The sequence below is a fragment of the Bufo bufo genome, chromosome 6 (assembly GCF_905171765.1).
Source record: "Bufo bufo chromosome 6, aBufBuf1.1, whole genome shotgun sequence".
Lineage (NCBI taxonomy): Eukaryota > Metazoa > Chordata > Amphibia > Anura > Bufonidae > Bufo > Bufo bufo.
The window spans coordinates 432,619,291-432,763,469 of record NC_053394.1 but is presented as its reverse complement, the minus strand read 5'-3'; the positions used below and the strand labels follow the sequence as shown (position 1 = coordinate 432,763,469).

At 48.0% G+C, this 144,179-nt stretch overlaps 4 protein-coding genes across 8 annotated transcripts; 2 read left to right on the top strand and 2 right to left on the bottom strand.

The window, feature by feature from the left end:
• Nucleotides 1-27,391: 27,391 nt before the first annotated feature.
• Nucleotides 27,392-53,302, bottom strand: WFIKKN2 (WAP, follistatin/kazal, immunoglobulin, kunitz and netrin domain containing 2). The gene is made up of 3 exons (XM_040434837.1): nt 53,187-53,302; nt 29,279-29,394; nt 27,392-28,979 (listed from the first exon to the last, which is right to left on the bottom strand). The coding sequence occupies exons 2-3, from the start codon at nt 29,375-29,377 to the stop codon at nt 27,480-27,482; spliced, it is 1,599 nt and encodes a 532-aa protein (XP_040290771.1). The 5' UTR covers nt 29,378-29,394; nt 53,187-53,302; the 3' UTR covers nt 27,392-27,479.
• On the bottom strand, nt 53,117-86,960 carry LUC7L3 (LUC7 like 3 pre-mRNA splicing factor). 3 transcript variants are annotated; one of them, XM_040434839.1, is made up of 11 exons: nt 86,772-86,960; nt 80,546-80,612; nt 78,554-78,593; nt 78,320-78,464; nt 78,053-78,127; nt 77,507-77,611; nt 74,842-75,003; nt 71,842-72,134; nt 71,108-71,262; nt 54,562-54,749; nt 53,117-53,282 (listed from the first exon to the last, which is right to left on the bottom strand). In XM_040434839.1, the coding sequence occupies exons 1-10, from the start codon at nt 86,868-86,870 to the stop codon at nt 54,595-54,597; spliced, it is 1,296 nt and encodes a 431-aa protein (XP_040290773.1). In that variant the 5' UTR covers nt 86,871-86,960; the 3' UTR covers nt 53,117-53,282; nt 54,562-54,594. The 3 variants fall into 3 exon arrangements, with proteins under 3 accessions (XP_040290773.1, XP_040290772.1, XP_040290774.1); XM_040434838.1 differs by having other exon boundaries at nt 53,117-54,749; XM_040434840.1 differs by having other exon boundaries at nt 53,117-54,749; nt 71,108-71,259; nt 86,772-86,958.
• Nucleotides 86,961-87,303: 343 nt separating this feature from the next.
• ANKRD40 (ankyrin repeat domain 40) lies at nt 87,304-96,789 on the top strand. Of its 3 annotated transcripts, none has more exons than XR_005779632.1 (6): nt 87,304-87,594; nt 89,440-89,588; nt 92,639-93,091; nt 93,558-93,739; nt 95,257-96,006; nt 96,056-96,789. XR_005779632.1 is itself a non-coding variant. In XM_040435957.1 (5 exons), the coding sequence occupies exons 1-5, from the start codon at nt 87,488-87,490 to the stop codon at nt 95,392-95,394; spliced, it is 1,029 nt and encodes a 342-aa protein (XP_040291891.1). In that variant the 5' UTR covers nt 87,304-87,487; the 3' UTR covers nt 95,395-96,789. The 3 variants fall into 3 exon arrangements, 1 of the variants encoding a protein (XP_040291891.1); XR_005779631.1 differs by having other exon boundaries at nt 95,257-96,478; nt 96,576-96,789; XM_040435957.1 differs by having other exon boundaries at nt 95,257-96,789.
• A 25,833-nt stretch (nt 96,790-122,622) lies between these two features.
• Nucleotides 122,623-124,353, top strand: LOC121004170 (UDP-glucuronosyltransferase 1A7-like). The gene has a single exon (XM_040436308.1). It carries the CDS (start codon nt 122,701-122,703, stop codon nt 124,303-124,305), a length of 1,605 nt encoding a protein of 534 aa, XP_040292242.1. The 5' UTR covers nt 122,623-122,700; the 3' UTR covers nt 124,306-124,353.
• Nucleotides 124,354-144,179: the final 19,826 nt, after the last annotated feature.

Genomic DNA, 144,179 nt, shown 5'->3' with positions numbered 1-144,179 from the left:
CCCATCGTTGCATCCACTGATTCTGTATTATCACCTCTGTCAATCTTTTTGGAAAAAGTTCTCACACCACATGTCAGAAATACAAGGTCTTTCCTCTTGGACACACAATCTTTTCTAGATATCATTTTAAATCTTGAACGATTACCTGCTGAATCTTTTTTGGCCACCTGGGATGTGACGAGTTTGTACACCTCCGTTCAACACAACAAAGGGATCCATGCAGTGGAAAGTTTACTTACTACTACCGCCAACACACACACAACAGTACTTAACTTCTACCTGGACCTTCTCAAATTAGTACTGACATATAATTATTTCCTATTCCAGGACACATTTTTTCTATAGAAACGGGGAACCGCGATGGGGTCCAACGTGGCCCCGCCTTACGCTAACTGCTACATTGATCATTTTGAGAATTCCTTTGTCTATACCAATCAACTCTTTACCAAACATGCAACAGTCTGGAAACGATACATTGATGATATCTTTTGCATTTGGCGGGGCCCGTTGGACTCCCTCCTGCAGTTCCACGCTTTCTTAAACTCCATCTACCCAGAGCTCCAATTTACAATTCATTACGATCACTTTACTATTTACTTTTTGGACACTACAATAACACGTGATACAGCAGGCAAACTGACAACCGACCTCTATCGTAAACCGACAGACCGGAACAATTTACTGCATTTTACCAGTTTTCATTCCCCAAATACTAAAAAAGCACTACCTGGATCACAATATCAACGAATTAATAGAATTGTACAGAACAGCCCCACAAGAGAGGTACGTCTAAGAGAGATGGCAGACAGATTCCATGAGAGAGGTTATCCAAAATCCATCACCCAACACAATGTTACTCCAAAAATAAAAATCTTACCTTGAACTCCTCTGTATCCCCTCCCCTAAACCTGGCAAAAATGGCGCCACAAGCCTTAGATACATGCCTACAAAAGCCAGTAGACCTTTCACCTCCTCAGACGCCACTTCTGACAAGCATGCAGAGTGCATGCATACCCTATTTAGCGTACTTTGTTCCTTTCTTCTCCCTGCGGCATAGGTAAGTTACATCATAACCTCAGTAGTATGTGTAAATTGCCACCTGTGTTTCATTAGCATTCCATATTCCACAAATTCCTTAATGCATGGTTGACAGATAAGATTTAGCACGCTCCATCGGTTTGCCCTCACAGTGTATGGCCATCTTGCTTGTCTGGACTTCTTGGTTTTGATACCCCGATTACCTAAACCAACATTATTTATATCAATTTGTTTCTTAAGATATTTTCGCAATGTATGATGCATATGCCATAATTATCTTGATTTTGTATAAGTTTGTACAATCACTGGTCATTATTTTTCAACTTTTATGTTGTTTATGTCTAATATGATTCCAAATTTCCTTTTTCTGTAGTATCTGACGAAGGAAATTGTATGCCGAAACGTTATAAATACTGTCGCATGTGAATTTAACATCAATAAATGTACCTAAGCATCGATACCCAAGGCTGCTGTTATCTTAATTACACCCCTTATATACCCACAGAGGAATATGTGTGCAGACAGCCTATCACATCTTATATACCCACAGAGGAATATGTGTGCAGACAGCCTATCACATCTTATATACCCACAGAGGGATATGTGTGCAGACAGCTTATCACACCTTATATACCCACCGAGGGATATGTGTGCAGACAGCCTATCACAGACCTTATATACCCACCGAGGGATATGTGTGCAGACAGCCTATCACAGACCTTATATACCCACCGAGGGATATGTGTGCAGACAGCCTATCACATACCTTATATACCCACCGAGGGATATGTGTGCAGACAGCCTATCACACCTTATATACCCACCGAGGGATATGTGTACAGACAGCCTATCACACCTTATATACCCACGAGGGATATGTGTGCAGACAGCCTATTACACCTCATACACCCACCGAGGGATATGTGTGCAGACAGCCTATCACACCTTATATACCCACAGAGGGATATGTGTGCAGACAACCTATCACATACCTTATATACCCACAGAGGAATATGTGTGCAGACATCCTATCACACCTCATACACCCACCGAGGGATATGTGTGCAGACAGCCTATCACACCTTATATACCCACAAAGGGATATGTGTGCAGACAGCCTATCACACACCTTATATACCCACCGAGGAATATGTGTGCAGACAGCCTATCACACACCTTATATACCCACCGAGGAATATGTGTGCAGACAGCCTATCACATCTTATATACCCACAGAGGGATATGTGTGCAGACAGCCTATCACACATCTTATATACCCACAGAGGGATATGTGTGCAGACAGCCTATCACACCTTATATACCCACCAAGGGATCTGTGTGCAGACAGCCTATCACACCTTATATACCCACAGAGGGATATGTGTGCAGACAGCCTATCACACCTTATATACCCACCAAGGGATCTGTGTGCAGACAGCCTATCACACACCTTATATACCAACCGAGGGATATGTGTGCAGACAGCCTATCACACCTTATATACCCACCGAGGGATATGTGTGCAGACAGCCTATCACACACCTTATATACCCACCGAGGGATATGTGTGCAGACAGCCTATCACACCTTATATACCCACCGAGGGATATGTGTGCAGACAGCCTATCACACCTTATATACCCACCGAGGGATATGTGTGCAGACAGCCTATCACACACCTTATATACCCACCGAGGGATATGTGTGCAGACAGCCTATCACACCTTATATACCCACCGAGGGATATGTGTGCAGACAGCCTATCACATCTTATATACCCCCCGAGGGATATGTGTGCAGACAGCCTATTACACCTCATACACCCACTGAGGCATATGTGTGCAGCCTATCACACACCTTATATACCCACCGAGGGATATTTGTGCAGCCCAACAAAAATTATATATATTTTATGCACTTATATAGCGCAGATATTAGCATGACACTGTCCCCAGAGGGGCTTTTATATATATATATGATTCTCTTCAACCAGCTGATGGGCAGGGGTGTTGGGTGTCGAACCCCTGCCGATCTGATATTGATGATCTATCCTGAGTATAGGTCTTCAATATTAAAATCCCAGAAATCTCCTTTAAGGAGTCTCGGTCTTCCTCTGCTCCCTCAGTCAATCGTCAGGCTAGTTGAGTTCCACGATGGTGGTTTAAAGGGATTGTGAGGCAAAGTCTAATGTTACCGGCACAGCGCTGTAGTTAGCACTATTGCCTTGCAGCGATGGGGTTGAAACTGAGCAAGGACAACTTCTGGCGGGAGTTAATAAGTTCTCCCCTTATTTGAGATATCTTCAACACTCCAAACACATCCAAAGAAATTTCCCCCATTGTGTCTGTCAAAAGTAAATGAGAGGGACTGACGTATACAAAGACAATCTCTGTACAGCACTGCAGAATACGTTGGTGCTACACAGTGTGCATTTATAAAACCTGTATGTGACTGCCTTTGCCTCTGCCTACCAGCCGTGTGCATCCCGACCCATTGTCAAAATTCCTATTCTTGTCCACAAAACTGAAAAAATAGGACATGTATAATTCGTGGCACAGATGCGGACAGCACATGGATGTCATCTGCAGTTTTTGTGGAATGGGTCCACTCGTGATCTGCAAAAAATGTGAACTGAGGGCGGACCAAAAATACGGTTGTGTGAATGAGGCCTAACCTGGATCCACTGAGCTCTGTACTGATGAAGGGCAAGCACCCCGAAACAGCTCTCTGCGGACGGATATCTGGCCTGGCTATTCTCCCATGTCAAGTCTTGTTATAAAGTCAGACTTTGACTCTTAGGCCTCTTTCACACGGGCGTCGCGTGTGAGGGCCGGATAGGATGCGGGTGCGTTGCAGGAAAATCGTGCGATTTTGCATGCGAGTGGGGTGAGTTTTGTATGTGATTGCGTTCTTCAGTTTTTTCCGCGTGAGTGCAATGCGGTTTGCACGCGCGTGAGAAAAAACTGAATGTGGTACCCAGACCCAAACCCGGACTTCTTCACTGAAGTTCGGGTTTGGGATCGGTGTTCTGTAGATTTTATTATTTTCCCTTATAACATGGTTATAAGGGAAAATATAAGCATTCTAAATACAGAATGCATAGTAAATTAGGGATGGAGGGGTTAAAAAAATATATAATTAAACTCACCTCATCCACTTGTTTGCGCAGCCCAACTTGTCTTCTTTCGTCTTCTTTGAGGACCTGGGAGAAAAGGAGCTTTAGTGACGTCACTGCACTCATCACATGGTCCATCAGAGCGCAGTGACGTCACCAAAGGTCCTTTTCTCCCAGGTCCTCAAAGAAGAAGACAGAAGACGAGCCGGGCAGCGCGAACAAGTGGATGAGGTGAGTTTAATTTTTATTTTTTAACCCCTCCATCCCTATTTTACTAAGCATTCTGTATTAAGAATGCTATTATTTTCCCTTATAACCATGTTATAAGGGAAAATAATAAAGATCGGGTCCCCATCCCGATCGTCACCTAGCAACCGTGCGTGAAAATCGCACCGCATCCGCACTTGCTTGCGGATTTCACTCAGCCCCGTTCACTTCTATGGGGCCTGCGTTGCGTGAAAAATGCACAATATAGAGCATGCTGCGATTTTCACGCAACACGTAATTGTGATGCGAGTAAATCACCGCTCATGTGCACAGCCCCATAGAAATGAATGGGTCCGGATTCATTGCGGGTGCAATGCATTTACCTCACACATTGCACCCGCGCGGAATTCTCGCCCATGTGAAGAAGGTGGCCCCAGAGTTCTCGCCCCAGAAGGTGGCGCTAGGGAGATAGTTCTCTTTCTGAGGTAGACATCTTTTTGCATATGAAACATCAGCAGCAAACCGTCAATGATGTCGCCGTCTGTCACAAACACTAAGAACAATTTGGGCTAATTCCAGATATTATCAGGTCGATGATTCAAGTTATAAAATCTACATCAGTCTCAATCAAACATTTAAAGGGAATCCATCACCAATATTTCACCTGTATAATGCTCAGGTGCTGATGTGCGCTCGTTTAAAACCTACCTTTGGTATCTTTATGTGCATTTCTAAATGCAAGGAAATAAATTTTATACTATATGCAAATAAGGCAAAAAGTATCTACATCCTGCGCAGGTGCATTCTGGTAGACTGCCTGAGTCTGTGCACCACAGTACATACTGAGGGCATTGGTCTCACTGTGTTTACTGCGCATGCACAGCGCCGCTGGTTTTGTTGCGGGGGGACCACCAAGATGGCTGTGATTTTGCTTCTGTCAAAGCCAGCAGTGCTGCGAAGTACATACAGTGAGGCCGATGCCCGCAGTGTGTACTGTGGTAGGCAGTATGCGCCTGCGCAGGATGTGGACACAGCAGAGAGGTGACATCACAGGCAGAAGGGGAGGGCATCACTGACATAGCGTTGCCTTAGGAGCGTATGGGGAAAGTACGGGGCTCTTTGTAAGATTGGCCTGCTGGGCACTTGTGCCTTCATTTTCTTGCAATCAGAAATGCACATAAAGATACCAAAGGAAAGTCTCCAATGATGTTTGAGTGCACACCAGCCCCTGAGCGTTAGTTATACAGGTGAAATACTGGAGACAATATATATATATTCCCATGTTATAACTTAATACCTCACATCTACTGTCAGGATTGTCATGTTTTAATATTTACTCACGTGTCTTATATCCCGGAGGGGTCTGCACCCTGTAGAGAAGTCGGTCTAAGCCCTGTCTTCATCTCAAACACAATAACAGAACCAGCCAGGGTCAAAACATAACTAAAGACTATAACTACTATAATACTGCTCCTATGTACAAGAATATAACTACTATAATACTGCCTCCTATGTACAAGAATATAACTACTATAATACTGTCTCCTATGTACAAGAATATAACTACTATAATACTGCTCCTATGTACAAGAATATAACTACTATAATACTGCTCCTATGTACAAGAATATAACTACTATAATACTGCCTCCTATGTACAAGAATATAACTACTATAATACTGCTCCTATGTACAAGAATATAACTGCTATAATACTGCTCCTATGTACAAGAATATAACTACTATAATACTGCTCCTATGTACAGGAATATAACTACTATAATACTGCTCCTATGTACAATGATATAACTACTATAATACTGCTCCTATGTACAATGATATAACTACTATAATACTGCCTCCTATGTACAAGAATATAACTACTATAATACTGCTCCTATGTACAAGAATATAACTACTATAATACTGATCCTATGTACAAGAATATAACTACTATAATACTGCTCCTATGTACAAGAATATAACTACTATAATACTGCTCCTATGTACAAGAATATAACTACTATAATACTGCTCCTATGTACAAGAATATAACTACTATAATACTGCCTCCTATGTACAAGAATATAACTACTATAATACTGCTCCTATGTACAAGACTATAACTACTATAATACTGCTCCTATGTACAAGAATATAACTACTATAATACTGCTCCTATGTACAAGAATATAACTACTATAATACTGCTCCTATGTACAAGAATATAACTACTATAATACTGCTCCTATGTACAAGAATATAACTACTATAATACTGCTCCTATGTACAAGAATATAACTACTATAATACTGCTCCTATGTACAAGAATATAACTACTATAATACTGCTCCTATGTACAAGAATATAACTACTATAATACTGCTCCTATGTACAAGAATATAACTACTAATACTGCTCCTATGTACAAGAATATAACTACTATAATACTGCTCCTATGTACAAGAATATAACTACTATAATACTGCTCCTATGTACAAGAATATAACTACTATAATACTGCTCCTATGTACAAGAATATAACTACTATAATACTGCTCCTATGTACAAGAATATAACTACTATAATACTGCTCCTATGTACAAGAATATAACTACTATAATACTGACTCCTATGTACAAGAATATAACTACTATAATACTGCTCCTATGTACAAGAATATAACTACTATAATACTGCTCCTATGTACAAGAATATAACTACTATAATACTGCTCCTATGTACAAGAATATAACTACTATAATACTGCTCCTATGTACAAGAATATAACTACTATAATACTGCTCCTATGTACAAGAATATAACTACTATAATACTGCTCCTATGTACAAGAATATAACTACTATAATACTGCTCCTATGTACAAGAATATAACTACTATAATACTGCTCCTATGTACAAGAATATAACTACTATAATACTGCTCCTATGTACAAGAATATAACTACTATAATACTGCTCCTATGTACAAGAATATAACTACTATAATACTGCTCCTATGTACAAGAATATAACTACTATAATACTGCCTCCTATGTACAAGGATATAACTACTATAATACTGCTCCTATGTACAAGAATATAACTACTATAATACTGCTCCTATGTACAAGAATATAACTACTATAATACTGCTCCTATGTACAAGAATATAACTACTATAATACTGCTCCTATGTACAAGAATATAACAACTATAATACTGCTCCTCTGTACAAGAATATAACTACTATAATACTGCTCCTATGTACAAGAATATAACTACTATAATACTGCTCCTATGTACAAGAATATAACTACTATAATACTGCCTCCTATGTACAAGAATATAACTACTATAATACTGCTCCTATGTACAAGAATATAACTACTATAATACTGCTCCTATGTACAAGAATATAACTACTATAATACTGCTCCTATGTACAAGAATATAACTACTATAATACTGCTCCTATGTACAAGAATATAACTACTATAATACTGCTCCTATGTACAAGAATATAACTACTATAATACTGCTCCTATGTACAAGAATATAACTACTATAATACTGCTCCTATGTACAAGAATATAACTACTATAATACTGCCTCCTATGTACAAGGATATAACTACTATAATACTGCTCCTATGTACAAGAATATAACTACTATAATACTGCTCCTATGTACAAGAATATAACTACTATAATACTGCTCCTATGTACAAGAATATAACTACTATAATACTGCTCCTATGTACAAGAATATAACTACTATAATACTGCTCCTATGTACAAGAATATAACTACTATAATACTGCTCCTATGTACAAGAATATAACTACTATAATACTGCTCCTATGTACAAGAATATAACTACTATAATACTGCCTCCTATGTACAAGAATATAACTACTATAATACTGCTCCTATGTACAAGAATATAACTACTATAATACTGCTCCTATGTACAAGAATATAACTACTATAATACTGCTCCTATGTACAAGAATATAACTACTATAATACCTGCTCCTATGTACAAGAATATAACTACTATAATACTGCTCCTATGTACAAGAATATAACTACTATAATACTGCTCCTATGTACAAGAATATAACTACTATAATACTGCTCCTATGTACAAGAATATAACTACTATAATACTGCTCCTATGTACAAGAATATAACTACTATAATACTGCTCCTATGTACAAGAATATAACTACTATAATACTGCTCCTATGTACAAGAATATAACTACTATAATACTGCTCCTCTGTACAAGAATATAACTACTATAATACTGCTCCTATGTACAAGAATATAACTACTATAATACTGCTCCTATGTACAAGAATATAACTACTATAATACTGCCTCCTATGTACAAGAATATAACTACTATAATACTGCCTCCTATGTACAAGAATATAACTACTATAATACTGCTCCTATGTACAAGAATATAACTACTATAATACTGCTCCTATGTACAAGAATATAACTACTATAATACTGCTCCTATGTACAAGAATATAACTACTATAATACTGCTCCTATGTACAAGAATATAACTACTATAATACTGCTCCTATGTACAAGAATATAACTACTATAATACTGCTCCTATGTACAAGAATATAACTACTATAATACCTGCTCCTATGTACAAGAATATAACTACTATAATACTGCTCCTATGTACAAGAATATAACTACTATAATACTGCTCCTATGTACAAGAATATAACTACTATAATACTGCTCCTATGTACAAGAATATAACTACTATAATACTGCTCCTATGTACAAGAATATAACTACTATAATACTGCCTCCTATGTACAAGAATATAACTACTATAATACTGCTCCTATGTACAAGAATATAACTACTATAATACTGCCTCCTATGTACAAGAATATAACTACTATAATACTGCTCCTATGTACAAGAATATAACTACTATAATACTGCTCCTATGTACAAGAATATAACTACTATAATACTGCCTCCTATGTACAAGAATATAACTACTATAATACTGCTCCTATGTACAAGAATATAACTACTATAATACTGCTCCTATGTACAAGAATATAACTACTATAATACTGCTCCTATGTACAAGAATATAACTACTATAATACTGCTCCTATGTACAAGAATATAACTACTATAATACTGCTCCTATGTACAAGAATATAACTACTATAATACTGCTCCTATGTACAAGAATATAACTACTATAATACCGCTCCTATGTACAAGAATATAACTACTATAATACTGCATCCTATGTAGAAGAATATAACTACTATAATACTGCCTCCTATGTACAAGAATATAACTACTATAATACTGCTCCTATGTACAGGAATATAACTACTATAATACTGCCTCCTATGTACAAGAATATAACTACTATAATACTGCTCCTATGTACAAGAATATAACTACTATAATACTGCTCCTATGTACAAGAATATAACTACTATAATACTGCTCCTATGTATAAGAATATAACTACTATAATACTGCTCCTATGTACAAGAATATAACTACTATAATACTGCTCCTATGTACAAGAATATAACTACTATAATACTGCCTCCTATGTACAAGAATATAACTACTATAATACTGCCTCCTATGTACAAGAATATAACTACTATAATACTGCCTCCTATGTACAAGAATATAACTACTATAATACTGCTCCTATGTACAAGAATATAACTACTATAATACTGCTCCTATGTACAAGAATATAACTACTATAATACTGCTCTTATGTACAAGAATATAACTACTATAATACTGCCTCCTAGCTGAGAGGACGTGTGTAGGTGGTTCTCCTCATGTCAGGAGCTAGCCCAGGGAGGGGTCACCCTGGGCGGGGATACTCCCCAGGCAAGGCCCCTGCTCCAAGGCCTACTCTGGGAAACAATTCCCAGACATCTCAACCTGTGGATGAAAATCCCAAAGTTCTTGTGAAGAAAATGAATGTCAGCGGTAATGTCGTCAGCGGTCCAAGTCAAGGTGTCAGCAGTCTTTATGGAGGAAGAAGCCAAGAAGTAAAGAAAGTAACAGCAGAAAAGAAAGCAGCCGCAGTAAGTAAGGCCTCTTTCACACTTGCGTTGTCCGGATCCGGCGTGTACTCCACTTGCCGGAATTACACTCCGGATCCGGAAAAACGCAAGTGTACTGAAAGCATTTGAAGACGGAACCGTCTTCCAAATGCTTTCAGTGTTACTATGACAGCCAGGACGCTATTAAAGTCCTGGTTGCCATAGTAGGAGCGGGGAGCTGGGGAGCGGTATACTTACAGTCCGTGCGGCTCCCGGGGCGCTCCAGAATGACGTCAGAGCGCCCCATGCGCATGGATGACGTGATCCATGCGATCACGTGATCCATGCGCTTGGGGCGCCCTGACGTCACTCTGGAGCGCCCGGGGAGCCGCACGGACGGTAAGTATACTGCTCCCCCGCTCCCCGCTACACTTACCATGGCTGTCAGGACTTTAGCGTCCCGGGAGCCATGGTAACCACTCTGAAAAAGCTAAATGTCGGCTCCGGCAATGCGCCGAAACGACGTTTAGCTTAAGGCCGGATCCGGATCAATGCCTTCCAATGGGCATTAATTCCGGATCCGGCCTTGCGGCAAGTGTTCCGGATTTTTGGCCGGAGCAAAAAGCGCAGCATGCTGCGGTATTTTCTCCGGCCAACAAACGTTCCGTACCGGAACTGAAGACATCCTGATGCATCCTGAACGGATTTCTCTCCATTCAGAATGCATTAGGATAATCCTGATCAGGATTCTTCCGGCATAGAGCCCCGACGACGGAACTCTATGCCGGAAGACAATAACGCAGGTGTGAAAGAGCCCTAAGAGTGTGATGAAGCCATCGACCAGTGTGAATGTGCAGCGTCCAGAATACCCTGAGGGAAGAGGCCAGCAGATTGTGCAGGAGGTGAAGACTCCATTGCGGCCGGAAGGTGTGCAGCCCTCACCCTCCCCATGCAGACAGAGAAGAACTTCTCTGGAGAGACAGACCATACAGCAAAATCTGCAGCAAAATGTCCTGATAACTTCTGACCGTACGAGATCTGGGAGCAGCAGCAAGAAAGATGCAAAAAGTGTGGATCAAACCAAAGAAGGTAAAGCAGGAAGGTTACCAGGTGCAGCCACTGGAGAAAACCTGGGAGCCGGTCTCCAAACTGGGGATTGTGCCCCCACCGCAGTGACCGCAACAAGTCCAAAGCCACAAGTGTCTTCACCAGCAGTGCAGAGACCTGGGCTGGACACAAGCGGGGCCACTACACCTGTGAGTCCACAGCCTGCAATACCCAGCAATGGACAGTCTGCTGGAGGGGGAGAGCGCGCACCTGAGCTGAGCCTCGCTGACAAAATCCCAGCACTGGTGCAGAGAATGGAGACTCTGAGAAGAGAGAAACTGCAGCTTCAGAAGCAGATAGACTGCATGTACAAGCTGAAGGCAGCAAACCCTGACCACCAGGAGCTGCACGACCGCAAGCTGAGCTCCCTGGCCATACAGCTCGCTGACACCGTAAGGGAGATGGACTCTGTCCTGGAACAACTAGGACCAGTTGGAGAGACTTATAAGAACCAGCAGCGCTTGTATCAGATTTTTTCCAAGATGGCGCCCGGCAGTCCCATGGAAAACCCTGCAGTCCCAGCCAGCAAGTTTTTCCTTTAAAGAAGGAAGTCTGTACAAAGGGGAAGCAAGCGTCCAGCAGCAGCAAGCACCTGAAGCAGTTCCTAGCATGGCACTACAAGTCCCAGCATCCACTACTCTGCAGGAGGAATGTGGCCTGTTACCTGAAGGTAACCCTGTAGCAGCAGTGCAGTCACCACAAGAGTCTGGGGGCAGCACTGAGCACATGGACTGTGGACTCCTAACAGAAGGTAACAGTGCAGCAGCACATGAAACTGCTATTACTGAACCAGGTCCTCAGGACTGTGCTGTGCAGGGCGGTACTGCTGAGGACATCCATGTACAGGACAGTACTGCTGAGCATATTCAGGTGTCTGAGGATACTGCTAAGAACATTCAAGTGTCTGATGATGTTGATGATACTGTGTGTGATAATACGCTATGTTGATACTGCTCTGTCAGGGGAGGGTGCACCACAGTCTGTTTGGGATCTGGGATCCTCTGGGGAATCAGGCCAGTCTGTGGATCCCTCTGTTAATGTTGGTGACACTGATGGTGTGGAGGGGTCAGTACAATCTAATGTACAGGAGTTTCCCCCGTTAGTTACACAGACAGCACCAGAACCCCCTAGTACAGGAGGCCAGCAGCCTACACAAGGCTCACAAGGACAGCAAAATAGTGGACCTGGTCACACCTCCTCTGGGAATGCCTGGAGCCGTGGCTCACCATCATTTAGGTCAAACACCAGTTATACCGGCCAGGCTTTTAAGAGGAGGAACGTGGTCAGGTTCAAGCATAGAGGTTCCAAGGAAGAGCTGCCCGATAGGAGGTATGTCATCAGAGAGCTGCTATGTAAGCAAATGGGCTTCCAGCCATCCAACATCCTGGCTGTCATAAACCTCCCGGACAGGCAGGGTTTTGACATCAGCTTTAAGCTTATGTCTGATCTCGATCTCTTCTGGGCTAGCTTCACCAGGTTCAGGGAAGAAGAAGGCTGGAATAAGTTCAGTTTTATCCCCATCTCTAAGCCAGATACTGTTAACGTCACCATCATCTTCTGGAATGAGTCGGTTCCCCACCAGGACATTGTAGTTTGGCTGAGGAGACATTGTGACCTTATGTCCGAACTCACTAAAACCAGAGATGAAGACGGTATCTGGACTGGGGGGTGGAAGGTCTTGGTGAAGCTCCATCAGCACCACAATATAACCCAACATCTGCCCAATTCTTTCTTCATTGGCAGGGAGAAGGGTGTGTGCTTCTACGCGGGTCAGCCTAGAAAGTGCTTTAAGTGTGGGAAGACCGGTCACTTAGCGAGTGCGTGCACCATGGTGAAGTGCAACCTGTGCGGTGAGATTGGTCATGTCAGTGCCAACTGCCAGGTCATTAGGTGTAATTTGTGTGGCACGATTGGTCATTCCCACAGGGACTGTCCCATCGCCTGGCACAACATAAGCAAGGACTTTCCTGATGATGACTTACCGGAAGGGATAGATGACCTAGAGGAGGACACGTTGTTATCGGGGTCAGTACCAACAGGGCCAGAGCCTCAACAGGACTTACCAGACAGTGATCCAGTACAAACCCAACCCCAGTCGGATATCTTTGAGGGGAACATGGAGGTGGTCACACAGGCTGTAGACACAGAGGCTGTCTCTTCTTCTGCTCCAGTGTTCACCACTGGGGAGAATAAGCAGCCTAAAAGAAAGAAAAAAGATAAGTCCAGCCGTAAGCCTGAGGGTGAGTGGACCACTGTCCGAAAGCCAAGTAAGGTGAAAGTGGACAGTAGACCAGATGGGACAGTGACCGCCAATAGATTCAGTGTCTTGTCGGAGTCAGACGCAGAGGCAGAAATGGAAAGTGAGTTAAAACGTATGATGGCCGAGTATGATGAGGACCCAAGTGATGATCCTCCTTCTAAAAAGAGACCTTTTCAAGTTGAGGAACAGTATGATTCAGACATGGAAACTGGTGGGGGTCAGCGGGAGTGCTCAGACTCTGATATATGATGATGGGGTCCATCTCTCTGTTTCTTCCACTTTGTTTTATTTTAATGGCTGATTTTTATATTAAAGTCATTTCCAGCAACGTAAATAGCATGAAAGTGAGGAGAACAAGGCATGCTGTGTATGAACATCTGAAGTATCTGGATGCCGATGTCTTCTTCTTGCAGGAGTCCCATCTAAATACTTTGGGTCTAGTACGAGAGGCAGAGAGAGAATGGCAGTCTGGTCCTTCCTTCTGGTCGCTGGCTGTGGAACCATATGCTGGGGTCTCCATACTGTTTAACACCAGGGATGTGACCATACATAGATTAACGGAGGTTTCCATGGGAAGGTGTCTGGTCCTGGAGGTCACAATCCGAGGTAGAAGGCTCCGATTCATCAATATCTATGGTCCACAGACAGTGACTGAGAGGACTGACCTTTTTAATGAGGTAAAGCCATACCTGTTCACATCTTTTCCTGTGGTCATGGCGGGGGACTTTAATGCTGTTATGATGCCCAGTGACAGACCTACTGACAGGCCGCTTACTAGAGATTCTAAGGTCCTGAACAGGATGATTCTTCAGGCTGGTCTGTCCGATGTGTTTGCATGTGGTGGTAGAAAGCCAAAGTTCACTTATTCTTGTGCTGGCAGAAGTAGTCGGATAGACTTAGCTCTGGTGAGTCCTTCTGAAAACATCAGTGAGAGGAGAGAGAAAGTTGTCCCTTATTCTGACCACCTAGCTTTGTACTTCTGTTTGGGAGCCACCAAGCGCCCTGATCTCGGGAGAGGGTCATGGAAACTCAACTCCAGCCTCTTGGATGATCCTTACATCCAGAGTTGCATCCACTCCCTTCTTGAAGATCAGCTAGAGAGAATGGATTTTTACGAAAACGTGGCTGACTGGTGGGAGGACGTCAAGGATGAGATCAGATCCCTCTTAAAGAGACTGTCTTTAAAAAAGGGAAGAGTAAATATAGCCAGTATCTCAAGCTGCGGAAAGAATTGGAGTCACTGTATTCGGCAGATGGGGGGGACCAACGAAGGATAAACCGACTGAAATCTGAGATGAGGCAGTATCAGTACAACAGGTACACCTCCCTGGTTCTTGAACGGGATTATGGGACCTTAGGGTCTCCTGATCCCTTTGAGAACTGCCGGGAGCGTGTGGCTAATAAATCTGTTGCAGGTCTCACTGATTCCCAGGGTGTTTTGCAGGAATCTCGGGAGGGTATCCTGGGGGTGGTGAGATCCTACTATGCTGACTTATTTCAGAAGAAGGTTTTGGATAAAGAAAAGATGGCTCAATTCTTGGAGGCAACTCCAGGCCCTGATACAAAAAATTTGGACTTTTCTCCTTTAACAGCAGAATTAACGGTGGAGGAGGTTAAAGAGGCCATTGATCAGTTACATCTGAAGAAGGCACCAGGTCCAGATGGTATTACCGCAGAATTTTATAAGAAGTTCAGAGACCACTTAGCTCCAATCCTCGTGGACGTGTTCAAAAATTGTCTAGAAAGTCACCTGATGCCTCCGTCCATGAGGGTGTCCTCCTTAATTCTGCTGTCTAAAGGGAAAGAGCCTAGTGATATCAAGAACTGGAGGCCGATTGCCCTCTTGAATGTCGACAGGAAGATTCTGGCGAAAATTTTGTTCTCTAGGTTAGTTTGTTTGTCCCAGGCACTGTTGTCAGGCTGTCAGTTCGGCACAGTAAAAGGGCGGAACATCTCTGGAGCAGTCATCTCGATAAGGGAGATGTTTGAGAGATGTAAAGCCCTGAGGTGTGGGAGATATGTTGTAGGTCTGGACCAGGCTAAAGCTTTTGACAGAGTAGACCATGAGTATCTATGGGCCACTTTGTCAAAGTACGGTATTCCGGGACAATTTATCGATTGGCTGAAGACTTTGTACAGAGAGGCAGAGAGCTTTCCTCTGATCAATGGTTGGCAGGGGGGCACGTTCAGGGTTGAGGCAGGGGTGAGACAGGGTTGCCCGCTGAGTCCACTGCTGTATGTGTTTGCCTTAGACCCGTTCCTGAGGTCACTGCAGGAGTGTGATTTTCAGGGGGTGCTGGTCCCCCACTGCCTGCCCCTGAGTGTTGTCGCCTACGCGGATGATGTTACTGTGGTGATATCTGAGCCTCATGAGGTGAAGATGTTGTCTGCAGCCATCAGAAGCTACTCGGAGGCCTCAGGGTCTCTGGTCAACCTTGAGAAGAGTCAAGCTTTCTGGACACTAAGTTCTGATCCAGACTTTGATCTGCCACAATTTACGAAAGCCTCCATCTATATTAAGATCTTAGGGGTTAAATTTGGGAGGGACGATAATGCCAGGATAAACTGGGAAGATAAATTGGAAGCCGGAAATGCAAAGGTTCAGCGATGGAAGAACTGGAGGCTGACCTATAGAGAAAGGGTCAAAATGTTAAAGACTTATCTGGTCCCTGTCTTCTTATATATATCTATCATTTTTCCTTTGCCAGAATCTTTCTCGGCTAGGCTCTTTAGCCTGTTCTTCCAGCTTCTTTGGGGGAACAGGTTGAACCTAATAAAGAGGGGTATAACATACCTGCAGAGGAGAGAGGGTGGGCTGGATATGATAAATCCAAGGGTGTTCTTTGACTCCATGTTTCTAAAAGTCAATTTTGGTGGCCTGGACTCGGAGAACAGCTCCCTGTGGGTGAATAGTGTCAGGGACTGGATATTGCCTTTTGCAGAATCTTGGGTGCGAGGCGACAGTCTCAAGAGGAGGAGAAGGACGAGTGACTACCTCCCCCAGTACCTGGACTATGCCCTGAAGTGTGTCAGGAAGTGGAGGCTAGAGAAGTCTTTCATCATGAGTAAGACCAGGAAAGAACTATACAATAAGATATGTAGGGACTTCTTTTGTTCTCCCCTTGCTCTGAGGGATTGTCCGACCACCACACGGCAGGAAAGTCTGAGGTTCCTCAATGGGAAGAGACTTCCTGCTAAACTGTATGACATTGCCTGGTTGTCACTACACGGGACAAGAACTCGAGTGTCCCTATACAGTGAGGCCTTCCAACACACAACAACAGTCAGCCAAATACTGTCTGAACTCAGGTGGATCAGGTCATTGGAGATAAGTAAGAACCAGAACAACAAAATATTGTGGAGAAATGTACATCTGGATTAGAAATGGTTCTCTTATTGTTCGGTTGTACTATAGGATGTTTTTTAAGTTAAAAATGTTTTTGTGTTTTCTATAGTGGAGTAATCATTTACGAACACTGAATGTAATTTATGTTTTTGAACTGAAGTGAAACTTTGTTCATGTAACTGTATTTGTCTTGTTTTTTACAATAAAAATTGCCTCCTATGTACAAGAATATATCTACTATAATACTGCTCCTATGTACAAGAATATAACTACTATAATACTGCTCCTATGTACAAGAACATAACTACTATAATACTGCTCCTATGTACAAGAATATAACTACTATAATACTGCCTCCTATGAAACAAGAATATAACTACTATAATACTGCCTCCTATGTACAAGAATATAACTACTATAATACTGCTCCTATGTACAAGAAAATAACTACTATAATACTGCTCCTATGTACAAGAATATAACTACTATAATACTGCTCCTATGTACAAGAATATAACTACTATAATACCGCTCCTATGTACAAGAATATAACTACTATAATACTGCATCCTATGTAGAAGAATATAACTACTATAATACTGCCTCCTATGTACAAGAATATAACTACTATAATACTGCTCCTATGTACAGGAATATAACTACTATAATACTGCCTCCTATGTACAAGAATATAACTACTATAATACTGCTCCTATGTACAAGAATATAACTACTATAATACTGCTCCTATGTACAAGAATATAACTACTATAATACTGCTCCTATGTATAAGAATATAACTACTATAATACTGCTCCTATGTACAAGAATATAACTACTATAATACTGCTCCTATAAACAAGAATATAACTATTATAATACTGCCTCCTATGTACAAGAATATAACTACTATAATACTGCCTCCTATGTACAAGAATATAACTACTATAATACTGCCTCCTATGTACAAGAATATAACTACTATAATACTGCTCCTATGTACAAGAATATAACTACTATAATACTGCTCCTATGTACAAGAATATAACTACTATAATACTGCTCTTATGTACAAGAATATAACTACTATAATACTGCCTCCTAGCTGAGAGGACGTGTGTAGGTGGTTCTCCTCATGTCAGGAGCTAGCCCAGGGAGGGGTCACCCTGGGCGGGGATACTCCCCAGGCAAGGCCCCTGCTCCAAGGCCTACTCTGGGAAACAATTCCCAGACATCTCAACCTGTGGATGAAAATCCCAAAGTTCTTGTGAAGAAAATGAATGTCAGCGGTAATGTCGTCAGCGGTCCAAGTCAAGGTGTCAGCAGTCTTTATGGAGGAAGAAGCCAAGAAGTAAAGAAAGTAACAGCAGAAAAGAAAGCAGCCGCAGTAAGTAAGGCCTCTTTCACACTTGCGTTGTCCGGATCCGGCGTGTACTCCACTTGCCGGAATTACACTCCGGATCCGGAAAAACGCAAGTGTACTGAAAGCATTTGAAGACGGTTCCGTCTTCCAAATGCTTTCAGTGTTACTATGACAGCCAGGACGCTATTAAAGTCCTGGTTGCCATAGTAGGAGCGGGGAGCTGGGGAGCGGTATACTTACAGTCCGTGCGGCTCCCGGGGCGCTCCAGAATGACGTCAGAGCGCCCCATGCGCATGGATGACGTGATCCATGCGATCACGTGATCCATGCGCTTGGGGCGCCCTGACGTCACTCTGGAGCGCCCGGGGAGCCGCACGGACGGTAAGTATACTGCTCCCCCGCTCCCCGCTACACTTACCATGGCTGTCAGGACTTTAGCGTCCCGGGAGCCATGGTAACCACTCTGAAAAAGCTAAATGTCGGCTCCGGCAATGCGCCGAAACGACGTTTAGCTTAAGGCCGGATCCGGATCAATGCCTTCCAATGGGCATTAATTCCGGATCCGGCCTTGCGGCAAGTGTTCCGGATTTTTGGCCGGAGCAAAAAGCGCAGCATGCTGCGGTATTTTCTCCGGCCAACAAACGTTCCGTACCGGAACTGAAGACATCCTGATGCATCCTGAACGGATTTCTCTCCATTCAGAATGCATTAGGATAATCCTGATCAGGATTCTTCCGGCATAGAGCCCCGACGACGGAACTCTATGCCGGAAGACAATAACGCAGGTGTGAAAGAGCCCTAAGAGTGTGATGAAGCCATCGACCAGTGTGAATGTGCAGCGTCCAGAATACCCTGAGGGAAGAGGCCAGCAGATTGTGCAGGAGGTGAAGACTCCATTGCGGCCGGAAGGTGTGCAGCCCTCACCCTCCCCATGCAGACAGAGAAGAACTTCTCTGGAGAGACAGACCATACAGCAAAATCTGCAGCAAAATGTCCTGATAACTTCTGACCGTACGAGATCTGGGAGCAGCAGCAAGAAAGATGCAAAAAGTGTGGATCAAACCAAAGAAGGTAAAGCAGGAAGGTTACCAGGTGCAGCCACTGGAGAAAACCTGGGAGCCGGTCTCCAAACTGGGGATTGTGCCCCCACCGCAGTGACCGCAACAAGTCCAAAGCCACAAGTGTCTTCACCAGCAGTGCAGAGACCTGGGCTGGACACAAGCGGGGCCACTACACCTGTGAGTCCACAGCCTGCAATACCCAGCAATGGACAGTCTGCTGGAGGGGGAGAGCGCGCACCTGAGCTGAGCCTCGCTGACAAAATCCCAGCACTGGTGCAGAGAATGGAGACTCTGAGAAGAGAGAAACTGCAGCTTCAGAAGCAGATAGACTGCATGTACAAGCTGAAGGCAGCAAACCCTGACCACCAGGAGCTGCACGACCGCAAGCTGAGCTCCCTGGCCATACAGCTCGCTGACACCGTAAGGGAGATGGACTCTGTCCTGGAACAACTAGGACCAGTTGGAGAGACTTATAAGAACCAGCAGCGCTTGTATCAGATTTTTTCCAAGATGGCGCCCGGCAGTCCCATGGAAAACCCTGCAGTCCCAGCCAGCAAGTTTTTCCTTTAAAGAAGGAAGTCTGTACAAAGGGGAAGCAAGCGTCCAGCAGCAGCAAGCACCTGAAGCAGTTCCTAGCATGGCACTACAAGTCCCAGCATCCACTACTCTGCAGGAGGAATGTGGCCTGTTACCTGAAGGTAACCCTGTAGCAGCAGTGCAGTCACCACAAGAGTCTGGGGGCAGCACTGAGCACATGGACTGTGGACTCCTAACAGAAGGTAACAGTGCAGCAGCACATGAAACTGCTATTACTGAACCAGGTCCTCAGGACTGTGCTGTGCAGGGCGGTACTGCTGAGGACATCCATGTACAGGACAGTACTGCTGAGCATATTCAGGTGTCTGAGGATACTGCTAAGAACATTCAAGTGTCTGATGATGTTGATGATACTGTGTGTGATAATACGCTATGTTGATACTGCTCTGTCAGGGGAGGGTGCACCACAGTCTGTTTGGGATCTGGGATCCTCTGGGGAATCAGGCCAGTCTGTGGATCCCTCTGTTAATGTTGGTGACACTGATGGTGTGGAGGGGTCAGTACAATCTAATGTACAGGAGTTTCCCCCGTTAGTTACACAGACAGCACCAGAACCCCCTAGTACAGGAGGCCAGCAGCCTACACAAGGCTCACAAGGACAGCAAAATAGTGGACCTGGTCACACCTCCTCTGGGAATGCCTGGAGCCGTGGCTCACCATCATTTAGGTCAAACACCAGTTATACCGGCCAGGCTTTTAAGAGGAGGAACGTGGTCAGGTTCAAGCATAGAGGTTCCAAGGAAGAGCTGCCCGATAGGAGGTATGTCATCAGAGAGCTGCTATGTAAGCAAATGGGCTTCCAGCCATCCAACATCCTGGCTGTCATAAACCTCCCGGACAGGCAGGGTTTTGACATCAGCTTTAAGCTTATGTCTGATCTCGATCTCTTCTGGGCTAGCTTCACCAGGTTCAGGGAAGAAGAAGGCTGGAATAAGTTCAGTTTTATCCCCATCTCTAAGCCAGATACTGTTAACGTCACCATCATCTTCTGGAATGAGTCGGTTCCCCACCAGGACATTGTAGTTTGGCTGAGGAGACATTGTGACCTTATGTCCGAACTCACTAAAACCAGAGATGAAGACGGTATCTGGACTGGGGGGTGGAAGGTCTTGGTGAAGCTCCATCAGCACCACAATATAACCCAACATCTGCCCAATTCTTTCTTCATTGGCAGGGAGAAGGGTGTGTGCTTCTACGCGGGTCAGCCTAGAAAGTGCTTTAAGTGTGGGAAGACCGGTCACTTAGCGAGTGCGTGCACCATGGTGAAGTGCAACCTGTGCGGTGAGATTGGTCATGTCAGTGCCAACTGCCAGGTCATTAGGTGTAATTTGTGTGGCACGATTGGTCATTCCCACAGGGACTGTCCCATCGCCTGGCACAACATAAGCAAGGACTTTCCTGATGATGACTTACCGGAAGGGATAGATGACCTAGAGGAGGACACGTTGTTATCGGGGTCAGTACCAACAGGGCCAGAGCCTCAACAGGACTTACCAGACAGTGATCCAGTACAAACCCAACCCCAGTCGGATATCTTTGAGGGGAACATGGAGGTGGTCACACAGGCTGTAGACACAGAGGCTGTCTCTTCTTCTGCTCCAGTGTTCACCACTGGGGAGAATAAGCAGCCTAAAAGAAAGAAAAAAGATAAGTCCAGCCGTAAGCCTGAGGGTGAGTGGACCACTGTCCGAAAGCCAAGTAAGGTGAAAGTGGACAGTAGACCAGATGGGACAGTGACCGCCAATAGATTCAGTGTCTTGTCGGAGTCAGACGCAGAGGCAGAAATGGAAAGTGAGTTAAAACGTATGATGGCCGAGTATGATGAGGACCCAAGTGATGATCCTCCTTCTAAAAAGAGACCTTTTCAAGTTGAGGAACAGTATGATTCAGACATGGAAACTGGTGGGGGTCAGCGGGAGTGCTCAGACTCTGATATATGATGATGGGGTCCATCTCTCTGTTTCTTCCACTTTGTTTTATTTTAATGGCTGATTTTTATATTAAAGTCATTTCCAGCAACGTAAATAGCATGAAAGTGAGGAGAACAAGGCATGCTGTGTATGAACATCTGAAGTATCTGGATGCCGATGTCTTCTTCTTGCAGGAGTCCCATCTAAATACTTTGGGTCTAGTACGAGAGGCAGAGAGAGAATGGCAGTCTGGTCCTTCCTTCTGGTCGCTGGCTGTGGAACCATATGCTGGGGTCTCCATACTGTTTAACACCAGGGATGTGACCATACATAGATTAACGGAGGTTTCCATGGGAAGGTGTCTGGTCCTGGAGGTCACAATCCGAGGTAGAAGGCTCCGATTCATCAATATCTATGGTCCACAGACAGTGACTGAGAGGACTGACCTTTTTAATGAGGTAAAGCCATACCTGTTCACATCTTTTCCTGTGGTCATGGCGGGGGACTTTAATGCTGTTATGATGCCCAGTGACAGACCTACTGACAGGCCGCTTACTAGAGATTCTAAGGTCCTGAACAGGATGATTCTTCAGGCTGGTCTGTCCGATGTGTTTGCATGTGGTGGTAGAAAGCCAAAGTTCACTTATTCTTGTGCTGGCAGAAGTAGTCGGATAGACTTAGCTCTGGTGAGTCCTTCTGAAAACATCAGTGAGAGGAGAGAGAAAGTTGTCCCTTATTCTGACCACCTAGCTTTGTACTTCTGTTTGGGAGCCACCAAGCGCCCTGATCTCGGGAGAGGGTCATGGAAACTCAACTCCAGCCTCTTGGATGATCCTTACATCCAGAGTTGCATCCACTCCCTTCTTGAAGATCAGCTAGAGAGAATGGATTTTTACGAAAACGTGGCTGACTGGTGGGAGGACGTCAAGGATGAGATCAGATCCCTCTTAAAGAGACTGTCTTTAAAAAAAGGGAAGAGTAAATATAGCCAGTATCTCAAGCTGCGGAAAGAATTGGAGTCACTGTATTCGGCAGATGGGGGGGACCAACGAAGGATAAACCGACTGAAATCTGAGATGAGGCAGTATCAGTACAACAGGTACACCTCCCTGGTTCTTGAACGGGATTATGGGACCTTAGGGTCTCCTGATCCCTTTGAGAACTGCCGGGAGCGTGTGGCTAATAAATCTGTTGCAGGTCTCACTGATTCCCAGGGTGTTTTGCAGGAATCTCGGGAGGGTATCCTGGGGGTGGTGAGATCCTACTATGCTGACTTATTTCAGAAGAAGGTTTTGGATAAAGAAAAGATGGCTCAATTCTTGGAGGCAACTCCAGGCCCTGATACAAAAAATTTGGACTTTTCTCCTTTAACAGCAGAATTAACGGTGGAGGAGGTTAAAGAGGCCATTGATCAGTTACATCTGAAGAAGGCACCAGGTCCAGATGGTATTACCGCAGAATTTTATAAGAAGTTCAGAGACCACTTAGCTCCAATCCTCGTGGACGTGTTCAAAAATTGTCTAGAAAGTCACCTGATGCCTCCGTCCATGAGGGTGTCCTCCTTAATTCTGCTGTCTAAAGGGAAAGAGCCTAGTGATATCAAGAACTGGAGGCCGATTGCCCTCTTGAATGTCGACAGGAAGATTCTGGCGAAAATTTTGTTCTCTAGGTTAGTTTGTTTGTCCCAGGCACTGTTGTCAGGCTGTCAGTTCGGCACAGTAAAAGGGCGGAACATCTCTGGAGCAGTCATCTCGATAAGGGAGATGTTTGAGAGATGTAAAGCCCTGAGGTGTGGGAGATATGTTGTAGGTCTGGACCAGGCTAAAGCTTTTGACAGAGTAGACCATGAGTATCTATGGGCCACTTTGTCAAAGTACGGTATTCCGGGACAATTTATCGATTGGCTGAAGACTTTGTACAGAGAGGCAGAGAGCTTTCCTCTGATCAATGGTTGGCAGGGGGGCACGTTCAGGGTTGAGGCAGGGGTGAGACAGGGTTGCCCGCTGAGTCCACTGCTGTATGTGTTTGCCTTAGACCCGTTCCTGAGGTCACTGCAGGAGTGTGATTTTCAGGGGGTGCTGGTCCCCCACTGCCTGCCCCTGAGTGTTGTCGCCTACGCGGATGATGTTACTGTGGTGATATCTGAGCCTCATGAGGTGAAGATGTTGTCTGCAGCCATCAGAAGCTACTCGGAGGCCTCAGGGTCTCTGGTCAACCTTGAGAAGAGTCAAGCTTTCTGGACACTAAGTTCTGATCCAGACTTTGATCTGCCACAATTTACGAAAGCCTCCATCTATATTAAGATCTTAGGGGTTAAATTTGGGAGGGACGATAATGCCAGGATAAACTGGGAAGATAAATTGGAAGCCGGAAATGCAAAGGTTCAGCGATGGAAGAACTGGAGGCTGACCTATAGAGAAAGGGTCAAAATGTTAAAGACTTATCTGGTCCCTGTCTTCTTATATATATCTATCATTTTTCCTTTGCCAGAATCTTTCTCGGCTAGGCTCTTTAGCCTGTTCTTCCAGCTTCTTTGGGGGAACAGGTTGAACCTAATAAAGAGGGGTATAACATACCTGCAGAGGAGAGAGGGTGGGCTGGATATGATAAATCCAAGGGTGTTCTTTGACTCCATGTTTCTAAAAGTCAATTTTGGTGGCCTGGACTCGGAGAACAGCTCCCTGTGGGTGAATAGTGTCAGGGACTGGATATTGCCTTTTGCAGAATCTTGGGTGCGAGGCGACAGTCTCAAGAGGAGGAGAAGGACGAGTGACTACCTCCCCCAGTACCTGGACTATGCCCTGAAGTGTGTCAGGAAGTGGAGGCTAGAGAAGTCTTTCATCATGAGTAAGACCAGGAAAGAACTATACAATAAGATATGTAGGGACTTCTTTTGTTCTCCCCTTGCTCTGAGGGATTGTCCGACCACCACACGGCAGGAAAGTCTGAGGTTCCTCAATGGGAAGAGACTTCCTGCTAAACTGTATGACATTGCCTGGTTGTCACTACACGGGACAAGAACTCGAGTGTCCCTATACAGTGAGGCCTTCCAACACACAACAACAGTCAGCCAAATACTGTCTGAACTCAGGTGGATCAGGTCATTGGAGATAAGTAAGAACCAGAACAACAAAATATTGTGGAGAAATGTACATCTGGATTAGAAATGGTTCTCTTATTGTTCGGTTGTACTATAGGATGTTTTTTAAGTTAAAAATGTTTTTGTGTTTTCTATAGTGGAGTAATCATTTACGAACACTGAATGTAATTTATGTTTTTGAACTGAAGTGAAACTTTGTTCATGTAACTGTATTTGTCTTGTTTTTTACAATAAAAATTGCCTCCTATGTACAAGAATATAACTAATATAATACTGCTCCTATGTACAGGAATATAACTACTATAATACTGCCTCCTATGTACAAGAATATAACTACTATAATACTGCTCCTATGTACAGGAATATAACTACTATAATACTGCCTCCTATGTACAAGAATATAACTACTATAATACTGCTCCTATGTACAAGAATATAACTACTATAATACTGCTCCTATGTACAAGAATATAACTACAATACTGCTCCTATGTACAAGAATATAACTACTATAATACTGCTCCTATGTACAAGAATATAACTACTATAATACTGCTCCTATGTACAAGAATATAACTGCTATAATACCGCCTCCTATGTACAAGAATATAACTACTATAATACTGCTCCTATGTACAAAAATATAACTACTATAATACCGCCTCCTATGTACAAGAATATAACTACTATAATACTGCTCCTATGTGCAAGAATATAACTACTATAATACTGCTCCTATGTACAATAATATAACTACTATAATACTGCCTCCTATGTACAAGAATATAACTACTATAATACTGCTCCTATGTACAAGAATATAACTACTATAATACTGCTCCTATCTACAAGAATATAACTACTGTAATACTGCTCCTATGTACAAGAATATAACTACTATAATACTGCTCCTATGTACAAGAATATAACTACTATAATACTGCTCCTATGTACAAGAATATAATTACTATAATACTGCCCCCTATGTACAAGAATATAACTACTATCTATAATACTGCTCCTATGTACAAGAATATAACTGCTATAATACTGCTCCTATGTACAAGGATATAACTGCTATAATACTGCCTCCTATATACAAGTATATAACTACTATAATACTGCTCCTATGTACAAGAATATAACTAATATAATACTGCTCCTATGTACAAGAATATAACTACTATAATACTGCCTCCTATGTACAGGAATATAACTACTATAATACTGCTCCTATGTACAAGAATATAACTATTATAATACTGCCTCCTATGTACAAGAATATAACTACTATAATACTGCTCCTATGTACAAGAATATAACTAATATAATACTGCTCCTATGTACAGGAATATAACTACTATAATACTGCTCCTATGTACAAGAATATAACTACTATAATACTGCTCCTATGTACAAGAATATAACTACTATAATACTGCCTCTAATGTACATGAATATAACTGCTATAATACTGCTCCTATGTACAAGAATATAACTACTATAATACTGCCTCCTATGTACAAGAATATAACTGCTATAATACTGCTCCTATGTACAGGAATATAACTACTATAATACTGCCTCCTATGTACAAGAATATAACTACTATAATACTGCCTCCTATGTACAAGAATATAACTACTATAATACTGCCTCCTATGTACAAGAATATAACTACTATAATACTGCTCCTATGTACAAGAATATAACTACTATAATACTGCCCCTATGTACAAGAATATAACTACTATAATACTGCCCCTATGTACAAGAATATAACTACTATAATACTGCCTCCTATGTACAAGAATATAACTACTATAATACTGCCTCCTATGTACAAGAATATAACTACTGGAATACTGCTCCTATGTACAAGAATATAACTACTATAATACTGCCTCCTATGTACAAGAATATAACTACTATAATACTGCCTCTAATGTACAAGAATATAACTACTATAATACTGCCTCCTATGTACAAGAATATAACTACTATAATACTGCTCCTATGTACAAGAATATAACTACTATAATACTGCCTCCTATGTACAAGAATATAACTACTATAATACTGCTCCTATGTACAAGAATATAACTACTATAATACTGCCTCCTATGTACAAGAATATAACTACTATAATACTGCCCCTTATGAACATTAATAGAACTACAAGTAGGATATTTTCACATCTGACCAAAGTTTCTCTTTAATTCAAAGTTGACATATTAGTAATTTCTGAAAAATACATTCCTTTAATTATTATACGTGCTCTATGATCATCAATATATCATGGCTGCCCTAAAATTTCTTTCAGGAGGTCACAAGTTTTATTGTGGATGACTTCTCGAAGTTTTCGCACACGACGGGCACTTGACATGCCGACAAAGCTGTGTGGCTGTAGGACTGCCATACCATTATGTGCATCACCCATGATTATGAGCTGACTACTAACAGTGGTGACATTGGGGCATGGACAACTCCAGTCCATGTTGAGAAGAGTGATTTCAAGTGGTTGCTTTCCCAAAAATTTCAGTCCCATTTTCTCATCCTTTAGGATTTCTTCCACCGAAACAAGAGCAAGTCCAGATTCTTGCTCTTCTGTCAACTCTACTATACGTCCAAGGATGGCAAAGTCACTTTTACAGAAGCTAGTGACCAGCTTCTGCCGAGGCTTGCAGATTTTGCACTTCTGGTTTTTGGGGAACGGGCAGGATTCCTCACACATTTCTTTGCTTTCAAAGTTGTTTTCATTGCCAGCACACCCACCGTAAATGAAAGATTGGCACTGGCTCAATAGCTTGTTGAATGCCCATCTTGGCTCGTATGCCTTGCATGGACCTTGGAGGGCGGGATAATTACAAACGTTGACAGGTCCGTTCATACACGTCAACATGCATGACTCATAGGTCTCGAAATGATTCATGTTACTGTTGCAATTGCCATAAACAAAGATAAAACAATTATTTTTCTTGGCATCGAAATACCATCGTGTCTGCTCTTCGCCGCAGTCTTCACTGTCCGGGGGCTTTAGGCACTCATCAGTTGGAAAAAAAGTTTGATTTCCTGACTTTTCCTTGGCAGGTTCCTCTTTGACGGCTAAGGGAAAGTTGATCTTGATGATGCCACCACTGTTTTTGGCTGTACATATGTAGACTCCGGTGTCTTGTAGTTGCGTATTATAGATAACTAGCTGTGCAATGTTGGTGACCACTATGTTCGCAACCACATGGTTGGGCCGCATGACTAGGTTTTCCTTTCCTTCCTTTTCCCATGTTATTTCCGGTTTAGGTTTTCCAGTAACATCGCAATGAAAGCTGACAGTGTCCCCAACGTTGACAGTCTTGTGAGTAGGGTTGTTCACCAGAACTGGAGGAACCAAGTTTACAATGGCTGTTTCAGCTGATGGGATGGTTGGGTTGGCTGTTGTCTCTGATGGAAGAGGACTGGTGTGTGGCCAGGTAAGGTGATATTTGCAAGTGACTACGGTTAAAGAGATTCCCTTGGCGCAAGCTTCCGCATCCATAAAGCACTTGTTATAGTAGGTGAGCCCGTCGGAGGCGCAGGTAAAACTTGGTTCCCTCTCACATCTATCTTTGCATTTGCAGATGGGTTGCCCATCCCAAATGTCACACTGAGAACCCTGCTGAATGCACATGAAGAGGTCACAGGTAGCCTGTTTGGGCATCCCCACAGGTCCTTTCCTTCCCTTCGCATCCATGTATCGAGCTGCCACACAGCTCTTGGTTCCACAGACATTAGGACAACATTTTTCATGAGGGTCACATTCCTATAAAAAAAATATGTTATCAATACAAGAATGAAAAACATGAATGTAATTTTAAAAAATCTAAAATATATCTTTGCACTAATATTAAGCCCCTATAAAAAAAAATATTCACACCCTTAGACTTTAGTACTAAGAGCAACACTGATTTAGTTTAACCTTTCAATGTTAACGTGAAACAACTCTCTAAAAAAGTAACCAACTCTGCTTATATGAATGCATTGAATACATTTTCACTCCCCTAAATTAACTCTGCGTCTCCACCCCAGAGCATAAAACTATATGACGCATAGTGTACTTACTTGATCGGCTTCGCACTCTCTTTGACAGGTGCTCTGAGCATCCACCCATAAGTTTGGATTCATTTCGTTGGGACATAAGCCGGCATGGGAGTACCTCATGTGGGGTACAGCTTCTCCTTTCAGAAGTAAAAACAGAAGGATCACAATGCGGGTACCTGCAGCCCTCGTCCCCATCCAGGTACTAACAAATCGGGAATGCATTTCTGGTCTCGTGGCCGAATCCCGAATTCTAGTCTTGTAACCGTAAAAAAAAAAAAAATGAAAATAAAAAATATTTCTGAGCGCGTCTGCTGCTCTGTCCACTATAAAGTGCTGTCAGTTATACAGCCTAGCCCGATCTGCCTTGGATTAATGTGCTTATAAAATTAACCCTTTAATTCACGGGGGCGGCATGTGTATATTTACGGTACGATTTATTCCTTTGCGCCATTAATTAATTCAGGAAATCTTGATTTCGTCAGACAATACTTTTTTTGTCCAAGGCTTAGTCTGTGAATTTCAGAGGGGGAAAAAAAAATATTCTGGAAAGACTTTAAAGGCTTCAAGTTGCGGTGGAGCCCCCTCCCTCACTTTATTAATTGTTCAGTTCACGGGTGGCTGGTCTTTAATTTATGTAATATGACGAAACAAAATACAGCGACTTTTGGGTCATTATATAAAACATTTGAGTTTAATTGGGGGAGACACGTTTACATAGGACTGCTCATTATTCAGCGCGACACAGAAGCTTTATATATCAAATTAAAAGCTTAATAAATTCCTTCGCAGGATTATACAACATAAGACCGTTGTTCTTTGTTAGATCTCAGCGAAACCTTAACTGGAAGAAAAGCCCTAATGAATGGTCCGCCTTTGAAATCACTATTTTTACAGCTGTAATTTCTCTGTCTGAGCCGATTAGCAAAATCCAAAACACAGACTGCTTATTGTCAGCGCGCCGTACTCGGTACAGCCAATCAAGAGTTCTATAACCAGAACTCGCAAATGTCCCTTTCCGAGATGATACAAATCACAAAGTCAGCGACACAGGTGGACGTAAGGGTATGCCCACAGCAATTGATCACAGCATGACCACAACTTCAGCTTCTCGATTGCAAACAACCTGACCATGTTTTTGGTGGTGGCTTGCAACTACACTGCTCAAAAAAATAAAGGGAATACTTAAACAACACAATGTAACTCCAAGTCAATCACACTTCTGTGAAATCAAACTGTCCACTTAGGAAGCAACACTGAGTGACAATCAATTTCACATGCTGTTGTGCAAATGGGATAGACAACAGGTGGAAATTATAGGCAATTAGCAAGACACCCCCAATAAATGAGTGGTTCTGCAGGTGGTGACCACAGACCATTTCTCAGTTCCTATGCTTCCTGGCTGATGTTTTGGTCACTTTTGAATGCTGGCGGTGCTTTCACTCTAGTGGTAGCATGAGACGGAGTCTACAACCCACACAAGTGGCTCAGGTAGTGCAGCTTACACAGGATGGCACATCAATGCGAGCTGTGGCAAGAAGGTTTGCTGTGTCTGTCAGCGTAGTGTCCAGAGCATGGAGGCGCTACCAGGAGACAGGCCAGTACATCAGGAGACGTGGAGGAGGCCGTAGGAGGGCAACAACCCAGCAGCAGGACCTCTACCTCCGCCTTTGTGCAAGGAGGAACAGGAGGAGCACTGCCAGAGCCCTGCAAAATGACCTCCAGCAGGCCACAAATGTGCATGTGTCTGCTCAAACGGTCAGAAACAGACTCCATGAGGGTGATATGAGGGCCCGACGTCCACAGGTGGGGGTTGTGCTTACAGCCCAACACCATGCAGGACGTTTGGAATTTGCTAGAGAACACCAAGATTGGCAAATTCGCCACTGGTGCCCTGTGCTCTTCACAGATGAAAGCAGGTTCACACTGAGCACATGTGACAGACGTGACAGAGTCTGGAGACGCCGTGGAGAACGTTCTGCTGGCTGCAACATCCTCCAGCATGACCGGTTTGGCATTGGGTCAGTAATGGTGTGGGGTGGCATTTCTTTGGAGGGCCGCACAGCCCTCCATGTGCTCGCCAGAGGTAGCCTGATTTCCATTAGATACCGAGATGAGATCCTCAGACCCATGTGAGACCATATGCTGGTGTGGTTGGCCCTGGGTTCCTCCTAATGCAAGACAATGCTAGACCTCATGTGGCTGGAGTGTGTCAGCCGTTCCTGCAAGACGAACGCATTGATGCTATGGACTGGCCCGCCCGTTCCCCAGACCTGAATCCAATTGAGCACATCTGGGACATCATGTCTCGCCCTATCCACTAACGTCACGTTGCACCACAGACTGTCCAGGAGTTGGCAGATGCTTTAGTCCAGGTCTGGGAGGAGATCCCTCAGGAGACCGTCCGCCACCTCATCAGGAGCATGCACAGGCGTTGTAGGGAGGTCATACAGGCACGTGGAGGCCACACACACTACTGAGCCTCATTTTGACTTGTTTTAAGGACATTACATTAAAGTTGGATCAGCCTGTAGTGTGTTTTTCCACTTTAATTTTGAGTGTGACTCCAAATCCAGACCTCCATGGGTTGAAAAATTTGATTTCCATTTTTTTATTTTTGTGTGATTTTGTTGTCAGCACATTCAACTATGTAAAGAACAAAGTATTTCAGAAGAATATTTAATTAATTCAGATCTAGGATGTGTTATTTTTGTGTTCCCTTTATTTTTTTGAGCAGTGTATCTTTTCAAAGGTGCAACATTTCCAGAACCACTGCTAAGCCAAATCAAGCGTGTTCTGTATTTGTATATCTAGTGTAGACTAAAGGAGAAAGTGCATTTCAATCTATATGTATAGTTAGGACACTTGACAGGAAATGAGAAGAATGACAACATTTATAGGTGCTGCTCCTTCACCTTAAGGAAGAAGAAATATCTCCATAAAAAATAAAAGCTTTCTGTATGTAAGTTTTATGTATTTCAATCCCGGAATGGGAACTTCATCAGGTACGTTTCAGACAAATTGTAGTTGCAGATCAGACGTGCACAACGGTCAGGAGTAATTCTTGACCATTCCTCTTTACAGAACTGTTGCAGTTCAGCAATATTCTTGGGATGTCGGGTGTGAATCGCTTTCTTGAGGTCATGCCACAGCATCTCAATCGGGTTGAGGTCAGGACTCTGACTGGGCCACTCCAGAAGGCGGATTTTCTTCTGTTTAAGCCATTCTATTGTTGATTTACTTCTATGCTTTGGGTCGTTGTCCTGTTGCAACACCCATCTTCTGTTCAGCTTCAGCTGGTGGACAGATGGCCTTAAGTTCTCCTGCAAAATGTCTTAATAGGCCTCCTGAGTTATATTACCCCTGTATAATAATGTACCCTGATACCCCTTAGTTATATGACCCCGCCGAGATCATATAACTAAGGGGTATCCGGGTACATAATTATACAAGGGTAATATAACTCAGGAGGCCTATTAGGCCTTATACGGTGGTAATATAAGTTATATTACCCCCTGTATAATGTACCCTGATACCCCTTGGTTATATTACCCCCTGTATAATGTACCCTGATACCCCTTGGTTATATTACCCCCTGTATAATGTACCCTGATTACCCTCAGTTATATAACATTATGGGTAATATTATAACTAAGGGGTATCAGGGTACATTATACAAGGGTAATATAACTGAGGAGGACTCAGTGCTATCAGGGGACATTATACAGGGGTCCTTAGTTATATTACCCCTGTATAATGTACCAATTATACCCTAAGTTATAGGGGTAACCGTGTCATCAGGGACAGGTTGAGGAGGGGCTGGGCGCAAACCAAGCAGGAGGGAGGGCAGGCCATGAGGCGAGGTACTAGGTAGTGGGGGTATAGGGGTACATACTTTTTTTTAAAACTTTTTAGCAATAGCAGGAGCAGAGAGAACTCAGAACATGAAGGCAAGGCACTCACTGGCAGGCGGCAGCAATTTGCAAAGTCCGTTTGCGCGGTCGGGCAGGCACGCAGCAGCGCAGCTTTACGTGTTGACGACCGTGACGTCAAGTCGTCAACTCGTCTCTGCGGCTGCCACACTCCCAGCCTGCGCCCGCCCTGCGCGAGTCCGCTGGGTCCAAACGCCGCCCCTACCACGGCACCACCCCATCTGTCATGTGACTCTCAGACGACGGACTGACTGTATGTATCTATCTGTGTGTTCTCTGTCAGTCAGTCGGGGCAGCAGCGATTAGCGAATCAGGAAGGGGGGGGGGGCAAGGAATGACCTGGGGGTAGCGACGCCACTGCCGTCCAGGCCCTGACGCAGCAAAGCAGCCCCAAACCATGATTCCCCCACCACCATACTTCACAGTTGGGATGAGGTTTTGATGTTGGTGTGCTGTGCCTCTTTTTCTCCACACATAGTGTTGTGTGTTTCTTCCAAACAACTCAACTTTCGTTTCATCTGTCCACAGAATATTTTGCCAGTACTGCTGTGGAACATCCAGGTGCTCTTGTGTAAACTGTAAACGTGCAGCAATGGTTTTTTTGGACAGCAGTGGCTTCCTCTGTGGTATCCTCCCATGAAATCCATTCTTGTTTAGTGTTTTACGTATCGTAGATTCGCTAACAGGGATGTTAGCATATGCCAGAGACTTTTGTAAGTCTTTAGCTGACACTCTAGGATTCTTCTTCACCTCATTGAGCAGTCTGCGCTGTGCTCTTGCAGTCATCTTTACAGGACGGCCACTCCTAGGGAGAGTAGCAGCAGTGCTGAACTTTATCCATTTATAGACAATTTGTCTTACCGTGGACTGATGAAGAGCAAGGCTTTTGGAGATACTTTTATAACCCTTTCCAGCTTTATGCAAGTCAACAATTCTTAATCGTAGGTCTTCTGAGAGCTCTTTTGTGCGAGGCATCATTCACATCAGGCAATGCTTCTTGTGAAAAGCAAACCCAGAACTGGTGTGTGTTTTCTATAGGGCAGGGCAGCTGTAACCAACACCTCCAATCTCATCTCATTGATTGGACTCCAGTTGGCTGACACCTCACTCCAATTAGCTCTTGGAGATGTCATTAGTCTAGGGGTTCACATACTTTTTCCACCTGCACTGTGAATGTTTACATGGTGTGTTCAATAAAAACATGGTAACATTTAATTCTTTGTGTGTTATCAGTTTAAGCAGACTGTGATTGTCTATTGTTGTGACTTAGATGAAGATCAGATCACATTTTATGACCAATTTGTGCAGAAATCCATATACTGTAATTCCAAAGGGTTCACATACTTTTTCTTGCAACTGTATGAAAATAAAAATGTCTTGTGTGGTACTAATGGAGTGATAAAACAGGTGGCTTCTCGACTCATAGCTCTGGCAACTTCCTGATCACGGCATCCATACTCTGGTCACTGATCTACCCCATGCAAAAAAAAAAGTTAATGAGCACATCCTGCACAATAAAGTAAATATGCAGGTGCACACAACTGAAAAAAAGGAGAAAATAATAAACGAAAGTGTATGATCTATATATGAACTAATACCACCTTTTACCTTAAATTAAACATGAGGCGCTTAGCAAATACATTTGTGCCCATCCACAAAGGAAGGTGTCCTCAGTCTGCATGGGAACCACCTCTATTTAAATCTCTCTATCCCATATGGGCATCTAAATCCAAGGAGAGCCGACTGAATTGGCTAACTGTAGCTATGGTTCAAGCTACGTTAAATAAGGTAAACGTGAAGATGGCTCAACGTCCTGTTCAGTTATTGTTGTGTCCCCTATTCACAATTTTTAAAGATTCTCTAGTGACTGGTACAGTGCCAAGCAAGTAGCACAAGACAAATGTGGTGCCCATATTCAAAAAGGGATCAAGGTCTTCCACAGTTAATTATAGACCAGTAAGTTAAGCCTCATGCACATGTTATTTTGCGTCCGTAAATTGTGTGTCCGCCCAAAAAAACGGATGCGGCATCCGTTTTTTTTGGAGGATCCTTTTTTTCCCACAGATCCCATGTAATAAATGCTTATCCTTGTCCGCAAATGTGAAAAAAGTAGGACATGCACAATTTTTTTTGCTGAAGGGAAACACAGACAACGGACGCGGAACACAAACGGATGAACTATCAGCATTTTTTGGCTGACCCCATCCTATCCGCAAAATAAAACTGAACGGAGGCCGAGAAAAACAACTGTCGTGTGCACGAGGCCTTACTGTTTTGGGAAAAATGTTTGAAGGCCTTTTACGGGACTATATACAGGAGTATGTGACTGCTAATAATATTATGTGATAGCCAGCATGGGTTTACCAAGGACAGAAGTTGTCAGGCTAACCTGATTTGTTTTTATGAGGAGGTGAGTAGAAGCCTGGATAGAGGGGCGGCTGTGGATGTAGTGAGGTGAGTAGAAGCCTGGACAGAGGGGCGGCTGTGGATGTAGTGAGGTGAGTAGTAGCCTGGACAGAGGGGCGGCTGTGGATGTAGTGAGGTGAGTAGTAGCCTGGACAGAGGGGCGGCTGTGGATGTAGTGAGGTGAGTAATGGCCTGGACAGAGGGGCGGCTGTGGATGTAGTGAGGTGAGTAGTATCCTGGACAGAGGGAAGACTGTGGATATAGTGAGGTGAGTAGTAGCCTGGACAGAGGGGCGGCTGTGGATGTAGTGAGGTGAGTAGTAGCCTGGACAGAGGGGCGGCTGTGGATGTAGTGAGGTGAGTAGAAGCCTGGACAGAGGGGCGGCTGTGGATGTAATGAGGTGAGTAGAAGCCTGGACAGAGGGGCGGCTGTGGATGAAGTGAGGTGAGTAGAAGCCTGGACAGAGGGGCGGCTGTGGATGTAATGAGGTGAGTAGAAGCCTGGACAGAGGGGCGGCTGTGGATGTAGTGAGGTGAGTAGTAGCCTGGACAGAGGGGCGGCTGTGGATGTAGTGAGGTGAGTAGAAGCCTGGACAGAGGGGCGGCTGTGGATGTAGTGAGGTGAGTAGTAGCCTGGACAGAGGGGAAGCTGTGGATGTAGTGAGGTGAGTAGAAGCCTGGACAGAGGGGCGGCTGTGGATGTAGTGAGGTGAGTAGAAGCCTGGACAGAGGGGCGGCTGTGGATGTAGTGAGGTAAGTAGTAGCCTGGACAGAGGGGCGGCTGTGGATGTAATGAGGTGAGTAGAAGCCTGTACAGAGGGGCGGCTGTGGATGTAGTGAGGTGAGTAGTAGCCTGGACAGGGGGGCGGCTGTGGATGTAGTGAGGTGCGTAGAAGCCTGGACAGAGGGGCGGCTGTGGATGCAGTGAGGTGAGTAGAAGCCTGGACAGACGGGCGGCTGTGGATGTAGTGAGGTGAGTAGAAGCCTGGACAGAGGGGCGGCTGTGGATGTAGTGAGGTGAGTAGAAGCCTGGACAGAGGGGCGGCTGTGGATATAGTGAGGTGAGTAGAAGCCTGGACAGAGGGATGGCTCTGGATGTAGTGAGGTGAAAAGAAGCCTGGACGGAGGGGCGGCTGTGGATATAGTGAAGTGAGTAAACACATGGACAGAGGGGTGGCTGTGGATGTGAGGTGAGAAGAAGCCTGAACAGAGGGACAACTGTGGATGTAGTGAGGTAAATAGAAGCCTGGACAGAGGGGCGGCTGTGGATGTAGTGAGGTAAGTAGAAGCCTGGACAGAGGGGCGGCTGTGGATATAGTGAGGTGAGTAGAAGCCTGGACAGAGGGAAGACTGTGGATATAGTGAAGTGAGTAGAAACCTGGACAGAGGGGTGGCTGTGGATATAGTGAGGTGAGAAGAAGCCTGGACAGCGGGGCGGCTGTGGATGTAGTGAGGTGAGAAGCCTGGACAGAGGGGCAGCTGTGGATGTAGTGAAGTGAGTAGGAGTCTGGACAGAGGGGCGGCTGTGGATGTAGTGATGTGAGTAGCAGACTGGACAGAGGGGCGGCTGTGGATATAGTGAGGTGAGTAGTAGCCTGGACAGAGGGGCGGCTGTGGATGTAGTGAGGTGAGAAGAAGCCTGGACAGAGGGGCGGCTGTGGATGTAGTGAGGTGAGAAGCCTGGACAGAGGGGCAGCTGTGGATATAGTGAGGCGAGTAGAAGCCTGGACAGAGGGGCGGCTGTGGATGTAGTGAGGTAAGTAGAAGCCTGGACAGAGGGACGGCTGTGGATATAGTGAGGTGAGTAGAAGCCTGGACAGAGGGAAGACTGTGGATATAGTGAAGTGAGTAGAAACCTGGACAGAGGGGTGGCTGTGGATATAGTGAGGTGAGAAGAAGCCTGGACAGAGGGGCAGCTGTGGATATAGTAAAGTGAGTAGAAGCCTGGACAGAGGGGCGGCTGTGGATGTAGTGAGGTGAGAAGAAGCCTGGACAGAGGGGCAGCTGTGGATATAGTAAAGTGAGTAGAAGCCTGGACAGAGGGAAGACTGTGGATATAGTAAAGTGAGTAGAAACCTGGACAAAGGGGTGGCTGTGGATATAGTGAAGTGAGTAGACACCTGGACAGAGGGGTGGCTGTGGATGTGAGGTGAGAAGAAGCCTGAACAGAGGGGAAGCTGTGGATGTAATGAGGTAAGTAGAAGCCTGGACAGAGGGGCGGCTGTGGATGTAGTGAGGTAAGTAGAAGCCTGGACAGAGGGACGGCTGTGGAAATAGTGAGGTGAGTAGAAGCCTGGACAGAGGGAAGACTGTGGATATAGTGAAGTGAGTAGAAACCTGGACAGAGGGGTGGCTGTGGATATAGTGAGGTGAGAAGAAGCCTGGACAGAGGGGCAGCTGTGGATATAGTAAAGTGAGTAGAAGCCTGGACAGAGGGGCGGCTGTGGATGTAGTGAGGTGAGAAGAAGCCTGGACAGAGGGAAGACTGTGGATATAGTAAAGTGAGTAGAAACCTGGACAAAGGGGTGGCTGTGGATATAGTGAAGTGAGTAGACACCTGGACAGAGGGGTGGCTGTGGATGTGAGGTGAGAAGAAGCCTGAACAGAGGGGAAGCTGTGGATGTAATGAGGTAAGTAGAAGCCTGGACAGAGGGGCGCCTGTGGATAGTGTTCTTGGAATTTGTAAAGCCATTTGATCCTGTCCATCATAGAAGGTTATTATGTAAAATGAGGTCTATAAGCTTAGAAAGTAGAGCTTGTAATTGGATTGAAAACTGGCTGAAGGACCGTGTCCAGAGAGTTGTGGTCAATGATTCCTATTTTAAATGGTCCTAGGTTATAAGGTGTACCCCAAGGTTTAGTGCTGGGTCAACTATTATTAATGTTATGGAGGTAGTAGTACTTTTTCTATTTTTGCAGATGACACTAAGCTATGTAGTACTGTGCAGTCTATAAGGGATGTCCATAAACTACAAGCTGACTTGGACACTGAGTGCATTGAACTGCAAACGAGGTTCAATGTGGATAAAGTTAAAGTTCTGCATCTGGGTAGTAATAATCTACAGGTATAATATGTCCCAGGGGAGGTAACACTGGGAGAGTCACTTCTAGAGAAGGATTTGGGTGTCCTTGTAGTTCCTAGATCAAATGACAGCACACAATGTCAATCATCAGCTTCTAAGGCTAGAAGGATATTGTCATGTATTAAATAAGGCATGGACTCAGGGGACAGGGATGTTACTTTACAAAGCTTTGGTGCGGCCTCATCTGGAATATGCAGGTCAGTTCTGGGCACCAGTCCATAGAATGGATGACCTGGAGCTGTAAAAAGTACAGAGGAGAGCGACTAAACTGATAAGGGCATTGCGGATCTTACTTATGAGCAAAGATTAAAAGAATAAAATGTATTTAGTATTGAGAAGAGACGTCTAAGGGGGGACATGATTAACCTATACAAATATAGAAATGGGCCAAAAAAAAAACGGTGAAAAGCTGTTCCATGTAAAATCTCCTCAAAAGACAAGGGGGCACTGCCTCTGACTGGAGAAGAAGTGCCAAGGCTTCTCTACTGTAAGAGCTGTGACTGTGGAATAGTCCCCACAGGACATGGCCACAGAAGGAACAGGGGACGGGTTTATGAAAGGCTTATGTAAATTCTTAAAATTAAATAACATTAATGCTTATGAAAATGTGTTGAATTCTGGTCTCAACCCCCTTTTAAAGTAGGAAAACAATACATTTGGTATCGCCATGATCAGATAGAATAAGGCCTCATGCACACGGCCGTTGTTTTGGTCCGCATCCGAGCCGCCATTCACTTCAATGTGTGCTGTCTGCATCGGTTGCTCCGTTCTGTGGTCCCCAAAAAAAAAATATAACCTGTTCTATTCTTGTCCGCATTTTGCGGATATATTAATGGCTGTCCGTGCCATTCCGCAAATTTCGGAACGCACACGGATGCCATCCGTGTTTTGCGGATCCGTGGTTTGCGTACCGCAAAACACACAATTGTCGTGAGCATGAGGCCTAAAGGTCATGCCTCATGGCAAACAGTACATAATTTATAATGTCAAAAAAAAATAAGAAAAATGGTGGAATTGCCATTTTTTTCATTCCCACTAGAAAGAGATAATAAAAGTTCATCAATAGGTAATGTACCTGAAATGGTGCCATTGAAAAATACAACTCATCCTGCAAAAAAAACAAGCGCTAATGCAGCTAGTGATGATAAAATAAAATGTTATAGCTTGTGGAATGTGACAACAGAAAAAAATTCTATTAAATTATTTGATCCTTAACCCCTTCAGGACATAGCCTTTTTCACAAGAGTTATTGGCAAATGGGGATGAAATTTCAGAATTTCATTTTTTTGCCTAATTTTCCATTTTAACAAATTTTTTCCACTAACAAAGCAAGGGTTAACAGCCAAACAAGACTGTATCTTTATTGCCCTGACTCTGCCGTTTACAGAAACACCCCATATGTGGCCGTAAACTACTGTACCGCCACACAGCGGGGCGTAGAGTGCAAGGTGCGCCGTATGGTTTTTGGAAGGCAGATTTTTATGGACTGGTTTATTTACACCATGTCCCATTTGAAGCCCCCCTGATGCACCCCTAGAGTAGAAACTCCGTAAAAGTGACCCCATCTAAGAAACTACACCCCTCAAGGTATTCAAAACTGATTTTACAAACTTTGTTAACCCTTTAGGTGTTGCACAAGATTTAATGGAAAATAGAGATACAATTTCAAAATTTCACTTTTTTGGCAGATTTTCCATTTTAATATTTTTTTTCCAGTTACAAAGCAAGGGTTAACAGCCAAACAAAACTCATTATTTATGGCCCTGATTCTGTAGTTTACAGAAACACCCCATATGTGGTTGTAAACTACTGTACGGGCACACGGCAGGGCGCAGAAGGAAAGGAATGCCATACGGTTTTTGGAAGGCAGATTTTGCTGGACTGGTTTTTTGACACCATGTCCCATTTGAAGCCCCCCTGATGCACCCCTAGAGTAGAAACTCCAAAAAAGTGACCCCATTTTAGAAACTACGGGATAGGGTGGCAGTTTTGTTGGTACTAGTTTAGGGTACATATGATTTTTGGTTGCTCTATATTATACTTTTTGTGAGGCAAGGTAACAAGAAATAGCTTTTTTGGCACCGTTTTTTTTTTTTTTACGGTGGTCACCTGAGCGGTTAGGTCATGTGATATTTTTATCATGATTTTTTTTTTTTTTCGATACGGACGCGGCGATACCTAATATGTATACTTTTTTTATTTATGTAAGTTTTACACAAGGATTTCATTTTTGAAACAAAAAAAATCATGTTTTAGTGTTTCCATTGTCTAAGAGCCATAGTTTTTTCAGTTTTTGGGCGATTATCTTGGGTAGGGTATGATTTTTGCAGGATGAGATGACGGTTTGATTGTTACAATTTTGGCGTACATGCGACTTTTTGGATCACTTTTATTACCTTTTTTGGGAAGTAAGGTGGGCAAAATGTCAATTTCATCATAGTTTTTAATTTTTTATTTTTATGACGTTCATCGTTCGGGTAAAGTAACATGACCGTTTTATAGATCAGGTCGTTACGGACGCGGCGATACCAAACATGTGTAGGGAATTTTATTTTTTTCATTTTTAATCAGTGATAAATGTGTTTTTTGATTTTCACTTTTTTTTTTGACCCAGACCCACTTGGTTCTTGAAGATCCAGTGGGTCTGAAGTCTGTATATTACAGTACAGTACACTATATAGTGTTTTGTACTGTATTTTACTTACACTTTGTCTGAACAGATCTATGCCTTTAGCACAGATCTGTTTAGCACCATGGACAGCAGGATGCCTGAGACGGCGTCCTGTTGCCATGGGAACCTTCCCCGTCTGCTCAGTTGTGGCCACAACTACGCAGACAGGGAAGGGTAAGGAGGGGGGCTCTCTCCCTCTCCATCGGAGGGCTGCAAAGGCACAGCAGCCCCCCGATGGGAGAGGGAGGTAGCTCCCTGAGCTGTTAACCTTTTCCATACAGCGGTCCGTATGGACCGCGGTATGGAAAGGGTTAGACGGCTGACATCGCATCACGCAATGTGCTGACACCCTGGTATACCCACTGGCCACCAACGATTATTCAAGGGCAGGTGGGCGGGGGATCGCGATCCCGCCTGCCGCACTGCCTTCAACCCCCCCCATAAAATCATTCAGGGGTGCAGGGGGGGAGGGGGGGGGGGGTGAAACATATATATTTTAGGCATATTAAAGTTTCTGATCCCCGCGGTCAGGGACTGTGGGTATCAGAAACTGCAGAAAGCGCATCAAACCGCAGGTCTGAATTGACCTGCGGTTGTTGCGATCGCCGACATGGGGGGGGTCACGGGACCCCCCCGCGCATTTAGCCAAGGTGCCTGCTCAATGATTTGAGCAGGCACCTTGTTCCGATCACCACCGGCCGGGCGGCAGTGATCGGAACAACACATGACGTATGATAAAATAGGCCGGTTCTGAAGGGGTTAAAAATATGGGTGGGAAAAACCTTGTGCTCTTTTGGGGGTTATGAAAATCAAATTACTGGTGAGCCTTATTAACATCTTGTCCACAATGGCACTGACAGGAGGAATAACAGAAAGCATTTTAGGGTGGGACTGCTGCAGACGAGGCTTTACCATTTTCCCCCTTAGACCAGGAGGTGACCACAGCCCTGGAGAAATGGGCCTTCAAACCCTTAGGCCTCCTGCACACGACCATAGGTGTCCCGTGGCCGTATTGCGGACCCGCAATACACAGGCACTGTTCCGTGTGCATTCCGTATCACGGATGTTGGCTCATGCACTTTAATGAGTTCGCAAATCCAGAGATGCTGAACGGAACCCTACGGAAGTACTACCGTAGTGCTTCCGTCCTGTACTTCTGTTCCGCAATAAGATAGAACATGTCCTATTTTTTTGGGGAACGGCCGAATCTGGGACCCATTAAAGTGAATGGGTCCGCGATCCGCTGCGGCAGCCCCACGGTCGGTGTTCGTGCATTGCGGCCTCCATTTTGCAGGCACGGCCACGGGGCGCACACATTCGTGTGCAGGAGGCCTTAGGAGGAGACTTGTTGCAAACTTAATAACAGTAAGTAAGGCCTCTTGCACGGGCACCAACTGTGGGCCAGCCACATGCGGATCGCGACCCTATTCACTTGAATGGGGTCCACGATCCATCCGTTCCGCAAAAAGATAGAACAAGTTCTATCTTCTTGCGGAACGGACCACCACAGAAGCGCTCCGTAGTGCTTCCGTATCTACCGATTTGTGGACCCATTCAAGTCAATGGGTCAGCATACATGATGCAGAATGCACACAGAACGGTGCCCATGTATTGCGGATCCGCAATACGGCAGCAGGCCTAATAGTGACCTTTATCCAACAAGCAACAGTGGTCTAGTTTGCTCCACAACCTTTTCTTTCCCTGGAATTAGAGGAGACGAAGGTCAGATTTTCAGGAGGATTTAGCTCTCTGAAGGTCAGTAAGGTTACATCTGCACACATCAAGGTTGTGACATTCATCTGTAGATTGTTGACCGTGCAGACAACCTGAGGAAGAAAGACAGGGTCGTGTTTGAGCACACTTCTACCTTTCAGGATGGGATGGTAGGGAGCTTTCTAGGATAAGGCTTATAACTCTCCTCCTCCTGTAGTGGTGGTCAATAACAAAGCAATGAACTTGAGGGGGATCTCAGGGGAGATTCAGTTTCCGGGGTGGTACAAAAGTGGGTAATGAAGAACGAAGCCAGCTGGAGCCTTTAACAAAACACTTGACCATGATATGGCCAGCTGACTTAGTTGGCAGACAGGTCCCTGTATGACAAGGTCTGGAAAGGGAGATAGACTCCATAGGAACCATGATGAATATGTCCTCCAGGACCTTCAGGGGATTTCTTGGTATGAGAGAGAAGATCATTTGGTCAGGATCGGGAAAAGGCACCTTACACCTGGGAGACTGGTCTAGGATTGACAACTCTGTCAGCTAGAGGAAAAACATCATCCTTTGCCTTCTTGAAGAGTCTCTGCTTAAAAGGTAGGCCAGAAGATGGTCATTGCCAACAAGATGTTGATAGCAAATATAGGTTTTTCACTCCAGGAGAAAAAGTAAGTAGTCACTAACAAAAGTGTCTTGCTTTTTGTGTCCCCCGATCCCAGGTAGTCCAGACACACAAAACACTGTCAGAAATTGTGTATCTTGCCTTGCTTAAAGAGGACTCCCCTGCATAACGGAAACGTGATGGATCCATTTGCAGCCCATAAACTTTTATTATAATGAAATGCCTCTAAAGGCATCCGTCATAGAATTGCGTTATAGTCCATGGTAACGGAATCCATAACGCAATTCATCTTTTACCACCAAACGAATTTCTAATCGGCAACCTTCAGCACTCCATCTGCCATGAAACTACAACTCCCGGCGTGCTCACTTGCTCTGATGTTCTTGTAACTTGCATGGATGTGGAAGGAGGATTCTGGGAGTTGTAGTTTTAGAACAGCTGGAGTGCTGCAGGTTGCGGATCCCTTATCTAGTCCACCAGGCTTTGTTCTATGGACGGGATGGATGACCAGACAGCATGTCTCTAATGAAGGGCGGGGAGCTGCCATCTGAACATCAGGAAGAAGAAGAAGCCTGTCCATCCATCCACGGGTTTCTGGGCGCTATTAAAAGGGCCAAAGCACATTTCTTACAGATGCCTCAGCAAAGAACAGATTAGTCTCCCGGGTGTTATCTTGGAATTGCATATTTTCAATAATGCTCTCTTCATCAGACCCATTTGTGGAAGGAGGGAATTCTCAGGAGGAGAGGACAGACATTATAGAAGGTCAACATAGTGGACTGATGAAGGGCCACAGTCCATGTAAGATGATCGGCTGTACTGGTCTCATGATTTTGTCACAAACCGTTCAGTCTCAAGGTATGAACAAAGATAGTGACGTCCTGATGATAGGCCGGACGCCATCAGGGGACACAGTTATCTCCGAATATCTTTCTTCATACCATAGTCCTCTGAGGAACAAACAACAATAGAAATTGGGGAAACGTGTCAGGACAGTTCTACAAAGCGTATAGAGTGTCTTATTAGGGCTTTTGTACGTGACATTGGAGCATTTAGCCACCAAGAAGTGGGGTCACCCCTTTCGGGGCAGGCACTCCGCTTATAGGCAGGGGTAGCTATAGGGATAACTTAGGGAAAAGCACTTCTCCCGACCATGACAAACTCTCTGGTCTCTAGGTGGTACAACAATAAATTTGAGGCCCTTCTATTTCTGCCATGTTCATCATGGCCGATAGGACGATGTTACACTAGTGCATGTTTACTACATATGGCAAGCTGTGCCATTATTGAATTATGCACATAGGTGCCAAGCCATATGACTGTTGATGGGGCGATTGCACATGTTAAGCCTTGATTTATGTAACACGGCTATAGCATATGCTGATTTTTAATTTATCTCATAATTGGCTACAATATATGCTAATCTGATAATTCTATGGGGGCTTCAATAAAAGTTATATTTTAGAGAGGTATTGAAGCTGTGATTTAGTTCTGGATCTCTCTATGGCACATTACTTGTTGGTCTGTGATAGTAATTGCAGGGGCAGAATTACTTGCATCTCTTTATAACAGTGGGGAGAGAAGCGGCCTGGAGCCGCTTACCTCCCTTGCCAAATGCTTCTCTCTTTGAAATGTGCTTTGGGTAAACATAAGACGGGAGCAGCTCACAGTAGAATCAGATTACACAGGTCAATACAAATCTATAGGAGGGTGAGGTCAGCAGGAATTTAATGACCCTGCTGCGCCTATAAAATAGGAAGTTTGTAGCTCAGCCCAGGTGCTTTATCCACAACCTTACAGGTCAGTACTTTTCTATAATGTCCTCCATGATCCTGGGGCTGCTTCTGAGAAGGTTAAGAAGCTGATTCTCCTCTACTTTCTGTGTGCAGTGGATGGGACGTAGTCTACACCCACTATATCACGGAGAACTGCACAATAGAGACCCAGGATATAGAGGAGGAAACTAGCAAAAAAAAAAAAAGTCAGAAGTCATAATGACCAGAAATACTACATACACTGTACTACTGATTCATGCAGAGTTTGTTAGGTTAGGTACGCGTTAATCACAGTCTAAATTAGGGCTGCAACGATTAATCTACGTTATCAATAATATCCGTATCTTTATTACCTTACAATGAAGCTCCAGTAACAGGCAGAGCGGGCGGCGGCGTAACGTCACTCACGTGATGCGCATGCTCTGCCTGCATCATTCATAAAGTGCCTGTTACTGGAGCTTCATTGTAAGGTAATAAAGATACGGTGATTTAAAGTTAAAGGGACACTGACAGGCCAAAACAGCATATATAGTTAGATATATCACATTACAGGTCTTATACAGTCTTTTAAAAGCATATAAGTATCCCCCCTGTCCACCTTATAAAGAGCGAAATATAAAGTTTTCTAACCTCGAAGACGCAGGCTGGTGTGTGTACGCAGGCGCGATCTAACGGCACGGCGGGGCGCAGGCGCAGAAGATTGGGCATGAACGATGCCCGGAGGATTGAATTGCGCAGGATCGGGACTGGGGAGAGTTCTAGCCGCCGCCCAGCGAAGTGAATAATGATGAGCTGGGCGGGGCTTAAGAACGGCAGTTGGGAAGGCTGGCTGGGCGCATTTTCACATGAAACGCCGCCCCTTGGGCAGATTGCTGACAGGAGAAGCAGGTTATAAAACTTTATATTTCGCTCTTTATAAGGTGGACCGGGGGTATACTTATATGCTTTTAAAAGACTGTATAAGACCTGTAATGTGATATATCTAACTATATATGCTGTTTTGGCCTGTCAGTGTCCCTTTAAAGTTACTGCCGGTTAAGGAATACTGCTGTGAGCGGCGGGGCCGGGGCTGCTATGGGAGGGGGATCTGTGGATAACACTGTTATAGGGAGGGGGATCTGTGGATGACACTGCTATGGGGAGGGGGGGGGGGATCTGTGGATGACACTGCTATGGGGAGGGGGGGGGATCTGTGGTTGACACTGCTATGGGGAGGGGGGGGGATCTGTGGATGACACTGCTATGGGGAGGGGGGGGGGGATCTGTGGATGACACTGCTATGGGGAGGGGGGGATCTGTGGATGACACTGCTATGGGGAGGGGGGGGGGATCTGTGGATGACACTGCTATGGGGAGGGGGGGATCTGTGGATGACATTGCTATGGGGAGGGGGGGGATCTGTGGATGACACTGCTATGGGGAGGGGGGGGGGAATCTGTGGCTGACACTGCTATGGGGAGGGGGGGGGGGGGTGTGGGGATGACACTGCTATGGGGAGGGGGGGGGGATCTGTGGATGACACTGCTACGGGGAGGGGGGGGATCTGTGGATGACACTGCTATGGGAAGGGGGGGGGGATCTGTGGATGACACTGCTATGGGAAGGGGGGGAGAATCTGTGGATGACACTGCTATGGGGAGGGGGATCTGTGGTTGACACTGCTATGGGGAGGGGGGGGGGGGCTGTGGATGACACTGCTATGGGGGGGGGGGGGATCTGTGGATGACACTGCTATGGGGAGGGGGGGGATCTGTGGATGACACTGCTATGGGGAGGGGGGGGATCTGTGGATGACACTGCTATGGGGAGGGGGGGGATCTGTGGATGACACTGCTATGGGGAGGGGGGGGGGATCTGTGGTTGACACTGCTATGGGGAGGGGGGGGGGATCTGTGGATGACACTGCTATGGGGAGGGGGGGGATCTGTGGATGACACTGCTATGGGGAGGGGGGGGGATCTGTGGATGACACTGCTATGGGGAGGGGGGGATCTGTGGATGACACTGCTATGGGGAGGGGGGGGATCTGTGGATGACACTGCTATGGGGAGGGGGGGGGGATCTGTGGATGACACTGCTATGGGGAGGGGGGGGGGATCTGTGGATGACACTGCTATGGGGAGGGGGGGGGGATCTGTGGATGACACTGCTATGGGGAGGGGGGGGGAATCTGTGGCTGACACTGCTATGGGGAGGGGGGGGGAATCTGTGGCTGACACTGCTATGGGGAGGGGGGGGGGTCTGTGGATGACACTGCTATGGGGAGGGGGGGGGATCTGTGGATGACACTGCTATGGGGAGGGGGGGGGATCTGTGGATGACACTATGGGGAGGGGGGGGGATCTGTGGATGACACTGCTATGGGGAGGGGGGGGGATCTGTGGATGACACTGCTATGGGGAGGGGGGGGGGATCTGTGGATGACACTGCTATGGGGAGGGGGGGGGGATCTGTGGATGACACTGCTATGGGGAGGGCAGGGATCTGTGGATGACACTGCTATGGGGAGGGCAGGGATCTGTGGATGACACTGCTATGGGGAAGGGGGGGGATCTGTGGATGACACTGCTACGGGGAGGGGGGATCTGTGGATGACACTGCTACGGGGAGGGGGGGATCTGTGGATGACACATATAGCATAAGATGCTATATAGTGTCATCCATAGACCCCCCCCCCATAACAGCTCCATCCACAGATCCTCCATAACAGTGCCATTCACAATTTGTTTTAATATGGCCTTTGAACATAATTTTTCAAGTAAAATCATATAAACCCCTTTTTTGTCATTCAAATAATCGTTAGCTGCAGCCCTAGTCTAAGTGGAAAATTCTACAATTTGTAATAGTCACAACACAATTCCTTTTAAAATAAATTTACATTTTATTAAACCTTATTAATATACTGATTACTTAATACTAACAGAAGGGAATCTACTCAATACTGCCAAATTGCAATCATCATTTACAGCTGTATAATAAAAAAGGTGCCAAAAAATTATAGATAATTTTCTGATGGACTATGTTCTAGTTCCTCGCTATTTTTCACCTCCAGTAAACAGAGTATACTGCCTGGCAGGGCTGATTGTTTCCTTGCACTTGGCACAATCTCTTGCAGCAACTAATGTGTCTTTATTGAAAACTCCTACTTTTATTTTTAGACTAACGACGTGCTCGGAGCACCAAGGAGCAGGCCTAGCCCCCCAGAGTACCACTGCACCTCTGCCTCAGGTCAGAATCCATCTTGCAGTGAATAAAGGAGTTTATAAGTATGGCGGTGTCAACTTAAGCTTGATTGATGGAGAACGCACTTGCACAGGCAAGTGGCTGGATGTTCTCATCCTAGCACAGTCTGCCTCTGCAAACATGTTCCTGAGCTGGCGCTGCTATGAGAGGTTAGTGAAGTAGCTGTGTACAACAGCTCCAGGGCTCTGAAATCTACATGTACTGGCAAGAATTCAATTGGTGCAGTTTGGATCCCTATAGCGGGGTGGTAAATAAAATCTTCTGCGCACGAGCCAATCATACTGTCAGCACATGCGCGGTGACAGGTCTCATGATGTGGACTCAGAGTCATAGGGATCTTTGATGCTGCGAGTTAGGGCGAGCAGACCCACGGTAAGGGTGGAACGCTGATCCATAATACGAAATCCGCTCATCTGAAACTGGTCCAAGAAACAAGACACATGAAAATAGGATCTACTCAGGATCACAGGTTACATTTGGGGCTCATTTTGTGATCAGCTGCACCAAATTACAGGCTTCCCAGAGAACAATGGAAAGGGTGAACATGGGAATGTGGAGGCGAATCAAAGCGTTGATAGAGGGAGGGGACTATGGGCTGACCGGGACAGAAGTGGCGGCTGATATACAGTTGCAAGAAAAAGTATGTGAACCCTTTGGAATGATATGGATTTCTGCACAAATTGGTCATAAAATGTGATCTGATCTTCATCTAAGTCACAACAATAGACAATCACAGTCTGCTTAAACTAATAACACACAAAGAATTACATGTTGCCATGTTTTATTGAACACACCATGTAAACATTCACAGTGCAGGTGGAAAAAGTATGTGAACCCCTAGACTAATGACATCTCCAAGAGCTAATTGGAGTGAGGTGTCGGCCAACTGGAGTCCAGTCAATGAGATGAGATTGGAGGTGTTGGTTACAGCTGCGCTATAAAAAACACACACCAGTTCTGGGTTTGCTTTTCACAAGAACCATTGCCTGATGTGAATGATGCCTCGCACAAAAGAGCTCTCAGAAGACCTACGATTAAGAATTGTTGACTTGCATAAAGCTGTAAAGGGTTATAAAAGTATCTCTAAAAGCCTTGCTGTTCATCAGTCCACGGTAAGACAAATTGTCTATAAATGGAGAAAGTTCAGCACTGCTGCTACTCTCCCTAGGAGTGGCCGTCCTGTAAAGATGACTACAAGAGCATAGCGCAGACTGCTCAATGAGGTGAAGAAGAATCCTAGAGTGTCAGCTAAAGACTTACAAAAGTCTCTGGCATATGCTAACATCCCTGTTAGCGAATCTACGATACGTAAAACACGAATGGATTTCATGGGAGGATACCACAGAGGAAGCCACTGCTGTCCAAAAAACCATTGCTGCACATTTACAGTTTGCACAAGAGCACCTGGATGTTCCACAGCAGTACTGGCAAAATATTCTGTGGACAGATAAAACCAAAGTGGAGTTGTTTGAAAGAAACACACAACACTATGTGTGGAGAAAAAGAGGCACAGCACACCAACATCAAAACCTCATCCCAAATGTGAAGTATGGTGGTGGGGGCATCATGGTTTGGGGCTGCTTTGCTGCGTCAGGGCCTGGACGGATTGCTATCATCGAAAGAAAAATGAATTCAAGTTTATCAAGACATTTTGCAGGAGAACTTAAGGCCATCTGTCCACCAGCTGAAGCTCAACAGAAGATGGGTGTTGCAACAGGACAATGACCCAAAGCATAGAAGTAAATCAACAACAGAATGGCTTAAACAGAAGACCCAAAGCATAGAAGTAAATCAACAACAGAATGGCTTAAACAGAAGAAAATCCGCCTTCTGGAGTGGCCCAGTCAGAGTCCTGACCTCAGCCCGATTGAGATGCTGTGGCATGACCTCAAGAAAGCGATTCACACCAGACATCCCAAGAATATTGCTGAACTGAAACAGTTCTGTAAAGAGGAATGGTGAAGAATTACTCCTGACCTTTGTGCACGTCTGATCTGCAACTACAGGAAACGCTTGGTTGAAGTTATTGCTGCCAAAGGAGGTTCAACCAGTTATTAAATCCAAGGGTTCACATACTTTTTCCACCTGCACTGTGAATGTTTACATGGGGTGTTCAATAAAAACATGGTAACATTTAACTCTTTGTGTGTTATTAGTTTAAGCAGACTGTGATTGTCTATTGTTGTGACTTAGATGAAGATCAGATGACATTTTATGACCAATTTGTGCAGAAATCCATATAATTCCAAAGGGTTCACATACTTTTTCTTGCAACTGTATAAGGCAGATTAAGCTATACGTAGTGATAAAAAAAAAAAAAAAAAAAACGACCAGTAAAGTATAGCACAAGGCAGACAAAACTGGGAAGAACGGAGCCAGAATGAAGTCTCACAACTGGTAGACACATCCCACCTCTTCATACGGAGAGGCGTTGTATGTAGAATCTATAGCAGGATGTTGTGAGCCTCCCCTTGAAATCCACCACTACATTGGTCTAGCAGGGAGCAGACTGGACTCTGCCTTGTACAGGCTAAGATCCGCAGGAGTCGGATAGCGCGGTCACAGCGGAGATTTTGGCATTACAGATTTAGGTCTAATCTGTTTCTTGACATAATCACAGTCACAAGGCTCGAGAGCTCCCAAATTATTATGTGCCGAAATAACTAAAGAACTTCCTGCAAAAGCCATCATTAAATGTTCAGCAGATCTGTCTTATGAGAAGAACAAAAAAGGACCCCCCCCCCTCCCCCGACGCATTATTCTAGTCACCACCCCCATCCAGAAAACTGATTGGACCCCCAACGATTCCCGAAATGTGGTGCGTCCTGAAACGCTGACATTTGGCTTTGTTTTCCCACCTTCTACTTCATGCCCTGGGTGACGACTTCTGTTAACTGAAGGCCGGGGGTCACATGTATATTTTTATTGCATTTTTATACAACAAAAAAAAAAAAAAACAGTCTCCATATTCTGACCCCTATAACTATTTTGTATTTGTGTGTTCAGAACTGTGTGAAGACTTTTTTTTTTGCAGGGCGATCTGTACTTTTCAGTGATACTATTTTGGGTTGTGTACAACTTTTTGATTGCTTTTTATTAAATTTTTGTGGGAGAAGGAGACTGAAAAACAATCAAACGGTCATTTTAACTTTTTTCTGTATGACATTAATTTTTTTTTAGATTCTAACAGTACGTGTATTTTTGCATGCCAGAATACCTATGATGTGTATTATGTTTTTTTCCTTTCATTTTGAGGAAAGGGTAGTGATCAGAATTTTTAATTTATAATTTTTATTTTATTTTATATAGTTCCCATAACAAGCAGTCATTAGCGTGCTTTTCTCAGACTCCAATGCAGATTTTACTCTATTTCTATGGACCTCTGCTACAGGCAGGGGCTCTATAGAAACGACAAGGCGGCAGCCCCCCCCTCGTCACACTCTGCGCTCCTGGGTTTACAGCATTCAGATGCCCATGGTCAGGATTGACATTGGGAGTGTTAAATGTCCATGATCTGCATCACCGCCAGTCATGGATATTAGCCACGGGTGCCTGCTGTATGAAACCTGAGCAGAGCGGGTGCCATCTTTAAAGTGCCAAACGCCGACGTAAATAGCCGTATAGTGGTTGGGAAGAGGTTAATGCTGTTGGGACAGAATCTGCCAATCTCAGGCTTGAATGGAGCAGCAGGGTGCATGCCTGACCAATGTTCAATTCAGATGCCTCTGGCAAAATGAGCTCGGGATCCCCATCCTAGTGACGGTGTGTCAGACCTGCGATAATGCTTATGTGCTCCCATCTGACGAACGTGATGACAAGGGACATTAAGGCAACTCCCCGAGTAAAGGGTCTGTAGCACGTCTCCATTCAAATGAATGCGGCCATGCTACAGATCGGCGGAAAAAAGGGACACCGTACTAGACCAGCGCTGCGCCCTCTTCATTCCCAGAGGTCGCTCCTCCATCCTCCCATTACTTCACAAGATGGGACTAGCCCCTATAACACCGTGAAGCAGTTTTGCTCCTAAAAAGTTATCAAAAATAGTTCAAAAGACACCGAAAAATAGACAGTAACAAGTTTATTTGAAAAAGCATGTAATACCAAGCCAAGTAACAACAAAGCACATTTACATCAGGATTTAGAAGATGCTTTTATTTCATATTCTATTACTACTTGTAAAAAAAAAAAAAAAAATATATATAAGTTTAAAAAAAAAGTTCACAAACTGTTTTTCAAAGTCCGAAAATTGCTTCTTTTTTTTTTTTTAAATCAATATGCAAGGCGGGTTTTAATAAGTGCCTGCATTTTTAGATTTCATAACTTTACAGTGCGCCCTGACCATCTCCAGGACAAAACCTCTCAAAACAAATGTCAGGAATTAAACTCTAGAGAATTACTTCAGTTCTTAACTTAAGAACCTGCTAAATTTTTGTGTGTGTGTTTTTTTTTTTTTTTTTTGTTTTAATTCTCTATACAGGTTTCGGTCACCTCATATAAAGTAGATCTTCGATTAAGACATCTTGGGAGGGTACGGGTGGAGAAAGAGAGAAGGGTCGGCTCTTCGTCTTCAGCACGACGTCCTATCTGGTAAAATGCGCAGAGAAATAAAAATAAAAAAAAACAATTAATTGCCAATAATAATAATAATAATAAATTTAAAAAAACTCTCATTGAAGGCAAAACGGTCTAATCTGGGTCTAGCGCTGTCCCCCAAACCCTAACCACCTTCATGCAAAGTCAGCTAGAGCAGAAAAAGGGATTCGTCTCAAAAAATAAGGAAACGACTTTGGAAATCTCCGCTTTTTCCGTCAAAGCCAATGACACTGCCTGGGTAACAGAACGCAACGTTCTCCTACTTGGTAGGAAAAATGTAAAGACATACCTCGGTAAAAGCTTGCACTGAATGTAACATGGCCCATTTATAGCGAGCACAGATTTGCATTTAAAATCGTTAATAGAATTTTTGTATAAATGACATCACTGCATCCCTAGACACAGTCGAAAGAAAATTTCCAAAACTGTTAAAACTGTCAGAAACAACAACTCTAACATGTAAAAGAAATAGAATAAAAATTAAAAAAGACACAATCTGTGACTTTGCTTTGTAGACAAAGACAAAAAAATGAAAATACACAAAAAATAAAATAAATGTATATCAAGCTTATGCTAGCACGCAACATCATTCAAAACATGGATTTTGGTAGAGAAAGGAGTACCTGTCAAGAGTACCTGATTAGTATGACTGAATCCTTGATTTTTAATTTGGCATTTTCAGGGGCCCGCTTACAACACCAACGCTGAGTGAGGTTTGGCAGAGAGGTGGTGAATTTATTCATAAACCCTACACTTCCATCAATCCAATGCTACGAGGCTCTCGAGAACAGACTGCATTAGTATGGAAGGCAAAGACTCCAAACATCTCACAATGACACATCTTTAGACTTATTTTTTTAACGCCATCCAGATTTTTTTTTTTATATATATATTTTTTTCTTCTTTAAATAGAATTGCGCCTCCTTAAAGTGACCGGTACGGCCAACCAATTATTCAAAATCGACACATTCGCTGTGTGCGTTAACTAGGACAAGCATCAAGACAACATCTGGGAATGGCGCGTGTCTGATCAAGAGGGCGCGGTGTGGTGACAGAAGACTGGACGGGCGTGGAGGGGGGGGGGAAGGGGGCGGGGGTCACTACAAATACATAAAATGGTATACCTCGACTTATTCTGCAGGAGTACTGAGCCTCCCTTTCATGGCAAGTGGCATCTTCTAGAGCGCTCTTCATCCGTGCATACTTACGCTGCACCGTTACATTCTAGCAAAACATAAGAGCTATGGAAAGTGAGGCACCAAACACTTACCTCTGACTGATCAGAGGTCAAATCAGATCAGTTTTAATTGGACTGAGTGTCACCTTCAGATTTTACGCCCTCGTTGGCCCCATTCACTGAGGTCTGGGTGGACAACTCCTTAGAGTCAGATTTGCGAGATTCGCTCTGTCTGTCTCGACTGCTGGACTTGCTTTTTTTGTCGTCAGAGCTTCTTTTTTCTGAGGGGTAAAAAAAAATAATTAAAAAAAATGTCAATTACACAACAAAATGTGTATAAATAACAACGGGGGTTGAGATTACAAGGGATCATGGGACTCCACAACAGAGCAGACGTACTGATGTCCTCTAAGGCTAAACGCACACGATCAGGATTGCGTGCAGACAATCCGCACCGTAGGTCATGTACATTGATTTCTATGAGAATTTGAAAGTCTCAATGCACACAATGCGGATTTTGACCTAAAATCTTATTTAGTTGACAACACCAACTTACGGTTGTTAAACAGCCAAAAATCTAAAAAAGTTTTGCTAATGGTGGTGGCCGTAGGGGATTAACAGCTGTGAAAATATAGGATTAAAAATGTGTGAATATAGGGAAACAGATTTAAGCCTAAATTCCTTATATGTCAGATACCTGTGTGCGCGCGCCGGCCCGTGTATTGGTGTTGATCCCCTGTATGCTGGTTTAATTAAATTGCACAAGTCCCAAAAAAAAGATTTTTGTGAACTCGCCTGTAAGGTCTTTCTCACTTAGTTCATTGGGGGACACAGGACCGTGGTATAGGTTACTCCCTCTCATAGGTGGAGTGATTGCACTGCCACGGAGTAGGCATTACACCCCCCCCCCTCCCCCATAGGTGGGGTAATTACACTACCGCTGGATACGGTTCTGATTATCGCGCTAACCCCTTCCTTACTTGGAGGGTCGCACTACCACTGGATGCTATTCCATCAGTCGTTTGCCATCACCAAGCTTCGTGTGGCATTACCCCCTTCCACAAGTGATCCGTTAACGGGGGAAATCGCTAAGCATCTTATAGCTGCTTGCTGCCACTAGGAGGCGACACTAGGCTGAAAAGTGATATGCTCTCTCCAGGCGGGAGGCGGTATAGCCGGCAGGGGAGGAGTTATCAGTTGGTGCCCAAGCAATAGTAGGAGGAGAAAAACCATACGGTAAAGAACCAACTGACAAATGCCAGTCGGATCGAACCAGAACTGAGGACCATACTGGCCCACCAACCGCCATAATGTGCGGCAAACAGAACCACTGGGTGGGAGCTGTGTCCCCCAATAAACTAAGCGAGAAAGATTTTACAGACGAGTTCACAAAAATCTAGTTTTCTCGCTCGTATCATTGGGGGACACAGGACCGTGGGACGTCCTAAAGCAGTCCACGGAAAGGGAAACAAATCATGCGCCCATGGAGAAAACTCCCCCGAGGATGCGTAATCCACTGCCACCTGCAAGACCTTGCTGCCCGGTAGGCACCCGGTAAGGCTACTTTCACACCTGCGTTAGGTGCGGATCCGTTTGGTATCTGCACAGACTGATCCGCACCCATAATGCAAACGATTGTATCCGTTCAGAACGGATCCGTTTGCATTACCATGAACAAAAAAATTATTTTTTTGTTCATGGTAAGGGTCCATTTACACGTCCGCAATTTCGTTCCGCATTTTGCGGAACGGAATTGCGGACCCATTTATTTCTATTGCGGATCCACACTTCCGATCCCGAAAAAAAATAGAACATGTCCTATTCTTGTCCGCAATTGTGGACAAGAAAAGGCATTTTCTATGAGAGTGCCGGCAATGTGCGGTGCGCAAAACACACACAGACGTGTGAATGGACCCCAATGCAAACTGACCCGTTTTGACTTACATTGAAAGTCAATTGGGGCGGATCAGTTTTCAATTGCACCATATTGTGTCAGTGAAAACGGATGCGTTCCCATTGACTTACATTGTAAGTCAGGACGGATCCATTTGGCTCCGCATCGTCAGGCGGACATCAAAACGCAGCGTTCTGGTGTCCACCTCCAGAGCGGAATGGAGGCTGAACGGAGGCAAACTGATGCATTCTGACCGGATCCTTATCCATTCAGAATGCATTGGGGCTGAACTGATCCGTTTTGGGCCGCTTGTGAGAGCCCTGAAACGGATCTCACAAGCGGACCCAGAAACGCCAGTGTGAAAGTAGCCTAAAACTGGTGAACGCGTGCCCGGAGACCAAGACACTGCCTTCTACAACTGGAAAGCTGATGCATGGAGGAGATGAGACCAGCGGTGAGCCATAACTCCGCTGAGCGGTTCCTTGCCCCAGGAGCGGAATGCCCGAGCAACTGTCCAACAGATATACCTGGAAAACATCCCTTTGGAGGCCAAGCTTTGACAAGGACCTCCAGGAAAAAACAGGTAAAAGTCTGAACGGTGGTAAGCGCTAGACATGGACAAGAGAGGCCAAATCACATGGATGATGGAGAGCCGCTCTCTATAATGCGAGGGAGAAACAAGAGAGACACCCATGTCTGATGACGTGGAAGGCGGCGACTACCTTCTGCAAAGAAAGAAAATACTGGGCGGAGCTCTGCCTTATGTTCATGACAAAGAAAAAAGTACGTACAAGAACTCCGAAAAACGCCGGGTGGATGATCCCGCTACCCGGAATGCCGCCTTCCCAGAAATAAAAAGGAGAAGACCTGTTCCTCACTGAAACGCCACAAAACGACCTACAGGTCATTTGTACGAAACCGACTTCTGGCCGCAACTGTGGAAGCAGAACCAAAAATCCAGGTCCTCAGGATCCTCCTCTGGTCAAGAGAACACCCCCTAGGAAGAGGTAAATTGGTAGACCAATGCCTCTAGAGCCGAAGAGGCTTGTGGTGAGACTTCTAGCGAGAGAAGCTGCTTAAGAAACCACTGAGAAAAACAAAACAAAATGCCCAACGGCAGGCCAAAGAACCAATACCTCAGAGAAAGGTAGAAGTAAAGCCGATGTGAGCATCACCGGTGATGGGAAGCCCCGTCAGTGACCATATATTGACAATGTGGCAACCCTGCCTGGAAGGGCAGATGAGTAGGACCAAGATGAGAGAAATACTCTTGCTGGGTGGAGTGAGATTACGACGTCCAACGCCCCCACCGTACCAGAGGAACACTGGACACGTGAAAAAAAATAGAGCTGGGAATCCAGAGCCATACAACCCATGGCTACTGGTCAGCTAGACAGAAGGGGAAGGTGGTCAGCCATCCAGCTCGAGGAGGGACAGGAAAAGAAAAGAGGATGTTCAGTTCCAGGAACGAAACCCCTACCAGCGGTGGCGAGGCGTGACAGGTACCCGTTCTGCTCAGCGTGGGGAGACTCTTAGTCCACACTCTGAATGAGCAGTGAAAGGAATGACCACCATCGGCTTAAGGTGACGTAGACATTACTCATATCTGAAGAGAGGTAGCACCAATGGCGTCACGGCATCAACTATTCACACCCAAGTCCCGCTTATAACCGCAATCTAGTAGTAGACGAGTGGCGCAGGGATTAAAGCTACCCAGTATAGCGCACCTAAAGGTAGGTGCTGATCAGCAGTGACTGTTACGCCATCGCAAAGCCCGAGTTGACGACAGAAGGACAACAGTTGTCAGAGCAACAGCCAATTATCGGAAGTGTAAACTAGTAAGAGGCCGAGGCTAAAGCCCATTCCCATCTGAGACTGGCGCTCTACAGAATCTAGTGGTAATGCAATACTCCGCCTGAGGAGGAGGCCATACAAGGGAAGCCACAAGTGTAATGCTAAAGCCATACTCCAGCTGAGGAGGAGGCCACACCGTAGAGGCCACCGATTCCAGTGCTGTGCAGTAGGAACCCTAGTATGTAGTGGTGACACGAATACCCCTTGTACAGTAGGAGCTACAGCATGCTGCGCCAGCGTAAAACTGAGGGGAGGCCTGAGGACATCCAGCAGAAGCCATGCTACCATGCTGCCCCAGTTAAGTAGAGCTAATCCTAAACACTCCACCTGAAAAAAGGGTGTTGAACAGGAGCAACCGCCGAAGCAGTGCCAGGGTAGAAGCCCTACCTGAGGGGGGCTGCCCCACTGCAGCGACTACAATCTCTAGTCCTAGCGTGAAAACGTCCCCTGCGGAGGAGAACCCGCTGTAGTAGCCACTGCAGAGTGCCAGCAAAACCACTTCACCTGGATAAGGAAGAGTGGTGGACAAAGAATACAGAGTCAGTGCAACATTCGGCTCACTAGATCGTAATCACAATATTCTGTGCAATGGCGTGCGCACTACACGTTGTCGAGGACCAATACCATGACCGACCTGAACGGTGGAAGCCCATGGGGGTGTCTAGGACACAAGTGTTACTGGGTAACCCCCCTGAGAGAACAAAGGTCAACATATTTGCGCCCCCAACCAGTGCCGGAAGAAAAACAAGATTTTGTAAAACATACCAGTAAAATCTCTTTCTCGCCCATATTCATTGGGGGACACAGAGACCGTGGGTATAGCTATGTCCTCTAGGAGGCGCTGACACTAGATAAAGCTGTTAGCTCCTCCCCTGGCAGCTATACCCCCTCCAGCCTGGAGAAGGAGCTTCAGTTTGTGAGAAGCAGTAGGAGAAGCAAGTAAACCAACGAAAAAACGTGGAACAGCAACAATGCCAAGAACCGAACCGGGTTCTAACCAGCAACAGCCACAACTGTGGCCGAACAACAATACTGGGTGGGTGCGGTGTCCCCCAATGAAGAGCGAGAAAGATTTGACTGGTAAGTTTTACAATCTTTTCTCGCCCATATTCATTGGGGGGGACACAGAGACCATAGGACGTCCGAGAGCAGTCCAACAGGGAGGGAAATACCACAGACCCATGAAGCAAGCGGCCATGCCAAAAGAACTCCGCCCGAGAAGGAAGCCAGGCAAGGGAAGTCACACTGCAATGCCAGCCCCATATCCCAGCAGAGGAGGGAACACCCGTAGAAGCCACCGATCCGGTGCTAAAGAGTCCACCGCCTAGCGAGGGGCTGTGCAGTAAAAACCCAAGCATGTAGGGAAAATAATACCGCTACCACAGTGGTAGCCAGCGCTTGCCCCGGCAATGCAAAAACTGAGGGAGAGGCCCGATACTATCCGTAGAAACCACGTGCCACACTGCCCTAGTTACGTGGAGCTAACCCTAAAATTCTACCTGGAAGGGCGCAACTGCCAAGCTAGCTCCAGGGTAGGAACCCTACCGGGGAAGGGGGGGGTGATGTCCCACTGCAGCGACCATGAACTCGAACATTAGCGACAAGCCGCACCTGTGGAGGAAAACAAGCTGTAGGAGCTAAATCAGAGTCGCCAGCATAACCACTTCCCCAGAGAATGGGGAGTGATGGATAGAGAATACGGAGTCAGCGAAAAGAGCCGACTCGCTGGAACGTACTCACTAGGTAAGTACAACGGAGTATGTATTACGTAGTGATGCGGACAATATCAGGACCGACCGGAGCAACAGAGACCCTTGGAGATGGGGGGGTCTGTAAGACCCACAAGTGATGCTAGGAACCCCCTGGAAGACAGAGGATGTCATAATCAGGTGTGAAACCAGCACCAAAAGAAGGATGTAACGATGAATAGCCCCCGTATCCACTGGTGGCACCCATATAACACTAGGGTAAGAGTGTCGGGCGCCTGCGAGAACCAACTGTAGCCACGCCCTCTTGGGAATAAGCGAAGGCACCTAGAGCCGTAGTAGATGTTACTCCCCGCTAGTGGATCACTAGCGGAGGGGGGAAATGCGACAGAAGCACGGTGATGTGCAACCCTCCGCCTATGGAATGATAGCAGACAGTCGGAACCGTATTCAATGGTAGAGTAATTAGCTACCCAAGGAAGGTGTGAGCATACGGCAAATACTGGTCAGTGGTAGGGAGAGTACCCCTCCTAAGAAGGGGGGCGAATGCCCACAGTGAGAACTAGCGCAGATGGCGAGTCCTGTACCCTGTGGAGTGCAATAGTGCACCTAAGGGGGTAATGCATACGACAGTACTGCTTGCCACCTAGACGCAATCTCTGAAAGATTGCTTCGGACTCATAACAGGATCCGAATCAGAGATTCTCCCCTCTTCATGGACGGACCCGCCCCAGTGAGGGAGGGTGTGTCTGAGCATGATTTTTAGGGAGGAAGAGTGGGGGAACGGAAACAGTCGAGGAGAAAATTGTCCTGCTGCGGTTCGCTTGCGCGTAGAGCTACCCTTCAGAATCTCGCCCCTGGCAGTTGTGGACTGCGCAGGCGGGGACTTATCAACCAAACCACCCGAGGGTTGAACGGAAACTCCCAGAAGTCTCTCCACCGGATTGTCAACCAAAGAACCCCGGAGGGTGGATGGGAGAATCCAGCGGACCCCACTGGATTGCGCAGGTGGAGGATTTATCAACCAAACGGCCCCGTAGGACAGATTGGGATCCTGCAGAGAACCTTCACTGAGTGGAGAATAATCAACCAACGGCCCCGGAGGACGGATTTGGATCCTGCGGTGGTCCGTCACTGGATTTCGCAGGTGGAGAATCAACCAAACGGCCCCGGAGGACGGAATTGGGATCCTGCAGTGGTCCCTCACTGGATTGCCCAGGTGGAAATTTATCACCTAACGGCCCCGGAGGACGGATTGGATCCTGCAGGGGTCCGTCACTGGATTGCGCATGTGGAGAATCATCAACCAAACAGCCCCGGGGCGGTATTAGGAACTATGCGAGTGTGGCTGAGGAGGGGGACCCGTATGGACGGACATATCCTTTATTATTATTTTTTTTTAATAAAACTAGGAAACCGGCCTCAGTGACAAGAGGCAGTAAGGGCTGTTTCACACGAGCGGATGCCGTGCGTGACATCCGCTCCGTGAATGACAGCCAAGACCCGATGCAGACAGCAGAAGCACAGAGCATTAGCATGACTGATGCTCCGTGCCTCTTTGTGATCTCTTTACTACGAAATCACAGTGACAACTTTATCTCACTGTGATTTCGTAGTAAAGAGATCACAGAGAGGCACGGAGCATCAGTCATGTTAATGCTCTGTGCTTCTGCAGTCTGCATCGGGTCTTGGCTGTCATTCACGGAGCAGATGTCACGCACGGCATCCGCTCGTGTGAAACAGCCCTAAGGGGTTAATTCCTCCACTCATGTATCAACCAAACCACCCGAGGGTCAGTGTACTCAGGGGAAGGGCCCCAGATAATCAGGTGCCAGCCTAAGAATGGTGGGTGGCCATGAAGGGTTAAGGCAGTGGCTCAGCAGGCGACTGGGGGAGGGGGAGAAGGGCGGGAAGAATCCTCCTAGAGGACATAGCTATACCCACGGTCTCTGTGTCCCCCAAGGAATATGGACGAGAAAGAAAGATACAATATGGAAGTAGCCACAGTATCCATATACCACTTGATGAAAAGTACAAGGTACCAGCGGGTACCGACTGTTGCCACGGCCCACCTGTGAAGGAAGACAAGACATCTAGTGTCGTGGCGTAGTTGAATTATAGCATGCAAAGATGCTTAGCAATTACCCTGTTAACAAATCACTTGTGAAAGGGGGTAATGCCACAGAAAGCATGGTGATGGCAAACGACTGATGGAATAGCATCCAGTGGTAGTGCGATCCTCCAGTTAAGGAAGGGGGTAGCGCGATAATCAGAACAGTATCCAACAGTAGTGTAATTAACCCACCTATGGAGGGGGGGGGTGTAATGCCTACAGTAAGCACTGCACTCAGTGGCAGTGCAGTCACTCCACCTATGAAAGGGAGTAACATATACCACGGTCCTGTGTCCCCCAAGGATACGAGCGAGAAATGTAAATTCCAACCGTGTGGAAATAGAATTCATGGAAACTGACAAATGAGGGCCTGACGCTCAATTTCTCGTTATCACACAGTTAAATTGCTGCCCTACTGTGTGTCTTTTAGTAAATCATATACATATGCTGGTTTAGTTACATTTAACAACCTCAAAAAAAAAAAAAAAAAAAAAAAGATTCCAACCATATGGAAACTGAATATACGTAAACGGACGATTAAAGCTTGACGCTTAATTTCTCGTTAATACACAGTGGGAGATTGCTGCAGTAATCATGTATATATGCAGCTTAACCCCTTAAGGACTCAGCCCTATTTCACCTTAGGACCAGGCCATTTTTTGCAAATCTGACCAATGTCACTTTAAGTGGTGATAAGTGGGGACCAGTTCAGGTCTGAAGTCACTTTGCGAGGCTTACATAATAGAAACCACCCAAAAATTACCCCATTCTATAAACTACACCCCACAAGGTATTCAAAACGGATTTTACAAATGTCGTTAACCCTTTAGGTGTTTCACAAGAATTATTGGCAAATTGAGATTAAATTTCAGAATTTAAATTTTTGGGCAAATTTTCTATTTTAATCAATTTTTCCCAGTAACAAAGCAAGTGTTAACAGCCAAACAAAACTCAAATATTTATGGCCCTGATTCTGTAGTTTACAGAAACACCCCATATGTGGTCGTAAACCGCTGTACGGGCACACGGCAGGGCGCAGAAGGAAACGAATGCCATACGGTTTTTGGAAGGCAGATTTTGCTGGACTGGTTTTTTTGACACCATGTCCCATTTGAAGCCCCCCTGATGCACCCCTAGAGTAGAAACTCCATAAAAGTGGCCCCATTTTAGAAACTACGGGATAGGGTGGCAGTATTGTTGGTACTAGTTTAGGGTACATATGATTTTTGGTTGCTCTATATTACACTTTTTGTGAGGCAAGATAACAAGAAATAGCTGTTTTGGCACCGTTTTGTATTTTTTGTTATTTACAACATTCATCTGACAGGTTAGATCATGTGATATTTTTATAGACCAGGTTGTCACGGACGTGGCGATACCTAATATGTATACTTTTTTTTTTATTTATGTAAGTTTTACACAATGATTTCATTTTTGAAGCAAAAAAAAATAAAAAAACGAGATTTTTGTATAACTTACCAGTAAAATCTCTTTCTCGCTCTTTCCTTGGGGGACACAGAAGACCTTGGGTATAGCTCATCATCTCCCTAGGAGGCGTGACACTAAGTGAAGACTGTTAAGCCCCTCCTCCACAGCTATACCCTCAGCCTGGAGAGAGAGACTGCCAGTTGCGTGTCCAAGTAGTGAGAAAAGGCAAAGTCCAAAAAATTGGAACCAACAAGCCAACTACCCTAAGGGTAAAACAAACTCGGAAACAGTCAGAGAAGAACAAAGAATGGGTGGGTGCTGTGTCCCCCAAGGAAAGAGCGAGAAAGAGATTTTACTGGTAAGTTATACAAAAATCTCGTTTTCTCGCCCAATTACCTTGGGGGACACAGAAGACCTTGGGACGTTCAAAAGCAGTCCAAAGGGGGAGGGACCGCAGCACCAAGGCGAAGCACCCGAAGGCATCAAAAAAACCCGCCGCCTGCAGACCAGGCGGCCCAAGGCAGCATACGCCGAAGCCCGCGTATGCACCCTGTAGAACTCGGTAAGGTGTGCAAGGAAGACCAGTGACCGCCTTGCACAAATGGATGGCCGAAGCCTAAAGCCTCCGGCCCAGGAAAAAACCGACGGCCCTGGCCAAATGAATGGTGACACCAAAAGCAGGACCCTGCCCTTGGTGCGGCAACCACAACAAGAGCCACTCTGAGAAAGCGGAAGAAAGCCACCCTGGAGGCCGTCAACCCTTTGCTCGGACCTCCTGGAAACATAAGAGACCGAACTCGACAAGAGTCGGAGATCTCCAAGTAAAAACTGCAAGGCCCAAACAACGTCCAAATCGGTGAAGTGTCCGTTCCCGGGGGGGGGGGGGAGAAAGGGGAGGACGACTGCCTCAATGAAATGAAGGACAAATACCACCTTCAGAAGGAAGGAAGAGACGGAATGGAGAACAGTCCTGTCCTGGGGGAAGACAGAAGGCTCGGAACAAGAAGGGCCGCCACTCAGGCACCCGTCAGAGACACGATGGCTACAGAAACCCAACCGTACAGGACAGAAGGAGTAGAGAGAACTTCTGTAACGGCTCCAAGGAAAAATTGGAGCGCCAAGAGCCCAGTATGTAGTTCCCAGGACGGTACCGGAGGGCAGTACAAAGGAACCCAAGAGCCGCTCCATGGAAGAAGTTCCTGACAGGCCCAGAGGGACGGGGAACGCTGAAAGAGGAAGGACAGGAATGACACTTGATACTTCAAGCAACAGAGTCCCAGCCCCAGGTCCAGGCCGGACTGGAGAAAGACAGAACCATGGAGAAAGGCAGAGTGGGGGAACGCCCAGCTTCCCACAGAACCCCAGGTAAAGCCCTAAGTCCTACCACAGATCCTGGACGAAAACTCGGCTAGAAGCGAACACTAGCGAGCCCACTAGAGTCGCCTGGGCAAGCGGGTGAAAACCCAATGATCAGGCGCGGACCAGTAACACGGGTAGAACAGTCGGTAGAACTGGTCCCGTCGGCCCCCGAGCAAGGTTGTCCCGTATCCCCCCAGAGTGGGGAAGCAGAAGGACAAACGGACAGGAACCGAAGGGTCTGCCCAGCAACCGCCAGGACAAGACAGGCTAAAGCCGAAGCCAATGTAGCCACCACAGGAAGACAGACTACAGTTCCGGTGTGGGAGATCAAAAGACAATCCTGACCAAATGGTAGTCCTCCCAAGTTACCGAGAAGGTGAATCCAAAGCCGAAACATTGCCTAGAATGGAAAAAACGCAATCTGCACCCAGCGGGAGGACAGAAAGCGGTAGACCCGGTAACTAGGCACACAGCTAGCACAGCCAGTGTGGACAAGGGAGACTGAAAAGGAACACCATAACCATCCAAATGAACAAACATGCTCTCCCCAGAGGGAAGGGCAGTGAAGGAACAGCCTCTGAAGCGTGGCCGGAACAGACGCCACATCGGAATGATCTGTACCGAGTGGGAGTCAAACAGAGCCGGCGAGAAAAGGCAGGCGAGACAGAGGCCGGTATAACACCCTCCAACCAAAAAAGGGGGGGTGGGCAACAGAGAGGCCATAGGACAGCTCAAAAGCAGAACACCGCTACACAGAGACGCCCGGTTCACCGCCACGCAGAAGGCGAATACCCTGAAGAACCCAAGGTGGAGGTCCCCCGGACCTGTATAAGCGAGCACCCAAGAGAAGTTGGGTGACCTCCCCAAGAAGAGCGGCCCGAACCTGGTAGCAGATCAGACTGAAGCACCGAGGGCGCCAATCCGGAAAGAATCATACCACACTGCACCAGAATGATCTCCTTAGAGAATAGTGCAAGGCTTGCGGCAATCATCGTATCCCAAGAGAAAAAGAATGTCGCAGGAGGAAGGAGGCTACGTACGAGTAGCCCCGTAAGCAGTGAGAAGGCCAACCCACCTACAGGACGAGAAGGCATACACGGCCCAAACAACGCACAAGAACGTCCGCTCACTGCAAAAATATAACACCGCGAAGAGGGCCAGCCACAGAGTGCCACAGTATCTACGGGAGTGCAAACTGAAAGGAGTTATGCACAAGACTAATATGGAATGCGATGGAACGCAAACTGACCGCCCCGAAAGGGAGGAAATGTACCTGGCAAACTGCAGTGGGCAAGAATGCAAAGGCCTGCCCCAAAAAGGGGGAGATGCCCAAGGCCGGACCTACGTCAGAGAAGTGGGGCATACCATACTTCGCCCAGAAAGGCGCCATGCACATGGCCACACAGTATCCAGCGGAAACGCAGGAGGTCCACCTAGGGAAAAGGGGGACATGCATAGGGCTATCCTAGCATTAAGTGAGAGTGCAACAATTCACCCAACACCGAAATTTCGTGAGAGTGTAACTACTCCGCCAATGAAGGGGAACATGTGCAAGTCCAGTACAGCACATACAAGGACAGCCTTGAATCTTGTGAGCGTGCAAAATTCCACCCATGGAATGAGGGGTGGTCACGCACAAGGCCAGCACCGTATCCAAGGGGAGCGCAAGCGTTCCGCCCATGTTAGAGGCCATGCTCAAGGCCAGCAACGTATCTGGTGAGCGTAGTATGCCGCCCAGAAAAGGAAGGGGGGGGGGGGGGGAAATCATGCACAAGGCCAGCATCGCATTCAGGGAGAATGCGAGCAGTCGGTGAGAATGTGTGTATGCCACCTGAAGGAGGCATGCCCATGGCCGGCAGCGAATCCAGTGAGAGTGCGTACACCGCCCACGGAAGGGGGGTCATGATGTGGCTGACGGTGGATCCAGAGAGAGTGCATGTATAGGGGTCATGCACATGGCCAACAATGTACAGGCGAGAGAACAACCACCGACCGAGGGAGTGTATGTATGCCGCCACCCGGGAAGGAGGCATGCCCAAGGCCGGTAGTGAATCCAATGAGAGTACATCATATCGCCTATGGAAGGTGGTCATGCACATGGCTGGCAGTGAATCCAGTGAGAGTGCCGAATGCCGTCCACAGAAGGGAGTCATGCCTATGGCAGGCAGCGAATCCAGAGAGAGTGCAGCGTTCCGCCTAAGGAAGGGGGTCGTGCACATGGCCAGCACCGTATCCGGTGAAAATGCAGTATTCCGCCTAAAAAAGGGGGGTCACGCACATGATCGGCAACGAATCCAGTGAGAGTGTAGCGTTCCGCCTATGGAAGGGGGGCACGCACATGGCCGGCAGCTAATCCAGTGAGAGTGCAGAGTTCCGCCTAAGGAAGGGGGTCGTGCACATGGCCAGCACCGTATCCGGTGAAAGTGCAGTATTCCGCCTAAAAAAGGGGGTCATGCACATGATCGGCAACGAATCCAGTGAGAGTGTAGCGTTCCGCCTATGGAAGGGGGGCACGCACATGGCCAGCAGCGAATCCAGTAAGAGTGCCGTGTTCCACCTATGTAAGGGGGTCGTGCACATGGCCAGCATTGTATCCGGAGAAACTGCAGTAGGCCGCCAAAGAAAGGGGGATCATGCACAAGGCCAACCCGCAGTTAGGGAGAGTGCAGTATCCCGCCCAGGAGGGGGGTCCTGCACATGGCAGGCACCATAACTGGAGAAGGTGACGAATGTTGCCTACAGAAAAAAGCATGCACCTTGACCAGCGCCGTAGCGCGGAGAGGGCAAAAAAAAAAAAAAAAAACCCCAGAAGGGGAAAAAAGAACCTGGCAGCGCCGCAGCCGGGGAGCGCGACACCATGCCGCCTATGGAAGGGGGGCATGTATACAGGCAGCACTCTGAGATGAGGCTGCAGCGTCCTGCGCAGCCCACAAGTCATATATATAATAAATATTTATTTTTTTTTTTTTTAACACACAGCCTCACTGAGGCAGATGCCACCTACAGGGCACAGATCCACCCATACAGGCCTATCCTCTGTGGGCGGGGGAACCTCCAGGCGGGAAAAATTCGCGCCTGGAGAAGTTCCAGCCCCCTCCAACAGAGGCCTGAATTTTTGCGGCCTAGTAGGCCGTGAAGCTGGGGCCTAAATTTTTAGCGGCGCCCGGCGAACCGGGGCCGCACAGTATTTAAAGTAGCGGCCGGGCCTACGGAGCGGCACATACCGGCCGCGGGTGCCCACCCCGCGGGCCGGAAGAGCCGGGGCCTAAATTTTTAGCGCCGCCCGGCTGACCGGGGCCGCAAGTACCTAAAGTACCAGCCGGGCCTACGGAGCGGCACATACCGGCCGCGGGTGCCCACCCCGCGAGCCGGGGACCGGGATCGTCTTGAAGTGGAACACAAGACTTCGGCGCCCGGCCGACCGGAAGGTTCCGACGGTCAGCCGGGGCTGTTGAAGCGCTCCTTTGCAGGCCACGGTGCCCACCCAGGTGTCCGGAAGTCAGGACCCTGCACCCGGCAGCCATTTTACCCCTGGAGCGGGCCCTTGGCCTAGAACAGCGCTCCATATGATTTCACCCCTGCCGGCAGCTACAACCACCTTTCCCCTGGACCGGTGCCCGTGAGAGCAGGGAGGGTCAGTGGCAGCAAGGCACGGGCCCTCTGGCCCTGAAGTAGTGGCCGGTAAGAGGGAGGGGGACCCTGAGACCGGGTCTGTGAGGGTGGGACGCCTGCATGACCCCTCCGTCAGGGGCAGCTAGGTGCGGACCTCCGCAGCTCCCTAGGCATTCCTCTTGTAGGAACAAGGGTGCCAATGTCCTGGAGGCCAGGAGAGAGGGAGCAGATGTCGACCTGCGGCAGCCCAGGGCCAGCCTAGGTCTAGCAGGGACAGAAGGGTCCATAGGCCCAGGTAAGGGTCAGGCACGCAGGAGACCGAGGGGGGGGGGGGGGGGGGGGATGTAGGGCTGGAGAAGCCAATCTCTCACCATAGCCGTCTTCACCCTCGGTCCGTTCCAGCAGGGTCGCCCCTTCAGCTACTGGCACCGTAGTGGCAGGACGCCGGGGGAGGGACTTGGCGTGCGGGCAACCCTTGCGCTGGCGGGATGCAGGGGAGCTGGGCTGCCCTGGTCCACCTTGCCTTCTGTGGGGGAGGCAGCAGTGCGGGTGACCGGCACTGGCGCAGCTCAACCCCGGGAGAACAGAGAGGTCTAGTGCGTCTCTGTTATCCCTGATGATCTGGAACAAAAAGAAAATAAAAAAGTAAAAATCTAAAATTGAAACAAGGAGAAAGCAGCCCTGCAGAGCAGGGAGTGTCTTGCCTCCTTGGACACTAAGCAAAAACTGGCAGTCTCTCTCTCCAGGCTGAGGGTATAGCTGTGGAGGAGGGGCTTAACAGCTTTCACTTAGTGTCACGCCTCCTAGGGAGATGATGAGCTATACCCAAGGTCTTCTGTGTCCCCCAAGGAAATTGGGCGAGAAATCATGTTTTAGTGTCTCTATAGTCTGAGAGACATAATTTTTTCAGTTTTTGGGTGATTACCTTGAGTAGGGTATGATTTTTGCGGGATGAGATGACGGTTTTATTGGCACTATTTTGGGGAGCGTGTGACTTTTTGATTGCTTGCTATTACACTTTTTGTGATGTAAGGTGACAAAAATAAAAACATATTTTACATTTTTTACGGTGTTCATCTGAGGGGTTAGGTCATGTGATATTTTTATAGAGCCGGTCGATACGGACGCGGCCATACCTTTTTTGTATACTTTTTTTTTAATTTAAGTTTTACACAATAATATAATTTTTGAAACAAAACAAAAAAAAAAATTATATTTTAGTGTCTCCATATTCTGAGCCATAGTTTTTTTTTTTGGGCGATTGTCTCAGGTAGGGGCTCATTTTTTGCGGGATGAGGTGACGGTTAGATTGGTACTATTTTGGTGGGCAAACCCCTTTTTGATCGCTTGCTGTTGTACTTTTTGTGATGTAAGGTGACAAAAAAATGGTTTATTTAGCACAGTTTTTTTGTACGGTGTTCATCTGAGGGGTTAGGTCATGTGATATGTTTATCGATACGGATATTCAATATGTATACTCCCCCCCCCCCCCCCCCTATTTTTTACCATTTTTTTTTTAACTTTATTTGGGGAAAATGGAATTTTTTTATTTTTTTACTTGAAACTTTCAATTTTTTGGGGGGAAAACTTTATTTTTTCACCTTTTTTTTTCCACTTTATTTTTTGTCCCACTTTGGGACTTGAACTTTGGGGGGTATGTTCCTTTACAATACATTCCAATACTTCTGTATTGGAATGCATTGGCTGTATGAGTAATACTGTGTGTATTACTCATACAGCTTCTGGCCTCTGAGATCCAGGGGGCTGGATCTCACAGGCTCATCACTGGAAGGCAGCGCGATGCCTTCCTTAGACATCGCGCTGCCTTCCATCCCATCGGGTCCCCCCCACAGACGCATGGGGACTTGATGGCATGGCCGCCGCAACCGCAGGTCTGAATTGACAAATTCACATGACCCCCCCCGGCGTTGTGACAGGATGCCCGCTGAATGATTTTAGCGGGCATCCTGTTCCGATTAACCCCCGCCGCAATCGCAGTTTAAACCTTAAGGACTCAGGAAACATGCCGTACCGGTACGTCATGCGTCCCTAAGGGGTTAATTAAAATGAACCCCACCAAAAAAAAAAAAAAATAAGGGGAATATGCGGGCATGTAGCTACTTCTGAAAGCAGGCACAGTCACAGGACCTGTTCCTCTTTTCCTGCTTCTCTCTATTGTACACAACACATTCTTCTTTGAAATCCTAGCTTTCCCTTCACTCTCCCTGGCACTAAGCTTGATTGTTTTGTCTCTCCCTGAGATCGTTTTACTGGCAGACACTAACACCCAACCGCCCTCATTCACAGCCCAGCACAGAATGACGTTCTGCTCGCTGCAGCACCGATTGGCTCTTCGAGGATGTCTGTCAGCCTGGGAGCCCATTTAGGGCAAGTCCCGCCCCCCCCAAATATCCTCTCAGAGTCACGTGAGAACCCTTCTTCCTCATTGGTGCGCTTTATCTACCTGCCGTTTTAGTGGATTGGTCTGCCGCCTGAAAAATAGCAAAGTTTGGTCCAAACTGGTTCGCTCATCCTTAATCAGAACCAAAATCTAGTACAAAATCCACAAGTAACGCACACAGATTTCGTTGCAGATTTGAACGCCGGTTCAGGGTGGCACTTTTACACCACGTGGCATGAGGAATAAGTAAATTATGTATTTTCAGAACAAACCTTTTTCTTTTGATCGCCTCTCTCTGTCCCGGCTTCTGCTCCTGTGTTTGTAAGACTTGCGTTCTCTGCTTTTTGATCGGCGCTTGTCTTTGCTGGGAGATCGATGCTTCCGGTCTGTTCTGTTGTGACTTCGGCTGCGCTGACGTTCTCTGCTTCTTAAAACAACAGAGGAATTAATAAATGTGAAGACTGAAACACTACAACACCGCACAAACCGGATAAAGGGCCCCTGGTCGTCACCATCTGGGTTTAACATAAGGACGAGTGGAGGCAGAGAACTTGCCAATTCTAAAAAGGTCAACCAGCCAGGATGCCGCCAAGTAACCAACCTCCCTGAAAAGAGAGGTCCATTCTCAACAGTGGGAAGCACCTCAACACATGGTGCGCCATCTACTGGAAGGACAGATGTAGGATTCCAGAGTACACTCAGGGCTCATGCGCACATACATGTACTGGCCAGGCCCGTGCTGCACTCCGCAATGCCGTAGGGCCACTGCAGGACCCATTCACTACTTTTTTTTGCGGTGCTTCCGATCTGTGCCGCACCATATCGCCCGGTTTGCGAACCCATTCAAGTAAACAGCCGGTTCCCGTGTACTGCGGACCCACTGTTTGTGAGCCGCAATATGGGCACGGCCATGTGCACGAGCCCTTAGACGTTTTGCCAACCAATTTAACGAGATAATCCTACATAGCAGGGTGACCCAATGGGAAGTGTTTAGGCAGCAACATACCTGCTTCTCCTCCTATCCCTGCTCCGCGATCTCTTGTGGTCACGTGTCCGGCTACTTCTCCTTTCCGACGCTCTGCTGGAGTTGCGGCTGCGGGAGCGGCTTCTTTTGCGCTTGTCCTTCTCTCGGTTTCTGTCCTTTTCTCGCTCCTCTTCTTCTCTACGCCGCTTCTTTTCCTTTTCTTCTCGTTCACGTTCCTTCTCTTTTTCCCGATCTTTTTCCCGGTCTTTTTCGTCTTTCTCCTTTTTTAACCTATCTTCCCGTTCAGGCTCATCCGTCTTTTTCCTAAGTTTTTCCTTTGACAAAAAATACCAAAACATAAGTACAGACTCTGAACCCAAAAATGCAGCACAAAGGCACAACCTAAAGAACTGGAAAATAACCCCATCTTATAATTGCAGAAAGCGATAGCATCTCACAAGGTTAAACGTGTTCTCCAGGCTTTTAATATGGATGATCTATCCTCAGGATAGGTCATCAATATCAGATCGGCGGGGGTCCGGCACCCCCACCAATCAGCCGTATGAAGAGAGAGCGCGCGCTGCTGCTGCTATGTCTATGGCAAAGCAGTGAGCGAGCACGAAGAGACAGGACGTGCACATTGACTGCCCCTTCCCTTCATATAGCTGATCGGCAGGGGTGTCGGATCACCGCAGATCTGATGACCTATCCTGAGGATAGGTAATCAGTATTAAAAGCCCAGAGAACCCTTTAAAAAGGGGACCTCTCCCCGCTCCTGACAGGCCCGTTTTAATAGCTTCATGCGTTCCCCACGTATTAACACTTCTGGAGCATCTATTCCTATGGCTCTATGTTGTGTCATTCCTTTATTATTCCTACTAGAAGTTATGAATGAATTGTTAGCAGTCTGCAGTAGGGTTGTTGTGGGTATCAAAATTTCGATACCCAATCTATACTTTTGTCCCGGGATCTATACGATACCGGGATTAAATTTTTTTCGATACTGGGCTGTGCAGTCTAGTATCTCTGAACATGAGGGCGCTGCTGTCAGCGCGCTCATGTTCCCTCAGCAGCACAGAGGAGAAGGAAGCCGTGTCTCCCTCCCCCCTGTGCTGCCGCTGCCACCAATGAACAGAGAGGGGCGGGCGCACTGCGCCACCAATGACAGGACTTTAGGTATATATATATGACAGTACAGGTCTTATAAAGTGTATTAGAATCATCTACGTATCCCCCCTGTCCACCTTATAAATACAGTAAACTGAAGTTTTATAACCTGCTGGAATAGTCTTCATTCTGCCCACGGGGCGGCGTTTCATATAGGAGCGGATCCGTCTGTGCAGACATCAGACGGACCCGCTCTGAACGCAAGTGTGAAAGTAGCCTCAACTTGCGCCCAGCCAGCCTCGCCCCAACTGCCGTTTGAAGCGCCGCCCAGCTCATCAATATTCACTTCCCTGGACGGCTACTAGTGTCCCCGACGCAAGATCCGGCACATACCCAATATAATACTATGGGCATCGGCCTCCGACTCATCTTCAGCGCATGCACCCGGCACCCTCACTGGCCGGGTGATTCTCAGAGGCCGATGTAGCCTCTGCTTTATGTGCATGCGCCGGGCACAGTTCATAGCAGCGCTTCAGAGCGCTGCTCTGTTACATCTCAAAAGGGGTTAATTAGTGCGCAGGCGCGATATGATTAGTGCGGATTAGTGCACCGCCCAGCGAAATGAATATAGAGGAGCTGGGCGGCGCTTCAAACGGCAGTTGGGGCAAGGCTGGCTGGGCGCAAGTTGAGATGAAACGCCGCCCCGTGGGCAGATTGAAGACGATTCAAGCAGGTTATAAAACTTCAGTTTACTGTATTTATAAGGTGGACAGGGGGGATACGTAGATGATTCTAATACACTTTATAAGACCTGTACTGTTATATATATATATATATATATATATATATCTCCAAATATGCTTTTTGGGACTGTCAGTGTCCACTGTCCCTTTAAGGGTGTTTAAGCTAGGGGGGCTGAAGTGGTTAAGAGAAGAAAAAAAATAATAAAGTTTAATAGGTTTAGCTCCCGGGGTCCTGTGGAAAGGTCTTGGAGGGCGTTGCCCTTTCGCTCTACCTGTATCGCTGTCATCTGTGAAGTGTAACCGAGTCTAGGTCACACTAGGATGTGCACTATTCCCAGCTTGAGAAAGATCCAGGTGGAAACAATAAGGCCCCTTTCACACGGACGCAAGTTCAGTCAGTTTTGTCTGCAATTGCTTCAGTTGTTTTCCGCACGGGTGCAATGCGTTTTGATGTGTTTTCACACAAATGATAAAAAACCGGAAGACACACCCGCACTTGCTTCTGGATGCGATGCGTTTTTCACGGAAGCCCCATTCACTTCTATGGGGCCCAGGGCTGTGTGAAAAACGCAGCGTATAGAACATGCTGCAACGCAGAACTGAGGTGTGAAAATCACCGCTCAAGTACACAGACGCATTGAAACGAATGGCTCAGGATTCAGTGCGGTTGCTATGCGTTCACGTCACTCATTGCACCCGCACGGAAAACTCGCTCGTGTGAAAGGGGCCTAACTCCGTCGGTGGTTACACGTTACGTCTGATCACGGTAACGGTCTCTTTTTAGGCATTCAGCACTGACTATTCTCTGGCGTGCAAATAACATTTTACAATATCAATATAATATGCCCTCACTTTACCATTAAGAATTATGGATCCCGAGAATGAAGGGAGCCGCACAGCCGGTGTAGCCCACCATCTTTCACAGCCAAAGGTACAGAGAAAAAAAAATAATCAGAAGGGAATGCTGCAGTCCATTCATTCGGACCTCTACGTGTCTGTCTTTAGCCTTTGGCCCCAGCCTGCACTTGAATCTATAACACTAACAATCCCTCCTAATGCCACACGATCCTTACACTGTAAGCGTCCGAAGGTCCCACTGCCCCCTACTGGCAATACTGGGGAATTCCAGGTCTCACATTTTATTTGTGTGTGCAGGGAAGCTAAACCCCCTCTATGACGTCCAGCCGCTCACCTTTAACTCCTCCACCGTGTTCTTTATTTTGGCATAGCCCATGTGCTGCTTGCCCATAAGATGGTCATCCACTCTGGACTGAGCGTCTCCGACAATTAGAAAGGCACCGCAGACCTCACACACCTCCATCTGCTTCTCCTGGGCTGCAAAGCTTTCAATCGTCTGCACAAAGAAAGCAAACATTTTTTAGCAATGAAAAAGAAAGATGTGCACTAGCTGTGCCCGGCAACCTTTAGCAGTCATGTTGGGGGGGGGGGTTTGTGCCACCAGATAGCATACGCCCTTATGTATTAAAGGGGTTGTCTGGGTTCAGAGCTGAACCCGGCCAGATCCTTATTTTCACCCAGGCTGCCCCCCTGAGGCTAGCATCAGGGCACGGAGTCTTTTGTTTTCAATAACACGCGGCCGGGCGGAAACTTCCGCCCGGCAGTGTGTTCGGTGATGTCACCGGTTCTGATGGGCGGGCTTTAGTGCTGCCCTAGCTGTTATACTGGCTAGAGCAGCGCTAAATCCCGACCATCAGTGCCGGTGACATCACCGGGGTTCCTGGAAGCTCCATGGAGAGCCCCGGTACGTCACTGGATCAAAAAAAAAAAAATGCCTTTGCCCTGCACGATTTAGCGCAGGGCAAAGGAGAGCATCGGAGCATGAACTGTCAGGGGGGCTGCCTGGGTGAAAATGGAGGTATGTCCGGGTTCAGCTCTGAAGCCGGACAACCCCTTTAAAAGAGGACCTTTCACCGATCCGGACATTGTGAACTAAGTATCATGACATGTACAGCGGCGCCCAGGGATCTCACTGCACTTACTATTATCCCTGGGCGCCGCTCCGTTCTCCTGCTATGCCCTCCGGTATGTTCGGGGACTTGGTTATAGTAGGCGGAGTCTGCCCTTGTTCTCCTGGGCGTCTCCTTCTCCTAGGCTGTAGCGCTGGCCAATCGCATCGCAAAGCTCACAGCCTGGGAGTTTTTTTTTCTCCCAGGCTGTGAGCTCTGCGCTGCGATTGGCCAGCGCTACAGCCTAGGAGAAGGACACGCCCAGGTGAACAAGGGCAGACTCCGCCTACTATAACCAAGTCCCCGAACCTACCGGAGGACATAACGGGAGAACGGAGCAGTAAGTAGTAAGTGCAGGGAGATCCCTGGGCGCCGCTGTATATGTCATGATACTTAGTTCACAATGTCCGGATCGGTGAAAGGTCCTCTTTAAACACAACCTTTTGCTATGACTGACACATAGAAAGCAGAAGCAGGTAAAATAAATGAGCTACAATAGCCGTAATCATTAATACGCCCAGTGCAAACGAAGGACCCCAATCACCCAAACTACTTCTTAAAGGGGATAAGCACCTGATAGGCAGGGGCTTAAAGGGGTATCCCAGTTGGTACAAGTTATCTCCTACTAAGATCCACAGGAGATCTCCACCAATCACAAAAGCCCCGTTACACACACACACCCCCCCCCCCCCCCACACACACTTGCAGCCCCCCTGCAGGTGGTTGTTCCATTCATTTCTATAGAAGTTCCAGAAATAGAGTACAACATCTACACCTATCCCCGGAACTCCCCTAGAAATGAATGCGATGGCTGTGGGCATGTGTGACTGGCCGCTCCAGACATTTCAAGTGAGCTGCAGCGGGAACAGGCCCCGTTCTCGTGATCGGTGGGTCCCTGCATTAGGAACTCTACCAATCTTAAAAGTTCTCTCCTATCCTGTGGACCAACCCGAGTACCCCCTGCTGCTGATGAGAAGAGGGGCCCTGTGTTCCCCTGTTGCAAAGAGTGGCAGTCATGGATGCGCGCTGCTGCTCTATTGAAATCTATGGGACTGTCAAAGCCCTCATGATCAGCAGAGGGATTGCGGCAAAAGTCTATCCACATACTATCCATAGGGGTAAGTATTTGTTGCTAATGTCAGTGGCAACTGCGGGATTAAAGGAGCATACATATCCCAGGCGTGAATACATGAGTCATTTTGCATTAAAGGGGTTATCCCATCTTAGACAATGGGGGCATATCCTAGCGCTATGCCCCCATTGTCTGATAGGTGTGGGTCCCTCTGGGAGAGAACGGAGCAGAGAAAGTTGAGGAGGATGCACTGTGCATGCGCAGCCGCCCCCCATTCATTTCTATGGAGCCGCCGAAAATAGCCAAGCACTGGCTCGACTATTTCAGTCGGCCTCATAGAGATGAATGGTAGCGGTGGCCGCGCATGCGCGGGGCGCTCCCATTCACTTCAATGGGAGAAGCGGAGAGCTGCGCCTGCTGGTGGATGGACCCCAGGAAACCCGGGGTCCTCCAGCCACAACTCTCCCTGGCTCTGTTCTCCTTGTATCAGACAATGGGGGCATATCGCTAGGATATGCCCCCATTGTCTAAGATGGGAAACCCCCTTTAAGTTATTGAAGGGTAAAAAAATTCAGCTCCATATGAGACTAATAAAGTCTGATGTGTAATCCATATTTCGGGAAGGCAACTAGTACTTCCTGAGCCCGCAAAGCATTGCAGGTAACATCCTCCAGCCTCCCTCATCATTAGGAGACAAATCATATGTGAGACTAAGAAAGGGTGGAGTAGTTACACAGGGCAACCAATCAGGTTGCTGCTTTCATTTTGCAAAAAAAAAAAAAAAAGAGGAATCCGATTGGTTGTAACGGGTCACTCACCGACGTCGTAGACTTGAGAAGTTCCCGTTCTTCCTTCAGCTGTTCGACAAGTTTCATCATGCCCTGAGCTTCTTCTACTTTTCCTTCTGAGCCAAGCTCCTCAATCTGCACAGAAAAGCCTCAGGGTCAATACAAAACCTGTGCCTGGTCTCAATAGAGGGGTCCGGCCCACGTGGCTACTAATAGTGGTCAGACTTATGGCCCAATAGGAGAGACACAGATGGAGGAAAACGAGAGCTGCACGGCTCGTTATTCAGAAGCTCCGTCACACTAAACCAACCGTCTATGTGCGAGAAGTATTAGGTTATGACCCCTCTGGGCTCTGAGCAGTCAGTGTGCCCCGGTAACTGCCAGTAACAATGCCGACAGACTAAACATTGAGGTGCTAATTAGTGGCCACCGTGGACCGCCGAGCAATAACCGACCGCCGTGCAGTTGTGCCCTCAGGTCAGGGGGGTTTCTCGTGTCCAGCCTGTGCTATAATTGCGCCCTGGAAGGAAGACGGCAGTTGGCGGATTATAGGGGGGTGACGTCAGGGCTTATTACCTGTTGCAGCAAGGCTTCGATCTTATCAGTCAGCACTTGGATTTTCTCCTCATTCTTTCCCGCCGGCCCGACAGACTGCCCAAGAAAAATATATATATTTAGAGACGACTCTGCAGATACAAAAAACTAGCAGTGCTGTTAGGATGTGGGGCACAGCTGTAGATAGAACTCCCTCAACGAAACCCCGTTACTGATTTCCATATCTCATAGGGAACATCCATACTGGGGTCACATCATGAAAGGGTACTCTGCCACACGGATACTCACGCCGGATGCTTGCTGACTCTGAGACAGAGCCAACCGTGCATGTCCCCTGCGGATTCGGCGCTCCACCTCGGCCAGTAAGCTTTGCAAATAGCGCAGGAATTCCCGTTCATAGCCGACCTTCATGTGACGCGAGCTCTTCTCATACCTGAGCAGGATAGAAAACAGGCAGCCGGTGAGGGGTCGGCACCGACGACGGAAAGGCAAATACGTAGCACAAGGTGCGGCGATACTCACTGTTTACGAAGGTTCTCGTCGTGGATCTTTTCACAAGGACCTGTATAAAAGGCAAATGAAAGCGCTCTGTGAAAGTATCCCACCGTACAGATCTCCTCTACAAGTAACTCCTGATGACCCCCCTCTTATGTGCTCCAGCGTAAAGTCAGACACACCTAACGGGAAGCCTTCATTCCGCTCGTCAGTGGAGGAGACATTTACATACAGCGATCTCCTCCACAGTATAGGGAGGAGTGATCACCAACGCCATCACTCGTCTTCACACAGAATCATTATTTGCCGGCAGCAGAGGTGGTTTCGACGGCAAACAACGATTTTGGTGACTGCGTGAAAGATGCGATTTCCCAAAAATGAACTCGGCGGCACCTTTACACTGCCAGATAACGGCTAACAAGCGTTTCTACTAACATCTTTTAGCGATTATGTGGCCAATTATTGGCCCCTGTTAAGGGCCCTTAAAGGGTCTCCACCACCAGAAATACTGTTATGTAGCTGACTGATATAGCGATGCGCCAATGTCAGCACTACATAACAGTATGTTTCTAACATTAGTCCCTGCAGCCGTCTTTGTAAAAAAAAGCCCTTTTATTATATGCTAATGAGCCTCTAGGTGCTATGTGGGAGTAAAATCAGCACCTAGAGGCTCCGTCCACTGACCCTTTATGCCGACCAGGTCCCCTGTTCTGCCCGCCCGCTCCTCTTGATTGATGGCACGATCCACCGCATCATTGACGAAATCCCGCGCCTGCGCCGTTCACTTCTGTCTTCGGCGCAGCGAATGAAGGCCGCTCTCCTGATGCCGGCTTCCTCACTGTGACGTAGTTGGCGCAGGCGCAGTGAGGAATCCGGCACCAGGATCGCATCATTCACTCACTGCGCCGAAGACAGAAGTGAACGGCGCAGGATTTCGTCAACGATGCAGGGAACAGTGGCATCAATCAAGAGGAGCGGGGCGGGCACAACACTGGACCTGGTCGGCATAAAGGGTCAGTGGACGGAGCCTCTAGGTGCTGATTTTACGCCCACATAGCACCTAGAGGCTCATTAGCATATAATAAAAGGGCTTTTTTTTTACAAAAACGGCTGCAGGGACTAATGTTAGAAACATACTGTTATGTAGAAACCCTTTAAGTGGTTGCCAAGATCTTGCTGGAGAACAGTCACGGGAATTCATGATCTCCTCTCCCACCTTCTGACCACCAATGACCGTCTCCTAGGGAGAAGACACTGCAATCAGCGAGACGAGGGGAGCAGGAGTCTGTCGGGCACATTATCTTCCAATGGAGAGGTGCAGACGCCTAAATCATTGCTCCTGGGGAGCGGATCATGCTCTGCGGCCCAGAAACCATGACTCTGCCCCATACAGCGGGGGTGATCTCTGCATGTAAAGGAAGGGATTCCCCTCCACTGACGAGCAGACCGTTATTAGGACAATGGCCTGCTCCGGACAGATCCTTCGTACCATACCCTGCATTCCCCACGGGGACTCACATGTGTAGCCAAGTCTTACTGGGATCCAGGCTCCATGCTGCTCATTACACGTCCGGAAATCTTACAGCGTCTTAGAAGATCTTCATGAATGGTCCTATAATGTCAGTGTGGTGCACCTCAAGCTAAGTGTCCCGACAGGCGGGTGCGATAACTGAAATCATTACATAGATCTGATTATAGAGGCGGACATGGCGCCCACACGACGTCTAGGACTCAGCGCAGCCATGTGCCCTCTGCAGCCACAGTCCTGATTAGTCCACTGACACACTGTAACAGATTTGTGCTGTGTCTACCACAGAGTATTGTCTAGACGGAAATCATTGTGACGACCCCTCAGCTGTGAGGAGGAGCATTAGATCAGGACAGGTATTCAGCCACTAAACGTAAACTATGAAGGGTTCCATACACTGAAAGCAAGCAGACCGAAGCCTCTAGTCGCCTACTGCAGACTGCATGAGGTTCAGGACGGCCACAAGGAGGCGCTCTCCAGGCGTTACTCACCCAAATCGGATCTGGTGTTTGTGAAGAGCTCGGCCGGACAGAACTCGCACAGAAAATGCTTGCACACCTGAGGGGCAGAACACAGCACCATTAGCACGCAGATTTAAAGGGACATTACAGTCACGCCCAGAGGTCGCAATAACGCCTGTACATGCGTCAGACGCCTGCTCAGGCCATTTTACTCCCTGGAAAAAGTCTAAGGGTCCATTCACACGTCCGTAATTTGGGTCCGCATTCGTTCCGAAATTTGCAGACCCATTCACTTTCAATGGGGCTGGAACGGATGCAAATCCACATTCCCTGGATCCGCATCCGTTTTTTCGGGATCCGCAATTTCGTTCCTGGAAAAAATAGAACATGTCCTATTCTTGTCCGCAATTGGCATTTTCTATTATAGGGTCTGTGATGTGCAGATACGCAAATTGCGGATCGCACATTGCAGGTGTCCGTGTTTTGAGGATCCGCAAAACACTTAGACGTCTGAATGGACCCTAAGGCGTACCGACTGGTTGTTTCAGGCAGCAGCGCTCACTGCCTATCACAAAGCTCCTTACAGCGAGGAGCTTAGTGATTGGCCAGTTTGAGCGGGCCGCCGGAGCTTATGGCACGCCGCTCTGAAGTGAGGAAGGACGCGCGAGATCCTCACAGCCTTGTTGTGTAGTGAAATTTAGCGGGGTCCCAGATATGAGCGCCTTTTGTTTGTCCCCTATAGTGATGAGTCTGAAGCGCCGAGCGCTGGCTCTCCTCCCTGCGGAGCGCGGTACTGAAGACGACCTCAATAGAAGGTCTAGGGCAGGGAGGGCAAACTCTGCCCTCCAGCTGTTTTAAAACTACAAATCCCATCATGCCCGGCTGTAGGCTGATAGCTGTAGGCAGACTGGGAATGATGGGATTGTAGTTTTAAAACAGCTGGAGGGCAGAGTTTGCCCATGCCTGGTCTAGGGGGTCGTCTTCAGTACCGCGCTGCGCAGTGAGGAAAAGCAGCTGAGCGCACCAGACTCCTGCTCATAGAAGTCAGCGAGGGTCTCAGCGCTGGACGGAGACCCTCAGGGCAGGTCGGTCTATTGTCCCATAGCCAGAAAAATAAAGGAGGAGCAGCTTATAGATGCAGCACCCTGTGATGTGCCTGTGTACCCGGTGCGGGGCCTGGCACAAGCCTCCTGGCTGATACACAACATGACCGACTTACAGATACCCCGACTCTCACTGCCAGTGCAAGTCCTGGAGATGGCAGGGGGAGAAGAGAGGAGGCTGCACGAGGGGTAGGGCCGGGTTCACACACAGACTGTAGTGGCCAAGGAAAAGCATCACCGTCCCATTATATACCGTACACTGTAGTCCAGGACACTATATACTGTATCACTATGTGCACTACATTACCACACTGTGCCACCCCGACCCTGCAGAGCACCGGGCCACCCCCGACCCTGCAGAGCACCGGGCCACCCCCGACCCTGCAGAGCACCGGGCCACCCCCGACCCTGCAGAGCACCGGGCCACCCCCGACCCTGCAGAGCACCGGGCCACCCCCGACCCTGCAGAGCACCGGGCCACCCCCGACCCTGCAGAGCACCGGGCCACCCCCGACCCTGCAGAGCACCGGGCCACCCCCGACCCTGCAGAGCACCGGGCCACCCCCGACCCTGCAGAGCACCGGGCCACCCCCGACCCTGCAGAGCACCGGGCCACCCCCGACCCTGCAGAGCACCGGGCCACCCCGACCCTGCGCTGGAGGAATGACTAATGAGGAGTCTACTGCTCACATCTATGCTGGTAAGAACTGGTGGCACTGGTTAGGTGGCCGTGGTCTTATGGCTTGTATATGAGCATATAGTACTGTTCCCTGCATGCCATGTAGCCTTCGCATTACCTATATGAATTACTGTGACCTTCCTACTCCTCATCGGCTAAAAATACTCCCCCAGAGAGGTATTTTCACTCTTCCAGAAAAAAATGTAGCGCGACCTCTGATCCCACCCATCATCCATTAAGGGTCCATTCACATGTCTGCATTATGGGTCCACAATTGTGCAGAGCCATTCATTTTCAACGGGGCCACAAAAGAAGCAGTGTGCTGTCCGCATCTGCAAAAAAAAAATAGATGTCCTATTCTTGTCGGCAGCCACGGACAAGTGAAGGCATTTCTATTATAGCGCTGGCCATGTGCGGTCCGCTAAATGCGTAACGCACATGGCCGGTGTCCGTGTTTTGTGGACCACATGTGAACGGACCCTTAGGGGTTTGTCCCTTTGAAAACAACTTCTCCATCCACAGGATAAGCAACTGCTGGGGCCCCTGATGATTACTAGAGTGGGGGGCCCGTGTTCCCTGCCAAGCGCTTTACCACCGGCATCCAAGCGAGCTGGATGGAGAGGAGGACAGACATGCGGGCCCCCACTCTAGTGACAGGCAAGGGCCCCAGCTGTCACCTTCCCTATCCTGTAATGACCGGGGGGAGACGTATAACATCATAGGGCCGTAATAAACCTTCATAGAGGTGTCGGTTCTGCGCAGCTCCTGAGCTCACACTATTCGGAATAGTTTGGTTCAGAACCCCCCCCCCCCCCACCTCCCCGGTCTACAGAGTTCCTATAAATATCTGGGATTATGCCACCTGGCCGCCCAGATCCAAACTACCGGGCTGCAAATGTCACAGGGCAGAGGGTCGCCAGCCTCACAAACTGGGCACCAACCTGCCAAAGGAACCACTCAGAGCGGCGGCCAGGGACATGCTGGGAGTTGTAGTTTTACCACAACGGGACAGCTAGACCAGGTGACAACTCTGGACCGGCACCCCTGATGGAGATGGACAGGAGACAGCTGCATCTCGCCAAGAGAGCGCTACTCCGAGAGGGTGCCCCCCGACGCCCCCTCATGTACACCGGATGGTCAGCTCTGCTTCCTTCTTCCAGGACACCGGACCAAACCGCGCTGCGCTCTCAGCGCTTCTCACTTTACACAATAATGACCCCAATAAATTTGACCGCCGAGTATGAAGTCCGCGCACCAAAGGCATCACCGTCTACACTACACACAGGACCAGTCCATCTACCCCACTGTGCTCTTCAAAAATGTCTGCTAGCTGTCAGTGAACAGAAACGGATTGCATCCAGAGTTTGAGTGCGTGCTACAGAAGGCTTCATCTCAGACACAATGTAACAAACCCTCCACTGTGAGCTGCATCAGGTCAGGACTGGTTTCAGGAGTCAACCAGGACCTTTCCATTCACTGACAGCAGACAGAGATCCTGATAACTTCACATTACACGCTCATCAGACCGGACGATCCCTGCAGTGATGGCAGCCGGAGGCGCGAGGTCCCGGCCGCCTCTGGGGGGATAATCGCAGACGGGAAGAACGAGACTGCAGCGAGTTCACACACAAAGCGCCCACGTCCGAAATCCCAGTGTGAACAGAGCGCACTTACAGTGTACATTACCTGCCCCCGCAGCAACCAAACTATTAACCCTTACAAGACCTGCCCTCTGGACTGAAATCACTGCGGATACAAACCATCACATGCCACACTTTCCCTGTACAGGTGGAAACTGGAGGAGCAGAGCGAGCGCCACACTACAGCTTAGTGATAGTCACCTCTCCTGTACTCCAGAGCTGCACTCACTGTGCACATACATTACTTCTCCTGTACTGATCCTGAGTTACATCCTGTATTATACTCCAGAGCTGCACTCACTATTCTGCTGGTGCAGTCACTGTGTACATACATTACTTATCCTGTACTGATCCTGAGTTACATCCTGTATTATACTCCAGAGCTGCACTCACTATTCTGCTGGTGGAGTCACTGTGCACATACATTACTTATCCTGTACTGATCCTGAGTTACATCCTGTATTATACTCCAGAGCTGCACTCACTATTCTGCTGGTGCAGTCACTGTGTACATACATTACTTATCCTGTACTGATCCTGAGTTACATCCTGTATTATACTCCAGAGCTGCACTCACTATTCTGCTGGTGGAGTCACTGTGCACATACATTACTTATCCTGTACTGATCCTGAGTTACATCCTGTATTATACTCCAGAGCTGCACTCACTATTCTGCTGGTGCAGTCACTGTGTACATACATTACTTATCCTGTACTGATCCTGAGTTACATCCTGTATTATACTCCAGAGCTGCACTCACTATTCTGCTGGTGCAGTCACTGTGTACATACATACATTACTTATCCTGTACTGATCCTGAGTTACATCCTGTATTATACTCCAGAGCTGCACTCACTATTCTGCTGGTGGAGTCACTGTGTACATACATTACTTATCCTGTACTGATCCTGAGTTACATCCTGTATTATACTCCAGAGCTGCACTCACTATTCTGCTGGTGCAGTCACTGTGTACATACATTACTTATCCTGTACTGATCCTGAGTTACATCCTGTATTATCCTCCAGAGCTGCACTCACTATTCTGCTGGTGCAGTCACTGTGTACATACATTACTTATCCTGTACTGATCCTGAGTTACATCCTGTATTATCCTCCAGAGCTGCACTCACTATTCTGCTGGAGCAGTCACTGTGTACATACATTACTTATCCTGTACTGATCCTGAGTTATATCCTGTATTATACTCCAGAGCTGCACTCACTATTCTGCTAGTGCAGTCACTGTGTACATACATTACTTATCCTGTACTGATCCTGAGTTATATCCTGTATTATACTCCAGAGCTGCACTCACTATTCTGCTGGTGCAGTCACTGTGTACATACATTACTTATCTTGTACTGATCCTGAGTTACATCCTGCATTATACTCTAGAGCTGCACTCACTATTCTGCTAGTGCAGTCACTGTGTACATACATTACTTATCCTGTACTGATCCTGAGTTACATCCTGTATTATACTCCAGAGCTGCACTCACTATTCTGCTAGTGCAGTCACTGTGTACATACATTACTTATCCTGTACTGATCCTGAGTTACATCCTGTATTATACTCCAGAGCTGCACTCACTATTCTGCTGGTGGAGTCACTGTGTACATACATTACTTATCCTGTACTGATCCTGAGTTACATCCTGTATTATACTCCAGAGCTGCACTCACTATTCTGCTGGTGCAGTCACGGTGTACATACATTACTTATCCTGTACTGATCCTGAGTTACATCCTGCATTATACTCCAGAGCTGCACTCACTATTCTGCTGGTGCAGTCACTGTGTACATACATTACTTATCCTGTACTGATCCTGAGTTACATCCTGTATTATACTCCAGAGCTGTACTCACTATTCTGCTGGTGCAGTCACTGTGTACATACATTACTTATCCTGTACTGATCCTGAGTTACATTCTGTATTATACTCCAGAGCTGCACTCACTATTCTGCTGGTGGAGTCACTGTGTACATACATTACTTATCCTGTACTGATCCTGAGTTACATCCTGTATTATACTGCAGAGCTGCACTCACTATTCTGCTGGTGCAGTCACTGTGTACATACATTACTTATCCTGTACTGATCCTGAGTTACATCCTGTATTATACTCCAGAGCTGCACTCACTATTCTGCTGGTGCAGTCACTCTGTACATACATTACTTATCCTGTACTGATCCTGAGTTACATCCTGTATTATACTCCAGAGCTGCACTCACTATTCTGCTGGTGCAGTCACTGTGTACATACATTACTTATCCTGTACTGATCCTGAGTTACATCCTGTATTATACTCCAGAGCTGCACTCACTATTCTGCTGGTGGGGGTCACTGTGTACATACATTACTTATCCTGTACTGATCCTGAGTTACATCCTGTATTATACCCCAGAGCTGCACTCACTATTCTGCAGACTGTTCTTTATAATAACTAGAAGAATGCTGATGGCAGCTCTGGAGTATAATACCGCCCGCCTCCATGCACGGCCATCTCTCCACCATCCCCAGGTTTGAGCACTATGAAGCCCAGCATGCCCCTTAGGATTGGGGACCACCATCTGATGTGTCGCCTAGCAACAGGCGCTGGACCGGTGACTACGGTCCTGCCTTTAACCCTCACACTGCCACAAGAAGCCTGTTAACCCTTACACTCCTATAGCCGCACAGAAATCGCTCTTAACCCTTACCTCTCCAGAGCCCCCACTCCAGCCTGCGCCCCGTTAACCCTTCCCTGCTCACCTCAGGGTGAAGGGCGGCTCTTACACACGATGCTAGCGCCGGCCCCTCATGCTATGCCCGGACTGCGGCCTACTCACACTGTCGTCATCCCAGCGGACGTTGCTTCGCTTCTCATCCGGTGCCAGGTTCCGGTCCCGGCCCATAAGCTCATCCAGAAGCTGCGCGGCGGATAACATGGCTGCGACGTGTCCGGGAGCCTCTCTCACCGCGCCGCACACACCGACAAAATGGCGGACGCGCCGAGCGTTACCCCCACAATGCACCGCGTAACCGCCCTCAGAGTCCTAGCACCGCCTGCACACAACAGAAACCACGCCCACTTCTAGTCTAACGGACTGCCCGGTCACCATGGCGACATGCCCCGCCCCATCCAAGTCAGTCACGCGTAGTGTAATAGAAACACCCGCCCACCAAATCAGTCACGTGTCACAGGACGACCCCCAAAATATCACTATAATAGCCCCCACACCCAAATAAATGTCATATGTCACACAGGAAGACCCCCAAAATATCACTAAATAGTCCTCACTTTCTATGACGTCACGTAAGTGGAGTCTTTCCTCATGACCCCGGAACCATTTTTCCCGGAACCACTTTGCCTAGCTGCTGTTGTAACGCCGATCCCCGCCCCCCAGCGCAGTGTTTTGGGACATGCACACAAGGGTCAAAATACCTAACTGGCGTTTTTCTTTCGGCCACATCCAGGGCTGCGGTACCGGGGCCGCTTCTTGTCCCCCAGGCCGGCACTGTGCGCGGCTGCCGGCTCCTATATGACCGCCTCATCCCCATATACATGGAAGAAAGACTCCGGGAGGCGGCTGCTCTGGGAGACCTGGAAGAAGTCCAGAAGCTGCTGAGCGCCGGGGCGGACGTCAACTCCCAGAATGAGATCAACGGATGGTGAGGGTTATCCTGTGCTGCGGGGACCCCCCATAACAATGACCGGGAGGGGTCTGACTGCGGGGACCCCCCATAACAATGACCGGGAGGGGTCTGACTGCGGGGACCCCCCATAACAATGACCGGGAGGGGTCTGACTGCGGGGACCCCCCATAACAATGACCGGGAGGGGTCTGACTGCGGGGACCCCTCATAACAATGATCGGGGAGGGGTCTGACTGCGGGGACCCCCCATAACAATGACCGGGGAGGGGGCTGACTGTGGGGACCCCCCATTACAATGACCGGGAGGGGTCTGACTGCGGGGACCCCCCATAACAATGACCGGGAGGGGTCTGACTGCGGGGACCCCCCATAACAATGATCGGGGAGGGGTCTGACTGCGGGGATCCCCCATAACAATGACCGGGGAGGGGGCTGACTGCGGGGACCCCCCCATAACAATGACCGGGAGGGGTCTGACTGCGGGGACCCCCCATAACAATGACCGGGAGGGCTCTGACTGCGGGGACCCCCCATAACAATGACCGGGAGGGGTCTGACTGCGGGGACCCCCCATAACAATGACCGGGAGGGGTCTGACTGCGGGGACCCCCCATAACAATGACCGGGAGGGGTCTGACTGCGGGGACCCCCCATAACAATGACCGGGAGGGGTCTGACTGCGGGGACCCCCCATAACAATGACCGGGAGGGGTCTGACTGCGAGGACCCCCCATAACAATGATCGGGGAGCCACCATAACAATGACCGGGGAGCCACCATAACAATGACCGGGAGGGGTCTGACTGCGGGGACCCCCCATAACAATGACCGGGAGGGGTCTGACTGCGGGGACCCCCCATAACAATGACCGGGAGGGGTCTGACTGCGGGGACCCCCCATAACAATGACCGGGAGGGGTCTGACTGCGGGGACCCCCCATAACAATGACCGGGGAGGGTTCTGACTGCGGGGACCCCCCATAACAATGACCGGGGAGGGTTCTGACTGTGGGGACCCCCCCCCATAACAATGACCGGGGAGCCACCATAACAATGACCGGGGAGCCACCATAACAATGACTGGGAGGGGTCTGACTGCGGGGACCCCCCATAACAATGACTGGGAGGGGTCTGACTGCGGGGACCCCCCATAACAATGACCGGGAGGGGTCTGACTGCGGGGACCCCCCATAACAATGACCGGGAGGGGTCTGACTGCGGGGACCCCCCGTAACAATGACCGGGAGGGGTCTGACTGCGGGGACCCCCCGTAACAATGACTGGGGAGGGTTCTGACTGTGGGGACCCCCCCATAACAATGACCGGGGAGCCACCATAACAATGACCGGGGAGCCACCATAACAATGACTGGGAGGGGTCTGACTGTGGGGACCCCCCATAACAATGACCGGGAGGGGTCTGACTGCGGGGACCCCCCATAACAATGACTGGGAGGGGTCTGACTGCGGGACCCCCCATAACAATGACTGGGAGGGGTCTGACTGCGGGGACCCCCCATAACAATGACCGGGAGGGGTCTGACTGCGGGGACCCCCCATAACAATGACTGGGGAGGGTTCTGACTGTGGGGACCCCCCCATAACAATGATCGGGGAGCCACCATAACAATGTCAGGGGAGCCACCATAACAATGACCGGGAGGGGGCTGACTGCGGGGACCCCCCATAACAATGACCGGGAGGGGGCTGACTGCGGGGACCCCCCATAACAATGACCGGGGAGGGGGCTGACTGTGTGGTCTGATCTGCCACTACGATGCAGCAGAGCTGTGAAGTGCAGGTCCTGTGTCAGAGCAGCTGCACATTTGTGTGATGCCTGATCATGTGCTCTGTCTCCCCAGGACCTGTCTCCACTGGGCTTCTAAGAGGAATCACCTGCGCGTGGTCACCTACCTGCTAGAGGCCGGGGCCGACAAGGAGATCTTCACAAGCAAAGGGGAGATAGCAGCTCAACTGACCTCCAGGAGAGACATCAAGAGAGCACTGGGGGGTAAGAGCACCCCAAAATGACCGATCGCCAGGTGTGAGGAACCGGGGAGGGGCCCAGCAGCACAGAGGATTTCAGGAGAGGAGTGTGCTGATCTTGTGGAGCTCACAGGCTGGTAGTTACATAGAGGAAGGAGCAGGGTCCTCCCAGCAGCACAGAGGATTTCAGGAGAGGAGTGTGCTGATCTTGTGGAGGTCACAGGCTGAGAGTTACATAGTGGAAGGAGCAGGGTCCTCCCAGCAGCACAGAGGATTTCAGGAGAGGAGTGTGCTGATCTTGTGGAGGTCACAGACTGAGGGTTACATAGAGGAAGGAGCAGGGTCCTCCCAGCAGCACAGAGGATTTCAGGAGAGGAGTGTGCTGATCTTGTGGAGGTCACAGGCTGGTAGTTACATAGAGGAAGGAGCAGGGTCCTCCCAGCAGTACAGAGGATTTCAGGAGAGGAGTGTGCTGATCTTGTGGAGGTCACAGGATGAGAGTTACATAGTGGAAGGAGCAGGGTCCTCCCAGCAGCACAGAGGATTTCAGGAGAGGAGTGTGCTGATCTTGTGGAGGTCACAGGCTGAGAGTTACATAGAGGAAGGAGCAGGGTCCTCCCAGCAGTACAGAGGATTTCAGGAGAGGAGTGTGCTGATCTTGTGGAGGTCACAGGCTGAGAGTTACATAGTGTAAGGAGCAGGGTCCTCCCAGCAGCACAGAGGATGTCAGGAGAGGAGTGTGCTGATCTTGTGGAGGTCACAGGATGAGAGTTACATAGTGGAAGGAGCAGGTTCCTCCCAGCAGAACAGAGGATTTCAGGAGAGGAGTGCGCTGATCTTGTGGAGGTCACAGGATGAGAGTTACATAGAGGAAGGAGCAGGGTCCTCCCAGCAGCACAGAGGATTTCAGGAGAGGAGTGTGCTGATCTTGTGGAGGTCACAGACTGAGAGTTACATAGTGGAAGGAGCAGGGTCCTCCCAGCAGCACAGAGGATGTCAGGAGAGGAGTGTGCTGATCTTGTGGAGGTCACAGACTGAGAGTTACATAGAGGAAGGAGCAGGGTCCTCCCAGCAGCACAGAGGATGTCAGGAGAGGAGTGTGCTGATCTTGTGGAGGTCACAGACTGAGAGTTACATAGAGGAAGGAGCAGGGTCCTCCCAGCAGCACAGAGGATTGATGGTTTATAAGCATACAAATGTTTGCTGTCATTGAATGGGAACGTTCTTGTTCTGATACAAAGCTGATGATCATGTGCAGACCTGTTACTTCACACAGCTTACGTTTGGGATGGATTTTAAAGGGGTATTCCCATCTCAGACAATGGGGGCACATCACTAGGATATGCCCCGATTGTCTGATAGGTGCAGATCCCACTGTTGGGACGCGCACCTACAACGAGAACGAAGCGGGGAGCGCTGTGGCTGGAGGACTTCCACCACCAAGCGCTGCTCTATAGAAGTGAATGGAGGAGCGCACTGCGCATGCGCGGCCCATTCATTTCTATGGGGCAGACGGCAATAGCTCGGCTATTTTCGGCGGCCCCATAGAACTGAATGGAGGGCGGCTGCGCATGCATTTCCCAGCTCCGTTCTCATTGTAGGTGTGGGACCCGAACCTATCGGACAATGGGGGCATATCCTAGTGAAATGCCCCCATTGTCTAAGATGGGAATACCCCTTTAAACCTCTCAATGTTCCTGTTCACTGTCAGCAAGCAGGGATTTTAGGACCGGTGGAGAATAGAAGCCCCGGTCTGTCAGCAGGTGGCGGCCTCCCTCCCTGGCTGCTGACACCTCCTATAGGGCGTAATCCTCGTAATAACCAGCACTTGGGGATTGTGCGGTGGATAATACATATATATAGTACTAAACCGCCGGTACGTGTGTGTAACCACTACTACACCGAGCAGGTACCTTACACTGCATTAGACCGGAGGATCGTCTCTAACGCCCGTTCAGCCGCAATTCCCAAACTTTCAGCAGGTTTAAAAATCCTGGTTTGTGTCCATATCGGCCCCCACTCCGGAGACTCCTGAATAGCGTTCCCTCGGGGGCGGGATTACTGAGGAGTGGTGGACGTGCAGGACGGAGTGGACCACGGATGTCTCCAGGAACTACATCTACATCAGTCTATGGCATTTAGGCCTCATTCACATCACTGGATCCTTGGACTGCATCTGATCCACATTTTTTGGGGGTTCGGATGTGGACCCAATCATTTCAGTGGGGCTGCGAAAGACGTGGACGGCACGCCGTGTTCTCCGTATGTCCGTTCTGCAGCTCCGAATTTTTTTTTAGAACATGTCCTATTCTTGCCACTTCTAGGGACAGGGAGGGACGCGGCCGGTATCCGTGTTTTCTGGGGACAGTGCGGGATGGACGCGGCCGGTATCCGTGTTCTCTGGGGACAGTGCAGGATGCATGCGGTCGGTATCCGTGTTCTCTGGGGACAGTGCGGGATGCATGCGGCCAGTATCCGTGTTTTCTGGGTACAGTGTGGGATGCATGCGGTCGGTATCAGTGTTTTCTGGGGACAGTGCGGGATGGACGCGGCTGGTATCCGTGTTTTCTGGGGACAGTGTGGGATGGACGCGGCTGGTATCCGTGTTTTCTGGGGACAGTGCGGGATGGACGCGGCCGGTATCCGTGTTTTCTGGGGACAGTGCGGGGTGGACGCGGCCGGTATCAGTGTTTTCTGGGGACAGTGTGGGATGGACGCGGCTGGTATCCGTGTTTTCTGGGGACAGTGTGGGATGGACGCGGCTGGTATCCGTGTTTTCTGGGGACAGTGTGGGATGGACGCGGCTGGTATCCGTGTATTCTGGGGACAGTGCGGGATGGACGCGGCCGGTATCCGTGTTTTCTGGGGACAGTGCGGGGTGGACGCGGCCGGTATCCGTGTTTTCTGGGGACAGTGCGGTGTGGACGCGGCCGGTATCCGTGTTTTCTGGGGACAGTGCGGGGTGGACGCAGCCGGTATCCGTGTTCTCTGGGGACAGTGCGGGATGGACGCGGCCGGTATCCGTGTTTTCCACCGCTTCCCTTTGAGCCTAAGACCATTTTCCGTTTCTTGCAGTTGAAGACTTGGAACCTGAAGATGTTAAACCCGAGTCTGAATTATCCTTTGTTCCAAACTACCTGGTGAACCCAGCCGCACCTTTCACCTACACCCGAGACGGCCTCAAACCGGAGACTACTACCCCCTGCGTGGAGAACGGTACCTCCCACTCCGCGCCTCCACCGCCGCCGCCCGCGGCTGGATTCCCGCTGCTGAACAATGGGGTGGAGAACATTCACATCACTACCTCAGTGAAGAAGGACGACAAGTTCCCGGCCTTGTTTTATAACGGAGAAGTGCAGCTCCCGCCGGAATGTACGCACTCGCCCGTGCAGGGGGGCCCCGTCCCCCAGAACTGCAGCATGTACTCCCCTGTCCCCTCTAATCTACCACATGGGGGCGCTCACGGTGGACCTATGCAAGTGTTTCAGCCGTTCTTCTTTACTGGAGCCTTCCCATCCAATATGAAAGGTGAGTGATGTGGCTCTTCTGAAATGCGCCCCCTGCTGGTTACCCTCGGCAGCCCCGGGGAAGGCATATTATTACATGGACTGCTTCTTGGGGGGGTCCCTAGCGGCGGACCCCTCTGTGTGAGGGCCATGGGCACCTGCTCGTCTCTTTATGGGATTCTTCTAGTGTATCATAGGAAGTTCTGCAACTTTCTAATAAATTTTCTGTGTCAATTCCTCATCACTTTCAACATCTCTGCTTGGTGTCAGTGAACAGAAGCATTCTACGTTTTATTTATTTATTTATTTATTTATTTTCTTCTTTTCTTTCTTCATTTGTCCTGGCCTAATAATAACTGACACAGCTGGAGGTTTGTTTCAATGTTAGTCAGTCTGCCCTCCAGATACATATTACCTGCACTGATACATTGTAACAGACTATAAGACACATCTGGTGCCATTCTTCCGTCCCTGTGTTTGTCTCACAGAATTGGTCCTGAAGGTGAGAATTCAGAGCAGTTCCCCCGGGGACAACGACTTCATCGAGGTGGAGATGGACCGGGAGGAGCTGACGTACCGGGAGCTGCTGCGCGTCTGCTGCTACGAGCTGGGGGTCGGCCCCGACAGCGTGGAGAAAATCCGGAAACTACCCAACACCGTGCTCAGGAAGGTGCGAGATGGGAGGGGCCATACACATCGGGTCAATGTCCGCCCCACCGTCACACATGAGGGTCAGGCAGTTGGAGTTCAGCATGCCCCATCTGTTTGTTCTTGGGGCAGATGTGCCCAGCTTACTCCACTCTGCCTGCTCTGAGCCGAGCATGCATGTGTACGGGGGATGGGAAGAAAGGCTCATTTACTCAACATCTAAATGGGGCGGGATGTGCCTTACTGCTACCCGCGGGAAGGAGATCACATGGGAGCCCATTGAAGGGTTAACTAATGGTGGTGCTCACTTCGACATTGGGGGTATATCGCTAGGAAGTGCCACTAATGTCATGGGTGGGTCCTGTCACCAGAACGAGCCCCCGAAAGTGAAGGAGAGCACATCACTTGTGCGTGGTGTGCTGCCTATTCAGTGGGGGGAGGGAAATAAGCTACTGCCAGGCCCCTCTGCCCCCCTTCTCCCTGCCAGGCCCCTCTGCCCCCCTTCTCCCTGCCAGGCCCCTCTGCCCCCCTTCTCCCTGCCAGGCCCCTCTGCCCCCCTTCTCCCTGCCAGGCCCCTCTGCCCCCCTTCTCCCTGCCAGGCCCCTCTGCCCCCCTTCTCCCTGCCAGGCTCCTCTGCCCTCCTCCCCCCTTCGCCAGGCTCCTCTGCCCTCCTCCCCCCTTCGCCGGGCTCCTCTGCCCTCCTCCCCCCTTCGCCGGGCTCCTCTGCCCTCCTCCCCCCTTCGCCGGGCTCCTCTGCCCTCCTCCCCCCTTCGCCGGGCTCCTCTGCCCTCCTCCCCCCTTCGCCGGGCTCCTCTGCCCTCCTCCCCCCTTCGCCGGGCTCCTCTGCCCTCCTCCCCCCTTCGCCGGGCTCCTCTGCCCTCCTCCCCCCTTCGCCGGGCTCCTCTGCCCTCCTCCCCCCTTCGCCGGGCTCCTCTGCCCTCCTCCCCCCTTCGCCGGGCTCCTCTGCCCTCCTCCCCCCTTCGCCGGGCTCATCTGTCAGCACATCTGTCCCTATGACACCGGCTGACCTGTTCCATGTGCACTTGGCAGCTGACCGTATCCGTGTTGGTCCCATCTTCTTCATATGTGCCCGCACAGTGGGGTCATTTATTAAGACCAGTGTTCTAGACGCCGGGCATCCACCGCCAGCCCAAATCTACACCGGCTCCTCTGCTAGCGTAGGTTTAGATAATTTTCTGCACCTAATACAGATGTACAAAATGATAAATAAGACGGGCTGGCCTGTTTTAATATATGCAAATTAGCCTCTAGGAGCAACAGGGGCGTTACTGTTGCACCTAGAGGCTCAGCTCTCTCTACTTTCACAGGGGCAGTCAGTGTAAATGTCGTCACATCTGCCAGGTCAATCAGCGAGGAGAGGGGTAGGCAGCGCCACTGCTCACGTTTGGTATCCTCAGCCACACGGCAGACGGGGTCCTTGACCTATCCCTCCAGCTGGCTGTCGGACCCCCGACGTTCAGTAGGAAAGGAGCAGACATCTGGGCTCCGACCTGTGATACTAATGTGATTTCTCCTCAGGACAAAGATGTCGCCCGTCTGCAGGACTTCCAGGAGCTGGAGCTGGTCCTGAAGCAGGACCAGCTCCTGTTCAGGACCTCGACGTCTCTCACCGACAGACCCTGCTTCAACACGAAGGCCTCGAAGCTCACCTACTGACGCTGACCCTACTAAGAGTGACCGGAGCCCTGCCCCCGCTCCTAGGCTAGTGATGCCGGATTACAAAGAATTATTTTTTACTAATATATAAAAAAATATATGTGAATCCCTCCCAAATGAAAGGACTTAACCCCCCGGGGTCTATATTTTAGATTTATTTTTTATTTTTATGTGACCTCCGGGGTAGTTCTATGCCACATTGGCTGTTGTAGGGGGGCTACCTTCCAGCACGGCCTCCGCTGAGAGTTGTAGTTCTCCACGTCGTACCTCTGGGCTCACCAGTAAATACACTAATACAGGAAGTACTATAGGAGACCATTAGGTTTACTGACGCAGACTGGGGGCCATCACTACCGCCCTCTCGACTGTTAGCCTCCCGCTCCGTACCCCAGCTGAAAAGAAATGCCACCGGTGTAGAAGTAGTCGTGCAATAAAGGCGTCACCGTGGCTTTAAACATAATCCAAGCGCAGCCGGGAAAGTGGGCGCGCGGTGTGGTGATTCCAGTCAAAAATAAATCTTTACACCTATTCACATGCGTTTTATTGTCCATAGGTGGCAGTATTTGTGTAATAATCATCTTGCCTGTAGGGGGCGGTATTATACTGGTTGTAGTGTCGCCTGTAGGGGGCGGTATTATACTGGTTGTAGTGTCGCCTGTAGGGGGCGGTATTATACTGGTTGTAGTGTCGCCTGTAGGGGGCGGTATTATACTGGTTGTAGTGTCGCGGTATTATACTGGTTGTAGTGTCGCCTGTAGGGGGCGGTATTATACTGGTTGTAGTGTCGCCTGTAGGGGGCGGTATTATACTGGTTGTAGTGACGCCTGTAGGGGGCGGTATTATACTGGTTGTAGTGTCGCCTGTAGGGTGGCGGTATTATACTGGTTGTAGTGTCGCCTGTAGGGGGCGGTATTATACTGGTTGTAGTGTCGCCTGTAGGGGGCGGTATTATACTGGTTGTAGTGTCGCCTGTAGGGGGCGGTATTATACTGGTTGTAGTGTCGCCTGTAGGGGGCGGTATTATACTGGTTGTAGTGTCGCCTGTAGGGGGCGGTATTATACTGGTTGTAGTGTCGCCTGTAGGGTGGCGGTATTATACTGGTTGTAGTGTCGCCTGTAGGGGGCGGTATTATACTGGTTGTAGTGTCGCGGTATTATACTGGTTGTAGTGTCGCCTGTAGGGGGCGGTATTATACTGGTTGTAGTGTCGCCTGTAGGGGGCGGTATTATACTGGTTGTAGTGTCGCCTGTAGGGGGCGGTATTATATCGGTTTTCCCAGCAGGGGGGCGACAGTGAGCGCCGGAGGAAGCTCCTCCCATCTCAGGGCACAGAGAATATAAATCCTGAGGGGAGAAATGTAGACTATATAATAATAAAAAAAAGGACTAAATATATTTTTGAATTGTCTTTACCATATGACTGAAATTGCCGCTGACCCCGAGACCTCGTCCCCCCCCCCCCCCCCCCCCCCAGTATGCATTTTGGATTATTGAGGTGCTGGAGTATCGGATTTTCTGAACCATCAGAGACCTATAGCCATATATACACAGCGTCTTCTGAAGACCACCGTGCAGACCCATTTGCCAGAGGAACATTTATGCTCCGGCGCCATCATCCTGGATCCACCACGTGGCGGACTGTCCGGTTTTCTGCACCGTAGGACGCCTGTTTGCTCTATTAGGTAATAGCGCATTGTGAATGCCCCTCCTCCCCAGCACAATGGCCGATCCTCCAGATGCATCGTGGGGGCCACTTTACCAAGGTGCAGGTCATGGCACTCCCGGTAACAGATGTGGGGGCCCGGCCGGTCCTCAGCCTCGGTCTTCCTCTAGTAAGCCCTAGTTCATACAGAACCGCTGCTTTCTCTAATTCTGAACAAATCTGATGTCATTTAGTTGAGTATTTGTTTACAAATAAACTACTACAATCTTTACCAGGTCTGTGGGGGGTTGTAGTCTATGGGGCCCCCTGTTCACGTTCCCCAAGAGGAAAGTCTCTGGCTCTTTTATCTCAGTCTTCTATGAGGTTTATAGGTGCTGTGTGACAACCACTTTGTGTCAGTCTTCACTGTGCTTCAGGCATTATGTTCATAAACCTAAATTACTGAGTGGATGCTGACCCTCCTCCCACTCATGGATCCTGTGAGTCCTGCTGACCCTCCTCCCCATCATGGAGCCTGCGAGTCCTGCTGACCCTCCTCCCACTCATGGATCCTGTGAGTCCTGCTGACCCTCCTCCCACTCATGGATCCTGTGAGTCCTGCTGACCCTCCTCCCCATCATGGAGCCTGCGAGTCCTGCTGACCCTCCTCCCCATCATGGATCCTGTGAGTCCTGCTGACCCTCCTCCCCATCATGGAGCCTGCGAGTCCTGCTGACCCTCCTCCCACTCATGGATCCTGTGAGTCCTGCTGACCCTCCTCCCACTCATGGAGCCTGTGAGTCCTGCTGACCCTCCTCCCACTCATGGAGCCTGTGAGTCCTGCTGACCCTCCTCCCACTCATGGAGCCTGTGACTCCTGATGACCCTCCTCCCACTCATGGATCCTGTGAGTCCTGATGACCATCCTCCCACTCATGGATCCTGTGAGTCCTGATGACCATCCTCCCACTCATGGAGTCTGTGAGTCCTGCTGACCCTCCTCCCACTCATGGATCCTGTGAGTCCTGCTGACCCTCCTCCCATCATGGAGCCTGTGAGTCCTGCTGACCCTCGTCCCACTCATGGATCCTGTGAGTCCTGCTGACCCTCCTCCCATCATGGAGCCTGTGAGTCCTGCTGACCCTCGTCCCACTCATGGAGCCTGTGAGTCCTGCTGACCCTCGTCCCACTCATGGAGTCTGTGAGTCCTGCTGACCCTCCTCCCACTCATGGATCCTGTGAGTCCTGCTGACCCTCCTCCCATCATGGAGCCTGTGAGTCCTGCTGACCCTCGTCCCACTCATGGAGCCTGTGAGTCCTGCTGACCCTCCTCCCCATCATGGAGCCTGCGAGTCCTGCTGACCCTCGTCCCACTCATGGAGCCTGTGAGTCCTGCTGACCCTCGTCCCACTCATGGAGCCTGTGAGTCCTGCTGACCCTCGTCCCACTCATGGAGCCTGTGAGTCCTGCTGACCCTCGTCCCACTCATGGAGCCTGTGAGTCCTGCTGACCCTCGTCCCACTCATGGAGCCTGTGAGTCCTGCTGACCCTCGTCCCACTCATGGAGCCTGTGAGTCCTGCTGACCCTCGTCCCACTCATGGAGCCTGTGAGTCCTGCTGACCCTCGTCCCACTCATGGAGCCTGTGAGTCCTGCTGATGACCCTCCTTCCACTGTAGGCAGGGGCAGTAAGAGATGTGCAGGGGTATTGTGGGTCCATGGAAGTCCTGCCTTTCCCTTCTACTTTTTGCCTATACTGTGGTCAGTTACAGCAGCTGGAGCTTCTTATAGACTGTTCTCTGGAGCAGAGAGTACAGAAAGGCTTTTTCTTCTGACCATGGCTCCTCTCCACTGATGACATATAACAGCTCTTCAGAAGAGTGTATGCAGACATAAAATCATTTTAATTGCCCAAACTGAGACATGTATGGCTACGGCTAGATGCACACGACCGTATGTGTTTTGCGTATGGCATCCGTTTTTTTTTGCGGATCCATTGTAACAATGCCTATCCTTGTCCGCAAAACGGACAAGAATAGGACATGTTCTATTTTTTTTGCGGGGCTACGGAACAAATCAACGGATGCTGTCCGCATCTTTTGCGGCTCCATTGAAGTGAATAGGTCCGCATCCGAGATGCAAAAAATGCAGAAGCAAACCACGTTCGTGTGCATGTAGCCTTAGCCACTGGAATATATTTGATAAGTGCATGTCCTATCTCTGGGACTCACTGCTTTCTCAAGAATGGTCCAAGCGATGGGACCTGCACCAGACATCTATGGCACATTCTAAGGATATGCCATAAATATCCAGATGCAAATAGTCCCTTTTAAATGGTCACTTTCACACATCACATCAATTAGTAGAACAGGCTAACACAATAGTCATTATAAATAATTATTTACTTGTATATATTATTATTATCAATCATTATTCCGAGCACTGCCTATTCTCGATGTCGTGTAGCTAATGAAGGAAGTCCCGTGTGCTGCGCTGGCTTGGTGGGTATATCAGGCGTGTGATAGGCTGTCTGCACACATATCCCTCGGTGGGTATATAAGGTGTGTGATAGACTGTCTGCTCACATATCCCTCGGTGGGTATATAAGGGGTGTGATAGGCTGTCTGCACACATCCCTCGGTGGGTATATAAGGTGTGATAGGCTGTCTGCACACATATCTCTCGGTGGGTATATAAGGTGTGATAGGCTGTCTGCACACATATCCCTCGGTGGGTATGTAAGGTGTGATAGGCTGTCTGCACACATATCCCTCGGTGGGTATATAAGGTGTGATAGGCTGTCTGCACACATATCCCTCGGTGGGTATATAAGGTTTGATAGGCTGTCTGCACACATATCCCTCGGTGGGTATATAAGGTGTGTGATAGACTGTCTGCACACATATCCCTCGGTGGGTATATAAGGGGTGTGATAGGCTGTCTGCACACATATCCCTCGGTGGGTATATAAGGTTTGATAGGCTGTCTGCACACACATCCCTCGGTGGGTATATAAGGAGTGTGATAGGCTGTCTGCACACATATCCCTCGGTGGGTATATAAGGTGTGATAGGCTGTCTGCACACATATCCCTCGGTGGGTATATAAGGTGTAATAGGCTGTCTGCACACATAACCCTCGGTGGGTATATAAGGTGTGATAGGCTGTCTGCACACATATCCCTCGGTGGGTATATAAGGTGTGATAGGCTGTCTGCACACATCCCTCGGTGAGTATATAAGGCGTGTGATAGGCTGTCTGCACACATAACCCTCGGTGGGTATATAAGGGGTGTGATAGGCTGTCTGCACACATATCCCTCGGTGGGTATATAAGGGGTGTGATAGGCTGTCTGCACACATATCCCTCGGTGGGTATATAAGGCGTGTGATAGGCTGTCTGCACACATAACCCTCGGTGGGTATATAAGGTGTGATAGGCTGTCTGCACACATATCCCTCGGTGGGTATATAAGGTGTAATAGGCTGTCTGCACACATATCCCTCGGTGGGTATGTAAGGTGTGATAGGCTGTCTGCACACATATCCCTCGGTGGGTATATAAGGGGTGTGATAGGCTGTCTGCACACATATCCCTCGGTGGGTATATAAGGGGTGTGATAGGCTGTCTGCACACATATCCCTCGGTGGGTATATAAGGGGTGTGATAGGCTGTCTGCACACATATCCCTCGGTGGGTATGTAAGGTGTGATAGGCTGTCTGCCCACATATCCCTCGGTGGGTATATAAGGGGTGTGATAGGCTGTCTGCACACATATCCCTCGGTGGGTATTAGTGTTGGACGAGCATACCTGGCCGAACACTGCGATGCTAGAGTCTCTTCCCCGCACGTTTGTTGGCTGCTACGCAGCCAATAAACATGGGGCGAGGTACTGGCCCTAACTGTAATGCCGTAGCCATGTTGGTTACTGGCATTACAGTGACTGGCTGGCCGGAACGTGTCATCGGGTGCTATATAGCACCCAATGACACATGGTTCGGCTCAGTCTTATTCAGGGAGAGCTGTGCTGTAGGCAGGGTTTAGTGTTGAAAGGTGTTAGAGACCCAAAAGTCCTTTAACCCCCTCAGCCCCCAGTGCTTAAACACCCTGAAAGACCAGGCCACTTTTTACACTTCTGCCCTACACTACTTTCACCGTTTATTGCTCGGTCATGCAACTTACCACCCAAATGAATTTTACCTCCTTTTCTTCTCACTAATAGAGCTTTCATTTGGTGGTATTTCATTGCTGCTGACATTTTTACTTTTTTTGTTATTAATTGAAATTTAACGATTTTTTTGCAAAAAAATGACATTTTTCACTTTCAGTTGTAAAATTTTGCAAAAAAAAACGACATCCATATAGAAATTTTGCTCTAAATTTATAGTTCTACATGTCTTTGATAAAAAAAAAAATGTTTGGGTAAAAAAAAAAAATGGTTTGGGTAAAAGTTATAGCGTTTACAAACTATGGTACAAAAATGTGAATTTCCGCTTTTTGAAGCAGCTCTGACTTTCTGAGCACCTGTCATGTTTCCTGAGGTTCTACAATGCCCAGACAGTACAAACACCCCACAAATGACCCCATTTCTGAAAGTAGACACCCTAAGGTATTCGCTGATGGGCATAGTGAGTTCATAGAACTTTTTATTTTTTGTCACAAGTTAGCGGAAAATGATGATTTTTTTTCTTTTTTTTTTTTTTCTTACAAAGTCTCATATTCCACTAACTTGTGACAAAAAATAAAAAGTTCTATGAACTCACTATGCCCATCAGCGAATACCTTGGGGTCTCTTCTTTCCAAAATGGGGTCACTTGTGGGGTAGTTATACTGCCCTGGCATTCTAGGGGCCCAAATGTGTGGTAAGGAGTTTGAAATCAAATTCTGTAAAAAATGACCTGTGAAATCCGAAAGGTGCTCTTTGGAATATGGGCCCCTTTGCCCACCTAGGCTGCAAAAAAGTGTCACACATCTGGTATCTCCGTACTCAGGAGAAGGTGGGGAATGTGTTTTGGGGTGTCATTTTATATATACCCATGCTGGGTGAGAGAAATATCTTGGCAAAAGACAACTTTTCCCATTTTTTTATACAAAGTTGTCATTTGACCAAGATATTTATCTCACCCAGCATGGGTATATGTAAAAAGACACCCCAAAACACATTCCTCAACTTCTCCTGAGTACGGGGATACCAGATGTGTGACACTTTTTTGCAGCCTAGGTGGGCAAAGGGGCCCATATTCCAAAGAGCACCTTTCGGATTTCACTCCTCATTTTTTCCTGAATTTGATTTCAAACTCCTTACCACACATTTGGGCCTATAGAATGCCAGGGCAGTATAACTACCCCACAAGTGACCCCATTTTGGAAAGAAGAGACCCCAAGGTATTCCGTGAGGGGCATAGTGAGTTCATGGAAGTTTTTATTTTTTGTCACAAGTTAGTGGAAAATGATGATTTTTTTTTTTCATACAAAGTCTCATATTCCACAAACTTGTGACAAAAAATAAAAACTTCCATGAACTCACTATGCCCATCAGCGAATACCTTGGGGTCTCTTCTTTCCAAAATGGGGTCACTTGTGGGGTAGTTATACTGCCCTGGCATTCTAGGGGCCCAAATGTGTGGTAAGTAGGTAAATGACCTGTGAAATCCGAAAGGTGCTCTTTGGAATGTGGGCCCCTTTGCCCACCTAGGCTGCAAAAAAGTGTCACACATCTGGTATCTCTGTATTCAGGAGAAGTTGAGGAATGTGTTTTGGGGTGTCTTTTTACATATACCCATGCTGGGTGAGATAAATATCTTGGTCAAATGCCAACTTTGTATAAAAAAATGGGAAAAGTTGTCTTTTGCCAAGATATTTCTCTCACCCAGCATGGGTATATGTAAAATGACACCCCAAAACACATTCCCCAACTTCTCCTGAATACGGCGATACCACATGTGTGACACTTTTTTGCAGCCTAGGTGGGCAAAGGGGCCCATATTCAAAAGAGCACCTTTCGGATTTCACAGGTCATTTTTTACAGAATTTGATTTCAAACTCCTTACCACACATTTGGGCCCCTAGAATGCCAGGGCAGTATAACTACCCCACAAGTGACCCCATTTTGGAAAGAAGAGACCCCAGGGTATTCGCTGATGGGCATAGTGAGTTCATGGAAGTTTTTATTTTTTGTCACAAGTTAGTGGAATATGAGACTTTGTATGAAAAAAAAAAAAAAAAATAAGCATTTTCCACTAACTTGTGACAAAAAATAAAAAATTCTAGGAACTCGCCATGCCCCTCACGGAATACCTTGGGGTGTCTTCTTTCCAAAATGGGGTCACTTGTGGGGTAGTTATACTGCCCTGGCATTTTCCAGGGGCCCTAATGTGTGGTAAGTAGGTAAATGACCTGTGAAATCCTAAAGGTGCTCTTTGGAATATGGGCCCCTTTGCCCACCTAGGCTGCAAAAAAGTGTCACACATGTGGTATCGCCGTATTCAGGAGAAGTTGGGGAATGTGTTTTGGGGTGTCATTTTACATATACCCATGCTGGGTGAGAGAAATATCTTGGCAAAAGACAACTTTTCCCATTTTTTTATACAAAGTTGGCATTTGACCAAGATATTTCTCTCACCCAGCATGGGTATATGTAAAATGACACCCCAAAACACATTCCCCAACCTCTCCTGAGTACGGCGATACCAGATGTGTGACACTTTTTTGCAGCCTAGATGCGCAAAGGTGCCCAAATTCCTTTTAGGAGGGCATTTTTAGACATTTGGATACCAGACTTCTTCTCACGCTTTGGGGCCCCTAGAATGCCAGGGCAGTATAAATACCCCACATGTGACCCCATTTTGGAAAGAAGACACCCCAAGGTATTCAATGAGGGGCATGGCGAGTTCATAGAAATTTTTTTTTTTTGGCACAAGTTAGCGGAAATTGATATTTTTAATTTTTTTCTCACAAAGTCTCCCGTTCCGCTAACTTGGGACAAAAATTTCAATCTTTCATGGACTCAATATGCCCCTCACGGAATACCTTGGGGTGTCTTCTTTCCGAAATGGGGTCACATGTGGGGTATTTATACTGCCCTGGCATTCTAGGGGCCCTAAAGCGTGAGAAGAAGTCTGGAATATAAATGTCTAAAAAATTTTACGCATTTGGATTCCGTGAGGGGTATGGTGAGTTCATGTGAGATTTTATTTTTTGACACAAGTTAGTGGAATATGAGACTTTGTAAGAAAAAAAAAAAAAAATTCTGCTAACTTGGGCCAAAAAAATATCTGAATGGAGCCTTACAGAGGGGTGATCAATGACAGGGGGGTGATCAATGACAGGGGGGTTGATCAATGACAGGGGGGGTGATCAATGACAGGGGGGGTGATCAATGACAGGGGGGGTGATCAATGACAGGGGGGGTGATCAATGACAGGGGGGGTGATCAATGACAGGGGGGGGTGATCAATGACAGGGGGGGTGATCAATGACAGGGGGGGTGATCAATGACAGGGGGGTGATCAGGGAGTCTATATGGGGTGATAACCACAGTCATTGATCACGCCCGTGTAAGGCTTCATTCAGACGTCCGGATGCGTTTTGCGGATCCGATCCATCTATCAGTGCATCCGTAAAAATCATGCGGACATCTGAATGGAGCTTTACAGGGGGGTAATCAATGACAGGGGGGTGATCAGGGAGTCTATATGGGGTGACTACCACAGTCATTGATCATGCCCCTGTAAGGCTTCATTCAGACGTCCGGATGCGTTTTGCGGATCCGATCCATCTATCAGTGCATCCGTAAAAATCATGCGGACATCTGAATGGAGCTTTACAGGGGGGTGATCAATGACAGGGGGGTGATCACCACAGTCATTGATCATGCCCCTGTAAGGCTTCATTCAGACGACCGGATGCGTTTTGCGGATCCGATCCATGTATCAGTGCATCCGTAAAAATCATGCGGACATCTGAATGGAGCTTTACAGGGGGGTGATCAGGGAGTCTGTATGGGGTGATCACCACAGTCATTGATCATGCCCCTGTAAGGCTTCATTCAGACGTCCGGATGCGTTTTGCGGATCCGATCCATCTATCAGTGCATCCGTAAAAATCATGCGGACATCTGAATGGAGCTTTACAGGGGGGTAATCAATGACAGGGGGGTGATCAGGGAGTCTATATGGGGTGACTACCACAGTCATTGATCATGCCCCTGTAAGGCTTCATTCAGACGTCCGGATGCGTTTTGCGGATCCGATCCATCTATCAGTGCATCCGTAAAAATCATGCGGACATCTGAATGGAGCTTTACAGGGGGGTGATCAATGACAGGGGGGTGATCACCACAGTCATTGATCATGCCCCTGTAAGGCTTCATTCAGACGACCGGATGCGTTTTGCGGATCCGATCCATGTATCAGTGCATCCGTAAAAATCATGCGGACATCTGAATGGAGCTTTACAGGGGGGTGATCAGGGAGTCTATATGGGGTGATCACCACAGTCATTGATCATGCCCCTGTAAGGCTTCATTCAGACGTCCGGATGCGTTTTGCGGATCCGATCCATCTATCAGTGCATCCGTAAAAATCATGCGGACATCTGAATGGAGCTTTACAGGGGGGTAATCAATGACAGGGGGGTAATCAATGACAGGGGGGTGATCAGGGAGTCTATATGGGGTGATCACCATAGTCATTGATCATGCCCCTGTAAGGCTTCATTCAGACGTCCGGATGCGTTTTGCGGATCCGATCCATCTATCAGTGCATCCGTAAAAATCATGCGGACATCTGAATGGAGCTTTACAGGGGGGTGATCAGGGAGTCTATATGGGGTGATCACCACAGTCATTGATCATGCCCCTGTAAGGCTTCATTCAGACGACCGGATGCGTTTTGCGGATCCGATCCATGTATCAGTGCATCCGTAAAAATCATGCGGACATCTGAATGGAGCTTTACAGGGGGTTGATCAATGACAGGGGGGTAATCAATGACAGGGGGGTGATCAGGGAGTCTATATGGGGTGATCACCACAGTCATTGATCACGCCCCTGTAAGGCTTCATTCAGACGTCCGGATGCGTTTTGCGGATCCGATCCATCTATCAGTGGATCCGTAAAAATCATGCGGACGTCTGAATGGAGCTTTACAGGGGGGTGATCAATGACAGGGGGGTAATCAATGACAGGGGGGTGATCAGGGAGTTTATATGGGGTGATCAGGGGTGATTAGGGGTGATCAGGGGCTAATAAGGGGTTAATAAGTGACGGGGGGGGGGGTGTAGTGTAGTGTAGTGGTGTTTGGTGCTACTTATTACTGAGCTGCCTGTGTCCTCTGGTGGTCGATCCAAACAAAGGGGACCACCAGAGGACCAGGTAGCAGGTATATTAGACGCTGTTATCAAAACAGCTTCTAATATACCTGTTAGGGGTTAAAAAAAACACATCTCCAGCCTGCCAGCGAACGATCGCCGCTGGCAGGCTGGAGATCAACTCTCTTACCTTCCGTTCCTGTGAGCGCGCGCGCCTGTGTGCGCGCGTTCACAGGAAGTCTCGCGTCTCGCGAGATGACGCATATATGCGTGACTGTGCGCAGCGCTGCCACCTCCGGAACGCGATCCTGCGTTAGGCGGTCCGGAGGTGGTTAAAGGACTATTGTTTTATCTGGCTGCAATATCTATTATTAGCACAACCTGCACTAAATTGCGTGCAACTGTTTGGCCGCTGCTGACAGTGACACAACCTCTGCTACATTTGTTCTGTTACATTAGCGCATCCTAAATATCTGTGACATTCAGTGTAATTTTTTCGCCGCTGGTGACAGCAGCGACATTATTTGCGCATACACTTACAAAACCTGCGCTACTGTACGTGTGACATACTTTCAAGCATATATACCATTTAATATGCAGAAGGCGAGCAGTAAGGGACGGGGAAGTGGCCGTGCTGCTGATGGTGCACACAGAGGCCGTGGTGAAACTGTGCCTGCTGCCAGAGTACAAGAAACACACTCATCCACGATACCTAGCTTCATGTCCCAGTTTGCAGGGCGGCGCAGGGCACCACTCTTGAAGTCAGACCAGTGCGACCAGGTCGGTTGCAGCAGATAATGCGTCCAGTCGGTTAAGCACCACCCTGTCTTCCACAAAGTCCAGTCTCAGTAGCCAAGAGTCTGGTCAACAGAATCCTCAACCCTGATCATCCTTCCTCCCACCATGGAGAGTCTTGGCAAATAAGTGATCCCACACTCGGAAATTCCGAGGAGCTCTTTTCATCGCCATTCCTTGATTTGGGCCTCTTGTCAAGCCCGCTTGAAGAGGCACATGAGGAGATCTTGTGCCCTGATTCCCAAACTCTTGAGCATCCACAGTCAGAAGAAGATGATGGTGTGGAATGGCAATTAGTGTTTCACGAGTTGGATGATGATGATGAGACACAGTTGCCAATAAGTCAACGGCAATTAGTGTCTCAAGAGGTTAATGATAAGGATGAGACACAGTTGTCAATAAGTGAGGTTCCTATTAGTTCAATTCAGGAGGATGAGCAGAGTGAGGAAGTGGAGGAGGAGGTGGTGGACGATGAAATCACTGACCCAACCTGGGAAGGTGGCAAGCCGAGCGAGGACAGCAGTACAGAGGGGGAGGGATCCGCAGCACCGCAACAGGCTGGAAGAGGCAGTTGAGTACTTGGGTGGCAAAAGAGAGAAGGCGGTCCACACTGAACAGGCCTGCAACGGTTCCCCGGAGCACCCCTTGTGGCAATCTCCCTTTTTTGAGGAAAGTGCAGATAAAAGAATTGTCATTTGTAACCTGTGCCGTTGGCCCTGGAAATGTTGCCATTTAGTCTTTGTGGACACTGAGGCTTTCTGCAGCCTGATGGCGGCGGCCGTCCCGCATTACTCAGTCCCCAGCTGCCACTATTTTTCCCTGTGTGTCGTCCCCGCCTTACACCAGCACGTGTCCCGTAACATCACCCGTGCCCTGACCAATGCAGTTATTGGGATGGTCCACTTAACGACTGACACATGGACAAGTGCTTTTGGCCAGGGACGCTACATTTCCCTGACAGCACACTGGGTGAACGTTGTGGAGGCCGGGAGCTAGTCGTTCCCTGGGATGGCACAGGTGCTTCCGACGCCAAGGATTGCGGGCCCTACTTCCATCAGGATTTCCGCCACCACCTACATTAGTGGCTGCAACACCCACTTCTCCTCCACTTCCACCTCTGAATTATCATCTTGCAGCACCAGTCAGCCATCAGTCAGTAGCTGGAAGCAGTGTAGCACTGCAGTGGGGAAGCGCCAACAGGCCGGGATGAAACAAATTTTCTTATGGGACAAACAGCCCACTTCCGCAGAGCTGTGGCAGGGGATAAGGGACCAGACTGAGCTGTGGCTCTCGCCACTCAACCTACAACCAGGCATGGTTGTGTCTGATAATGGCCGGAACTTGGTGGCGGATTTGGAGCTCGGCAAGCTCACACACATACCATGCCTAGCCCTCGTGTTCAACTTATTGGTTCAGCGGTTTCTCAAAACCTACCCCAATTTGCCTGAGCTACTGGTGAAGGTGCGCCGCGTTTGTGCCCATTTCCGAAAGTCATCTACGGCTGCCGCCGGTCTGGCAACGCTGCAGCAGGGCTTGCAATTGCCAGCTCACCGACTGTTGTACGACGTGAGCACGCGCTGGAACTCCACGTTCCACATGTTGGCCAGGCTTTGTGAGCAGCAGAGAGCAGCAGTGGAATCCCAGCTGCTACATGGTCGTCGCCTTTCCAGTCAGCTTCCGCTCTTCACAAGCGACGAGTGGGCATGGATGTCTGACCTCTGTGAGGTTTTACTCAACTTTGAGGAATTAACACAGATGGTGAGCGCCGATAGCGCTATTATCAGAGTAACCATCTCACAATGAAGGCGGACGCTTTGCATGTTGAAGAGGTGGAAATGGGGGAAGACATTACACTGGGTGATAGCCAGACCACCCTCAGTTCGTCTTGTCAGCGCGAATTGGATGATGAGGGGGAGGAGGAGACGGTTGTCTCCGCTACAGAGGGTAGTACCCACAGCAGGTTTATTCCATCTGTTCAGCGTGGATGGGCCGAAGAGGAGGATGAGGAGATTGACAATCGTGTAGACCTTGTGTCACGGCGCAGTGTGGTAAATACACTGAACACAGAAGGGAAAAGGTTAAGTAGAAGTAACTGGTCCCCCTGCGCTCCTGTTCTTTAGATGTGTCAATCTGCCCGTGAGGGAAGATTCAGCTGCTTGGTGTCTGGCAAGTAGCTGTTGTCCTCCTTGAGTGAATATATATCACCCGTGGGCGATGTGAGACATCAGCGCTGGTGGACAAAACTAAACAGCTAATCCCCAAAGTTTGTACAATCAGTTAGTGTCAGCCTGAAAGGTGAGGGGTTAATTACTAAGGTTGGCTGGACTGGAGTAGATATATATTATTATCTAAGCAGGAAATCGAGCAGTGAAAGCAAACGAGAGGATAAATGTATGTGCTAGATGAATTGGAGATCAAACGGTAAAAGCAAGGGTTAAGGACAATAATAGTGGTGCCGTCTGTACCTTGGTTGTATAATGCACTGCTCAATCCTGTTCTGTATTCTTCTTTTTCTGTGGTACTGTCTTTTTAAATCGCGGCGTCCTCCTTGCTCACCTACCAGCCCCGGCCGGAAGCACGCGCGGGGCGAGGGAGCTTGTGAGTCAGTTGTCCGGGAAACCGCTTTCGGTGACGTCACCCTTAGAACTACGGGAGCCTCCGTAGGACAAAAAAAAACCACCTACGCGTTTCGGGGCCTATCGGGCTCCTTCGTCAGGGTTAGTTTGCTGATGGTACCTAGGAGGTTTAAATAGCTCATCCGGTTCCCATGGCAACGTATAAACACAAACCTCAAGGTAACGGAGGTGCCAATGTATTGTAGTATAGTGAGCGCTATGGATGCGATTTATTGTAAAAATTAGATTGTTCGATTATTTCGTTTAACCATAAAGCGCCTGGGAGTAGTTTTTACTAAAGAGCAGGGGGTTCAATGTCTTCAATTGTGTGGATGTCCAGAGAGTACCATAAGGGCAATTTTTATTGGAAAGCAAAAAGTTCAATTTCTTGGTTCAACCCACTTGGGCCCAAACTATTGCATCTAAAAATCCATTTACTCTCAGTTCTGGACACGAGTTTGATAAAATCCGAGGACTAACCAGAAACAAAAAGCTATAGGAGAAGGTATATTTAATTTGAGCAGTCATATCCTCAGCAAGGAAGAACTCTCCCTCCTCCATAAGGGCCTCAAATTCGCCCCAACCTCCAAATTTAACACGTTTGATGCTTTTATTGGGGTGAAAAAATTCCTATGTAATCTAGCTTTAAAAAAATTCTTCGTCAAAAAAGAAAAACAATGTAGTATGAATAAACAATCAAATAACTCCCAAAAAAATACTGAGCAAGCACCAGAAATGTGAGAACCCTCATAAAGGATAAACCATACAAAGCCGAACAGAACACTAGATCAGTAAAGACTGACACAGATAATACTTTGAACTTAGAGGACAAATTTATTCATACTGATATAAATTCAACCCCATTGCAGAATATTCGGATCCATTCATCACCTTTCAATCACTGGTCATCAGTAGACCTCCTTCATATGAACCCAAAAAATCTAAAAGGACCTCAGAATTTAACAAAGGATGAGATCAGAGCCATCAAATCACTACAGACTAATCATCAGATTATTATCAGACCAGCGGATAAAGGAGGAGGACTAGTAATATTGGATCTACATGACTATCATACGGAGTCCTTGAGACTCCTCTCAGATGAAAAAACGTACAAAAAATTGACTTTCAATCCTACAGTACAATACACAGGCAAATTAAATCAATTAATCAAAAAAGGTAAAAGTATGGGCGCACTCTCCAAAGAGGAAACACTTTTTATTAATAACCAAGCTCCCAAGATACCCATATTTTATTACTTACCCAAAATTCACAAAAATAAAATCAACCCCCCAGGCAGACCCATAATTTCAGGGATAGAGGGTCTTACCTCTAACTTATCCAAATATGTTGACGTTCTGCTACAGGACAAAGTAGTTAAATTGCCTGCCTATTTGGGGGATCCCAAACACATCCTACAAATACTAGAGGGGATCCAATGGCAGTCAGATTTTATTTTGGGTACCCTGGATGTCACCGCCCTATACACGGTGATTGAAAAGAAAAAGGGCCGTGAAGCTGCAGAATACTTCCTAAAAAGAAGACAGCACTATGTCAGGTGATCAGATTGATTTTATAGGTGATTGTATCACGTTCATTTTAGAACATAACTATTTTAGATATGGACCTGACTTTTACCTTCAGACATGGGGGACCGCGATGGGGACCAGATTCACACCGAGTTTAGATGGAAACACCTTAGATGGAATTTAGATGGAAACACCTTACTGAAAGAAAAAATACCAGTAACAAAAGAGGAAAAAAATGACCCCGAGGATCCCAATAAAATCAAAGTCCCCATTATCACTACATATAGTGTAGGGGTGAGTACCTTTAAAATAATTATATACAAACACAGGGATATCTTAAAATACGATAAAACCACTAACCCCACATTTATCTTTAAGAAAGCCCCAAATTTGGCCAACTTGGTGGCCTCCTCTATCAAAAAAGACACAGTGGATAATAAAACATGTGCCAGAAAGGGTTTATGCAAAAATTGCAGAACCCTAAGGCACCAAGTTAAACCCACATTTCAAATAGATACCCCACAAGGCAAATATACAATAAAAGATGACATCACCTGTAACACCAAAGGAGTCATCTATTACGTTAGGTGCCCAAGCGGCAAAATGTATGTGGGACGGACTGAAAGAGAATTTAAAATCCGAATTAGAGAACACATTAATAACATAAATAAAAAATCGGATAACCACCCGCTATCGCGCCACTACGCAGAATTCCATCAGGGTAAATTCCTGGGATCCAACTTTGGGGGCATTGAAAAAGTGAAGCAAGACAAAAGGAGGGTGATTCTATCAAACTCATGTCCAGAACTGAGAGTAAATGGATTTTTAGATGCAATAGTTTGGCCCCAAGTGGGTTGAACCAAGAAATTGAACTTTTTGCTTTCCAATAAAAATTGCCCTTATGGTACTCTCTGGACATCCAAGACATTGAACCCCCTGCTCTTTAGTAAAAACTACTCCCAGGCGCTTTATGGTTAAACTAAATAATCTAATTTTTACAATAAATCGCATCCATAGCGCTCACTATACTACAATATATTGGCACCTCCGTTACCTTGAGGTTTGTGTTTATACGTTGCCATGGGAACCGGATGAGCTATTTAAACCTCCTAGGTACCATCAGCAAACTAACCCTGACGAAGGAGCCCGATAGGCCCCGAAACGCGTAGGTGGTTTTTTTTTGTCCTACGGAGGCTCCCGTAGTTCTAAGGGTGACGTCACCGAAAGCGGTTTCCCGGACAACTGACTCACAAGCTCCCTTGCACCGCGCGTGCTTCCGGCCGGGGCTGGTAGGTGAGCAAGGAGGACGCCGCGATTTAAAAAGACAGTACCACAGAAAAAGAAGAATACAGAACAGGATTGAGCAGTGCATTATACAACCAAGGTACAGACGGCACCACTATTATTGTCCTTAACCCTTGCTTTTACCGTTTGATCTCCAATTCATCTAGCACATACATTTATCCTCTCGTTTGCTTTCACTGCTCGATTTCCTGCTTAGATAATAATATATATCTACTCCAGTCCAGCCAACCTTAGTTATTAACCCCTCACCTTTCAGGCTGACACTAACTGATTGTACAAACTTTGGGGATTAGCTGATTAGTTTTGTCCACCAGCGCTGATGTCTCACATCACCCACGGGTGATATATATTCACCGAAGGGAAGGGAAAAGGTATTAGGCCTGGAACCTAGGGAAAGGGAAATGGTCACCCCTAGCGAGTCCCTAGGCCGAGCCCTGACTGCTATCATGTTCATACGCAGGAACCTAAGCCCTATCTCACCTTAACAGGTCCCTGCAGATAGTGTCAGGACACGGATGGCATATTCCTCCCCAGATAAAGGAATAGGAGACCCCCTCAGGCCTAACATCAGAAGGTTGGGAAAAACAACCAAGAAGATAAACGTAACTTCCAAAAGTATGCGGATGAGCAGAAACTCGGAGAGAACCAACACCAGGACTTATCAACCGCATAGCATGATGGGTGAGACCAGACTAAATAGAGGAGAAGGAATGACCACTTAAGCTACACCTCAGACAAGAGGTATGGTCATCCCCAGCAACAAGCATTAATAAGCAGTGTAGTAAATCCAGAAGCAGTTATTGAGCGCCCGAAAGTAAAACCATAATCTCTTTGTTCCATACCAATTGAAATGACTCCAGTGCCATTTTACAAACCGACGGTAATTTTAATCGATTTGGAATAAAGAGATTATGGTCTGGATAACTTCTTCAGAAGTCTCCATGATCCGTCTGGTGTCCTGGTTGGATACAGATTCTCATTGTCCCAATATTCCCTGTTCTCGCGATAGCTCGCTGCCTATAAGGCTCACAGTTTTTTTGGAAGGGGGTATGGTTTTTGTGACTCATGAGCTCTCCCTGAAATAATCGGGTCCAGTTTATTACGGTCATGCTTATGCTTAGCAAACACATACTCGTGTTCTTGTATGATCTTTGACACCCTTGCATCACCATGATGAGGAAGGGCGAAGACCTCCTGTTCCTTAATTGCCTTCACTGCAAGGGAATCAGAGACATGAAAGTCACACAACTTTTGGATCTAATCAGTCAATCGGGTTAAGTGCGATGAGGCAGTCGCAAAAAAAATTCAGACCTGATGGATTTCGTGTTGCAGGTCACACATGGCGTTTACTCCATTGACTTTCACGTGACGTTATTCGCCTGTGACCTTGTGCTGCTTTTGGCTCTAAAATAGGTCTAAAACAGCTTGTTGCCACTACACGGAATCCCTGAAATGTTTGTAAACTGAGTGGTGAAATTTACCATTTGTGGTGGTTTTGGTGTCAGTTTTAAGTCTGCCTTTGCTTTGCGAGATTGCCCCAAATTTATTAAAGAGGTTAACCTGGTAAAAATCACATCAGCGGGGGTCTAAATGTGCTGATCAGTTGTGTTAGGGAGCCGCTGTGGTCACCCGAGATCTCTTGAGTGCTGTTGGACAGCGCCATACGCCGTATAGTGGTTGTGCTTGGTATTGCAGCTCATCCCTATTGAATGGGCCATGGACAACTAGGCCATGGACCGATGTACAGAGCTGTCACTGGCCTAGGAAGAGGCTGCGTTGCTCAAGGCCTCTTCTAACAGCTGATCAGCGGAGGTCCCAGGTGTTGGACCCTCGCCGATCTGACACTAATGACCTATCCTGAGGATAAGTCATAAATATGTTTTCCTGCATAACCCCTTTAAGTGGCACACAGTAATAATATATTTGCTGCAAATGCAATCTGGTGTACACTTGTGTCTTTAAAAGGTACACCAGGGGTTCCACGGAGGTGGAGATGAGACTTTTTTGCGAGATTTCGAAAAATCAGCGCCGTAAACCCGACGTAATACCAGCACTTGAAAAACTGGCGTACTTTAGCGTACAGATAGAAGTAGCAGGATTTTGTGCAAAAAAGACGTGCCACAAAACACGCGACAAATGACCGCCTTGCAATGATAAACGACCCCCTGTGTCTCTGCCCTTGTGGTTGGGGTCCACGTAAATCTGAGATAGAGATTCCAGCCATATTATTGGCCTATTGCATCCATCTCTGCTGAACTCCACCACAGGGGGGACGGAGACAACAATTTTGTGGGTTGAACCTGCTGGATGAGAATTATTGAGGACTTGAGGCCTTTTATGCCACTGGGCCTGTCTGCACCCCCCCATCCTTTGCCCTTCTCTCCTCATACAGTATTTAAAAGTACACAAACTCCAATCCCCACAAGGCGACCCGGTTGAACCGACCAATTGCGCAGCAAAATGGCAATTGAGATTTAATATTGATAACCATAAGTTCATTTGGGGGCAAAAAACTAATATGCCGCCTAAATCCTGAATGGATCACAACTGGGTGAATTTACAATGGAGAAGAATTTGGGTGAAATGATAGGTCTCAATGCCAGTCTGCTACATCAAACTGTTATGGGCAGTGGGAGTAGAACCACTGTGTCAACAGAGCAGATATGACTACCCCATATAGTCTAGCCTAAGAGCGTTATCCTGGCAGTCTATACAGGGATCTAGACTCTACTACAGGGAACCCATCAGGCCACTACCTCTGTGTTGTCTCTGTGTGCTTTACAGGTGACCCACAGGGGTCAGAGACATTGGTGCAGAGCACCGAGGGGTCAGGCTGAGGTCAGGACACAGGCAGACAAACACAGAACAGCATACCTTTGCAGGATGCTTGCAGACTAGAACCTATTGTTTAGGCACTCTACAAAAGGAGAAGGTGTGGAGATTTAGGGGAGCGTGCACTGGCCCTCTGAGAGCAGGAGGTAGTGCGCGTAGGAAGCAGCCTGCACGGAGGAACAGCCAGGCAGCTCCGGTGGACGAGCAGACCGAGAAGAAGGAGGTGAAGGCCGGTGGGTTTTCCAGAGTAGGTAAGCAGAGAGACAGGTGTGCAGAGCGGCGTCCATGCCCGCCAGGGAGAGAAAAGCATTGGCGGGTTACCAGTATAACACATATATATCAGATATATAACACAAATGGCAACAAGATCCTGTCCTGTGTTAGGAAAGGAAGGAAGTATTACTTGACCCCTTTATAACGCACTGGCGTGACCACATCTTCGGAATGCAGTCCAGAAGGGCAACCGAATGAATACGAGACATCTCAGTTATGATGAAAGATTACCAAAACTAAGTGCATACACCCTAGGGAAGAGAAGGCTGAGGGGGATATCCTATAAGTTCTGTATGTGTTACTGATCCACTGATTACAGATCAAGGCGGTGGTGATGTGGAACCAATGTGCCAAGTAACTGGTTTGACATTGGGCCAAACCCTAAGGGCATTATTCTGGCGCCTGCCCGGTGTTCACCCTTTGACCCCTATACAGGGATGTGGACTTCGCTGTCGGTTATCGACCAGACAGCTTCCACCTGGGATGGTCCCGATGTACTTGGCTGCTGACTCTCGGACTCAGAAACCGAGATCAAACAAGCAGACAGACCACGGCAGGAACAGGTCAGACATACAGACTGGCAGGGACTGGACAGACATACAGGCAGGAACAGGTCAGACATACAGACAGGAACAGGTCAGACATACAGACTGGCAGGGACTGGACAGACATACAGGCAGGAAAAGGTCAGACATACAGACTGGCAGGAACAGGTCAGACATACAGACAGGAACAGGTCAGACATACAGACTGGCAGGGACTGGACAGACATACAGACAGGAACAGGTCAGACATACAGACTGGCAGGGACTGGACAGACATACAGGCAGGAACAGGTCAGACATACAGACAGGAACAGGTCAGACATACAGGCAGGAACAGGTCAGACATACAGACTGGCAGGGATTGGACAGACATACAGGCAGGAACAGGTCAGACATACAGACAGGAACAGGTCAGACATACAGGCAGGAACAGGTCAGACATACAGACAGGAACAGGTCAGACATACAGGCAGGAACAGGTCAGACATACAGACTGGCAGGGACTGGACAGACATACAGGCAGGAACAGGTCAGACATACAGACTGGCAGGGACTGGACAGACATACAGGCAGGAACAGGTCAGACATACAGACAGGAACAGGTCAGACATACAGGCAGGAACAGGTCAGACATGCAGACAGGAACAGGTCAGACATACAGACAGGAACAGGTCAGACATACAGACTGGCAGGGACTGGACAGACAAACAGGCAGGAACAGGTCAGACATACAGACTGGCAGGGACTGGACAGACATACAGGCAGGAACAGGTCAGACATACAGACTGGCAGGGACTGGACAGACATACAGACAGGAAAAGGTCAGACATATGGAATAGCAAGGACTGGACAGACAAACAGGCAGGAACAGGTCAGACATACAGACTGGCAGGGACTGGACAGACATACAGACAGGAACAGGTCAGACATATGGAATAGCAGGGACTGAACAGACATACAGGCAGGAAAAGGTCAGACATATAGACTGGTAGGGACTGGACAGACATACAGACAGGAACAGGTCAGACATACAGACAGGAACAGGTCAGACATACAGGCAGGAACAGGTCAGACATAGTAAATAACATAGTAACATCGTATATAAGGGCGAAAAAATCCCTCTGCCCATCCAGTTCGGCCAGTTATCCTGCAAGTTGATCCAGAGGAAGGCAAAAAAAACCTGTGAGGTAGAAGCCAATTTTCCTCACTTTAGGGGAATAAAAAATTCCTTCCCGACTCCAATCAGAATAACTCCCTGGACCAACGACCCCTCTCTAGTAGCTATAGCCTGTAATATTATTACGCTCCAGAAATACATCCAGGCCCCTCTTGAATTCCTTTATTGTACCCACCATCACCACCTCCTCAGGCAGAGAGCTCCATAGTCTCACTGCTCTTAGGCCTCATGCACACGACCGTTGTTGTGTTCCGTGTCCGTTGTTCAGTTTTTCGTAATTTTCTGCGGACCCGTTGACTTTCAATGGGTCAGTTGAAAACTCGGCTAATGCACCGTTTGTCATCCGCGTCCGTGATCCATGGTTCCAGTCCGTCAAAAAAATATAACCTATCCTATTTTTTTCACGGAAAACGGTTCGCGGACCCATTCAAGTCAATGGGACCGTGAAAAAACGCGGAGGCACACAAGATTGTCATCCGCGTCCGTTTTTTTCCGAACATTTGCATGGCAAACTTGACTTAGACTTTTTTTTACTTTCCTTCATGTCTGGTGATCCTCCAAAAATAAAGGAAGACACACGGAAACAAGAACGGAAACGTTTTACGGAACAACGGAACCCCATTTTGCAGAACGGAACACTACAACGGTCGTGTGCATGAGGCCTTACCGTAAAGAATCCTCTTCTATGTTTGTGTACAAACCTTCTTTCCTCCAGACGCAGAGGATGTCCCCTCGTCACAGTCCTTGGGATAAATAGATGATGGGAGTGATCTCTATACTGACCCCTGATATATTTATACATAGTAATTAGATCTCCCCTCAGTCGTCTTTTTTCTAAAGTGAATAACCCTAATTTTGGTAATCTTTCAGTTATTACTTTAGTTGCCCTCCTCTGGACCCTCTCCAGCTCTGCTATGTCTGCCTTGTTCACAGGAGCCCAGATCTGTACACAGTTCTCCATGTGTGGTCTGACCAGTGATGTGTAAAGTGGTAGGACTATGTTCTCATCACCGCCATCTATGCCCCTTCTGATGCAACCCATTATCTTATTGGCCTTGGCAGCAGCTGCCTGACACTGGTTTTTGCAGCTTAGTTTGCTGTTTATTAAATTCCTAGATCCTTTTCCATGTCAGTGTTACTGAGTGTTTTACCATTTAGTATGTACGGGTGACTTGCATTATTCCTACCCATGTGCATAACTTTACATTTATCAGTGTTAAACCTCATCTGCCACTTCTCTGCCCAAGCCTGCAATCTATTCAGATCCCTCTGTAGTAGTATACTGTCCTCTGTAGTATATATATACAGTATACTGTCCTCTGTAGTATATATATACAGTATACTGTCCTCTGTAGTATATATACAGTATACTGTTCTCTGTAGTGTATATATATATATATATATATATACAGTATACTGTCCTCTGTAGTATATATACAGTATACTGTCCTCTGTAGTATATATACAGTATACTGTCCTCAGTAGTATATATACAGTATACTGTCCTCTGTAGTATATATACAGTATACTGTCCTCAGTAGTATATATACAGTATACTGTCCTCTGTAGTGTATATACAGGATACTGTCCTCTGTAGTGTATATACAGTATACTGTCCTATGTAGTATATATACAGTATACTGTCCTCTGTAGTATATATACAGTATACTGTCCTCTGTAGTATATATACAGTATACTGTCCTCTGTAGTATATATATACAGTATACTGTCCTCTGTAGTATATACACAGTATACTGTCCTCTGTAGTATATATACAGTATACTGTCCTCTGTAGTATATATACAGTATACTGTCCTCTGTAGTGTATATACAGTATACTGTCCTCTGTAGTGTATATATACAGTATACTGTCCTCTGTAGTGTATATATACAGTATACTGTCCTCTGTAGTATATATACAGTATACTGTCCTCTGTAGTATATATACAGTATACTGTTCTCTGTAGTATATATACAGTATACTGTCCTCTGTAGTATATATACAGTATACTGTCCTCTGTAGTATATATACAGTATACTGTCCTCTGTAGTATATATACAGTATACTGTCCTCTGTAGTATATATACAGTATACTGTTCTCTGTAGTGTATACACAGTATACTGTCCTCTGTAGTGTATATACAGTATACTGTCCTCTGTAGTATATACACAGTATACTGTCCTCTGTAGTATATACAGTATACTGTCCTCTGTAGTATATATACAGTATACTGTCCTCTGTAGTATATAACAAGTATACTGTCCTCTGTAGTATATACACAGTATACTGTCCTCTGTAGTATATATACAGTATACTGTCCTCTGTAGTATATATACAGTATACTGTCCTCTGTAGTATATATACAGTATACTGTCCTCTGTAGTATATATATACCGTATACTGTCCTCTTCAGTGTTAATTACTTTACACAGTTTAGTGTCATCTGCAAAAATTGATATTTTACTGTACAAGCCTTCTACAAGTTCATTAATAAATATATTGAAGAGAATAGAGCCCAATACTGACCCCTGAGGTACCCCACTAGTGACAGTGACCCCTCCAGTACTGACCCCTGAGGTACCCCACTAGTGACAGTGACCCCTCCAATACTGACCCCTGAGGTACCCCACTAGTGACAGTGACCCCTCCAATACTGACCCCTGTGGTACCCCACTAGTGACAGTGACCCCTCTAGTACTGACCCCTGAGGTACCCCACTAGTGACAGTGACCCCTCCAATACTGACCCCTGTGGTACCCCACTAGTGACAGTGACCCCTCCAGTACTGACCCCTGAGGTACCCCACTAGTGACAGTGACCCTTCCAGTACTGACCCCTGAGGTACCCCACTAGTGACAGTGACCCCTCCAGTACTGACCCCTGAGGTACCCCACTAGTGACAGTAATCCAATCTGAGTGTGTACCGTTAATAACCACCCTCTGTTTTCTATCACTCAGCCAGTTACTTACCCACATACAGACGTTTTCTCCCAGTCCGAGCATTCTCATTTTATATACTAACCTTTTATGCGGTACAGTGTCAAATGCTTTGGAGAAGTCCAGATATACGACATCCATTGATTCGCCACTGTCAAGTCTAGAACTTACCTCCTCATAGAAACTGATTAAAGTTTGGCATGACCGATCCCTCACGAAGCCATGCTGATATGGCGTTATTTGCTTATTTCCGTTGAGATGCTCTAACATAGCATCTCTCAGAAAACCTTCAAACAGTTTACTCACAACAGATGTTACACTTACCGGCCTATAGTTTCCAGGCTCTGTTTTTGGACCCTTTTTGATTATTGGCACCACATTTGCTATGCGCCAATCCTGTGGGACATTCCCTGTCAGTATAGAGTCCGCAAATATCAGAAATAAGGGTCTGGCTATGACATTACTTAATTCCCTTAGGATACGGGGGTGTATGCCATCTGGTTCTGGCGATTTGTCTATTTTAATCTTTTTAAGTCGCTGTAGTACTTAGGTCAGACAGGAACAGGTCAGACACATGGACTAGCAGGGACTACACAGACATACAGGCAGGTACAGGTCAGACATACAGACAGGTGCAGGTCAGACATACAGACAGGAGCAGGTCAGACATACAGACAGGAGCAGGTCAGACATACAGACAGGAGCAGGTCAGACATACAGACAGGAGCAGGTCAGACATACAGACAGGAGCAGGTCAGACATACAGACAGGAGCAGGTCAGACATACAGACGGGTGCAGGTCAGACATACAGACGGGTGCAGGTCAGACATACAGACAGGAGCAGGTCAGACATACAGACAGGAGCAGGTCAGACATACAGACGGGTGCAGGTCAGACATACAGACGGGTGCAAGTCAGACATACAGACAGGTGCAGGTCAGACATACAGACGGGTGCAGGTCAGACACACAGACGGGTGCAGGTCAGACACACAGACGGGTGCAGGTCAGACATACAGACAGGAGCAGGTCAGACATACAGACGGGAGCAGGTCAGACATACAGACAGGTGCAGGTCAGACATACAGACAGGAGCAGGTCAGACATACAGACGGGAGCAGGTCAGACATACAGACAGGAGCAGGTCAGACATACAGACAGGAGCAGGTCAGACATACAGACGGGTGCAAGTCAGACATACAGACGGGTGCAGGTCAGACATACAGACGGGTGCAGGTCAGACACACAGACGGGTGCAGGTCAGACATACAGACGGGTGCAGGTCAGACATACAGACGGGTGCAGGTCAGACATACAGACGGGTGCAGGTCAGACATACAGACGGGAACAGGTCAGACATACAGACGGGTACAGGTCAGACATACAGACGGGTGCAGGTCAGACATACAGACGGGAACAGGTCAGACATACAGACGGGTACAGGTCAGACATACAGACTGGCAGAGACTGGACAGAGCACAGAACAGCAGCACCCACTGGTGCGCCCAAACCGAAAGGGGGATTAACCTCTACATGGAACACAGAACACACAGCAAGCAAGGGCTATTAACCCCTGCCTTTCTGGACAGAGAGGAGAGACTTACACGTTCACACAACACAGAGACGGATATGCACTGCCACATGGCCCTAGATACACACCACCAGTAAATGGTCCCTATAATAACCTTCATGAAGTCAACACGAGGTCCCCGCTCACCGTTACCGCCATTTCATCATAAAGATTGTGTTATTTTACTGTCCAAGCTGTCGGGTTATGGACCCTGCTCCCACGGGAATGACAGGGTTTAGATATCTTCCTTGTGTAATACATAATACAGGGTTACTGGCGGTGATCTAGAACGTGGATCCAGTTTTTCCACTTTATGGACATTCACAGTAATTTTCACCACCCGTGAATCCACTTGTTTTTGAAAGCAGTGGTTGACTGAACTTAGGCCTTTTTTTCAGCCACCTATCTCTGCCAGCTCCCTGTAGCCGTAGTAAAGTAATAGACTGCGGACTTCGCCATTGCTCCAGACCGGAAAAGTCATTCACAACGTCCCTCCCCCCTCCAGGGTAAAGTTTATGGAGTGACTGGAGCACAATGCAGAGGATCAGCAGAGATAAGGAGTCAATCACTTTCTGCAACTCAAGGAGCAATAAGCAGAAGAACATTTCATAGTAAGAAGAAGGTTGAAGTCCCTTCCATAGAATTCATGGGAGGAGACAATATACCATCAGGATGACTCTGCAGTATATGTTCTGCCTCTCCTTTATTCTGTACTGCAAGTCACATACTAGGAAGCTGTAAGTTTCTGAAGGTCTTTCACACTTTTAGCTTCTCTACCATGGCTTCCATTGATAAGACTTTTGGGGTTTCCCTCTTGACTTGTATCCTGCTCCTTCTAAACTGTGCACAGGCTGGAAAGATCCTAGTGGTACCGGTAGAAGGAAGCCATTGGATTAACATCAAAATCCTCATGATGGAGCTGGTGCAGAAAGGACACGAGATGACCGTTCTTAGACCCTCAACCAGTCTTTACATTGAGGAGACTTCTGAAGACTACAAGGTGCTAACGGTACCCATGTCTATGCAACAAGGTACGAGCAGGAAGGAGTTTGAAGAATATGCCTTGAACTGGATTTTCCAACAAGCTTTTACCAAGCATGGGTCATCCTTCTCCGTGGCATGGGAGTTCATCCAGGCCCTCCAGACAGGCACACAGATGTCCACAGTTGCCATTCGGGCTTTATTTGAGAATCAGGAGATTCTGAAAGGTCTGAGGAATGGTGATTTTGATGTGATTCTTGGTGACCCATATAACGTAGCAGGGGTAATGTTGGCTTATTACTTGAAGCTTCCCATAGTATTCTTTGGAAGGTGGATGCCCACAGAGGACATCCATTTTGCTATTGCACCCTCCCCGCTCTCCTATGTGCCTGTTATAAACTCCAGAGTAACAGACAGAATGGTTTTCTCGGAAAGGGTTAAAAATGTGTTGATCTATTACTCATACCTGGCCGCCAGCCACCTCCTGATATACCCAGCCTATGACAAGTTGGTTCAGCGCTATCTTAACACCGATGTCAGTGTGTTCGACATGTACAAGAAGGCCGACATCTACCTCATGAAAGTTGACTTTGTATTTGAGTTCCCACGGCCGACCATGCCTAATGCCGTGTATATTGGTGGCTTCCAGTGCAAGGCCCCAAAGCCTCTCGCCAAAGAGATCCAAGACTTCATGTATAATTCAGAGCACGGCATTGTGGTCTTCTCCTTGGGGACCATCGTTAGGACACTGCCACTTAACATTGCCAGAGAGATTGCTGCCGGCTTAGCTCAACTGAAGGAACGGGTAATTTGGCGTTACTCTGGAGAGCCCTTGGACACCCTTGGAAATAACACTAAGACTGTGGATTGGCTTCCACAAAACGATCTTCTCAGTCACCCCAAGACCAAGGTTTTCCTAGCACACGGTGGGGAAAATGGCATCTATGAGGCTATTTGTCATGGTGTTCCCGTAGTGGGGTTCCCACTCTTTGGTGACCAGTATGAAAATATCCTTCGTCTGAAAACCCGAGGAGCTGCTGTCCTCCTGGAGAACACACAAGACATCACAGCCCAGGATATATACAGTGCTATACGCCTGGTTATCGATGACCCTTCCTACAGCCAGGCCATGAAGCATCTCTCAGAACTGCACCATGATACACCTGTTCCACCAAGAGACTTGGCCGTGTTTTGGACTGAATTTGTCATACGCCACAGAGGAGCTGGACATCTGCAGGCTGCAGGCCATGACCTTCCATGGTACCAATATTATCTCCTTGATGTTACTGCTGTTCTTCTTCTAGGACTTCTTCTGTGCTCTTATCTGATGTATAAATTCTTCAGAGCTGTGCTAAGAACCTGCTGTGGGAGGAAAGACAGAAGGAAGCAGAAGAGATCTTAACATCAAGATTATGGTGTTCATCTGAACTATAAGGTGACCTGCACATGGTGTGGATGTGTATACAAAAAATCTGCATAAAAAAGCTGATAAATCCACACAGTTTTATGTTCTTTTTATATAGTTTTTCTGCTTATATTAACAACCTCACTGTCTATAGACTGAAGTTTTTAAAACCCACGCGGCAGGCCCATTTCCGCATGGACAGAGTACACGAAAGTGGCATTTGGCAAATCTCATTCACTTTGCTGGTGTTGAATTACATTCTATGTTTTTTGTTTTTTCATGTAATTCACAACCCTAAGGCTACATGCACACATTGCGGATCACATGCGTTTTTTCAGTGTGGATTTTTTTTTACCGCGGTGTAACGCAGTACCAGCAAAGTGCATGAAATCGGACAAATATCACGTACACTTTGCACATTTTTTCTGTGCAGAAATCCGCAGTATGTCAATTGCTTGAATGGATTTGTGGTGCGGGTGTCACCCTTTGCAATTCAGAGGGCGAGATGGGGGAACATCAAAACCTGCAGCAGAATTCACAAGTAACGGAAACACAGAGAGACCCGCGCCCGTCTGGAGGACACTTGGGTACGGCCCCACATTCAGGTTTTTTGATGCAGTTTTGGAACCCAAAATCAGGAGTGGATTGTAAAAGGAGCGGGCAGATACGACCACTCCTCTTTTTTGAATCCACTCCTGGTTTTGGCTTTCGTTCCCCAAAATTACCTGAAATATTAGTCCATGTGAAAGGACCTTCACTGTCCTAGGGGTGAGTTCACACTGAGTAATGGATCTGGAAGTGACTCTGCCATGAAAACCACTTGTGGATCTCACTCATTGCATGGCGCTAAGGCCTCATGCACACGAACGTATTTTCTTTCCGTGTCCGTTTCAGTTTTTTTGCGAACCGCATGCGGAACCATTCATTTTAATGGGTCCGCAAAAAAAACGGAAGGTACTCCGTGTGCATTCTGTTTCAATATGTCCGTTCTGCAAAAAAAAATGTCCTATTATTGTCCGCATTACGGACAAGGATAGAACTCTTCTATTAGGGGCCACAAAATACGGAATGTACACGGACGTCATCTGTATTTTTTGCAGATCCGTTTTTTGCGGATTGCAAAATACATACATTGTGTGGATGAGCCCTAACATTGTACTTTAATAGCGCAACTGAAATTTTTAGACCTTACGTGCAGACTTTTGATTAACTATTTAAAGGCAAAGCCATTTGCGGATATTCGCCTAGATGAGGTATCCGTATGCAGATTACCGCTAATTGCCGGGCTACACCTGTACTTGCAGCTTAAAGGGGTATTCCCATCTTAGACAATGGGGGCATATCGCTAGGATATGCCCCCATTGTCCGATAGGTGCGGGTCCCACCTCTGGGGAGAGTTGTGGCTGGAGGACCCCGGGTTTCTCGGGACCGTCCACTACCAGGCGCAGCTCCTCGCCTCTCCCACTGATGTGAATGGGAGCGCACGGCGCATGCGCGGCCACCGCTCCCATTCATTTCTATGGGACCGACGGAAATAGGCGAGCCAGGGCTCGGCTATTTTCGGCGGCTCCATAGAAATAAATGGAGGGCGGCTGCGCCCTCCTCCACTTTCTCCGCTCCGTTCTCCTTGTAGGTGCGGGTCCCAGAGGTGGGACACGCACCTATCAAACAATGGGGGCATATCCTAGTGATATGCCCCCATTGTCTAAGATGGGAATACCCCTTTAACCCCTTAAGGACTGTGCTCTGCACATGGTCATCTCCTAGCTCACACTGGCAGAAGATCTTCCTGTCACATTGCAGCTGCCGGATCCGCCGATCAGTGTGACAAGTGACAGCATTTGTAGGCGGATCCGTCTAGAAATGCATTGCAAGAACGGATCCATCTATCCGCTTGTCATGCGGATGGACGGATCCCTCTGTCAGTCTTTTTCACAGTTTTCCCGGTCTGTGCATGCGCAGACCGGAAGGACAGAGTGAGTGCCCCAGTGAGTGCAGGAGGGAGAAGCATACCCCGCTGCCGGAGAAGAGATCGCCTCGGCTCTGGTACGTACCGCGCATGCGCGATCGCATACCATCTCCGAGGCAGTGAGAAGAGTCGGAGAGGGGACCAGAGGCTCTGACGTCTCGTTTACAGAGCCGGGCCGCTCCCTCAAGCAGGGAGAAGCCTGTAAAACGAGACGTCAGCGCCAGAGCCGGCTTGCTGACGTCGGTGGTCACATGACCCAGAATTGAACTGGCCAAACTGGTGAAAGATAGCTAATGGAAGTGATTTAAAGAATGGTTTAATAGAATCTAATAACAGTAATTAGAATAAATTTATTTAAGTCGGATAACCCCTTTAAGGACTTGCCCATTTTTTGCAAATCTGACCAGTGTCACTTTAAGTGGTGATAACTTTAAAATGCTTTGACTTATCCAGGCCATTCTGAGATTGTTTTTTCGTCACATATTGTACTTCATGACAGTGGTAAAATGAAGTCAAAAAAATTCATTTTTATTTATAAAAAAATACCAAATTTACCCAAAATTTGTAAAAAAAAATTGGAAATTTCCAAGTTTCAATTTCTCTACTTCTATAATACATAGTAATACCTCCAAAAATAGTTATTACTTTACATTCCCCATATGTCTACTTCATGTTTGGATCATTTTGGGAATGATATTTTATTTTTGGGGATGTTACAAGGTTTAGAAGTTTAGAAGCAAATCTTGAAATTTTTCAGGAATTTTCAAAAACCCAATTTTTAGGGACTAGTTCAGGTCTGAAGTCACTTTGCGAGGCTTACATAATATAGAAACCACCCAAAAATGACCCCATTCTATAAACTACACCCCTTAAGGTATTCAAAACTGATTTTACAAACTTTGTTAACCCTTTAAGTGTTCCACAAGAATTAATGGAAAATAGAGATACAATTTCAAAATTTCTCTTTTTTGGCAGATTTTCCATTTTAATAATTTTTTTCCAGTTACAAAGCAAGGGTTAACAGCCAAACCAAACTCAATATTTATGGCCCTGATTCTGTAGTTTACAGAAACACCCCATATGTGGTCGTAAACAGCTGTACGGGCACACGGCAGGGCGCAGAAGGAAAGGAATGCCATACGGTTTTTGGAAGGCAGATTTTGCTGGACTGTTTTTTTTACACCATGTCCCATTTGAAGCCCCCCTGATGCACCCCTAGAGTAGAAACTCCAAAAAAGTGACCCCATCTAAGAAACTACGGGATAGGGTGGCAGTATTGTTGGTACTAGTTTAGGGTACATATGATTTTTGGTTGCTCTATATTACACTTTTTGTGAGGCAAAGTAACAAGAAATAGCTGTTTTGGCACAGTTTTAATTTTTTGTTATTTACAACATTCATCTGACAGGTTAGATCATGTGGTAATTTTATAGACCAGGTTGTCACGGACGCGGCGATACCTAATATGTATACTTGTTTTTTATTTATGTAAGTTTTACACAATGATTTATTTTTTGAAAAAAAAACATGTTTTAGTGTTTCCATAGTCTGAGAGACATAATTTTTTCAGTTTTTGGGTGATTACCTTGGGTAGGGTATGATTTTTGCGGGATGAGATGATGGTTTTATTGGCACTTTTTTGGGGTGCGTGTGACTTTTTCATCGCTTGCTATTACACTTTTTGTGATGTAAGGTGACAAAAAATGGTTTATTTAGCACAGTTTTTATTTAAAAAAATTTACGTTGTTCATCTGAGAGGTTAGGTCATGTGATATTTTTATAGAGCCGGTCGATACGAACGCGGCGATACCAAATATGTATACTTTTTTTTTTTTTACGTAAGTTTTACACAATAACAGCTTTTTTAAAACAAAAAAAATGATGTTTTAGTGTCTCCATATTCTGAGCCATAGTTTTTTTTATTTTTTGGGCGATTGTCTCAGGTAGGGGCTCATTTTTTGCGGGATGAGGTTACGGTTAGATTGGTACTATTTTGGTGGGCAAACGCCTTTTTGATCGCTTTCTGTTGCACATTTTGTGGTGTAAGGTGACAAAAAAATTGTTTATTTAGCACAGTTTTTATTTTTTACGGTGTTTATCTGAGGGGTTAGGTCATGTGATATGTTTATAGAGCCGGTCGATACGGACGCGGCGATACCTAATATGTATACTTTTTTTTTTCTACCTATTTTTTTCCAATTCTTTTTAACTTTATTTAGGAAAAATGACGTTTTTGTTTATTATTACTTGAAACTTTTAATTTTTTGGGGGGAAAACTTTATTTTTTCAACTTTTTTTTTCACTTTATTTTTTGTCCCACTTTGGGACTTTAACTTTTGGGGGTCTAATCCCCTTTACAATGCATTCCAATACTTCTGTATTGGAATGCATTGGCTGTATGAGTAATACTGTGTGTATTACTCATACAGCTTCCGGCCTGTGAGATCCAGGGGGCTGGATCTCACAGGCTCGTCACCGGAAGGCAGCGCGATTCCTTTCTTAGACATCGCGCTGCCTTCCATGCCATCGGGTCCCCCCCACAGCCCCATGGTGAACCGATGGCACCACCGCCGCTGCAACTTAGAAAAGCCGCAAACCGCAGGTCTGAATTGACCTGCGGTTTGCGGCGATCACCGACACAGGGGGGGGGGTTTGGTGTCACGGGATCCCCCCGCGCATTTAGCCGAGGTGCCTGCTCAATGATTTAAGCAGGCACCTTGTTCCGATCACCGGGCGGCGGGCGGCGGTGATCGGAACAACACATGACGTACCGGGACGTCATGGGTCCTTAAAGACTTGGGAACCGTACCGATTCAGTTCTGTTATTTTTTACAAGTCTGTATGTAGAACCATTCATTTCAATGGGGCTTGGCAAAAAACAGAAATGACTCCATGTGCATTCCATGTCCATATGTCCGTAACGCAAAAAAGAATAGAACATGTCCTATTCTTGTTCGTTTTGCGGACAAGGACTTGCATTGTTACAATGGATCAGCAAAAAAATAAAAAATAGATGTGACACAGACGTCATCCGTTTTTCTTTCTGTGGATCCGTGTTTTGCGGACCACAAAATACATACAGTTGTGTGAATGAGCCTTAAACCATGGGAAGTACAGACGCAGAACCGCACCGCTACATCTCGATTCACCCTCAGGGCTCATGCACACAACTCTTGGATGTTTTGCGGTCCATAAATTGTGGATCTGCAAAACACGGATACCGGCCGTGAGCATTCCGTATTTTGCGGAACAGCCGGCTTCTAAGGTCTCTTTCACACGGGCGTTGCGGGAAAAGGTGCGGGTGCGTTGCGGGAACATGCACGATTTTTCCGCGCGAGTGCAAAACATTGTAATGCGTTTTGCACTCGCGTGAGAAAAATCGCGCATGTTTGGTACCCAAAACCGGACTTCTTCACAGACGTTCTGGCTTGGGATCGGTGTTCTGTAGATTGTATTATTTCACCTTATAACATGGTTATAAGGGAAAATAATAGCATTCTGAATACAGAATGCATAGTAAACTAGCGCTGGAGGGGTTAAAAAAAATAAAAATATATATATATAATTAAACTCACCTTAATCCACTTGCTCGCGCAGCCGGCATCTCTTCTGTCTTCTTTTTTGCTGTGTGCAGGAAAAGGACCTGTGGTGACATCACTCCGGTCATCACATGGTCCATCACATGATCCATCACCATGGTAAAAGATCATGTGATGGACCATGTGATGACCGGAGTGACGTCACCACAGGTCCTTTTTCTGCACACAGCAAAGAAAGAAGACAGAAGAGATGCCGGCTGCGCGAGCAAGTGGATTAAGGTGAGTTTAATTATTTTTTAACCCCTCCAGCGCTATTGTACTATGTATTCTGTATTCAGAATGCTATTATTTTCCCTTCTAACCATGTTATAAGGGAAAATAATAATGATCGGGTTCCCATCCCGATCGTCTCCTAGCAACCGTGCGTGAAAATCGCACCGCATCCGCACTTGCTTGCGATTTTCACGCAACCCCATTCATTTCTATGGGGCCTGTGTTACGTGAAAAACGCAGAATATAGAGCATGCGGCGATTTTCATGCAACGCACAAGTGATGCGTGAAAATCACCGCTCATGTGAACAGCCCCATAGAAATGAATGGGTCGGGATTCAGTGCGGGTGCAATGCGTTCACCTCACACATCGCATCCGCGCCCGTCTGAAAAGGATAAGACTGTTCTATTAGGCCCCTGTCTGTAATGTGGACAATAATAGGACGTACAGAAACAGAATGCACACTGAGTATTTTCCGTTTTTTTGTGCAGCCCCATTGAGTGAAAGGTTCCACATACGGGCTAAAAAAAAAAAAAAAAATATGGAAAAAAATACGCTCGTTTGGATGAGCCCTTAGGGTGCGTCCACACTGCAACTTTTTGTAGTGTAGCCCAGGCCTTACTGCCTTCACTACCTGAAGAGAAGAAAATCCAGTACTGAATGCGGTCTACGAAATAAATCCGGTGTCCACGCTCGTGTGGTTGTGTCTCGGCAGTCACTCACATCACACCTTCCAAGTAAGTAAAGAGGGGCACGCAATTTTTTTAAGGTTAAAACGTTTTTCTGATACATTTATACTGATGATCTCTCCTCAGGACAGTGATCAGTATCTGATCAGTGGGGGCCCGACACCTCCTCAGGACAGTGATCAGTATCTGATCAGTGGGGGCCCGACACCTCCTCAGGACAGTGATCAATATCTGATCAGTGGAGGCCCGTCACCTCCTCAGGACAGTGATCAATATCTGATCAGTGGAGGCCCGACACCTCCTCAGGACAGTCATCAGTGTCTGATCAGTGGGGGCCCGACACCTCCTCAGGACAGTGATCAGTATCTGATCAGTGGAGGCCCGTCACCTCCTCAGGACAGTCATCAGTGTCTGATCAGTAGAGGCCCGACACCTCCTCAGGACAGTCATCAGTGTCTGATCAGTAGAGGCCCGACACCTCCTCAGGACAGTCATCAGTGTCTGATCAGTGGAGGCCCGTCACAACCTCAGGACAGTCATCAGTGTCTGATCAGTAGAGGCCCGACACCTCCTCAGGACAGTGATCAGTATCTGATCAGTGGAGGCCCGTCACAACTTCAGGACAGTCATCAGTGTCTGATCAGTGGGGGCCCGACACCTCCTCAGGACGGTCATCAGTGTCTGATCAGTGGGGGCCCGACACCTCCTCAGGACAGTCATCAGTGTCTGATCAGTGGAGGCCCGTCACAACCTCAGGACAGTCATCAGTGTCTGATCAGTGGGGGCCCGACACCTCCTCAGGACGGTCATCAGTGTCTGATCAGTGGAGGCCCGTCACAACCTCAGGACAGTCATCAGTGTCTGATCAGTGGGGGCCCGACACCTGGGTCCCCCCACCGATCAGCTGTTTAAGAAGGCACCCGTACTCACAGTAGTGCCGCAGCCTCTCTCTCTTGGTATTGCACCTCAGCCCCATTCACTTCCATGGGGCCGAGCTGCGCCTAGGCCGCGAGACCGATGAACGTGACGTCATATGGACTAGGGTACGCTGGAGAAGGCCGCGGTGCTACTGTGAGCGCTGCTGCCTTCCTAAACAGCTGATCGGCAGGTGTCTCGGGCCCCTACTGATCAGATACTTATATTAGAATAAAGGCTCATGCACAGAAACATATTTTCTTTCCGTGGACCGTATGCGGAACCATTCATTTCAATGTGTCCACAAAAAAATGGAAGTTACTCCGTGTGCTATCACGGCAGACAGGATACAAGATACACAGGATATAACAAACAAGTGTCTAGGCAAGAAGCTGGGGAAAGGGGTCACCTCCTGACAAATCCCTACCAGCTCTCCCTAGACTTCTATACCCACACTCAGACCCTGAAGGTGGGAATGAATGTGTCCTCGTGCCTGGGCTGAAGATTCCCTAGAATCCCTAAGATGGTGAAAGAGGGAAAGAGGCAGCCTGCTCCCTCAGGACCTGGAGGGGGGCAGGCGTCTCTCTAACAGCCTAGACAGACAACCACAAAAAAACAAAACCAACTTATCTTTTGCTGAGCAGGAACAGACAATCCTTACTTCCTTCCTCAGAGCCGGACAGAAGCTATAACCCGCACAGGACACTGGGAGTGGGCGTAATTTAAACTCTTACCAATGACCCCACCCAGTGCACCTGAAGGGAGGAGGATACAGCTCCACTCCAAAACAATAACAAAAGGCTACACATGTGCTGCTAACCTAGCAGACCTCCGCACATGACCTGAGCAAGGCATGACAGTACCCCCCCTTCTACGGGTGACCTCCGGACACCCCGGCCCAACTTTATCCGGGTGGGATCTGTGAAAAGCCCTCACCAGTCGGCTGGCATTAACATCCACAGCCGGAACCCACATCCACTGCTCAGGGCCGTATCCCCTCCAGTGTACCAGATACTGAAGGGAACCCCGAAGAACTCTTGAGTCGAGAACCCTGGAGATCTCGAACTCTAAATTTCCATCAACCAGAACAGGGGGAGGAGGCAATTGCGATTTCACATATTTATTTAGTAAAGACCTGTGGAACACATCATGGATCCTCAAAGTCTGTGGAAGATCCAGACGAAACGCTACTGGATTGACCACCGCAGATATTTTGTAAGGTCCAATAAATCTTGGACCCAGTTTCCAAGATGGCACTTTCAGTTTAATATTTTTAGTAGATAACCACACCAGATCACCCACACACAGGTCTAGACCAGTCATATGTCTCTTGTCAGCCATTCGCTTATACCTCTCACCCATCTTCTCTAAATTCACCTGAATCCTCTGCCAGATAGAAGACAAGGCAGAAGAAAATCTCTCCTCCTCTGGCATCCCAGAGGAACTAGTCCCAGAAAAGGTACCAAACTGAGGATGAAAACCGTATGCGCCAAAAAATGGCGACTTACCCGTGGACTCCTGCCTACGTTTATTCAAAGCAAACTCTGCTAGGGACAAGAATGACCTCCTGATTTTCAGCCACAAAGCACCGAAAGTAGATCTCCAGGTTTTGATTAGTACGCTCTGTCTGCCCATTCGACTGCGGATGAAAAGCCGAAGAGAACGAAAGTTAAATGCCAAGCCGAGAGCAGAACGCCCTCCAAAACCTGGAGACAAACTGCGTGCCCCTATCAGAAACCACATCCGAGGGAATGCCATGCAATTTCACGATATTATCAACAAAAATTTGAGCAAGAGTCTTGGCATTGGGTAGGATGGCTAACGATACAAAGTGAGCCATTTTACTAAAACGGTCAACCCTGTGACCGCACCGCCCCGACCCCCACCTCTGATGCATCAACCTCCACTACGAATGGCTGAGACACATCGGGCTGCACCAGAATGGGAGCAGATGCAAAACATTCCTTAATAGCCGAAAAGGCCTGCAATGCCTCATCCGACCAGACAGAGACATCGGCGCCCTTCTTAGTCATATCGGTCAGAGGTTTCACAATGGTAGAATAGTTCAAGATAAATTTTCTATAATAATTAGTAAACCCCAAAAACCGCATCAAAGCTTTCTGATTCTCCGGTCGGTCCCATTCCAGAACCGCCCAGACCTTTTCGGGATCCATATGAAAACCAGAGTCAGAAAGCATGTATCCCAAAAATGGAAGCTCTTGCACCGCAAACACACATTTCTCCAATTTAGCATATAATTTATTCTCCCGAAGGATCGTCAAAACCTGTCTCACATGATCCTGATGGGTCTTCAGATCAGGAGAGTAAATTAGAATGTCATCCAAGTAAACTACCACGAACCTCCCCACCAAATGATGGAAAATGTCATTGACGAATCGCTGAAATACCGCTGGCGCGTTCGTCAACCTAAAAGGCATAACCAGATTCTCAAAATGACCCTCATGCGTGTTGAAGGCCGTTTTCCACTCATCCCCCTCCTTGATTCTGATCAGATTGTAGGCCCCTCTTAAATCCAACTTGGAGAACACCTTGGCTCCAACAATCTGATCAAAAAGATCAGAGATCAAAGGAAGGGGATACGGATCACGGACCGTAATACGGTTCAATTCCCGGAAATCCAAACAAGGTCTCAGCGATCCATCCTTTTTCTTTACAAAGAATAAACCTACTGCCACCGGAGACTTAGATGTCCTGATATGACCTTTTGCCAAACTCTCGACGATATACTTCCGCATGACCTCTCTTTTAGGTTGAGAAAGATTGTAAAGCCGAGACTTTGGCAACTTAGCCCCTGGGATGAGATTAACTGGACAATCATAGTCACGATGAGGGGGCAATTCCTGAGCCCCACCCTCCGAAAAGACATCCGCAAAATCTGAGAGATACAGAGGTAAAGCCGTAGTAGACACACCAGAGATAGATGTGCCAAGACAATTATCCGAACAAAACTCACTCCAACCAATGATCTGTCTGCTTGCCAATCTATAATTGGGTTATGTTTTGTCAACCACGGTAACCCTAAGACTATAGGAGCGGGCAAGTTCTTCATGACAAAACAAGACATAATCTCCACATGTGAATCACCCACCCATACCTGAATACCATGAGCAATATGAGTGAGACTCCTTTGAGAAAGAGGGGAAGAATCAATTGCGAAAACCGGAATCTCTCTTTCTAAAGTACAAGTACTTAGACCCAGATTTTGAAGAAAAAGAAAATCAATAAGGTTTACCCCAGCACCACAGTCAATGAATACTTCAACAAAAAAATTTCTTGAGTCTAGCGCCACCACTCTGACTCAGTAGCCCATCTCCTAAACTCAACGCAGTATGTTCACCTTGTAATAAATTACGCAGTTTAGATTCCGCCATCGAGACCCGATCTGGATCATCATAAATTAATCCCAAGGCTTTAAAAAATTCTTCCACCGACCGGAGGGCCAGAGAACCGGACGGCAGAGAAAAGGCCCAGGATTGCGCGTCCTCTTTAAAGGGCTTCTGTCACCCCGCAAAAGTCATTTTTTTTTTTTTTGGATAGTTAGATTGCTCATAGTGCGATATAGGAGAATATAATGGTATTACTTACTTTCATGCGGCCGTTTCTTTAGAAAACGAAGTTTTATAATATGTAAATCCGGTCTCTACCAGCAAGTAGGGTGTCTACTTGCTGGTAGCTGCTGCAGAAAACCGTCCCCTCGCCGTGTTGATTGACAGGGCCAGCCGTGATCTCCTCCTCCGGCCGGCCCTGTCAGTAATTCAAAAATCGCGCGCCTCTGTTCATTCGGCGCAGGCGCTCTGAGATGAGGAGGCTCGTCTCCTCAGAACTCCCTCAGTGCGCCTGCGCCGATGACAGAAGACGCCGATGACAGAAGACGTCATCGGCGCAGGCGCACTGAGGGAGTTCTGAGGAGACGAGCGTCATCTCAGAGCGCCTGCGCCGAATGAACAGAGACGCGCGATTTTTGAAATACTGACAGGGCCGGCCGGAGGAGGAGATCACGGCTGGCCCTGTCAATCAACACGGCGAGGGGGCTCGGTTTTCTGCTGCGGCTACCAGCAAGTAGACGCCCTACTTGCTGGTAGAGACTGGATTTACATATTATAAAACTTCGTTTTCTAAAGAAACGGCCGCATGAAAGTAAGTAATACCATTATATTCTCCTATATCGCGCTATAAGGAATGTAACTATCCAAAAAAAAAAAATGACTTTTGCGGGGTGACAGAAGCCCTTTAAGCAGGGAAATGATTATCCCTCCCCTCTGACTCTCATCACCTGACGAAGATGGACGCAGCCGAAAATACAACTTGCATGACTCTTTAAAGCGGATAAAGTCATCCACACCCCCTGCAAATCTATCAGGGAGAGCGGCCTTAGGCTCCCCATAAATTTGCCTCCCTCCTATTGCACCTGATGCCAGAGCATTCTGACACCGTGTGACCGAATTACGCAGATCCGCAACCTCTAGGGATAATCCCTGCATGCGATCAACTAGCGCTTCAATTGACTCAATCTCAAAACAGCTGAGAAATGGCAGACAAAGTATTGGCGGGTTATAATGTCACGGCGGACAGGATACAAGATACACAGAATATAACAAACAAGTGTCTAGGCAAGAAGCTGGGGAAAGGGGTCACCTCCTGACAAATCCCTACCAGCTCTCCCTAGACTTCAATTACCACACTCAGACCCTGAAGGTGGGAATGAATGTGTCCTCGTGCCTGGGCTGGAGATTCCCTAGAATCCCTAAGATGGTGAAAGAGGGAGAGAAGCAGCCTGCTCCCTCAGGACCTGGAGGGGGGCAGGCGTCTCTCTAACAACCTAGACCAGGGCTGGCCAACCTGTTGCTCTCCAGCTGTTGTAAAACTACAATTCCCACCATGCCCTGCTGTAAGCTGATAGCTGGAGGCTGTCTTGGCATGCTGGGAGTTGTAGTTTTGCAACAGCTGGAGAGCCGCAGGTTGGCCATCCCTGACCTAGACAGACAACCACAAGAAAACAAAACCAACTTATCTTTTGCTGAGCAGGAACAGCCAATCCTTACTTCCTTCCTCAGAGCCAGACAGAAGCTATAACCCGCACAGGACACTGGGAGTGGGCGTAATTTAAACTCTTACCAATAGCCCCACCCAGTGCACCTGAAGGGAGGCGGATACAGCTCCACTCCAAAACAATAACAAAAGGCTACACATGTGCTGCTAACCTGGCAGACCTCCGCACATAGCCTGAGCAGGGCATGACATGTGCATTCTGCAAAAAAATAGAACATGTCCTATTATTATCCGCATTAAGGACAAGGATAGTACTGGTCTATTAGGGGCCGGCTGTTCCGTTCTGCAAAATACATAAGGTCACTTGCCTAAAGTCACACCTTTAACTCCATCCAATCCCTGTCCATACATGCGCAATCCGACCTTGGAGCCCATCGCATAGTATAATGCCGCCTAAAGTGCCCAAACACAGTGTGAATGCCTCCGACATAGCATGATGCCCCTTTAAGTGCCTCCACACACAGTATGATGCCTCATTAGTGCCTCTAGCACCACAGCGCCCCCACCAGGACAAGAGCAGGAACGGCACCACTATCTGGTGAGAGCTAGTAATAACCCCCCTGGAGTGGACATAGAGGACACGGGGTCCCCTAGCACCACAGCGCCCCCACCAGGACAAGAGCAGGAACGGCGCCACCATCTGGTGAGAGCTAGTAATAACCCCCCTGGAGTGGACATAGAGGACAGGGGGTACCCTAGCACCACAGCGCCCCCACCAGGACAAGAGCAGGAACGGCGCCGCCATCTGGTGAGAGCTAGTAATAACCCCCCTGGAGTGGACATACAGGACAGGGGGTCCCCTAGCACCACAGCGCCCCCACCAGGACAAGAGCAGGAACGGCGCCGCCATCTGGTGAGAGCTAGTAATAACCCCCCTGGAGTGGACATAGAGGACAGGGGGTACCCTAGCACCACAGCGCCCCCACCAGGACAAGAGCAGGAACGGCGCCGCCATCTGGTGAGAGCTAGTAATAACCCCCCTGGAGTGGACATACAGGACAGGGGGTCCCCTAGCACCACAGCGCCCCCACCAGGACAAGGGCAGGAACGGCGCCGCCATCTGGTGAGAGCTAGTAATAACCCCCCTGGAGTGGACATACAGGACAGGGGGTCCCCTAGCACCACAGCGCCCCCACCAGGACAAGAGCAGGAACGGCGCCACCATCTGGTGAGAGCTAGTAATAACCCCCCTGGAGTGGACATACAGGACAGGGGGTCCCCTAGCACCACAGCGCCCCCACCAGGACAAGAGCAGGAACGGCGCCACCATCTGGTGAGAGCTAGTAATAACCCCCCTGGAGTGGACATAGAGGACAGGGGGTCCCCTAGCACCACAGCGCCCCCACCAGGACAAGAGCAGGAACGGCGCCACCATCTGGTGAGAGCTAGTAATAACCCCCCTGGAGTGGACATAGAGGACAGGGGGTCCCCTAGCACCACAGCGCCCCCACCAGGACAAGAGCAGGAACGGCGCCCTCATCTGGTGAGAGCTAGTAATAACCCCCCTGGAGTGGACATACAGGACAGGGGGTCCCCTAGCACCACAGCGCCCCCACCAGGACAAGAGCAGGAACGGTGCCACCATCTGGTGAGAGCTAGTAATAACCCCCCTGGAGTGGACATAGAGGACAGGGGGTCCCCTAGCACCACAGCGCCCCCACCAGGACAAGAGCAGGAACGGCGCCCTCATCTGGTGAGAGCTAGTAATAACCCCCCTGGAGTGGACATAGAGGACAGGGGGTCCCCTAGCACCACAGCGCCCCCACCAGGACAAGAGCAGGAACGGCGCCCTCATCTGGTGAGAGCTAGTAATAACCCCCCTGGAGTGGACATAGAGGACAGGGGGTCCCCTAGCACCACAGCGCCCCCACCAGGACAAGAGCAGGAACGGCGCCCTCATCTGGTGAGAGCTAGTAATAACCCCCCTGGAGTGGACATAGAGGACAGTGGGTCCCCTAGCACCACAGCGCCCCCACCAGGACAAGAGCAGGAACGGCACCCTCATCTGGTGAGAGCTAGTAATAACCCCCCTGGAGTGGACATACAGGACACGGGGTCCCCTAGCACCACAGCGCCCCCACCAGGACAAGAGCAGGAACGGCGCCACCATCTGGTGAGAGCTAGTAATAACCCCCCTGGAGTGGACATAGAGGACAGGGGGTCCCCTAGCACCACAGCGCCCCCACCAGGACAAGAGCAGGAACGGCGCCCTCATCTGGTGAGAGCTAGTAATAACCCCCCTGGAGTGGACATAGAGGACAGGGGGTCCCCTAGCACCACAGCGCCCCCACCAGGACAAGAGCAGGAACGGCGCCACCATCTGGTGAGAGCTAGTAATAACCCCCCTGGAGTGGACATAGAGGACAGGGGGTCCCCTAGCACCACAGCGCCCCAACCAGGACAAGAGCAGGAACCGTGCCGCCATCTGGTGAGAGCTAGTAATAACCCCCCTGGAGTGGACATAGAGGACAGGGGGTCCCCTAGCACCACAGCGCCCCCACCAGGACAAGAGCAGGAACGGCGCCCTCATCTGGTGAGAGCTAGTAATAACCCCCCTGAAGTGGACATAGAGGACACGGGGTCCCCTAGCACCACAGCGCCCCCACCAGGACAAGAGCAGCAAGAGTGACCAGAGCTAATCAGCCACCAGTGGACAACACATCCCAGAATGCCTGCTCTAGTATTTCCAGCTGCCGCTCGCAGGCATTCTGGGACTTGTAGTCCCCCAGCAGTTATGAGTCTGCAAATAAGAACTTAGGCTGTGACGCATTCATCTCACGTGACCAGAGCGACCAGCCAATCACAGCTCCCGGCTCATTCCGCCAGGATAGAAGCTGCTCAGTGGTTGGCTGCCCTCTCCGGCTGCTGATTGGCTGGGAAGTGAATAATAACTGTGGCGGAGCGCGCGGCGTGTATCATTTTCCCGGGAGGACGGTGTGAGCACTTTTACCTTCCGTCCGTGACCTAACGGAAGAGCTAATGAGCGTCTATACAGAGCCCGGTCACCCTGAGGTGGGGGCACAGACCGGGTGCTGGAGAGCAGTGTGCACCTTCCTCGCCGGTGGTTGCCAGGTCCCTGTCCCCATTGCCGGTCGGCTGCACATCTTCTGCATCCAGTGAAGTACCGCCAGGTGTGACCACCACCTGACCGTCCACAACAAGACCCACAGACAGGCCCTGGAGTACTACTGCACCCAGGATGCCACCTGCAGCGGAGGCACCAGCTGGAAGCTTCTGAGAAGAAGAAGCAAGACCTCCGGGAAGTCCTGGAGAAGCTGACGTCCAAGAGCGACCTCGGGGCCCCCCCTGTCTGACCTCAGCACATTGGGGGGCCACAGACAGGCCCTGGAGTACTACTGCACCCAGGATGCCAACTGCAGCGGAGGCACCAGCTACAAGCTTCTGAGAAGAAGAAGCAAGACCTCCGGGAAGTCCTGGAGAAGCTGACGTCCAAGAGCGACCCCCATCTGACCTCCCACATCGGGGGCCACAGACAGGCCCTGGAGTACTACTGCACCCAGGATGCCAACTGCAGCGGAGGCACCAGCTGGAAGCTTCTGAGAAGAAGAAGCAAGACCTCCAGGAAGTCCTGGAGAAGCTGACGTCCAAGAGCGACCTCGGGGACCCCCCTGTCTGACCTCAGCACATTGGGGGGCCACAGACAGGCCCTGGAGTACTACTGCTCCCAGGATGCCAACTGCAGCGGAGGCACCAGCTGGAAGCTTCTGAGAAGAAGCAAGACCTCCAGAAAGTCTGGAGAAGCTGACGTCCTCCGACATAGCATGATGCCCCTTTAAGTGCCTCCACACACAGTATGATGCCTCATTAGTGCCTCTAGCACCACAGCGCCCCCACCAGGACAAGAGCAGGAACGGCACCACTATCTGGTGAGAGCTAGTAATAACCCCCCTGGAGTGGACAGAGGACACGGGGTCCCCTAGCACCACAGCGCCCCCACCAGGACAAGAGCAGGAACGGCGCCACCATCTGGTGAGAGCTAGTAATAACCCCCCTGGAGTGGACATAGAGGACAGGGGGTACCCTAGCACCACAGCGCCCCCACCAGGACAAGAGCAGGAACGGCACCACTATCTGGTGAGAGCTAGAAATAACCCCCCTGGAGTGGACATACAGGACAGGGGGTCCCCTAGCACCACAGCGCCCCCACCAGGACAAGAGCAGGAACGGCGCCGCCATCTGGTGAGAGCTAGTAATAACCCCCCTGGAGTGGACATAGAGGACAGGGGGTACCCTAGCACCACAGCGCCCCCACCAGGACAAGAGCAGGAACGGCGCCGCCATCTGGTGAGAGCTAGTAATAACCCCCCTGGAGTGGACATAGAGGACAGGGGGTCCCCTAGCACCACAGCGCCCCCACCAGGACAAGGGCAGGAACGGCGCCGCCATCTGGTGAGAGCTAGTAATAACCCCCCTGGAGTGGACATACAGGACAGGGGGTCCCCTAGCACCACAGCGCCCCCACCAGGACAAGAGCAGGAACGGCGCCACCATCTGGTGAGAGCTAGTAATAACCCCCCTGGAGTGGACATACAGGACAGGGGGTCCCCTAGCACCACAGCGCCCCCACCAGGACAAGAGCAGGAACGGCGCCACCATCTGGTGAGAGCTAGTAATAACCCCCCTGGAGTGGACATAGAGGACAGGGGGTCCCCTAGCACCACAGCGCCCCCACCAGGACAAGAGCAGGAACGGCGCCACCATCTGGTGAGAGCTAGTAATAACCCCCCTGGAGTGGACATAGAGGACAGGGGGTCCCCTAGCACCACAGCGCCCCCACCAGGACAAGAGCAGGAACGGCGCCCTCATCTGGTGAGAGCTAGTAATAACCCCCCTGGAGTGGACATACAGGACAGGGGGTCCCCTAGCACCACAGCGCCCCCACCAGGACAAGAGCAGGAATGGTGCCACCATCTGGTGAGAGCTAGTAATAACCCCCCTGGAGTGGACATAGAGGACAGGGGGTCCCCTAGCACCACAGCGCCCCCACCAGGACAAGAGCAGGAACGGCGCCCTCATCTGGTGAGAGCTAGTAATAACCCCCCTGGAGTGGACATAGAGGACAGTGGGTCCCCTAGCACCACAGCGCCCCCACCAGGACAAGAGCAGGAACGGCACCCTCATCTGGTGAGAGCTAGTAATAACCCCCCTGGAGTGGACATAGAGGACAGGGGGTCCCCTAGCACCACAGCGCCCCCACCAGGACAAGAGCAGGAACGGCGCCACCATCTGGTGAGAGCTAGTAATAACCCCCCTGGAGTGGACATAGAGGACAGGGGGTCCCCTAGCACCACAGCGCCCCCACCAGGACAAGAGCAGGAACGGCGCCGCCATCTGGTGAGAGCTAGTAATAACCCCCCTGGAGTGGACATAGAGGACAGGGGGTCCCCTAGCACCACAGCGCCCCCACCAGGACAAGAGCAGGAACGGCGCCCTCATCTGGTGAGAGCTAGTAATAACCCCCCTGAAGTGGACATAGAGGACACGGGGTCCCCTAGCACCACAGCGCCCCCACCAGGACAAGAGCAGCAAGAGTGACCAGAGCTAATCAGCCACCAGTGGACAACACATCCCAGAATGCCTGCTCTAGTATTTCCAGCTGCCGCTCGCAGGCATTCTGGGACTTGTAGTCCCCCAGCAGTTATGAGTCTGCAAATAAGAACTTAGGCTGTGACGCATTCATCTCACGTGACCAGAGCGACCAGCCAATCACAGCTCCCGGCTCATTCCGCCAGGATAGAAGCTGCTCAGTGGTTGGCTGCCCTCTCCGGCTGCTGATTGGCTGGGAAGTGAATAATAACTGTGGCGGAGCGCGCGGCGTGTATCATTTTCCCGGGAGGACGGTGTGAGCACTTTTACCTTCCGTCCGTGACCTAACGGAAGAGCTAATGAGCGTCTATACAGAGCCCGGTCACCCTGAGGTGGGGGCACAGACCGGGTGCTGGATAGCAGTGTGCACCTTCCTCGCCGGTGGTTGCCAGGTCCCTGTCCCCATTGCCGGTCGGCTGCACATCTTCTGCATCCAGTGAAGTACCGCCAGGTGTGACCACCACCTGACCGTCCACAACAAGACCCACAGACAGGCCCTGGAGTACTACTGCACCCAGGATGCCACCTGCAGCGGAGGCACCAGCTGGAAGCTTCTGAGAAGAAGAAGCAAGACCTCCGGGAAGTCCTGGAGAAGCTGACGTCCAAGAGCGACCTCGGGGCCCCCCCTGTCTGACCTCAGCACATTGGGGGGCCACAGACAGGCCCTGGAGTACTACTGCACCCAGGATGCCAACTGCAGCGGAGGCACCAGCTGGAAGCTTCTGAGAAGAAGAAGCAAGACCTCCGGGAAGTCCTGGAGAAGCTGACGTCCAAGAGCGACCCCCATCTGACCTCCCACATCGGGGGCCACAGACAGGCCCTGGAGTACTACTGCACCCAGGATGCCAACTGCAGCGGAGGCACCAGCTGGAAGCTTCTGAGAAGAAGAAGCAAGACCTCCGGGAAGTCCTGGAGAAGCTGACGTCCAAGAGCGACCTCGGGGACCCCCCTGTCTGACCTCAGCACATTGGGGGGCCACAGACAGGCCCTGGAGTACTACTGCACCCAGGATGCCAACTGCAGCGGAGGCACCAGCTGGAAGCTTCTGAGAAGAAGCAAGACCTCCAGAAAGTCTGGAGAAGCTGACGTCCAAGAGCGACCCCCATCTGACCTCCCACATCGGGGGCCACAGACAGGCCCTGGAGTACTACTGCTCCCAGGATGCCACCTGCAGCGGAGGCACCAGCTGGAAGCTTCTGAGAAGAAGCAGCAAGACCTCCGGGAAGTCCTGGAGAAGCTGACGTCCAAGAGCGACCCCGGAGTGCCCCCCTTCTGACCTCCCACATCGGGGGCCACAGACAGGCCCTGGAGTACTACTGCTCCCAGGACGCCACCTGCATCGGAGGACCAGCCTGAACCTCTGCTAGAAGCTTCTGAGAAGAAGCGAGACCTCCGGAAAATCCAAGAGCATCAAGACGAAGCCGAAGATCCAGCGTCTGAAGCGTGGCGCCGTGGGCAGGGAGGGTACGGATATATGGCCACCTTGTCATAATGTATTTCATTAGTGTCACGTTGCGACACCATTGAAATACATTATATGAAATGTAGCTGCCCCCTAATACTGCTGCGCTCGCTGACATGCCCCTCTGAGACCCCAGGAGACCGTCCGATGTCCTGGAGGTCATTAGTAGGAGGAGGGGGAAGAAGGCGTCCCATCAGATTCATACAACCCCGTGACCGTCCTCCAGGAGATCTGGCATGGCGGAGAGCTGGAGCAGGACAGTCAGGATCAGTAAGTGGCTCTGGGTGCGAGCACCTACCAGCACGGCCACGAATACCACTTGTCCCACTGCTTCATGGTCAGAGTGGA

What these genes read in the sequence shown, in the direction of transcription:
- WFIKKN2 (XM_040434837.1), bottom strand. Translation starts at nt 29,377, where the DNA reads ATGAGGTACTCCCATGCCGGCTTATGTCCCAACGAAATGAATCCAAAC. An exon ending in GAGAGTGCGAAGCCGATCAA is followed by an intron (nt 28,980 to 29,278) that starts GTAAGTACACTA and finishes TTTTTTTTATAG; the next exon opens with GAATGTGACCCTCATGAAAA.
- LUC7L3 (XM_040434838.1), bottom strand. Translation starts at nt 86,870, where the DNA reads ATGTTATCCGCCGCGCAGCTTCTGGATGAGCTTATGGGCCGGGACCGG. An exon ending in TCCGCTGGGATGACGACAGT is followed by an intron (nt 80,613 to 86,771) that starts GTGAGTAGGCCG and finishes TCTGCCCCTCAG; the next exon opens with GTGTGCAAGCATTTTCTGTG. An exon ending in AAACACCAGATCCGATTTGG is followed by an intron (nt 78,594 to 80,545) that starts GTGAGTAACGCC and finishes CCTTTTATACAG; the next exon opens with GTCCTTGTGAAAAGATCCAC.
- ANKRD40 (XM_040435957.1), top strand. Translation starts at nt 87,488, where the DNA reads ATGGAAGAAAGACTCCGGGAGGCGGCTGCTCTGGGAGACCTGGAAGAA. An exon ending in CAGAATGAGATCAACGGATG is followed by an intron (nt 87,595 to 89,439) that starts GTGAGGGTTATC and finishes CTGTCTCCCCAG; the next exon opens with GACCTGTCTCCACTGGGCTT. An exon ending in CTTCCCATCCAATATGAAAG is followed by an intron (nt 93,092 to 93,557) that starts GTGAGTGATGTG and finishes TTTGTCTCACAG; the next exon opens with AATTGGTCCTGAAGGTGAGA.
- LOC121004170 (XM_040436308.1), top strand. Translation starts at nt 122,701, where the DNA reads ATGGCTTCCATTGATAAGACTTTTGGGGTTTCCCTCTTGACTTGTATC.